The 121,896-nt window shown below is 37.4% G+C and overlaps 1 protein-coding gene, 1 long non-coding RNA gene and 1 pseudogene across 5 annotated transcripts; all 3 read right to left on the bottom strand.

Annotated features, from left to right (window-relative positions):
* Positions 1-5: 5 nt before the first annotated feature.
* Positions 6-1,539, bottom strand: LOC125266118. The gene is made up of 4 exons (XR_007184442.1): positions 1,294-1,539; positions 1,140-1,201; positions 510-1,013; positions 6-407 (listed from the first exon to the last, which is right to left on the bottom strand). It is a non-coding gene; the product is annotated as an uncharacterized LOC125266118 (long non-coding RNA).
* A 29,985-nt stretch (positions 1,540-31,524) lies between these two features.
* On the bottom strand, positions 31,525-31,641 carry LOC125268020 (annotated as a pseudogene).
* A 24,976-nt stretch (positions 31,642-56,617) lies between these two features.
* Positions 56,618-121,456, bottom strand: prodhb (proline dehydrogenase (oxidase) 1b). 4 transcript variants are annotated; one of them, XM_048188814.1, is made up of 17 exons: positions 121,045-121,455; positions 117,891-118,099; positions 111,172-111,206; positions 110,944-111,090; positions 106,761-106,825; positions 106,538-106,654; positions 103,163-103,236; positions 102,763-102,844; positions 100,963-101,055; positions 95,057-95,203; positions 91,559-91,734; positions 89,016-89,114; positions 86,321-86,409; positions 85,398-85,564; positions 71,968-72,041; positions 71,735-71,862; positions 56,618-57,417 (listed from the first exon to the last, which is right to left on the bottom strand). In XM_048188814.1, the coding sequence occupies exons 1-15, from the start codon at positions 121,327-121,329 to the stop codon at positions 72,015-72,017; spliced, it is 1,812 nt and encodes a 603-aa protein (XP_048044771.1). In that variant the 5' UTR covers positions 121,330-121,455; the 3' UTR covers positions 56,618-57,417; positions 71,735-71,862; positions 71,968-72,014. The 4 variants fall into 4 exon arrangements, with proteins under 4 accessions (XP_048044771.1, XP_048044770.1, XP_048044772.1 ...); XM_048188813.1 differs by having other exon boundaries at positions 56,618-57,420; XM_048188815.1 differs by lacking the exons at positions 56,618-57,417; positions 71,735-71,862; positions 71,968-72,041 and having other exon boundaries at positions 85,287-85,564; positions 121,045-121,454.
* Between the last annotated feature and the right edge of the window lie 440 nt (positions 121,457-121,896).

Raw genomic sequence — 121,896 nt, forward strand, 5'->3', positions numbered from 1 at the left:
TAATATGTAATCATTTAAGACATTTTTATTAGCATTTACAATGACACAAGCAATATAAAACACTGCAATTCATAGAGCAATAGTTAGAAGAGTTAACATAAATAAATGTTTCTAAAAAAATGAACTAAAAGACTAGCTAGTAGAATTTTTTTTTTTTTTAATTCATGAGCGTTAAATGATAATTTAACATTCAGATAAGCATTTAAACAATAAAAACAAATGACCCATGGCGGCAAATTCAGTACTGAGAAGGGCTAAATAGTGCTGAATGAAAGAAACTGGCATTTGGATGCTCCATATTGAACAAAAAGTAGACAGCCAACAGATACTTTTGACATCTCTGTGTTTTCAGTCAGGTTCACGTCCATTTTGATGCAGACTCTCTTTGCGTTCAGGGGCTTGACATCCTAAGATGGAGATGCAGGTCAGAAAAATTTATTAGACTTATGGAGAGTACAGTACAACAGAAAACAGAAAGTAATCTCTCACAATTACATCTTAAAACTTACTTGAATCATACAGGTGTGTTATTTTCATCTTATTGAAGTAATGCTGCACTCCAGAGTCCATCCCTGCAGTGAGAGTGCAAACAGAAATATTAATTTATTATTATTAATTATTGCATTAAACATGGAAAATAGAAAACAAATATAAGCCACTTCAGATTAGCAGATTTACAGGTTTCCCAAAGTTGGTACTGTGAGTAAAAATAATGTACATTTTTGTGTCATTGGTTTGCAGTTGAAGGTCTTTTCTTCATCTTCATTTCATAATGCATCTTCAAGAACCAAATACAGTGTTTAGCATAAATAAGGCCTTCAATTAATTCAGAAAAAAAGTGTGCTATAACTGCAAACACCAAATACTCACAGCTATATCCACAGAAGCAGCATCTTCATCACCTCCTCTCTTTGTTCTTCGTGGTTTCTCTTGAATTCATGTTTATAATAGTCTGGGTGTACAGTGATCACGTGATTTGACTGCTCCTGAAACATCGTTTTCTTGTGCGTTTTCTAATACAATCAACAGTACAAAGAAAGGTGTATTAGGATATAACATGAACTCTCGCAACTTTTTTTGAACAGTCCACAACCGTTTTTTAACAGAGATTTTAGGAATTCATGTAAGAAATGACAAACCTCCTGGCGGAGAATAGCGCAGGCCCGGACAGCACCGTAAACCACATTTCTTCTTTTTGATTCTTGAAAAAAAAACATGTAAGGTATGTAAAAATATCAGGGATTTAGGCAAATGTCATTAAAATAACGTAAGAGATATTATTTTCTCACTTACCAATTTAATCGTCGTCCTCTCGAGCGCTGAGCTCAAACGGACGTCCGTAACGGTTGAAGTTTAAAATGCTGCGTTCAGGCGCATTCTAATTACTCGCGCACGACTCGCGCGGCTGAAATCCGACACTGCGCGTGCAGACAGTACAGAACTGATCAGCGCATACACATGCAAGTTATTCGCTGTTTATGTCGAAGATCATTTAATGCATCTGTTTGGAGGGCTGAGTTATAAGAATTGACTTTCAGAATATAAGTCATTCCTACAGGATTTTCTTTAACCAGCAGATGGCAGAATTCTGCCCCTAGCGCCTAGATCCAGAAACAATTAGATTTTTTTTGTCATTACAGGATAATGCGGCAATTATTATTTTCTAATAAACCTATTAAACTTGAAAATGTATATAAGTTTGTTTTCTTCAGAATGAAAGGTGTGCCTAAGTAAAATTGAAGTAAAAACACAAATATAATGTTCAATAGTGCAATAATTTAAATAAAGCACTAATAATGTATATAAAGCACATTTAGCCCAAAGAACCCTTTGGTTCTTTCTCCTTATATAGAACCTTTTTGGCAGAAAGGGTTCTATAAAGTTGGTTAAAGAACCGGGTTCTATATAGAACCCCAAAGAACCTTTTTTTCTAAGAGTGTACTCTTAAAACGTGAAAAACATTTGCATAATGACTTTCTATGCAGTTGTCCTAAATGTTCACTTGATGTGGGAATACAATGAATTAAAGATTTGATTAAAGATATCACAAATACTTACACACTATAAACATTAATTTTTTCATCAAAGACCTGCAGAAGGCATCAAATTTGAAATGAGCTCATTTTGTGAATTAAATTGTAAAATTTCTCAATTTAAACATTTGTTATGTTATCTATGTTCTATTATGAAAAAAAAAAAAATTGGCTCATGTGATTTGAAAGTCTTTTAGTTTTCATTTTATTCAAATTTGTAACTTTTCTGGAACTCAGGTTGTACATTATTTTTGTATTATTCAGTATGATACCATATACTTTCAAGAGCAATATTGCTCATTTTGATATCAATACCTCTATTAAAGGTCCCGTTCTTCATGATCCCATGTTTCAAACTTTAGTTAGTGTGTAATGTTGTTGTTAGAGTATAAATAAAATCTGTAAAATTTTAAAGCTCAAAGTTCAATGCCAAGCAAGATATTTTATTTAACAGAAGTCGCCTACATCGAACGGCCAGTTTGGACTACATCCCTCTACTTCCTTCTTTAATGACGTCACTAAAACAGTTTTTTGACTAACCTCCGCCCACAGGAATACACAAGAGTTGCGTTTGTAGAGTGTGTTTGTCGCCATGTCGTCGAAACGCTGTTATTTTCATCCCGCAGTCCAATCACCGGGTCTGATTCCGGCTCAAATTGATAGGGTAAAATTAAAGACATGTTTACAATAACACTGAGTGCGTGCATCTCCACGTTATGGTAAGAGGCGTGACCTTTCCGGGCAAGGAGCGCTAAGCTGCTGTCGAATCACAACACAGGAACCGCACTTCATGTTTTTGAAGCTTAATATATGCATTTATTTTCTTGCTAAATTAATAATAAAATCACTAGTAAAAAAAAAAAAAAAAAACACTTTGAATCAATACTTGTATGTGAGGATTGACCCTCTTGATTCATTAGTAAAAGAATCAATACTTTAAGATCAATCTGTCCATCACTAAGCATCACTATTGCTGTAGGGATTTAAATAAATCCCTAACTGTAATTATGAAACTCATCCTGCACTGTCTGTGCTACAAACATGAATGACATCTGATGTTTGTGAAGGAGAGGTGCTACTACTTTTCCAAGTAATCAGACTTATGATTTTTGCCTGAAGGAGGATCAAATTGGTGCATTTCTAAAAAAAAAAAAAAATAGTACAAATTCTAACCAAGTACAATATGAAAAAAATGAAGCGATAACAGTTTCCTGATCAAGAGGGAGCTTTTATGGCTTGATGTTTTCAGGTTCTATTTATGCAATGTCATACCAAGTAGCCCCACCCACATCGGAAACTCTTTGGACCAAGTTCAAATTTAGTGTGTGGCCGTTTTTTTAAATTATAGAGAATCCTCATTGAAGTCATGTAAGTTATGCTCTTCAGCTGCAGTGGGTTGTGAATGATTGGCTGTTCTGATTGGCTGGGATTTTGTTGGATGCCATATTCCTCTTTCAGTGTGGACAGACAAATTGCTTGTCGCATCAAGCCTGGTGAGGACACGGCGCTATGAGTCCACACACACGGTCTGATATTAGCCTGTTCTTCAACCAGACTCCGAGGTGTTTTGATCCTTCCTCTGCTTTCTAATGAAATTTACTGGCCGTATCAGGAACAGTGGGGTGCTACGCTGGTTCAGGATAACATCATTTACTGAGAGGAAGAGACGAGAGATTGTCTGCGCTGCCCACACAATATATGAAAAACCTGTAATTGCTGCCTTCCTGACCAACGGAGAGATAAAAGAGGACAAATACATCCTGCTATGAACACGTCTCTAAGCCCCCACTGGAATCATGTAGGATGAGTTAACCGAAACTGAAAAACAATAATGTTAACAATATCGGAAAAAAAGACATATTAACCAAAAACTCATTTCAGCATGTATGATTATGATACATAAAGATTATTTTAACAATTATTGATAACTATAATATCCTCCAGACTTTACTGAACAGAAGAGGACAGTATATAGACACCTATATGTGAACGATTGCCCTTTGACAGACAGACAGAGAGATACCAGACAATTCAATTAAATTCAATGAAATTTATTGTCCCCAATGGGGAAATTTGTCTTGGACTCCGGTGCCCACATACACATACATTGATCAAAGATATAATACAGAATACCAAAAAAAAAAAAAAAAAAAACACATACTACTTATTTAAAAGTCTAATTATTGATGTTGGTACAAAAGGTTTCTTAAAACAATTATATTTGCACATAGACAGACAGACAGACAGATAGATACCAGTTCCTTGACACAGACAGACAGACGGACAGATAGATAGATAGATAGATAGATAGATAGATAGATAGATAGATAGATAGATAGATAGATAGACAGACAGCTAGATACCAGTTCCTTGACACAGACAGATAGATATACAGATAGATAGTTAGATAGATAGATTAGATACCTACCAGTTCCTTACACAGACAGACAGACAGATAGATAGATACCAGTTCCTTACACAGATAGATAGATAGATAGATAGATAGATAGATAGATAGATAGATAGATAGATAGATAGATAGATAGATACCAGTTCCTTGACATAGACAGACAGACGGACAGATAGATAGATAGATAGATAGATAGACAGACAGACAGCTAGATACCAGTTCCTTGACACAGACAGATAGATATACAGATAGATAGTTAGATAGATAGATTAGATACCTACCAGTTCCTTACACAGACAGACAGACAGATAGATAGATACCAGTTCCTTACACAGATAGATAGATAGATAGATAGACAGACAGACAGACAGCTAGATACCAGTTCCTTGACAGACAGATAGATATACAGATAGATAGTTAGATAGATAGATTAGATACCTACCAGTTCCTTACACAGACAGACAGACAGATAGATAGATACCAGTTCCTTACACAGATAGATAGATAGATAGATAGATAGATAGATAGATAGACAGACAGATAGATAGATACCAGTTCCTTGACATAGACAGACAGACAGACAGACAGATAGATAGATGGATAGATACCAGTTCCTAGATAGATAGATAGATACCAGTTCCTTGACACAGACAGACAGACAGACAGATAGACAGACAGACAGACAGATAGACAGACAGATAGACAGACATACAGATACCAGTTCCTTGACACAGATAGATAGATAGATAGATAGATAGATAGATAGATAGATAGATAGATAGATAGATAGATTAGATTAGATACCTACCAGTTCCTTACACAGACAAACAGACAGACAGACAGACAGACAGATAGATAGATAGATAGATAGATAGATAGATAGATAGATAGATAGATAGATACAGTTCCTAGATAGATAGACAGATAGACAGATACCTACCAGTTCCTTGACACAGACAGACAGACGGATAGATAGATACCAGTTCCTTACACAGACAGACAGACAGATAGATAGATAGATAGATAGATAGATAGATAGATAGATAGATAGATAGACAGATAGATAGACAGATAGATAGATACCAGTTCCTTGACACAGACAGACAGACAGATAGATAGATACCAGTTCTTAGATAGATAGATAGATAGATAGATAGATAGATAGATAGATAGATAGATAGATAGATAGATAGACACATAGATACCTACCAGTTCCTTGACAGACAGACAGACAGACAGACAGATTCCAGAACACTACCAGCCCATCCAGCCCTACATGCCCAGACACACCCCTCCGACCCCGGTGAGGAAAGATGTCACGTCATCCACTACACCCACATCCACCTATGGCTCACTACACACCTGTAAATCTGTGGTCACCAACTTCCCGTCCACCTGCTGGCCATCAAGGCCCCATCAGGAAAAAGAAACCAAACCCCCCCACACCAAGAGAAATCCCTGCAACCGAGAACACAGAGCTACGCTGAAGCTGTAGCCCGGCCTCCTGCTCCACCCACCACCACCACACCTGCCAGCGAACTGAGCCAGATCAGAGAGATGCGGCACACATTGTGCGACCAGCTCCTGAGCAGATAAGAACATCATTCACAAACACAGTGCTCTATTGACAAAAAAAATTATAAATTGCACTAATGAAAATTGTTTGCCATTTTCACATGTACACCATACTGTTGCAAGTTATTTTCTCTCTGTCTTACCAAATAGGTTTATCTTTAAAGGTGCCATCGAACGTTTTTTTACAAGATGTAATATAAGTCTAAGGTGTCCCCTGAATGTGTCTGTGAAGTTTCAGCTCAAAATACCCCATAGATTTTTTTTTATTAATTTTTTTAACTGCCTATTTTGGGGCATCATTAAATATGAGCCGATTTATGCTGTGCGGCCCCTTTAAATCTCGTGCTCTCCGCCCACGGAGCTCGCGCTTGCCTTAGTGCCTAAACAAAGTTTACACAGCTAATATAACCCTCAAATGGATCCTTACAAAGTGTTCGTCATGCATGCGGCATGCATGCCTCGGATTATGTGAGTATTGTATACTGTTATATTGTTTACATTGATTCTGAATGAGTTTGAGGCTGTGCTCCGTGGCTAACGGCTAATGCTACACTGTTGGAGAGATTTATAAAGAATAAAGTTGTGTTTATGAATTATACAGACTGCAAGTGTTTAAAAATGAAAATAGCGACAGCTCTTGTCTCCGTGAATACAGTAAGAAACGATGGTAACTTTAACCACATTTAACAGTGCATTAGCAACATGCTAACAAAACATTTAGAAAGACAGTTTACAAATATCACTAAAAATATCATGATATCATGGATCATGTCAGTTATTATTGCTCCATCTGCCATTTTTCGCTGTTGTTCTTGCTTGCTTACCTAGTCTGATGATTCGGCTGTGCACAGATCCAGACGTTAATACTGGCTGCCCTTGTCTAATGCCTTTCATAATGTTGGGAACATGGGCTGGCATATGCAAATATTGGGGGTGTACACCCCGACTGTTACGTAACAGTCGGTGTTATGTTGAGATTCGCCTGTTCTTTGGAGGTCTTTTAAACAAATGAGATTTATATAAGAAGGAGGAAACAATGGAGTTTGAGACTCACTGTCATTTCCTTGTACTGAACTCTTGTTATTTAACTATGCCAATATAAATTAAATTTTTCATTCGAGGGCACCTTTAATAATACTCATGCGTTCATTTGATCCAAATGATCCAAACATCAAAATAAACCAAATTATCAAACAATCTAAAAATACATATTTGGAACATTGGAATCAGGAAACTAAAACTCAAAGTAAATTACAATTCTATCGAACTCTAAAATCAAATTATGAATTAGAAGAATATCTCCAAAGTGTCAAAGACACAAAGCAGAGACGGATCCTGACCAAGTACAGGCTCGGTGAGCACAGTCTAGCCATCGAGACCGGCAGACACAGAAAGAGCTGGTTACCCAGAGAGCAAAGGGTGTGTGTTCACTGCAGGACAGGAGAGATCGAGACAGAGACACACTTCCTTCTTCACTGCCACAAATACATATCTATAAGAGATCTTTACTTAAATAAATTCAGTAACTCAATAAAGAACTTTACAGCCATGATTGAAGAACAATTAAAGATAATATTAGGAGAGGGACAGACAGCAGCACTGGCTTTGAGATATGTGTGGATGTGCCATAGCCTGAGAGACAGCAGGTGAATGTGTGTAATGTGTGTGTCTGACCTCAGTGTGTTTCCCTACTGTACCACATTGACCCTCAGTATGTGTGTGTGTATATGTTAAAACACTGTGATATCAAATGTTCAGCCATGTTCTAATTTGTTACACTGTTAATTTAAGTTTAAGTTATGTTATAATATTTGATAGTGCTTTAATATTTGATAATATTTAAAATAAAAGACGTGTATTTCAAGCTTTGGCAATATTGTATTATTTACAGTCATGTCAATAAAACAATTTCAAATAGATAGATAGATAGATAGATAGACAGAAAGATCTATCCCTTATTAGTCACTGAAATAGTCAGTAGCTGCAGAGAGATAGATTTGATTTGAACACCTACTGTAACAGAACAAGAAAACTACTCAAGATTCTGGACAGAAATTGCAACAAATTGGAATGTTATCTGGTTTCAATGAGCAACCTTGAACAGAAACATCCTGACTCGGTCTTGCCACAACCATACCAGACCCGGATAAAGCCGGACATGCTGTGCTCTTAATGCACAAGAGATGAGGCAGAAACAGAATTACAGTCTTAACCTCATTCTTTTCCCATTTTGCAAACCACAACAAAGAAGCCCAGTGGAAATGTAATACAAACTCCTATATTTGCTCAGTGAAGCCCCGGGATGGTTTATGGTATTTCACTAAAGTAAAAAAAAAAAAAAATGGTGTAACACAAAACCAAGGAGAAAGTGACCTGTACTGGCATTTAACTGTACACTTCGAAGCCTCTTTTCTGAAAGCTTTTCTTTAAACCAGGGGTGGACAACCTGCTTGATATACAGTGCTATTTTCTTGTAAATCACTGAGCCACTCAACTTATATTAATTCACTTTCAAATGAAAATTAGCCCAAGCTTTACTCACCCTTAAGCCATCCTAGGTGTATATGACTTTCTTCTTTCTGATGAACATAATCTCAGAAATATTAATAAATATCCTGACGCATCCGAGCTTTATAATGGCAGTGATAGAGATCAATGAGTATGAGCTGAAGAAAGTGCTTCCTTCCACATACATTCTTCGTAACTTAGATATTTTACTTCATAACTTGTTTAAATATGGATTTTTTTTTTACACAAACGCATCGCTTTACTTCAGAAGGCCTTTATTAATTACTTTTTTCTCATAATTTAATGAGTTTATTCTCAACATTTTATCTCAACTTTTTTCTTGAAATTTAATGAGTTCCCTTTCGTGGGAACTATCGACGCTACGTCGGATGACGTGATGGGAACCCTCTGTATTTTGTGTTCGTGAAGCACCTCTGTATCCAACCAATGAAAAGACGTGATGTCAGAGGCGGGTGACGTCACGGATCAGGAAGCTATAAAGCACACCTGAACACAAAGCACGCCAGCTTCTGTTGTCTTCAGCAAGCGCTCTCTGTATCTTGTGTGTCTTATTTGGTGTTGTTTGTCTTATTACATATAAACAAGTCAAGATCTCTTCGTCTGAGGACAAGAGTATCTCACACCAATCCATATATTTATATATAAAAAAGACACGTATTATGGCGAGAAACAGCAGTGAAATGGGAGTGAGCCCAGGCAGCTCTCGAGGGAGCGTCTGTGTGCACTGTAAAAACTCGCTCTCAGGACACTGCTCCAGTGTTCCCCGCGGATCGGGTCCCGCTTCTGCTGAGGCAGGGCGGAGGCTCCGTTCGTGGGGTTCACAAATGGATCTGACAGAGGGATTAGAGACGGGCGCGCCTTTTCTCTGCCCTCACCAGCCAGGTTCAGCGCCGTCTCCCAGGTGGAAGCACACTCTGCGGTTTCTTCCCCCGGGTTGAGGCACCGATACTCACATGTCCAGCTCTGAGGAGGTGGATATTGTGATATCGATCTGAGGATCGCCGCCTCACATGGGAGTTTTGTAGCTCCACTCCTGTTGGCTTTATTCTGGAGGGAATAAAAGTCTAACGCAAAGCTCGAATCTCGCGCTTGCCGAGGCAGCGCGTGGATTGGGTTTTCATTAAAGAATTATGGCTCGGATCCCGCGTTGCCGAGGCAGCGCGTGGATTGAGTTTTCATTAAAGAATATATGGCTCAGATCTCGCGCTTTGCGTTTGCCGAGGCTGCGCATATATCACGTGTCCGTAATTATGCATGTGTGTGTATATATATATGTATATATATATTATATATTAAGGGATCTGAGTAGACGGGAGTTCCCTTTCTCTCTTTCCCTAAAATACCTTGCGAATTATTATGAGCTATAACTTTTTTTGTGTATTCTAAATATATTCAGTCTGTTCAAAAAAATATATATTTATATAAGAACTGGCTGCATTTATTTGAGGATTAAATGAAATATTGAATACATTAAATTCTGAGGAATTTAAAAGTCCGGAGGATAGGACGTATCTGTGGACCGTCATTATCTCTCGGAAGGCTTCAAAGAAGAGGTCCTGACATTTATAGTGCAGGATCTCTCGAGGGCAGCCCCCTCCGGGGGGATTCGGATATCGGGTCCTTCTCGGTGCCCTCAGGGGACCGTTCTGTCAACCCTGCCACCAAGTGTGAGTCAGGGCGCAGCGGTTTCCACCGATCCTCCGAGGAGGGTCGGCCAGCACGTGATTCGCCTGTCTGCCGGTGCGCCGCGTCAGATGGATGAGCCAAGTGCTCAAAAAAACACCAGAGACCAGTCTCGAGAGACTGGTTCCCTTAGTAGAATATTTGGAAGAGTGGAAAAATCTCCCGAATGTTTCGAAGTGGGTGCTGCTCATGATAGAACAGGGCTACAGAATTCAGTTCGGTTCACGACCGCCCAAGTTCAATGGGGTGCTTCCTACGGTGGTAACCCCAGAGCAGTCTCTGGTGATGGAGCAAGAAGTAACGACGCTTTTGCAAAAAGGGGCTATAGAAAGGGTTTCCCCTCCCAGCAAAATGTCGGGCTTTTACAGCCGCTACTTCATTGTTCCGAAGAAGGATGGAGGGTTGCGTCCGATCATAGATTTACGTGTGTTAAATCGATCTGTAAGGAAATTGAAGTTCAAAATGCTTACACTCAGACAGATCATCCCTCAGATCAGGTCCGAGGACTGGTTTGTAGCGATAGATCTGAAAGACGCATACTTTCATGTATCCATCCATCCTTCACACAGGAAGTTCCTCAGGTTTGCTTTCGGGGGCGAAGCTTACCAATACAGGGTTCTTCCGTTCGGCCTATCCCTCTCACCCCGCACGTTCACGAAGTGCGTGGATGCAGCGCTGGCTCCGCTGAGACTCCAGGGCATCCGCGTGCTGAACTATATCGACGATTGGTTGATACTAGCTCAAACAGAACGATTGGCAGTTCAACATCGAGATGTTGTTCTGTCGCACATGAAGAGGCTTGGGCTGAGGCTCAACGCCAAAAAGAGTGTGCTGGTCCCGAGTCAGGTTGCAAACTACTTAGGTGTAATCTGGGATTCCACCACAATGCAGGCGCAGTTGTCCCCTGCTCGTGTGAGTTCCATTCTCGGGGCCGTGAAAGGGGTGAAGTTAGGCCAGTCACTCACTGTAAAACAGTTTCAGAGACTGTTGGGTCTGATGGCAGCTGCGTCCAACGTTATTACTTTTGGCCTCCTGCACATGAGACTCTTACAGTGGTGGCTCAGGACCAAGGGGTTTTCCCCGAGGGGAAATCCTTTTCGCATGATCAAAGTCACGCGGCGATGCCTTCGTGCTCTGGTCATGTGGAGAAAGCCTTGGTTCCTAACCCAGGGACCCGTGCTGGGGACTTCTGGTCGTTGTGTAATGCTTACGACAGATGCTTCCCTCACGGGCTGGGGAGCGGTCATGAGTGGCCGCTCAGCTCGGGCTCTGTGGGAGGACCATCAGCGCTCCTGGCACATAAATCGGCTGGAGATGATGGCGGTGTTCCTTGCACTAAAACACTTCCTCCCCGCCCTGAGAGACCATCATGTGCTGGTCCGTACGGACAACACTGCGGTGGTCTAGTACATCAACCATCAGGGGGGTTTGCGGTCTCGCCTATTATCCAAGCTGGCCAGTCGCATCCTCCTCTGGTCCCAGGGAAAGCTCCTCTCGCTGAGAGCAGCTTACATCCCCGGGCGGTTGAATGTGGGAGTGGACGCCCTGTCGAGGCAGGGCGCGAGACCGGGGGAATGGAAACTCCACACCGAGGTGATGGAGTTGATATGGAAAACTTTCGGTCGAGCTCAAGTCGATCTATTTGCCACAGAGGAGTCAGCTCAGTGCCCTCTGTGGTACTCACTTCAGCACCCAGCACCTCTAGGGCTGGATGCCATGCTACAGACGTGGCCGAGGCTGCGTCTGTATGCGTTCCCCCCAGTCTCAATGCTCCCGGGAGTTCTGGAGAAGGTTCGCCAGGAGAAGGTCGACCTAATATTGGTGGCCCCTTACTGGCCGACCAGAATATGGTTTTCGGACATAATGTCTCTACTTCACGGCTCTCCCTTAGAGCTTTCTCTCAGGCAGGATCTCCTGTCTCAAGCGGGCGGCACGATTCTCCATCCCCGCCCAGAAATGTGGAAACTGTGGGCCTGGCCCCTGAGGGGGCAAGGCTCATAGGAACTGGTCTCTCAACCAAGGTTGTGGAGACCATCCTTCACTCCAGAGCTCCCTCCACGAGGAAGTTGTACTTATATAAATGGAAATTGTTCTCTGTGTGGTGTGAACAGCATAATTTGGACCCGGTCCATTCTTCTGTCTTTGACGTGCTTCAGTTCCTTCAGGAAAAGTTCTCGGAAGGTTTAACCCCTTCCACGCTGAAAGTATATGTGGCCGCTATTTCGTCTCATCATATCCCTATAGGGGGCTGCTCGCTGGGTCGAGACCCCCTAGTAGTACGCTTCCTCCGTGGTGCACTCAGGTTGAGACCTGTGGTGCGCACAAAGACCCCGACCTGGGACCTCACTATTGTGCTCCAAGGGCTGGCTGAGGCTCCCTTCGAGCCAATAGAGGAGGTGTCAGACAAGTTCTTGACACTTAAAACTATCTTTCTCTTGGCCGTCTCTTCTTTGAAGAGAATTGGTGATTTACAAGCGCTGTCAGTCGCTCCATCTTGTCTTGAGTTTGCGCCTGGTATGGTGAAAGCCTTTCTGCATACCAGGCCGGGCTATGTTCCAAAGGTTTCGACGAGGGTCCCAGGCCCCATTGTACTTGAGGCTTTCTGCCCGCCTCCTTTCGCAAATTTGGATCAGGAAAGGAAGAATCTGCTTTGCCCTGTAAGAGCATTAGATGCGTATGTTCACAGAGCTGCCCTGTGGAGAAAAACAGAACAATTGTTTGTATGTTATGGGTCCCCTAAGAAGGGGGGCCCAGCATCTAAACAGCGGATGAGCAAGTGGGTGGTCGAGGCCATCTCACTTGCGTATGAGACGGTGGGGCGCCCGTGTCCTTTGATGGTGCAGGCTCACTCCACGAGAGGTATGGCCGCGTCCAGAGCTCTCCTATCTGGTGTCTCTATGGACGACATTTGTGGTGCGGCTGGATGGTCATCCCAGCACACCTTTATCAGATTTTACAATCTTCACCTTAACATCACTCCGGGGGCCAGGGTGCTACAAGATAGCAGCCAGGCACTAGGAGAGACGGCGTAGTTGGGATTGCGTTCCCATCACGTCATCCGACGTAGCGTTGATAGTTCCCACGAAAGGGAACGTCTCGGGTTACGAGTGTAACCCTTGTTCCCTGAGTAAGGGAACGAGACGCTACGTCACGTGGCCGTATCTCCTGCATACCTGGTGCGCTTGCTTCAGACATTTTACAGAAGCTGGCGTGCTTTGTGTTCAGGTGTGCTTTATAGCTTCCTGATCCGTGACGTCACCCGCCTCTGACGTCACGTCTTTTCATTGGTTGGATACAGAGGTGCTTCACGAACACAAAATACAGAGGGTTCCCATCACGTCATCCGACGTAGCGTCTCGTTCCCTTACTCAGGGAACAAGGGTTACACTCGTAACCCGAGACGTTTTTTCTCGTAATTTAACAAGTTTATTCTCAACATTTTATCTAGACTTTTTTCTCGAAATTTATCAACTTTAATCTCGAGATGGTTTTATTTTTTTATTATTACTTGGCCCTAATCCTCTTCCGTATTTCTCAGAAATCACTTACTACACCTTTAATATTTCCTACAAGCAAAAATGTACAAAAAGAAAAAATGTATCCAAGCAACCATTCAAAACACATTTAGAAGAGTTTTGCACAGGCAAGCACAACTCACATTTTCTTCATAAAAAGTAAATATGCAATATAATTTTTGATTATTGTTGAGTTTTATATATGCAAAGTGATCTTTTTGGACAAGCTATCAAAGTTACAGTATTCACATGAAATTGGAACAGCAGTAATTTTGGGTAAGGAGTCATTCACACAGAATGCGTTTTTTTTTTTAAAATTTAAAAATACAATATTTGCTTATTTAAATAAACAAGACGACTTTAATAGGAAATACAATATAAAGAAGCAACAAAAGCCAGACAGGTTACTTAACATGACAAAAAAACATTAAAAAAACTACTGATGCGGGGGGGAAGCATTAAATGAGATGGAAGACTTGAGTGTCTTGAGTGAGAAAATCTTGTCTTGTTTGCATAGAGACTTAATCACTTTGTCACAGTAATATAAGAATCTGATGTACACTCACTATTTTTGCAAAAAAAAATGTCAAGAAACCTTGAGCTGTATCTATGGAGACCTCAGTACCTGTGCAGCTCGCCGCTCATCCAAATCTGGTTCACAGATTGGCACCTTTTTTTCTTGTCACCATCCCAGATCCGTAATCGTTACACCAAGCCTGTCGAGCAAACAAACAAGCATTTGAAAAGGTCAACATGTCTAGGAACACCATCGTAGACAGACTGTGCTGAACGTCTGAAATCATAGCTGACTGAACAAACAAGTGGTTTGGTGGCAGTTTTGCTGGCAGTTATGAAAGCTCTGACATCAGTGACACTTAATGGAAGAGGGAAAACAAACTGTCAGTTAGTGCTGAAGTTTTAGGACATTTCTGAGCAAGGTGGGTGGTGTTTCAATAAAAAAATAATTTAGCCTGATACAAATATAAAGAACAACAAGTGGGATGTGTGTGGCAGGAGAACTAGCCTGAGATGCTAAAAAGATGCAGGGAAAAAGTGCTGTATCTGTTTTGGTAGCATCACCAATTGTTGTTTGATCTCAAACAAATTGAAGTGAGAATGCATTCAACAGTAAATACAATATTAACTCCAACCAAAGATGAATATAAGAAGCTAAAATTCAGGTAAATATTAAATTGACCCATATTTCACAAATATGATTATGTACATCAATAAAGATACATAGAATTTAAGAACCAATACCGTACATATATTTCAATATTATTTCAGGATTAGGATCATACATTTTAAACATTAAAACTACATATTTGTATGCTACTATTTAAAGGGGACATATCATAAAAATCTGACTTTTTCCATGTTTAAGTGCTATAATTGGGTCCCCAGTGCATGTACCAACCCAGAAAACGTGAAAAAGGACAACCCAGTAACTTTGTTTTGGCAAGCCTTTCTCTGCAAGCATGTGAAAAAACGAGCCGCAAAGATTTCGCTCCCCTTGTGACGTAGGAAGGGGATCTTATTATGATTTTCCCGCCCCTTAATCTGCACGTTTACACCCATGGCGCCATTATTTTGTATTCACAAGCAAACACGGTGTACCAGTTCTAAGGCCATGGCAAAAGTTTGAGCAAAGCATGCTAATTGTTCTGTCGCTGGCTGCACAGATGAGCACAGAACACTATTTAGAGTCTCGTTAGCTTAGATAGCCTGCGAGTTGACCCTGGCAAGCTTGATTGCTAAAAAAGCAGCGTTTCTGTCCAAGCAATATTTTGGAAAAATATTAGAACATTCACAGCATTTGATAGCAATCATAAACGTTAGCCTGGTGTGTATGATTCTGTTTGGCAAACAGGTACACTATGTATAGTGAGCATTCATACAGGTTTTGGACAAAAGATTAACATGATGGCACATGCTAGTCGATGAGATGAATCCACTCCACAGCAAATACATAAGTTTATCCACTAACCATTCAGAAACGTCCAGTTGCATTCTAAAAGTTGTAAGTTCTTTCTGAGTCTCTCCATCAGTGTCCAGCTCCGGTTTGAACAGTGTAAGGCTGAACACTGTTACTGACAATCCTCATTTTGGCTGTGTGAGATTCTCCAGCTTTGTTGTTGTTGAGCAACCAAAGCGCAATCTGTTAAAGCTCCGCCCTCTTCTGGAAAATGCAGGGAGCAGCAGCTTATTTGCATTTAAAGGGAAACACAAAAATGGTGTGTTTTTGCTCACACCCAAATTTGGGCAAATTTGACAAGCTATAATAAATTATTTGTATTTTTAGTTGAAACTTCACCCTATGGAAGCCCGTTTCCGCCACAGTTGAGTAAAAAAATATAATTCTGTAAGTCATAATAATGAGAAACTTTCTCATATGACTTAGAATTATATTGAGAAAGTTTCTCATAATAATGACTTAGTATGTCAGAATAATGAGAAAATTTCTCATAATTATAACTTATTTACTCGTAATATTGACTTAGTTTCTCATAACAATGAGAAACTTTCTCGTAATAATGACTTAACATCTTATAATAATTAGAAACTTTCTCGTAATAATGACTTAGTATCTCATAACAATGAGAAACTTTCTCGTAATAATGACTTAACATCTTATAATAATGAGAAACTTTCTTGTAATAATGACTTAGTATCTCATAATAATGAGAAACTTTCTCGTAATAATGAGAAACATCTACGCATGTGCAGAGCAGTGGAGCAGTGGCACGCTAGCGACATCCGCTGGTCAAATGCGAGAACTCCGCAACCATGGCACGTTCTGCAAAACAAAAGTATAATCTATAATATCATTAAATAAATAACATTATTGATAAATTATCATTAGCCTATATGAGACAGGATATAGTCTTCATTTGTTACATTCATTTGTATTTTTGTGTATGAACAAGCAGAAACACAGAGTGGTGATCCATGGATAACCCATGATGGATTTCAAACAGATGTAAATGTCATATTCCTTCGTTAATCTGATAGTTTTGTAAGCCGTCGCGTTCATGCAGCAGTTTCCACCGTTACCACGTAAACCACTTTGCGTTCGTGCGCATGGAAAAGTATTGAAGATATAGAGTACCTCAGGGTTGACGCGTTTTTGTAGGCCAACCTGGAAGTTAGTGGCGCATGGGTTCCCTTGGTTGAAAGCCTATGCATTTTCCCCATAGACTTTTGGAAAATCGCAGAAAATAAGCTCTGTGTTTAACAAAGGGTTATGACACTTACAAGTTTTGTCTGTCAAGATAATCTTTACAAGTTAAAACAACATAAATACATTTTGAAGCCTAAATAAAGTCGTCACATATAAAAAGCTAACAGTGGGCTATAAACGGACTACAGCACACCATGGTCGCAGATCAACAACGTCGTCACCACCAAGCTTCCTCAAACTGTATTTAAAAAACAAGGTTATTTAAAAACATGCTCGCTGATTATGATCTGCGCTGTGTATGAATACTTATACACTTTTTTCATGAGAAATGCTGTCCAAATGTCCTGTTTGTCATGATGACATCTAAAGTCCTCGTCAAAGGAAGTAGTCCCTTTTAGCAACTTGTTAGCAACCGCCGTTTTTAAGACACAGTAAAGCTTTAAAAAATCACAAGCGGGTTATAACTGGTGTGTTTTATGTCATAGATCAAAACATGAAAATATTTAGAGGCTTTGTTAACCACAGACCTTATTTCAGGCGATTTAGCAAAAACCCATTCAAAAAATCCATAGACTTTAGGGCGATGGAACCGGAAGCCCTAAAATGCTAACTCATTTCCGGGTTTTGCCTACAAAAATGCGTCATCCCTGAGGTGCTCTATACTGATAATTTATAACTGATGTTATTTAATGATACTATAGACTGCAATTTGTATATTACATTGACTTTAACGAAAACAGAAGTGCACGAAAGCACTTCTTTGCTGTTCTCGCATTTACGAGACTTTGACCAGCGGATGTCGCTAGCATGCCACGCCCTTCTGCTCTGCGCATGCGTAGAATTTTCTCATTATTAGGAGAAAGTTTCTCATTATTATGAGAAACTAAGTTATTATTACGAGAAAATAAGTCATAATTACGAGAAAGTTTCTCATTATTCTGACATAGTCATTATTATGAAAAATTTTCTCATAATTATGACTTAGTATCTCATTATATTGAGAAAGTTTCTCATTATTATGACAGAATTTTATTTTTTTACTCAACTGTGGCGGAAATGGGCTTTCATACCACTTCACAGATAGCCTACATTCTGAAAAAAAAGCCAAAGCCAAGAGCCCATCCTCATGTGTCATACTAGTTTCTAACTATGGCTCGGATCCCTCCTATAATACAAGTTTAATTCAAGTTTGTTTTTTTTGTTTTGTTTTTTTGCCTGTATGTTCATTCACCAGGAAAAAAAAAATGTAAGTCTGATTGCTTAGTAAAGTATTAGCAACAGTAATTGTGACGTTTCCCTTAAGATGCACCACTAATCATTCACCGAGTGGTGTTGTATGTGCATAGGCCGGGTTTTGCATTCGGGTGGGTTTATAGGCAAATTTGAAAACTGATTTCTCTCAGTTACTTCACTATATATAAAATTGAGTACTGTAAGACCCCCCACCCCAGACCACCCATAGTTATGCATCATAATATCATAAAACATTTCTGAGGCTACAGAGAAACATCTTGGAATTGGTGATTCCAAGAAATGTGTTTTTGACGTGTACTGGCTGTGAGTTATTCAAGAAAATCGACACTGTAATGCCAGTGGGCTGGAGGGATTTTGGAAAGTTCTTCTAGATGATAACCCTATGATTACATGCTTGTGTTATGTAACTAGACACCCTAGCACACTGAAACATTCATTACAGGGCACAAACACAAAATAAAATGGATGTGTGGCTCTTTTTAAGGCAGTTAATTGAAACAGGAGCCTCAGCAACAACAGGATCAATGATGCTCTTGCAGACGTCCTTACAGGTTCTGATTGCGCTGCTAAACTGAATCTCGCTCATTTAAACGCACAACAGTCCACCTTTGACATTTTCAGCAACCCTTTTACTGCCACTGTAGTTGTGTGCCGGTGAACATTAAAACAACTGCCAGTTCTGCAAATACAACAGTCTGAAAGCAAAGTTTCAAGCTGCTTTAACGCTCATGCTTCATTGCTAGCACCAACTTCAGACAACTTCTGTCTGAGACTGATACATTTTTTTTTTTCCATTAAGAATTTCAGTAATCACAGATTGCATCAAAGTAATGAAAACCTCCTCCATGTTTTATAAAATGCCACGGGACACAACATCAAGCTGATTTGGCATAAGCAGTCTAACAAATGACAGGATTTCATGAATTACACATCAAATGAACTTCACTGCAGTTTAAATTTATGAAGTATAAAGTTATGATGTCTTCAAAGGTACAAAAGCTGCTATTTTGTCTTTCTGACCTGGTCATTTAGTTTATTGATTCTGCTGTCAATCATTATGTTGCCAGGGGAATCTAGTCAATGACCAATAGCCAATAATGCATGAATTATTTGAACTGGTTATTATTGATGATAGTTGTCTCTCTGCCAGTAAAATGTGGTGGAATAGTCATTGCCTGAAAAAACAAGTGTTACATACAATTAGACAATGCTAAATGACATGGCGTAAATCATGCACTATTGTCTCTCCTTTACACTTTCTCACCTGATCAATTTATATCTAATACTCTATCTGAAATGTAACATTTCTCAACAAAAAAAATTTCTGATTCTTTCTTGTCATTAATCTTACACATACAGTATCTAGCACAATCAACTCTTAATATGACAGTTCAGCTCAGAAAATGAGCAATAATCTCGGTATTTTCCAGCCTTTTAATCACGATATTATATTTGCTCTTAACTGCTAAGAGGAAATATTGTTTGGTCCAACCTAAGCACACTTTAGATAATGATCAAGGCATTTTCCACATAGTTTTTCATTAAATGAACACAAAGAAGGATGATATTTACTGTAAATATCTCATTAAATCACTTCTTAGGAACAATTTTCTTTGCTATGCATTTCCTCTTGGAAGAGGGCATTTTAAATGTGCATATTTGTAAAAGTACACTGTAATGTAAAAGTAATGTATCGAGTACACTAGCTACTGTAAATGACCTCAAAGCTAACTGACATGTCAATGACAATGTTGATTGCATACCTTATTCAGAAAGGAAATAACACATTCTACAGAGCCCATAAAGGGACATGGTGATGGAAAATATAAGAGATGGGAGGAAAAAATATATTTTAATGCTTTCGCATTCTCTCACACTTATATATTTGGGTAATTATATTGTATATTTGCAGGCATCAGGGAGCTTCTTCCAATATGCTGGGTATTGAATGTATGCTCGCTTGTGGGCACAGAATAAGTAAAAAAAATTGTCATGATTTGAGTATTTAGAAACCAAATTTATATAGACAATTGTTGTCAGATTTCATTGGTGATTTCAAATCTGAAATTTAATCATTGCTTGGGAGAATTTGATGTTTCCACATTCAAAGAGGTACGAGCTTGCATGACTCAAATAGCTGCCTAATGTTTCAAAGATGGCCGCCGAGTGAAAAGACTTGGTTAGTTCACCAAAAAATGAAATTTGTGTCATTAAAGGGATAGTTCACCCAAAAATTAAGATTTGATGTTTATCTGCTTACCCCCAGGGCATCCAAGATGTAGGTGACTTTGTTTCTTCAGTAGAACACAAATGATAATTTTTAACTCAGTCATACAGTATAATGCATTAAAACGGTAACACCATCTATGAGAATAAAAAAAAAAACATGCACAGACAAATCCTAATTACACCCTGCAACTCTTGACGACACATCGATGTCCTAAAACACGAAACAATCAGTTTGTGCGAGAAATCGAACAGTATTTATATAATTTTTTACCTCTAATACACCACTATGTCCAACTGCCTTGAGCATCCGGTGTGTGAGGTCTGAATGCACCCTGACGCCGGAAGTGATCTCTTGCGCTCATTGATGTATACGCGCGAGAGATCACTTCCCTGCCCTGGGGGTAAGCAGATAAACATCAAATTTTCATTTTTGGGTGAACTATCCCTTTAAGCACTCACCCTCATGTCGTTCCACAACCGTAAGACCTTCGTTCATCTTCGGAACACAAATTAAGATATTTTTGATGAAACCCGAGGGTATCTGATCCACACATAGGCAGTTGCACCTTTTGACGTCCAGAAAGGTAGTTAAAAACATGATTAAAATAGTCAACATGACTACAGTGGTTCAACCTTGATGTTATGAAGCAACGAGAATACTTTTTGTGCACAAAAACAAAACAAAAATAACGACTTTATTCAACGATTTGAACCATTGTCGTACGTAGTGAACTCAGTGCAGGCTTCCTTGTTTACGTCCGAATGCCGGCTCATTATTGGCTGAAGCTAAACACGTGAGAAGCATGAAGCATGCATGTGATGCTGACACAGGATCCGGCCCATGTTATTTGTAATATCTTTGTAAAATTTACTAGCAATTCTATTGGATATCCAAAAATTTGTGAATCCTATACCAGTTTTTCAGTGCAGATTGTGAGTAATGAATACATCCCAAAATACTCCTTATAGTTTTTAATAGTGGCCAATTTTTATTATCAAATGATAAAAGCCGATTTTCTTTAAGCACAGTGCTGTATAAAAACAAAATAACGCACACGTTTGTCATCTTTACTAGACTCACACATGCTGACGGTTGCACCGCCATCTATCTCCATGTTGTCCTTGATGGAGGGGACCATATGCGCCAGAGATTAAAGCCAGATTAAATCACGCAGCAGCCATGTTCCTAATGAAAGACTGCCTAGAGTTCATCCTTTTTAAAGGAAAAAAAAAGGTGAATCCCCCCCTCCCCCCCCCAAGCTTTCCTTTTAACCTCACACACAGACGTCACACTATGTTTAAGGTCATTCACTGGTTCTCACTGGATATCTGTCTCACTGTTTCAGTGTTAATGACACCATATTCAGTAATCCCTATCCTGGAAAATGTCTAGCTAATCTCTTCTGGAAAACATCTAACTGGCCCAACAGTTGGTGGCGTAATAATGGATCACATTCACTTTGAACTGTGAGATCGACAAGGTTGTCCTTAAGTGCTTTCTGGGTTGATGTTCGTTTATCAAATCTGCCTCTCTGTTTGGATGATTCCTGAGGATTATCTGTATAATCCGTAACATTGTGAACTTTCCTTGAAGCTGCTTTTACCTTCAGTCACCCTGTGTGATCTATCTGGTGCCAAAGCCAGTCAAAGCTGCTCCTCTTTCTCCGGACAGAGAGGAACAAATAAACTTAAACTGTTAGGAAAACAATATGAGCTAAGAATAATCCAAACAAATAATTACTGTTTGCCAAGCAGGCAAATGTTACGGGGGTTTATATGAGTAAGATCGTTCCTCAGTGGGTAGGAAGAACAAGCCTGCCAATTTTGCAAACAATAGAAATTGTTTAAAGGAAAGGTTCCTGACAGTCTGCATATTGACATTCTTTATATTTTAGCAAAAACAAAAATACTTATCCTGCTTCCGTGGTGCTCCAGTTAATCCAGTTACTGCAAATAAAGAAATGTATTTTGCATTTTCATTTTATTTTGCTTGATGAGGTAAACTGATTTAAAATCTGTTTACCTCTTCAAGCATTTTCAAAACGTTCATTTTCAATTAGCTCCTTGCACATTTAGGTCAACCGCAAACAGTAAAAGTATTACACAACAAAGACAAGAAAGCCAATTCAAGAGATTAAAAGTATCATACACTATCTGCGGATATAAGCCTATCAATAAAATAATCCACAGCAGACGTAAACTACCAGCCGTGTCTCAACAGATTATCAGAACTGCATGGAAAGCTGTACAGAGATACTGAGGGGTCCAAAAGTCTGAGATCAATGTGAAAATGCATCTTTTTTTATTATTATTATATCCTTAAAACAATTTTTGTCATAAAAAATATTATGAGACTAACAGTTTGAGTGAATTTTTTTTATTATTTGAAAATGTCTTTAAGGGGTGCTTGATTATGATTTTACTTTTTTAACTTTAGTTAGTGTGTAGTGTTGCTGTTTGAGCATAAAGTTACATATTTTCTTTCACAGAAATGAAATCGCTTTTTAAGGACTACAACAAATGGCTGGTAGGGACTACAACGAGCTTCTTCCTAGGTCAGTGACATCACAAACCCCAAAATTTACATGAACATGCAACAGAGGGTGAGGCAATGTTGGGCTGCTTTAGAGAAGAGGAAGAGTTGTTGTAGTAGACTGTTGTTACCATGACCAAACATTACCAAACAAGGGTCAATTCAACGCTGGATTTGCACAAAAGATGAACATGACGGCACATGCTAGTCGATGAGTTGAATCAACTCCACAGAAACTACATAAATTTATCCACTAACCATTCAGAAACGTCCAGTTTCATTCTAAATGTTCTTCTTCCTGAGTCTCTCCATCAGTGTCGACTCTGTTTGAACACTGTAAGGCTGAACACGTTACTGACAATCCTCATTTTGGCTGCATGAGATTCTCCAGCTTTGTTGTTGTTGAGCTGTTAAAGCTCCGCCCTCTTCTGGAAAGGGGGCTGGGAGCAGCAACTCATTTGCATTTAAAGGGACACACACAAAAATGGCATGTTTTTGCTCACACCCAAATAGTAGCACATTTGACAAGCTATAATAAATTATCTGTGGGGTATTTTGAGCTGAAACTTCACAGACACATTCTGGGGACACCAGAGACTTATATTACATCTTGTGAAAAGGGGCATAATACACTCTAAAAAAATGCTGGGTTAAAAACAACCCAAGTTGGGTTGAAAATGGACAAACCCAGCAATTGGGTTGTTTTAACCCAGCGGTAGGGTTAAATGTTTGCCCAACCTGCTGGGTAGTTTTATTTAACTCAACTATTGTTTAAAAATTACTGTATTGCTTAATTAAAATTAACCCAAAGTATGTTGGAAATGAACATTTATTAATGTTCAATGAATAATTATTAAACAATAAACATTTATTAAATTGCTTATTAATACATTTATATTAATAAACTATTAAACTATTAAATTTATATTAATAAAATATTAAAGCTTATTAATAAACATTCACCTTTTGTCTATTATTGTTGCCTCTAATTGCATCTGGTTTTTAATTTCCCAACTATTTTGGGTTCATTTTAAGCTAGCCATATAGCAATTTTTAAACAATAGTTGGTTTAAATAAAACTACAGGCAAACATTTAACCCAACCGCTGGGTTAAAACAACCCAATCACTGGGTTTGTCCATTTTCAACCCAACTTGGGTTGTTTTTAACCCAGCATTTTTTAGAGTGTAGGTCCCCTTTAATATTCGGTACGTCACCCAACAAATAGTGCAGTATCTGAAATATTTTTGTATCCATCAATGTCATAATATTACTTTGTTTAACTTCAAGTTAATAATGATTTGGTTTAAAAGTGGTCCCAGACTTTTGAACTTTCAACATTCTAAACCAATAACTGCTTCCAAACATACGGAAGCACAGAAAGGCCATGCGTCTCTTTTTTCTGTCTTGTTTTCACAACTTAAAAATATACAATTTGCCAAAGCAAGTTTGACTATAAAACAACACTAGAATTCCTTCTCTTTGATACAGTAACACATGATTGTGTGAACATCTGCCTGGTGCCAGGCTTTTCTTCTTTCAAAAAGGTTTGTTGTTTTTTTCTTCCAAGAGCCAATAAGCTTCTAGAAAAGGCACAAACACAGCAAAGCATGCTGTAAAACCAACTAATGTGTCACAATGATTTCTTTTCCATTTAAACCTCTTTTCTTCCTCTATTTTTAAAATGGGATCTTTGCAGTCCATTGCTCAGTCAATGCCGGGAACAGCAAACTCAAACAAGTGCTCGCTGGAAAAGAAAGCACTGATAAAATGCTATAGTTAGAAAGCACTCAGGTCTGACCAGCAGTTGTATCTGTCCTTTAGAAACAGACTTCAGCTCCCCCCCCCCCCCCCTGGGAGCAGTGCTGTTATTATTCTACACACAACTCAATTGCTTAGCCAAATCAATGCATTAAATATGTGATGCATTAAACACTATCATCAATGAAAGAAATGCAAATGCAGCACTTCAACAAGAAAAGATGCATCATTTGTCACCTTAAATGCATTGCCAATGTGATTAAGTGAAATTCTAGCAAACATGCCTTTTGAACACTGAATGCATAATGTAAATATGTGACCATTTAAATGTTCATAGAATATTTAATTAATGGAATTCACAGATTGATTTCTTTGATTAATGAGAATAATTAAATATGTTTAACACTATTTATTAAAAGACAACACATTTACTTGGTTTACATTTAAATCTGGGTCTCATTTATGAATGCAATTGTCATCAAAACTTTATGCTCTTCGTCATTTAATGAAACACATGATGCTTTGAATATTGAACTTTAAGTCTTAAGAAGTTGTAACGAAATTTGGTAAGCTACTGAAATGCAGGCTACATTCACACACAGATTTACAACTAAACTCGTGCTGTGTTCCAGGCAGGTTTTTGAGCCTGTAAGTCACAACTTCAAACCACGACTCACGACTTTGTAGCGTTCAAGGCAAGTCACGCCAAACTGCCTGAGCGCAAGGAATTGTGGTAGCTATGCATAGACTGTAAAAAAAGATGGACGACACGATGCCGCTTCCTTCCATTGTAATGAACTGAATGTAAACGTACGACGATAGGCATTGACATGTTATGCAAAAACGTCAGTTTGGAGCATGGGCATGTGCAGAAGGAGCCCGGAGGCGGAGTCGCGGTATCAAACTTCCGCCCAGATGACTGCGTCATCATTGATGTATTTTAAATAGGCTATATAAATTATACACAATTTAAAATTCTACCTATAAAATAATAAGCTATTCTGTTTCTAGAGCAATAATATTTTTTAAAAACAGCAAATTCAGTAGATAAACTTAATATAATATGCCATTACAAACAACTCTAAAATGTAAGAAACGGTCCTGCCATTTTAAATCAAGTTCAACTACAGGAGGTCGACTGGTGTAGACAGTGCTCTATAATTAATTAGAGTAGGCTATAATTAGTTTTGTCCTGCTAATTATTATTTTATACCCATAAAAATAATAAGTAACTGCCAGATAACGATCACCTGTTTTTTCCTGACATGGCGTAGGAGTGTTATCTTAACTAATAACATTTATTAATTAGCTTATAATGCCCACATTTAACGTTACCGAAAAAAGTTCAGTGAGCCGTCAGATGTTGTAGGTCGTCAGTACAGTTTAATGCTGAACAACTCATTTTGTCGGTGTGAAATGACACAGAAATCAAAAATGAATAGTTAGTTATCTTCAATCTCCCCTCGAAGCTCTGACAGTCCTCAGAGAAGCCCAATCACAACTGTCAATCATGATGACACGCCCCATTCCTATAGCATCAAATTGCTAGCTAAAATCAAACTTATGACAAAAATGAACAATTGAATATATATCAGCGTGATAACAACTACCTAAAGTGACCAAAACCATCTTTCAGAAAATTTTATTTGAAGTGTAATTTATTTTTATGTTTTGACCAAGCGGCAACCTCCCCCTTTCTCTCGTGAAGCCAATACGGAAGTAACTTAAACTGCGATTCATCGACTGGCCGCTAGGTACAGGCTCCAAAAGAGAGCAGAATCTCATAGAGTCCCATGTTAAATTGGCCTAGTTTATAGCAGAAAAAAACATGTTTACAAGTTGGTTCAAATTGTGGTTTTGGTCTATACTGCTATTTTTGCCCTTCATGACAACTCTGAGGGGGGTGAATTTTTTTCTAACTTATCCGTTTAAATTATATTAAGCCTTAAAGTTCTGCATAATTAAGTGCGTGGTCACTTGAGTGACAGGTATATTGCGCTGCTGTCTGTGAGCCGTCATGTTACCTCAGCTGCCGCTGAATTTGGCATCTCAGCCGTATTTGTGCTCGATTATTTTATACAATTATAAAATATGGCTTGCTGCATAATATTCGAGACTGATGTGTGTCTGTGTAGATGTGCATGCATGGGGAAGAGACACAGAACACACGTTGTTGGATCGTGGCATTGGCTGAAAGTTTTGGTTGTGAGATTTACTGCAATGACAATGGCGGGAGGATATCAAAATCCGACAGCACTGCTTGGATATTATAACTAAAACTGCTGCACTATTTTGAAAAAAATATACTTTGGACACAGGCTCATTTGTTTGTTAGATACGATCGTATACAGTTTTACAACATAAAGGCTGCTCAGATTGCATCCTTTCTTGAAGAACGATGACAGAGAGCAGATCATTCAGAAGAAATGTAAAATGTTTTTTTGTTTTGCAATGGACACTCATATTTTACCCAAGTGCCATGGATTGGATTCATCTCGCGATCTCTATTTCATTATAAAGGTATGAAGTCCCATTTGATTTTCCATGTTGTTATTTGCACAACCAACACTACTGGTGTTGGAGCATCTATATCTTAAAGAGACACTGTAGATTGACAGTAAACCTTTAGAACGTTCTGATGATAAAACTTATCTTCATTCATATTTTAGATCGTATCTAAGATAGATATATAGCTCCTTTGCTGCTAACATGGTCACGTCGAGCTAGGCAGGCGTGGTTTCAGCAACCAGTCATATCAGCTCAAACCACCTCCCCGCCTCTTTGCCCATTTTCAGTTATCCGGGAGTGACGTGCTGTGACGCGCAGCTAAGATGGCCGCGGCCTCATTTAGGCGTCAAAACTGCTGTTCAGAACTCTATGGGTGAAGTCACGGACGCTACGTCCATATTTTTTTTACAGTCTATGGTTTTGACTCAAGTCCCGTTCGTTTGAATGGAGAGGGCGAGGTTTATGACCTGTACTGCATCCAGCCACCAGGGGGCGATCAAAGAGCCCGCAGCTTCACTTTTCAGGAAGTATGAGGCACACCTGGCTAGATGTAAACAAACCAGCATGGCAAACAGTACCAGGCTTATGCTCATTTACAATCATTTCTATCGCCAGAGGTGCTTACTCCTTGCTTAGTTACCTTAACATTAGCTATGCCCAACATTTCCATGTGGCGATATACTTTCACGACATACTTATCATTTCAGACACACTGTAATACATAATCATGTGTGTATTATTTATCATTATTAATTTGATTGCAACATTATATTGTCCTAAACTCTATTTCTCACGGTGTACCACTTGCATATGCATCCCTAGGGTGTCATGTCAGAGCGTAGAATTGGGAGTACATCGATCTAGTACGAGTTCACTGGTGAGTGACGGGTTGCCTGGAACGCGGGATCATACTCGTTTTTTTTTTTCTTTCAGAAATCACAAGCTCATTTTCGGCGAATCCTGCTATTTGAACTGAACTGCATTTGAGAACTTTTGACAACGTGTTGTCATGCGTGTCTCTTGTGTGTTGCACATTTTCATGTGTGATTTCTGTAACTTGTAGTGAATGAGATATGAACTGTTCGTCAACTTACGGTTTTAGTCTGTCTTTCAGGTTTCCGCTCAGGTAAAAAAGCCACAATGACTCCTGTTGTTCTCTTCTCTTCTTCAGTATAACAGTCGTCGCCATCTTTGATATTTACTATGGTTACAGAACCATCCACGTTAGAGCTGCACAATTAATAATAATAATAATAATAATAATAATAATAAAACGACGATGACATTCACTATTTAAATGTAAACTTTTTTTGCAGCAGTTAAGCATTATAACTGTCTGTGTTGGTCGTTCATAAACGTGCATTTATCACATGACAAATGAATGAAAGGCTCTGGAGGTGAACTAATTCTTTTCACAAAAATCAATCATGTTCCATCTAGTGTTGCACGATATAGGCCTACCGGTACTAGAAAGGTATCACGATACCTTGCTTTTAAAAACGGTCCGGTTCTTCGTTTTACCGGTACTTTGAGTGCCAGCTGTATTTCCTAATGTGCGACAGCAGGGGGCAGTGTGCGTGCAGCGCGCTGCTTCTAAAGCACATTATTGAGTGCGTGTTTATTCCTCTCAACTGCGCAACGGCTTTTATGGTGACGAAACGAGAGGTATGTTTGCAAATATAGGTGCTCTTGCAGACCGTGCACAAATTGTTGAGAAAGCAGATGCACGAAGCGAAATATGGCATTATTTTGCTTACAATGCAAGCCCACGGACACCGCAAAGCCCGTCTGCAAAAGATGTTACAAAATAACGCAAGCGCAGGGAGCTAACGCATCCAACTTGGCAAAGCATCTTGCCGACAAACATCCCGATTTGTACAAAGAATTTAAAGAGCGACAGGTTAGTGAATGTGATACCAGCATTATGTTTATGCTCTCAAACATTAAATGAGTGTTATTTATTTATTTTACTCGTGCAAGCAGACCTCCGCAAAGAGGTGTATTATTGAGTTAAGTTTAATAAGTGATTTTTGGTTGCAAAAATAAAATTAATTTAAATATACATAAATATGTGAAGGTATATAGGCTACGGTTATTTTAAACCAATTTATGCATGAATAACATTGCTCTAATTATTTACAGTAATCTAATATTTACAATAATCTTACTGTCAAAAAGCTACATGTATAAAAAAAATGGGAAAAAAGCATAACAGCAAATAATTTACAATTTTATTGAGCATGAAAATAATAAACATTAAACAATTCTATTAAAGCTAACTCTAACTTCATGGCAATGGAGCACAAATCCAGAATTATCAGCCTGCACACTGGTGAAGAAAGAAGTTCTGTCATATGTTATTTCCTGCTGTTTAGGTTATTGCCATAGTATCGTTTAAGTATCGGTATCATGATTTAACATCATTTAATTTTACTGAAAGATTCAATTAAAGATCAATTAAAACAGTAGAAGGACCCTAACTTCATATCAGATAAAGTTACACACAACACAACTTTGATGAAGAGCTTATGTACAATCTGGGGCCAGTTGCAACAAGTTAGTCACTGTGTTAAGACTGTACAGTCTTATGTAGGCCTAGAGTTTGACCAACTAGTTAGACAAGAGGTAGCCTAATATGTTACTTTTCTGATTCAAATTAGACCAATAAAACTTTTTATGTAACTGACTTTAAAAAAAAAAGAAGTTAGGACCAGTCTTGATCCTATTTATAATCTTATATCTATACTCACTATAATCACCATTTGCATCTTTATTTTGGAAAAAGAAACTCTGGGCAAACAGACAAAGCGATTCTAATCGCCCATGAACTAGGTATATTTAAATGGTCTGATACACAGATGTGCGCTAATGTTAGCAATGGCACATAAAAAAAAAAAAAAAAAAAACCTCGCTCAAAAGCATCATCTGGACCAAAGACAAAAGCACCATTAGAAATTTGAAATTATTTTGGATTCACTAAATGTCGCACCGCTGGCCTGCAGTAGATGTTATGTAAGCAAGTGCAACATCAAAACAGGAACGCTCCCATTATAATCAACAAAGAGCAGACATGGTGTAAATAAGAGATGTGTTGCGCTGTAGCAGCTTTGTTGATTACAAGTAGATTGTTTGCAGGAGTCCACAACCCTTCACACATTCACTGAACCGCATGCCTTAAACAGGCACATGTGTAAAATCACAGTGGCAGCTACAGTGATTATAATGGGATGGAAGTGTTCTAGTGTCTGAGCATCACTGGGTTTCTTTGTATAACTTATTCAGAATCAGAATCACAGTTTTGTTTTTCATGCTGCTGTTTTTCATGTTGTGAAGTTCAGCCACTTGCAAAGTTATAGTAACTGATATGTTACTTATATGTCTAAAGTGAACTATATCAAAATAAAGTCAAAATAAAGTGTTACTTAAAAGGGTTCTTTAATAAATGAAAAAAATATATATATACAGGTGCTGGTCATATAATTAGAATATCATCAAAAAGTTGATTTATTTCACTAATTCCATTCAAAAAGTGAAAATTGTTTATTATATTCATTCATTACTCTCAGACTGATATATTTCAAATGTTTATTTCTTTTAATTTTGATGATTATAACTAACAACTAAGGAAAATCCTTTTGCCTGAATTACTGCAGCAATGCAGCGTGGCATGGAGTCGATCAGTCTGTGGCACTGCTCAGGTGTTATGAGAGCCTATCGCATCTTCCTCTTCACAATACCCCATCGTTTTTCTATGGGGTTAAGGTCAGGCGAGTTTGCTGGCCAATTAAGAACAGGGATACCTGTTCTTAAACCAGGTACTGGTAGCTTTGGCACTGTGAATGAATGAGGAATGAATGAGGCATTTATATAGCGCTTTCATATGTACTACTGTACACCCAAAGCGCTTTACAATCATATCAGGGGGCCCCCTCATCCACCACCAGTGTGCAGCATCCACTTGGATGATGCGACGGCAGCCACAGTACAACGGCGCCAGTGCGCTCACCACACACCAGCTGAAGGTGGAGAGGAGAGAGAGTGAAAGAGCCAATTCAATGGATGGGGATTATTAGGAGGCCGTGATTGGTAAGGGCCTATGGAGGGAATTTGGCCAGGACACCGGGGTTACACCCCTACTCTTTTACGAGAAGTGCCAGGGGATTTTTAATGACCACAGAGAGTCAGGACCTCGGTTTAACGTCTCATCCGAAGGACGGTGCTTGTTACAGTACAGTGTCCCCGTCACTATACTGGGGCATTAGGACCCACACAGACCACAGGGTGAGCACCCCCTGCTGGCCTTACCAACACCTCTTCCAGCAGCTACCTGGTTTTCCCAGGAGGTCTCCCATCCAGGTACTAACCAGGCTCAGCCCTGCTTAGCTTCAGTGGGCAACCGGTCTTGGGCTACAGGGTGATATGGCTGCTGGCAGGTGCCAAGTCCTGTTGGAAAATGAAATCTGCATCTCCATAAAGTTGGTCAGCAGCAGGAAGCACTGTGTTGACCTTGGACCTCAGAAAACACAGTGGACCAACACCAGCAGATGACATGGCACCCCAAACCATCACTGACTGTGGAAACTTTACACTGGACCTCAAGCAACGTGGATTGAGTGCCTCTCCTCTCTTCCTCCAGACTCTGGGACCCTGAATTCCAAAGGAAATGCAAAATTTACTTTCATCAGAGAACATAACTTTGGACCACTCAGCAGCAGTCCAGTCCTTTTTGTCTTTAGACGCTTCTGACGCTGTCTGTTGTTCAAGAGTGGCTTGACACAAGGAATGCGACAGCTGAAACCCATGTCTTGCATACGTCTGCACGTAGTGGTTCTTGAAGCACTGACTCCAGCTGCAGTCCACTCTTTGTGAATCTCCCCCACATTTTTGAATGGGTTTTGTTTCACAATCCTCTCCAGGGTGCAGTTATCCCTATTGCTTGTACACTTTTTTCTACCACATCTTTTCCTTCCCATCGCCTCTCTATTAATGTGCTTGGACACAGAGCTCTGTGAACAGCCAGCCTCTTTTGCAATGACCTTTTGTGTCTTGCCCTCCTTGTGCAAGGTGTCAGTGGTTGTCTTTTGGACAACTGTCAAGTCAGCAGTCTTCCCCATGATTGTGTAGCCTACAGAACTAGACTGAGAGACCATTTAAAGGCCTTTGCAGGTGTTTTGAGTTAATTAGCTGATTAGAGTGTGGCACCAGGTGTCTTCAATATTGAACCTTTTCACAATATTCTAATTTTCTGAGATACTGAATTTGGGATTTTCCTTAGTTGTCAGTTATAATCATCAAAATTAAAAGAAATAAACATTTGAAATATATCAGTCTGAGTGTAATGAATGAATATAATATACAAGTTTCACTTTTTGAATGGAATTAGTGAAATAAATAAATAATTTTTTGATGATATTCTAATTATATGACCGGCACCTGTATATCTCATTTGGCTACACGGGCTACTGAATAATTTTAACCAAAAACCAAATATCTATGACCACTTTTCACAGTTCTTTTTTTCCATAATCTTCTTATTAAATCTCCAATCTTGTGTTGTCTTTAAAAAATACATGAATATTTCAGAAATATAAAAAAAAAAAAAAAAAAAAATTAACAAAATGTTGGAAGAGCAAAGATTTCTAAGTTGAATTTCTAGGGGCTTATCCTATGTATCTTTTCCATCCGAAGATCCATATCTCACAACACTATTTACATGTACTGGTACAATTTGTGTCGGAAAAATGAATGTCATATATTATTCTCAGTGTTATGAGGTAACCACCAGTTGTGAGAATCTTCTAAGGCCCTGTGAGGGAGACCTTGGAAACGGAACAAACAGTGTCCACTCTCATATTTGTAATGGTTCTGCAATCCTTACAAAGGATAAGGACACAACCAGGGACTTATGGTAAGGACACCTCTGCTGATTTTGGGCACTCGTAGTAAAGTGGCACTGGTGAACACTCTACAGCAAATTGCTCCCACTCCCCTTCTCTGACAGCAAGGCGTTTTACTGTCTACAAATGGAGCCACAAAATTCATGCAAATGTATCAGAGTTCTGGTTCAAACATTTCTCTGTGTGCTTTGCCCAAAAGTACACATTTTGTGAAAATTGTCTTTGCATAAAAGTTCTGCTTTAGAAGAACTCTCAACTTGGTGAGACTTTCCCCGAGTTGATTTATGAAATGAAAAAGGGTCTTATCTAGATCCATGCCATAGGGTGTAGCAACCATTATAACGGTGTACTTTTGATAATATCTAAGTTCATTTACCAATTTTTTAAAAGTCATTATTATTAGGAGCTTTGTTAGTTTTAAAGGTAGGGTAGGCAATTTCGGAGCGGCTAGCAATAGCAAGCTAGCCTTTAAAGCATGAGATCCCACACCCTCCAAAGCCACAACTCATCCAAAACACATGAACCCTGTTCAGCCAGAACAGATTCAGCAAAGCGTCATAAGAGACAGTGTTAATTTACCTCATTTCTCAAAGCACATAACTTTACAAAAATAATGAACGTAAACAATTTACAGAGCTCTTGTACCAGCTAACTGCTGCAGTTCATTTCGGCTTTGATAGTGTTGAAATAGAAAAGCATAAATCCGAGTCTGAGAATGTGAACAGCTGCGAGTAGAACGTCACAGGTTGCCATCTCTAAATTTGTTGTTTTGGTTCAGGAGGAACTATAAAAGGCGGCTGCTATTTGTTTTTGGCTGCCTTATGGAATGCACTGATGACGTGTGGTGTCTGCGCGAGCAGGGTGCGCGGATGTATGGAAATACATACGCTGACAGACCGAATGCAATGATTGGATGAACATTTTTTGGTCCTGAGACTTCCATATATGTACTTTTAAATATTTAGAGTGTTTATATTATATATTTGCTATCAAGATGTAAACAGTGTTTCAACCAGAATAACAAAAAGAGTTTATGAAAAAAATGGCCTGTCCTAGATTTAAAGTATTTTCTTTTCTTCCCTATTGTGACGTACATTTGACAGAAACAGCTTCTCAAAAACAGAATGTAGGGCGGGACTTGATTTTGGTAATCAGGAATTGATTGGATAGTTGTGGTTCGTTATTGGTGGATCTCATGTGAGTGACAGGTTGCCCCGCCCTTGTGTCAGTAAACACATCATTAGAGAAGAGGTGTTGCTGCAAGAGGGAGGTGAAGTTATTTTCATTAAAGATTTTTAGGGCACATGAAATTAAAAAAAAAGAAAATAAGATGTATATGGATAAATAATTTCTAATAAATGCGGCAATATTCCACAAAAATAAATAAGAACTGTCAATTTTGATTTGATGGTGAATTTAAGACAACTGCCAACTGGTTGCATTATTAGTTGGATGAATAAATGAATGTGGTAACACTTTTCTACACTTTTCATTTGTAAACTGAAAGACTTTCATATGGAAAATGCCTCAAAAATTGCATGATAGCCCCTGCTTACCTTTTGCTAACGGGAGGAGAATAAGCATTCAACGTGTACCAGATCAGCTGGCAGATTATGGATTTGCCACAAGCAAATATTCATGTTTATGTAGTCATACATAACAATCAATGAACTATCGGGTACACCTAGTAAATTGCAATCATTCGTATGGTGTCAGTGGGTGTAATATACCAGGTAATTTAAGAAAGGTTTGAAAGGATGTAGGTCACGCTTGTTATTGGAAAAATAATTTTCAATGTTTTGTCTATGGAGAGCAGCTGTGGCATACTGTCGCTTACCACAGAACGAGGAAACACGTTTACTTACAATGGTAGATAATTGAGCCATAGAATTGTGTATACCATAATTTTGAGGTGTACTATTTTTTTGTTATTGTCTGTAGAAATCAACAGACACAGATTGTCAATAGACATTAAAGGATTAGTTCATATGGAGACCCTATACGGCACCCCAAAAGGGTCATGGTGATGGGAAAAAAAATTAGATGGGGTTAGAAACTTTGTGTTTCCTTGCAAAATGTAAGTGATGAAAATAATATGAGATGGGACGAAAATGTATTTGAAATTTTTAGCAAAATATTTCAATGCTTTTGTGAATGAATGTAAAGTTTTTCTGGGCAACGCAATATTTTTGTGAGACAATGCAAAAGCATTGAAATATTTATTTTTTTTTTCTCCCATTTCATATTTCTCCCATTACCATGCCTCCCTTAGGTGCTCCGTATTAAAGGGAGATGGGGGAAAAAATGAGATGGTAGAAAAAATTAAATTAGATTTAATAATTTTTTATCTTCAGTTGATTTCATCTAAGGCTGTGACTGAAGTCAGTTGTAGTTCTTTTGTTTCTCTTTTCTTCAGTGATTCTGCTTGTTAACAGCAGGTGTTCATCACTAATGCTCAGTCATCACTTAATTAATTGCTTAATTATCTCATATACTCTATCTGTGCTTCAGCATTATTTTAACACTATTTAGAGAGGGGCCATATGTACTCTGAGCAGAGTTAACTCTGGGGATTTTGCTGTGTACGTGAGTGGAAATGTAAACTCTGACCCGATGCATGATGTATTTGCGAACACAGAAGCGCAGAGGATAGAGCAAAACAAAACACCGGCCACAAATTAGAAATCTCAAACGAGAATTTTTAAAGAGAAATGTCGGAGGATTTCGATATAAGAGAAGAGAAGCTTGAGTTCGTTTCCCAGCCCTATTTCTTTGAACCGTGAGAGGCGTCTACTCTCATTTAAGCTTACGTTACTCCTACATCCTGCGTCATATGTTGGGTCAGAGGTCATTCTTCCGCCGGAACTCGACTAACGTAAGGCCAGAAGCCCGTTATTATGGTTTATTAAGTTTTAAATATGGATACTTTTCTTACAAAAACCCATAGCTTTGCTTCAGAATGCCTTTATTAACCCCCTGGGGCCGTAAGGATTACTTTGGATGGATGTACTTATGATGGATGGATGGATGGATGCACTTTTTTTGAGCTTCAAAAATAATAAGATACACCTACAATGGCTTGAGAGTGAGTAAACATGGGATAATTTTCATTTTTGGGTGAACTATCCCTTTAAATTTTGAATAAGTTTGATTTTTGTCTTGTGTTTGTCTTGTGTTGTATGCTTTTTGAAGCTATATGCCTATATGGAAAGAGCCACTCTGAGACACTGCAAAACATCTCTTTAAGGGTTTGAGGGTGAGTAAACGATGACAGGACATTCATTTTGGGGTAAACTGTAGCAAAAAATATTCCTTTAAATCATGAAACAAAGAAGTCGTGAAACAGGCATGGTGTTGAACAGACATTCAGTGGACCAGTTTGAACTCACAGTACACAGAGCATATCGTAAACAGTGAAATACTGCCAAACAGAAACAGCATCTCTACATCCCTGTCCTTATGCTGTATATCTCTCTATATCACCAGTGATCCCTCACTGGATCTCAATGTGAGGGATTTGCCACAGACCAGCGACAGATGTGCCGTGCCCTGTCCTCTCTTCCTCTCACTCTCTTCCCAGAGTCTATTTGTTTAGCAGGATTACAGCCTGTCATCTCTGGGGACGGCGGGCCGCGACGCAAAGCGTTCGGCTCTTAAAGGGCCGGCGCTCACGCAGGCAGTCAAGCCGAGGGACCCGTTCACATACCCAGTGTGTCTCCGAATGGACTCCCACCGCGCTTGGCTCTGCGGGAACTCAATTCTCTCCCAGCCAGGGTGTTTCTCAACAGGCCTGAATGGAAAATGGATGTTGATTTGATCCAGAGTGTGCAATGACACCTCTGACACAGTCCTTGTGGGCTCTGTGATAAATATTTAAAGAGCGAGAGAAAGAAATGTTTGATTGGAAAGAGAAAGAATTATGTAGAGAAACACTCACACTAAAACGGAGGGGGATCGTGAGTGGGTGTGTGAGGAGGGAAGATGGAAGGAAAATGGCAGTCTACATGCTGCGCTGATTAGATATTCCTTTTGAAGGTAGGTGTGGTGTCAGGTTTGCTTTGAGAGGCTTTTCTGCTCTTGATGTTTCTGGGGTAACAAAGACGTGTCGAAGAAAGCATTCGCTGATATGAAGATTTTGTTACTCGCTTTCCTGTGGCACTTTGCAGGCAGCTGGCTGCTAATTTATTGAGCGTTGATGTTTGGCATCTTGTGGGCAGAAGTGTTTGACTAACATTATCTGCTGAAGAGGGTTCACGACATCTTTATTTTCACCCAACACATGTGCACAGCCGTTTTTCATGTGCTGTGAAGACAATAAAAGAATATGTAAGAACAACAACCACATATAAATCACTCAAAAAATAAAAATGTTTAAAGAAAACTTTTCCCAAGCAATTTGATTAACATTTTGGAGGAATGGATCACCACAAAATGAAAACTCTTTCATTGTTTTCTTACTCATATGCTTTTATTTTCCTGTGTTTTTTTTTTTTTTTTTTTTTTTTTTTACATCTATACAGAGCTCTTTTGCATATAAGGGCACTTCAGAGTGAATATGTCTTTCAACCTGCTAAAAGGGAAAAGAATATCATAAAAACACCATAAAATACACTATAAAAGTGGTCCATACAACTCAAGTCATACATAGTAAAATCCCCAGAGTTAAATCAACTCTGCTCAGAGTACATATGGTCCCTCTCTAAATAGTGTTAAAGTAACACTGAAGCAGAGTTAAAGTTAATGAGATAATTAAGCAATTAATAAGGCTGTGACTGAAGTCAGTTGTAGTTCTTGTGTTTCTCTTTTCTTCAGCGATTCTGCTTGTTAACAGCAGGTGTTCATCACTAATGCGCAATCATTACTTAATTAATTGCTTAATTATCTCATTAACTTTAACTCTGCTTCGGTGTTATTTTAACAGTATTTAGAGAGGGACCATATGTACTCTGAGCAGAGTTGATTTAACTCTGGGGATTTTGCTGTGTATGATAGATTTGTGTGTGATGCACAGACCCAAATTTAGGTCATTATTATTGATGTGTCCTGAGTGCAAATACCAAAATGCCATTATTTTAATATCATCTGAACGAAACATGCTAATTTGAATATTCAAAATGTAGAATAAAATAGAATGAAAGTTGCCTCAGAGAGGAAGATATTTACACCACTATACAAATTTTTTTGTATGTTTTTTATTTATTGTTTTTGAATTAAGTCTCTAATGCTCACAAAGGCTAAATAATTTTTTCCACAAAAAAACTATTGTGGAATATTATTACAATTATTAATATGTTTTCTATTTTTATATATATTCCAAAATGCTATTTATTCCTGTGATGGTAAAGCTGAATTTTCAGCTTCATTACTCCAGTTTTCAGTGTCACATGATCCTTCAGAAATCATTCTAATATGCTGATTTGCTGCTCAAGAAACATTTCTTATTATTATTATTAATGTTGAAAACAGTTGTGCTGATTTTTTTATTTTTTTTTATTTATTTATTTTTTCCGCTGGAAGCTGTGAAGATTCTGTGAAGAATAGAAATCTGTTTGAAAAAATAAAAAAATAACAAAATGTATTTGAATTTTTTTGTCAATTTTTTTGGTGTGACAAATGTCGTTACTGTCACTTTTCATCAATTTAATTCCTCTTTTCCAATTAAAAGTATTAAAAAAAACAAAACTGAACAGTAGTGTAAAGCAAAGCATGAAAGTACAGTAAATTTTCAGAACAGACAATTTACAGTAACTCACTTACAATGGAGGTTTAGCAGGTAAACAACATCATGAGTAAATGATGACAGAATAAATTCTGTTCAAGTCAACATTTTACAGCAGGGAGGTGATTTAAGTCTACAGTGTGTTTTTTCAAACAAGAAAAAAAATGTACGGCGGGACTTGACTTTATCCATCAAGAACATATTAGGACCTTTGCTAATTGCTGCAATCTCTTGTGATTGACAGGTTGCTGGAGAGGAGGGTTTATTGCTGTTATCTATAGGAGAGTAAAGAATTGACAGGAAACAATATGAAAAGGGAATGGAATGGGGACAGACTGGATTCAAACAAGTCACCCGTCACTCTTAGAAGAAAAGGTTCTATATAGAACCTTAAAGGGTTAGTTCACCCAAAAATTACAATTCTGTCATTAATTACTCACCCTCATCTTTCGTTCATCTTTGGAAAACAAATAACGATCTTTTTGATGAAATCTGGTTCACGAGGTTCATTCTCCTGTGTTACGCCTCACGTTTGAGCTTCTGCAAGAACCAATGAGGTTTGTTCTCGAGCATCAAGCATGTACGGTTGAGCTTCTGTTTATGTTCGCTGATCAATGTTTATATGTGAGTAAAAGCCTAAATTAAATCTGTTCATCAAGCGATCGAGTCTCTTTGGAAAATTTGGACTAAACTGCCCAATTCATATGGATTAGTTTTATGATCTCTTTATGAACTTTATGAAGCATCAAAGTGGTAGTTGTGTAGCTGTCAATGGAGGGACAGAAAGCTCTCAGATTTTATCAAAAAGATCTTCATTTGTGTTCCGAAGATGAACGAAGGTATTACGGGTTTGGAACGACATGAGGGTGAGTAATTAATGACAGACTTTTCATTTTCGGGTTTTAAAGGGTTCTGTCAGGCGCTTCATACATAGAACCTTTTAGGGCTTCCTATCATGGGATGATTTTATGGATTTAGTTTTAATTATTTAATTTTAGTTTTAATGTTTTAATTAATTTTAATTCAATTCTATGAATTAAACAGTTCATAAACATACTTTATCACTAGGAAACAAAAGTAAGTAGCAATTAAACCTAAAAGTATTATGCAATCATTTAAGACATTTCTCCTTATATAGAACTTTTTTGCCGTGAAGTGTTCTTTAAAATTGAGAAGAACCCTAGGGTTCTATATAGAACTCAATCGAATTTTTTTTCCCCTAAAAGTGTACTGCATGTGTCAGTCATATCAGTTTCCAACATATCTGGCCTCCATGAAGTAATTTCCAACAAAATTATTCATGTAGTCCCAATGCTAATGGAATAATTAAATTTACACGGATTGCATGCAATAAAATTAACTTTAAAGAATTGTATCGAATTAGCTCTTTTTAATTAACCAAACTGGCCAAGCAGCAAAAATCCATTTTCAGAGTTCGAGTTGTTCCATTTTTACCTTTACACCCTGCTCTAACTTCCTGTTTTGTACTTTGTACTGTTCAGAGCGTGTAAAACATACCACTTTCTCTCGCTTGGTGTTCGGGAAGAAAACTGACCGCATAACCATCTGCCACAGAGCATTCTGCTGCTTGTTTTGGCCCATCTGAATGCACGACACTTTGAGATCATGAAGTTTCTCATAATGGACTGCATCTTCATATCCCATAACACCCATAATTTTCCATAATGTGCCTGCAGTTTGAGTCATTTGTGTTCATGCCTGCCTATTAGAATGCATGGACATCTATATGTCTTAAAGCCATTTTCCTGATTATTTTTCAGTCTGTGCAAAACTAAGTTGGGAGTTTTCATGCAAAAATAAATGAATGAGTAGTAAAATAATAAATAAGAACATTTAAATATTGAAATAACAATAAATCATGGAGGCATACGGTAACTTTGCCTGTATGCAGATTTAGGCTGTGGCTGTGTCTGTCTGTGCATGTTTTATGGAGTGTGTGTGTATATAGGAATCAATACTTGTGGTGTAAGTACCAGTAATCACCGCGGGTGGATGTAAATGCTTCATATATTTTCCGACTGGGTCACCCGAGGCAGAAAAGAGCAGGTCATGCATGCAATACTCTCTCCCTGACGCACTCGCACATACTCCGAAACCGAAAGGCACATTGTAAATGTCAGTACACTGAGTACCTCAAGCTTCATACAATGTGATTTTTGTTTTGAAACCTTCCAGAAATAGCCCAGTTATGAAATCAGTTTACATATAATTATACCAAATTAGCCAGCACTATCACCATTATGTTCACACATTATACAAGTAAAGTGGCAAAAATGTGATATTCTACAGGTGCAGCCATGTTAGAGTAGTTGGCTGGAAGCAATCTGCTTTCATAATGTCTTGTAATTTAGGAATGTAACACATTCAGACCACTGAAAAAAAAAAGAAAAATGCAGAGAAAAAGAAAACGGGGAGTGTTTGGGATGCTAATGGGGTAGAAATGGCACTCTTCACATTTTGTCTCATATTAGGGATGTACAATATCAATACCAATATGTGCTTTTATTAAAGTGCACCTATTATGCTTTTTTAAAAGTTCCTAGTTTTGTTTTGGAGATCTCCTATAATAGGTGTACATGCATCGAAGATCAAAAAACACTTTAAATTTCTCATAAAATATATTGCAGAGTCACCATTTTTCTCACAGTGTCTGAAACGGTTCAATAAAGAATTCACTCTCTCTAAACCTCTCCTTTCCGAGGGCCTTCTCTGCTCTGATTGGTCAGATGGCTCAGTCTGTTGTGATTGGTCTATCATTTACAGCACGTGTCGGAAATGAATCATTCATTATATGTGAATTTCCAGAAGCTTCCTCAGCACTTTTACACACACTGACACCAACAGTAATGAAGGCGTCGCAGTTCTCGGGCAGCCGATGAAGAACACATGCGGGCATTATGCAAATTTGTTACAAGCCTAATGTGGGTTTGTGCAGGAAGTAAAACTGGAATTACTGACAACTCATTTTTCAGAATTGGTTCTCCATTTCAGAACTCCATTTATCGTGCACTTTAATCTTTAAAACTTTGCCTACCTTTTACATTCACAAACAGCTATATTACACACTACATCAGGGGTGTCCAAAAAGCGGAACGAAACAGCGCTACTTGTGCGCACTGCGCGACTCACGAGCAGTGTTGCCAAGTCTACGGTTTTCCCACAGAATTGGGCTACTTTTACACTGTTGCTGCGGGTTGTTTTTCATGTCCATGTCCAGTTTAAAGCCAGTTGAAACAGCTGACTTTATTACGGAGCCCGGCACGTCACCTATAGGAGAAAAAAAAAAACAACCCGTGTCGACGTTTTTGCAATCAGTTCCCTTTGTTTAACAAATCGTGCCCACGGATTCATAAACCGTACCCACGAATTTCCAATCTGTGCGCTCAGATTTTGCAAACCATACCCTCGGTTTTTAAATCCGTTCCCACAAATTCATAATCCGTGCGCACGCTTTCACAATCCTTTCCCACGGGTTTGTAAAAACTGTACTCGCGGATTTGTGGCCCCACCTCCAATCTTTGCCGGCAGATTCAACCAGGCCACCTATTTAGGTGCGGGAGGCTATAGGCTATTGTAAATAAATCAACTTTATTTTGCAAAATGGAGAATTTCCTGAACTTCCATTCAGAATTCATTTGAGAATTTCCATTATTTTTATCTTTTAAAGTCCATATTGAGCAAAAAGCTTAGTATAATAAAATCACCAAAACAAGTCTTCATGTTAAGAATGAATAGTACACAAACATTTCTAAAACTGTAAAAAAATTTTTTTTTTTTTTTTTTTAAATAAAGCATTCATTCATTAATTTATGATAAACATACTGTTTTAAGTGCACTCATTTATAGTCATAAATTTAAAAAAAAATTGATAAAAACATTTAAAAAATAAATACAATAAATAATAATAATTGTTGTTGATATTATTATTATTATCATTAGCCTTTTGTTGCATTTAGGCTACATGCATTTAGAAGAAGAAAAGAGGAACAAAGAAATTAAAAGTCAGTCATAATACACAATGCCAGGTTTATTAGGCAATAATAATAAAGTGCTAAGATTATCACAAATGAACACAAGATTTTGACGCACATAATTCTTATTAAATCGTTGTATTCCGCTACCCGTTGATAGAGAACCACTGCAGTTAATATAATTTGATGAATAATACACAATAAAACAATAAGATTCGTTAACACATCCCTGGCCCAGGTGAAAAAAATAGTATAGTAATTTATAGTAAATATTATAGTGTTTTTGAACCATAGTAAAGTACTTGAATTAATTTACTGTGGTAATTTTATAGTTGCTGTGATAATATAACAACTATATGAACAAATTTTTCTTTCAAGTTTTCTGCAACTTTAGGGTATATTATACTACAATACACACTACAGTTTACTGTAGTAAAAACTAAAGTATACTACAGTATTTATAACTGTTTATCAGGTCACTATAGTTAATACTACAGTATACTGTAGCATTCATTAACGAAGTGTTGTAAATACTATAATATATACAGTATACTACAATTTACTAGTATGGTTCAAAAACACTATTTACTGTAGTATTTTTTCACCTGGGGGAGTTTGCTGTATATATATAAGGACAAGACAGAGGTAAATTTAATGCACAAACAATATCTGTAAAACTTATAACAACCTCGTTTTTAAAGGGTGAAATGTAAATATTACTGAGTTAGAACTCTATTCTTATTTAAATTAAAAAAGTATATACTTGTGGACCCACTTTATATTAAGTGGCCTTAACTACTATGTACTTACATTTTAATTAATCATTTAATACAATGCACTTATTGTGTACATACATGTTTTTACATTGTAGTTATATTTTAAAAACACCTGCATGTAATTACATCTGTAATTAATTTCTGTAATTACATTCATAATTACACTGTTGACCCATCCCTTAACCCTTACCCCTACCCTTAAACCTTCCCATACCACCAAAGCTTTCCCTAACCTTACCCGTATCCACCTCAATAGCAGCAAAAGTGTTTTGCAATTCAATATGAACCCAATAAGTACATTGTACTTATTTTTTGATGTAAGTACATAGTAGTTAAGGCCACTTAATATAAAGTGGGACCATACTTGTTCTTTCTCAATTTTATATATATATATAAATATATATATTTTATATATATATATATATATATATATATATATATATATATATATATATATATATAATTGAGAAAGAACCTGCCCCCAGATGTGGCCCCTTTTAAAAAAGATTGGACACCCCTGCACTATATGAAAGGTAATTTCCGAAAAAGCACAATACAGACAATTTATTTAGACAAAATTGTATAGATTTTTTTATAATCAAGCCATTTATCACTCAGATTATCAGCCAGAATTAATATAGGTCCATCCCTAATATCAGCACATTGGCTCATTATAAAACAGCCCTCGTCATCTTTGACTCCATCACCTTCCAATCCCATGATCCCTCAACCTGTATATGTGAGGTGAACACCTACAATCCCCAGTTTATTGCTCTGCACAGACAATACAGGGCCCTTTTCTTGTTTGCATGTCCGTGCATGTATACATGTTTGTTTCATTCGTCCCTTTGTGTCCCCCTCCTTTTAAACCCCATGCATCTCCTTTGTATATGCCGTCGCTCATGCCAGCTGCTCTCTGAAGCCACAGGAGTTCCCGTAGTTTCCAGGCTTTAATTAGCCTCGGAGGATCAACACACCTTCAGGTGCTATAGCGCTCTCACACGTACACGTGCAAACATATGCACTTTTCTTCTCACTGAAATCAGCTATAATTCAGCTTTATATGAAGTCCCAGCAGGCTCTCTATTCCATACCTTAATGAATTAAGGACAGGGGAATAGTGAAGGGAAATAATGATCAAATGTGGTTTCCTATCTCCACCATTTACATTATGCATTTGGGTTTATTGAAAGCGAGAATGCAGGCAAAGCTGACATTTTTTAAATGTGAGCATGTGCCTCCCTGCCCCCTCCACTCTTAACATCTCTAGATTTCAAACATTAGCAAAACACCTCGTCTGCACCCAAATCCTGACATACAGCACAGCTAGAGAACCTGCTAATTGGCATTTTGGTGTGCATGACTGGGTGTGCACAAATGCTCATGTTTACTAGTTTTACTAGACTTCAGTAGTACTAGAAAAGTAATCGACTAGTCAATGTTTACCTTATGGAAATGGCTCACAATACACTGTGAAGCATCAGCTGCCTTTTCTGTTTCTGATCAATCCAATGCCTCACTGATGGAGAGTGAGAGAGTGGAGAGACTGTCCATTCAGCTGAGACGAAAGCGTGCTTATATCCATTATCCGATCCACACAGCAAAAAAATAAATATTTAGGGCCCGAGCACCGATGGTGTGAGGACCCTATTGTTACTGCTCGGTCAATTATTCTTCTTTTCCAAAATGAATCGCATTGTTGAGCGCCTAAACATGCTTGAAAACTCATGAAACTTTGCACACGCATCAGAAGTGGTAAAAATTTACATCTGATGTGGGTTTCAGAAGTAGGTGTGGCAAAATGGCTCGATAGCGCCACCTACAAAATTTCAATTAAGAGCCCTTTGCGCTATGTTTCATGGACAAGTATGAAATTCGGTAGACACATGTAGCAGCCTAATACTTACAAAAAAGTCCCTCAGTGCAAAATCTGAAAACCCAACAGGAAGTGAGATATTTATGAATTTATATACATTAAATCATGCAACACTTGGCTAAGTGTTAATGTATGCGATTAATGCCGTGAAACAGGAAGTTATTGTAACTCAGGCATGTCCGATTTGCTCTAAACTTCATGTTTGATAATAGTCCTGGCCTAAAGATATCTACATGAAATATTCAGTTATAGTCAAAGCGCCACCTGGTGGCAGCAGGAAGTGTGGCACTTTGAAATGACTTTGCCATAATTCTCCTGTATTTACTCACTAATGCCGAGTTCAGACTGCACGATTTTCAAAGTAGTCGGGTCACTGTTCTTTTCACACTGCATGACTATCTTGGCCAGCATTCAGTCGCTGCTATGTTCATACTGCACGATGGATCGGCTACAGAAGGTTTCACACTGCATGACTTTACAATAGGAAGAATCGCCAACAACTCTGTCTGGCACGCAAACTGTTTCACAACCAAACACACGCGAGACATGACAAGGAAACAACGCGCGCAAGACCAGAGTTCTCACGTGAGACTGGCCCTGCGTCTCAATCAGCTCCCTAGGTCGTGAATCAGTATATAATGAAAGCGAATGTGGCTGATACCCTGATCAGTGCCCTGACTGCTGAACTAGGGAGCTGATTGAGACACACGGTGGGATTATTATTAAAAATAGTAGCCCGCAAGAAGCTTGAAATACGAATTGCCTGTGCGTTGATTTGCAGCGAAAACAACATAAAGAAAAGAGGAATATGGAGAAGGAAATGTTTGGGGAGACGCGAAGAACAAGGATTGTGTGTTCTGCAACGACAGTTGGAGCAAAATACATAACTTTTCAATGTGCTGCTGTTGATGGTCAAGCAAATGTTTGTGCTTTGCTTCTGTATGATAAAATTGTAATGTTTATCTGAAACGAAGCCATGCTTGCTGGTATTGTGGTCTATAACTCCTCCCCGAACTTCTCCGCTTGCTTTCTCATTGGCTGTCGGTCATCGCCGATGTAGTTTTCAGTCAGAACACTTTTCACACAGCAGGATTTTGAATCGCCGACAGGTCCAGATATTTAGCATGCCAAATATCTCACGGGTGTCGGCGACTCGTCGGCGATTCTCTCAGATCACGTCTTTGCTCATTCACACTGCGTGATTGTCACTCGCGTGAACGAGCACCGATTTGCCTGTGATTTCGGGCATTTGTCGGCGATTTCTCAAAACCTGTCGGCGAGCCAAAATCGGGGCTAAAATCGTGCAGTCTGAACTCGGCTTTACATGCATGTTGTCCACTGTTCACTGTTTTCCTAAGGCCAGCAGGTGGCGGTGAGCCCGGGTGTGAGGACCCATTCACAGCTTTAATTTGATTTTGTTTTCCAGTAAATAAATTGAGTCATCTTCATAACAAGACAATTCTTAAAAAGCAAATAAATCTTGAATTAAGTTTTTCTTCTACGACATCTATGACTGTTTTTGTTTGTTTGTTTGTTTGTTTGTTTGTTTAGTGATGGCTGTTCATGAGTCTCTTGTTTGTTCTGAGCAGTTAAACTGACCAACATTCAGAAAAATCCTCCAGGTCCTGCAGATTCTTCAGTTTTCAATAATTTTTTGCATATTTGAACCCTTTCCAGCAGTGACTGTATGATTTTGAGATCCATCTTTTCACACTGAGGACAGCTGAGGGACTCAAACACAACTATTAAAAAAGGTTCAAACATTCACTGATGATCCAGAAGGAAACACGATGCACTGAGAGCCGGGGGGGGGTGAAAACCTTTTGAATTTGAATTCAAAGATAAAGGTAAAGCTGGAAAACTGAAGAATCTGCAGGGCCTGGAGGATTTTTATGAAGAACAGAGCTCAGTTTAACTGTTCAGGACAAACAAGGGACTCAAGAACAACCATCACAAAACATAAAAACAGTCGTAGATCATCCAGGTAACCACACACAGTATTAAGAATCAGTGGTTCACAAACTTTTGAACAGGGTCATTTTAATAATTTTTTTTTTTTTTTTTGTCCTGTGAATTATATGTAAACATTGTTTATGTAAAATATCTTACTCAGGACAGTACTAAAAATATAACATGCATTTTGTATGATCTCTCTTATTTTGTTAAATTTTTCACATTCTGCAAGGGGTTCAGAAACTTTCAAGCGGCACTGTGTATATATATATATTATTCACTTATAGAGTGGGTACGGAAAGTATTCAGACCCCCTTAAATTTTTCACTCTTTGTTATATTGCAGCCATTTGCTAAAATCATTTAAGTTAATTTTTTTTCTCATTAATGTACACACAGCACCCCATATTGACAGAAAAACACAGAATTGTTGACATTTTTGCATATTTATTAAAAAAGAAAAACTGAAATATCACATGGTCCTAAGTATTCAGACCCTTTGCTCAGTATTTAGTAGAAGCACCCTTTTGATCTAATACAGCCATGAGTCTTTTTGGGAAAGATGCAACAAGTTTATCACACCTGGATTTGGGGATCCTCTGCCATTCCTCCTTGTAGATCCTCTTGGAGATCCCTTGGAGTCCTTCAGGTGTTTTTTAGCAAACTCCATGTGGGCTTTCATGTGTCTTACACTGAGGAGAGGCTTCCGTCAGGCCACTCTGCCATAAAGCCCCGACTGGTGGAGGGCTGCAGTGATGGTTTCTACAACTTTCTCCCATCTCCCGACTGCATCTCTGGTTCTCAGCCACAGTGATCTTTGGGTTCTTCTTTACCTCTCTCACCAAGGCTCTTCTCCCCCAATAGCTCAGTTTGGTCGGCTCTAGGAAGGGTTCTGGTCGTCCCAAACGTCTTCCATTTAAGGATTATGGAGGCCACTGTGCTCTTAGGAACCTTAAGTGCAGCAGAATTTTTTTTGTAACCTTGGCCAGATCTGTGCCTTGCCACAATTCTGTCTCTGAGCTCTTCAGGCAGTTCCTTTGACCTCATGATTCTCATTTGCTCTGACATGCACTGTGAGCTGTAAGGTCTTATATAAACAGGTGTGTGGCTTTCCTAATCAAGTCCAATCAGTATAATCAAACACAGCTGAAGGTGTAAAACCATCTCAAGGATGATCAGAAGAAATGGACAGCACCTGAGTTAAATATATGAGTGTCACAGCAAAGGGTCTGAATACTTAGGACCATGTGATATTTCAGTTTTTCTTTTTTTAAAAATATGCAAAAATGTCAACAATTCTGTGTTTTTCTGTCAATATGGGGTGCTGTGTGTACATTAATGAGGAAAAAAATGAACTTAAATGATTTTATCAAATGGCTGCAATATAACAAAGAGTGAAAAATTTAAGGGGGTTTGAATACTTTCCGTACCCACTGTATACCGTATATATTCTGTACTATATATATTCTGCAAAACCTCTCTTTTAGTGCTTCACAGAAGAAAGGAAGTCATATGGGTGAGGGTGAATATAGAATTGCCATTTTAAGGTGAACTATGCCTTTAAAGATACAAGGCGACAAATTCCTCCCCTAATGACACTCTTTCTGAAACGAATAAATCAACGGCGTCAAATCTGTTGCCAAAGTATGATTTATGCATTTCTCTCTCCCTGAGCATCTTCCATGCCATCCATCATATTCGCCAAAATCCCAGAGAACATGGGTTAAATCATCTTCACCTCATCTCTCCTTACGCATCTGGAGTGTGTTGAGGGGGTGGGACATCTCTGAAGTTGAATAATAATCTAAATGTCATTAATCATTAGTCCACAGTCCGTCCCTTTCTCCGGTTGTCTCTCTCTCTCTCACGCAAAAAGTCGAGAAAGGTGCGATCTGTCTGTCTGCCGTGGATGTCGCACTCTGTCACTTCCCAGTACACCCACATGTTTATTGTTGACTGCCTGTGTGTCTCCATTCGTGGCGGGAGCCTTGGTGACTGTGCACATGAGCGCTCTCTTGCACGTCACACGGAAATATCCATCCTCCCCAAGGGCTTCGGCAGCTTGAGGGTTTGACATCTAGATGTATGGGATGTTCATGGTCCGCTTGGCCCGCTGTTCCCAAACTGTAGAAGTGAACAGCATGCAAGAAGTCAGATGCAAAAGGAATTAGATTCAGCTTTATGGCTCAGCTCCAGATTCTCACTGGATAGGACACATTTAAAGCCACTGTAAAAGAACAGATATACGCACACCTGTGAGCATACAAGCATGCATCAATTGAATTCTGAATTAATGTGGCAAAATATGGAATATATATATACATATATATATAGACAATGCAAGAGTCTAGCACTTTGTATGTAAAAGTCTACTCCAGCACGTCTGCGTTAAAAAAGTAATCAGAAGTATCAAAATAATAATATACATAAATATAAAGTTCAGTCATGAAACTCTATCAATCGCTGATTGGTTCTTTCAGTACTGCGACACCAACCAATCGGAGGTACTTCCTTATTTACGTGGCTTTTATTTATACCGTATCCTAGCTGCGATCAGCACGCCGCGCAATATGAGAACTCCAATAATCCCACCTCCTCCCTAGCACCACCTGTAGAGATCTGCTACGGTGTTCTATCATTCTGCAGCAGCCTTTCCTTTCTTGTTATTTTGACTAAGCTGAAAAATTATGTATTTGCTCAGCAGCAGCAGCAACGTAAGCAGATCTCGTGCGCCAAAATCAAGCCTATGTACATTCCATGCTCCATGCTAATAAAATGCTGGTTGAATCTATTTACTCCGAGAGTTGTCATGATTGAAATATATTTACCAGTTGACATTTGCCATTGCCCACCCCCAGAGTGTTGTGACTGCTGCCGCCCATCATGTTCTCCAGTAAGTGCACTGTGAATATATGAGGTTCATTAGTTTCAGAGAAATCCAGCAACAGGTGTGCTTGAGAAAAAAGTGTGACCTTGAATTTACATTTGAAAGATTCTTGAAAACAACATCAGTAGGTTTTAAGCTGGACTCTTCAGAGAGTCTCTTCAGGGTGCCGTTGCCTAGTGATGACACAGTGCTGTGTTTAGCAGTCATCTAACCCTCTTTTTAGTTAAAGAAACCCAGGTGTGTGAAATTTAGCCCCAGTCCTGAACTGCTGCGACTGGTGTGGTGCACAGCATAAAGGAGCTTGCTTAGGGAAACCCAAAACTGCAGGCCGCTCATGTTGTTCATATGCAGCATATTTACTCTGATTAGGTTAGAGAATGCAACCTTTTCACATGAAGTGCCATTTTTAATTGCCATATCATCCAAACTGATAATATGTACATTGCAAAAAAAAATGCAGTAACATTCTGTCATTTACAAAGTACTGGTTTGTACACTGGAGAGTGAAAATCAACATAAAAATTAACCACAGTGCATTATTACCTTGGCTGTGAGTGGGTCTGAATATATATATGGGAGCGTTGGGTAAGATGAGCCAGTGGGTAAGTTGACCCACCCCCTTTTTTCTTGGCAACCGTACACTTTTATTGTCATGTGACCATATATTGTGGAACCAGCCATCATTTCTGGCAGACTGTGAAAAGGAGAAGCACATGGGAGGAGTGGAAGGCACACATTTACTTTAAATACTGTTTTTGGCTTGTCAAAGTAAAACATTTTGCAAAATGGATATACAGTAATGGCTGTTACATCAAAGCAAATTTCTCCAGGTCTAAAAATCTTTATGTTCCATATTGATTTAGCAATGTATAAAACCATGCAAATCATTTAGCTAAATATTAGTGTGAATTGGTAGGCTAGCCAGTTTTGTACAAAATGTAAGCTATGGGGCAAAGAGAGCCAAATGCTGTGGGGTAAATTGAGCCAGTGTTTTTATTTACCTGATCATAAGGCACTAAGGTTAAGTTAAATCTCTGAAGTATAAACTGGTATAATTTCAATGTAATATTATGCAATTTGTTTATTTTATCATTAAAAAAAAAAAAAAAAAAAAAAAAAACTTCATTTGGTTGTTTTTTATTGCGTTAGAAAAGATATATGACTATTTTTAAAATGCAATTTGATTATTAAATTAGTTTTTAAAAGAGGTAAATTATCTTTAAAATTTCACATGGTTTTGATTCAGATTTAGTTAGATGGTCAGTTTACACCCAGATGATGCAACTTACCCACTGACTCGGATCAGCTTACTCATAACCTGGGGTAAAATGAGCCACAGGAACACTTTTTTTTTTTTTTTAAATAAGAAGCCATATTTTTAGAATCCTTTGTCATCATAGATATATTCTGATCATTTAATATGATAGGAAACATCCTGAAATTGCTTTAGATAATTTATTTTGTTTATACAACTAAATTGTACAAATTACTCAATATAGTTGTGTGGAACCACTTGACACTGCTTTAAGTAAATCCAACATTTTTTTATTTTCTTTTCTTTTTTTAAATTTGTCAATTTCCTGAAACATCATTCTTTCTGATCCTCTGTGGTAGGATGAGCTTTGAGCCAGCCATTATCTGATGTGCCGAGACCATCAAAAGACATTTGATGTGTTTAAAACTAGCTACTTTTCATAAAAGGTTATGTTTATGTCAGATAATCTTTATCAAACATACTGTATCTAATCTTCTTCATGTTCTTGCACAACAAACACATGGGATTTGTGCTGCCAAACACTAAAGTAGCCTATACTGTATTTTTGCAACATTCATGCAAATATAATGAATATATTATATAACAAATATAATAACTAAACTCCATTTCATCACAATTTCAACCAGTACATGCTAATATTATTGTGTCAGTGTTTGTTGTTTTCTCACAGTTGCATTAGAAACATGACAGACGATATGACAGGAGATGCACCAAAACATGATTAGAAATATCAAAGGATCTTGTTATACCATCTTAACATGGGGGAACACAAATAGATTCATTTTTGGTCCAAAGCATATCGGAACACAATTTCAAATGAAGTGTTGTCACAGCATTTCCTTTGCCAGACAAATTGAACGGGGAGTTTGTGCCAGCACTTTGGGCTTTCCCATTTTCACAGCAGGCAGATTATTAGTGGCGTTTGCGAAGGCAAACATCACTAGTACCAACACTACCAAGTAGTGTTGTCCTAAATTGTCAGTAGTCAAAATTCTTGATACCCATTGCAATACCACAGCAAAAACTAACTTGCTACCTTGCACTGATTTTAATTATTTAAAAATGAAATATTAATGCAAACTAATTATGAGTTGAAAGGCATGTAGCCTTCAAACGTGTTTCAGTTAAGTAAACATTACTTGATTTTTAAAATGTATTCAAGACAAGTAAACACTTCATAAAATGAGCAAAGCAAAATATCACAAGCAGCAGAACAAAGAGTGCTTGCATTTTGCAAATGTGACAATCCGCCTGTGTTATAAATGTCTTTACTGTCACTTTTGATCAGTGGAATGCATCCTTGCTGAATAAAAGTATTAATTTCATTGGACAGTAGGGTAACGCTAGAGGCTTAATAAAGCCAATAAGAAACCACCCACAACACCCTAACAACCACATAGCAATCTTTCTCTCTCACAGTCAAATACCACTCACCACTGATGTAAAAATCTATTGTATTTACATCAATGTGGTCTGGGCTGTTTGTAAAATGATGATAGTTGTTTATTAGCACTGTCAAGTTCTGGAAGCATGAGGAGAAAAGTACAAAATACAGCAGTGAGGAAATTAGACTGATGAAAAGGACATGACATTTCTTTCCCCCCCACACACACTTTTTTTTTTTGATTCGTTTCCATACGCAGCATCTGTTCCTCCATCTACCTTCCTCGTTTGAGCATGATTAACACCACCTGATTTTAGCACATGTAAATAAATTCACACTCAATCCCTCCAACATTTATTCACATCACTTTTACACCTCCAACTGCTGGTGTGTCCTAACAGAGATAATTTTAGCAACGCAACCATGCATAACGGCAGGAAGAGAGGGAAAAAAAGGCCTGCCAAGGTATGTTTACATATCGTTTTCAAGAATTCAAATGTTTCTGGTTGCCAAATCGCTCTCAACTTCACTGCTGTGCATGCTAACAGATGGAATTATGTGCTCTATTATGCCAGCTCTCTCTCTATTTTTCATCTTGTGTGTGTGTGTGTGTGTGTGTGTGTGAGAGAGAGAGAGAGAGAGAGAGAGAGAGAGAGAGAGAGAGAGAGAGAGAGAGAGAGAGAGAGAGAGAGAGGAAGTTTCTTTCAGGAATCTTTTGAAAAAGGAGCCCACACATGCGATCGCATGGCTGAATAACTCTCCTCTGTTTTTTAAAGTTTTACTGCCAGCAATCCGATGCGTCTCTCCTCCCCCAGTAAACAGCGTGTGTGTTCCTACTCCCATCAATAACTTAGCCAATGCTGTGAAATATGATTACGAACACAGAGACTTTGTTGACACTCTCAGCGATTTTTTGCAGTTCCCGCAGCTTTTCTCTAATTTTGTCCGTTCACTCATCTCTCCTCCTGTTCAGAGAGAGAAACGTCTTGAAATACAAAGTTCCGCCCACCCTCAGGCTTCAGGCCCTCGGAAGTGTCTGAACGTACCTTGCAAAACGCTTGTGTTTAACAGTAAAACTAAACTGTGTAGGTTTGGGGGACATAATTTAAGTGCTGCCAAACCGACCACACGGAAGTGCCCACTTATAACACAGAGCCTTCCAAAAACAACCAAATATAAATTGCATATGGGTGAATGAATGAGTGCATTTGCACTTAAAGGGATAGTTCACAGAAAAATGAAAATTCTGTCATCATTTACTCACCCTCAAGTTGTAGAATATATTATATTTTATATAAAAGAATACATTTTGAAGAATATTGAAAACCAAACAGTTGATGAACCCAACTGAATTCCATAGGAAGTCACTGGGGCTTTGGTTTTGTTACTGACATTCTTCAAAAATATCTTCTTTTGTGTTCAGCAGATCAAGAAATTCATACAGGTTTGGAACAACTTGAGGGTGAGTGAATAATGACAGAATTTTCATTTTTAGGTGAACTATACTTTTAGGCAAGTGATAAAATAAGATTATGAAAAAAACAATGCAATTTGGAGTGAATCCCATAAGTCTTATTTACATGTGTGAACAGAATAAAGGAGAATCTCCAAATTCCCTGAACTCACACTGGTTGACATCATGATAAAAATAGCAATGTTTTAGTGTCTTGCAGCTCTAAATAAGAAACATAAATGGCAACAATTTAAAGGTGTATATACACTAGAGAGAATGCTGCAAATTCAACTTTTTCAGAGGGGATTATGCAACCAAAAGGTGAGAAAATGTTTCTGCAACAGACTTCTGGAAAAACCAAATTGCTACTTTCCTGCTTCATTTCAAAATGACTGCACTCTTCAAATGCATCTTACACATTCCCATCTATCAGAGCTTTCTTTAGTATGTAAGCACTCTAACGGGTTCAAGTTAGTTTTGACCAAAGCAATTTTAGTACTCTGAAGCACGTGATTAAGCTTCTACTTTTTATTAACAATTAACAGACAAGTAACTTAAAGAGTAAAAAGTAGTTGTAACTTTATTTCTCACAGTTGTCACTATTTCTCATAACAGCAAATTTGCATCTCATAAGTGTCGTATTATTTCTCGTATTGTGACCCTATATGTCATAACTGCAATTTATTTCTTAAAAACACTACCATTCAATATTTTAGGGTAGGCAATGTTTTTGAAATATATCTCTTACACTTGCAAGCTGCATTTATTTAATACATACAGAAAACACACTAAAATAATATTGTGAAATATTATTACAATGTAAAAAAATTTGAATATATTTGAAAGTGTAATTTATTCCTGTGATGTCAAAGCTGAATTTTCAGCATCATTACTCCAGTCTTCAGTGTCACATGCATGATTCTTCAGAAATCATTCTAATATGCTGATTTTCTGCTCAAGAAACATTTCTTATTATTATCAATGTTGAAAACTGTTGTGCTGCTTCATATTTTTGTGGAAACCATGATACATTTTTTCGGGAACAATTTTTTGTAACAATGAAGTCTTTACTGCCAAATTTGATTCATTTAATGCATCCTTGCAGAATAAAAGTATACATTTCTTTAAAAAAAAACATTATACTCCCCCCAAACTTTAAATGGTAGTGTAAATACAGTGCTCAAAAAAAATTAAAGGAACACTTTTTAATCACAGATGACAGCAGGTTCACCCTGAGCACATGTGACAGACGTGAAAGGGTCTGGAGAAGCTGTGGAGAACATTATGCTGCCTGTAACATCGTTCAGCATGACCGGTTTGGTGGAGGGTCAGTGATGGTCTGTGAAGGCATATCCATGGAGGGACACACAGACCTCTACAGACAATGGCACCCTGACTGCCATTAGGTATCGGGATGAAATCCTTGGAGCCATTGTCAGACCCTACGCTGGTGCAGTGGGTCCTGGGTTTCTCCTGGTGCACGACAATGGCCGGCCTCATGTGGCGAGAGGATGAAGGCAGTTCCTGGAGGATGAAGGAATTGATACCATTGAATGGCGCCCACGCTCACCTAACCTAAATCCAATAGAGCACCTCTGGGACATTATGTTTCGGTCCATCCGACGCTGCCAGGTTGCACCTCAGACTGTCCAGGAGCTCAGTGATGCTTTGGTCAAGATCTGGGAGGAAATACCCCAGGACACCATCAGTCGTCTCATTAGGAGCAGGCCCTGATGTTGTCAGGCAAGCATACAAGCACGTGGGGGCCATACAAACTACTGAGTACCATTTTGAGTTGCTGCAATGAAATTTTAGCAGAATGGACCAGCCTGCTGCATCATTTTTTCACTTTGATTTTCGGGGTGTCTTTGAATGCAGTCCTCTGTAGGTTGATAATTTTCATTTCCATCAAACGATGTGGCATCCTTTCATTCCTAACATTACCCAGTCCATATCAGTATAGATATCCAGCATGATATTTTTCTCCATTGAGATCTGATGTGTTTTCAAAGTGTTCCTTTATTTATTTATTTATTTATTTTTGAGCAGTGTATTTATAATATAAATAAATAATTCTTGATGTTGTGAGAAATGAAGGCACAATTATGAGACATATAATATGAGAAATATAATTATATCCGTTTTGAGAGATTGTGAGAAATAAAGTAGCATATACAATTTACAATTGTGACTTCATTTCTCATAATATGACTTAACACTTTATGACTGTGGCTCTCTTGACTATCTCACAAGAAACTGTAAAAGTATAGTGTAAAGTAAATTTTATTTTCCTCTGAGGTGGAAATGGGCTTTTAAACACTGTGTTCTCTCAAGAGTAAAGACAACACACATACCTTCATCTTTCCATAGTTGTTTGTTCGAATTTGGTTCATGATTTTTCTGGGAGAGTTATGTCGCAGGACTCCTGTAAATAGGACTCCTGTAAACTCAGTTTGTACAGAACAGGATTTATACAGGAGTGACAGTCATTTGTAACTTCAGTGTGAACATTACCAGAAATTTAAAAAAACAAAACAAAAAAACAGATATTATAACAGAGAAATTGATACAGTGATGACAATGTTTAAAAAGTAAAAAGTACATCTGAATGAAAAAAAAGTATGCAACCCTACAAAAATCACTTTATTGACATTAATTTACATGCTCTTGATGGCAAAGAGCTACAGTTAGATCTCCTGTGTGACAGTTATTAGCTGCTTCTGTACTTTTCCATTTGTCCATCACATATTCTCAGTATTGATCAGCTGTCCACTGTCAGACGCCGGAGGCTTTTTTGTCAATTCATCAATGACGTACTGAACGAAGGGAGAGACCATCACTATTCTGCCGTCCCTGAGCAGTAGTCCGTCTGGCCTTTTTCTCATGCTGTGTTCAGCGGGGGAGGTCAAAAAGGGCTTGTGGGATATGTTAAAGAGGGCTTCAACATGGACCGTCTTCAATATTAACACACTCCAGCAGCTCAGCAGCTTCTGCTCTGCTGAAATAAAACAGCATGAATTCACATTCATTAGCCCTTTTTTGGTGTTGGTCTAGATCAGGGGTTTCGAACTCTGGTCCTGGAGAGCCACAGTCCTGCAGAGTTCAGATCCAACCCTGATAAAAACTCACCTGCCTGTAGCTTCCTAGTAACCCTTCAGACCTTGATTACAGTGGGTACGGAAAGTATTCAGATCCCCTTAAATTTTTCACTCTTTGTTATATTGCAGCCATTTGCTAAAATCATTTAAGTTCATTTTTTTCCCTCATTAATGTACACACAGCACCCCATATTGACAGAAAAACACAGAATTGTTGACATTTTTGCAGATTTATTAAAAAAGAAAAACTGAAATATCACATGGTCCTAAGTATTCAGACCCTTTCTTCAGTATTTAGTAGAAGCACCCTTTGGATCTAATACAGCCATAAGTCTTTTTGGGAAAGAAGCAACAAGTTTTTCACACCTGGATTTGGGGATCCTCTGCCATTCCTCCTTGCAGATCCTCTCCAGTTCTGTCAGGTTGGATGGTAAACATTGATGGACAGCCATTTTTAGGTCTCTCCAGAGATGCTCAATTGGGTTTAAGTCAGGGCTCTGGCTGGGCCATTCAAGAACAGTCACGGAGTTGTTGTGAAGCCACTCCGTTATTTTAGCTGTGTGCTTAGGGTCATTGTCTTGTTGGAAGGTAAACCTTCGGCCCAGTCTGAGGTCCTGAGCTGAAAAACACCCCCACAGCATGATGCTGCCACCACCATGCTTCACTGTTGGGACTGTATTGGACAGGTGATGAGCAGTGCCTGGTTTTCTCCACACATACCGCTTAGAATTAAGGCCAAAAAGTTCTATCTTGGTCTCATCAGACCAGAGAATCTTATTTATCACCATCTTGGAGTCCTTCAGGTGTTTTTTAGCAAACTCCATGCTGGCTTTCATGTGTCTTGCACTGAGGAGAGAGGCTTCCGTCGGGCCACTCTGCCATAAAGCCCCGACTGGTGGAGGGCTGCAGTGATGGTTGACTTTCTACAACTTTCTCCCATCTCCCGACTGCATCTCTGGAGCTCAGCCACAGTGATCTTTGGGTTCTTCTTTACCTCTCACCCCAAGGCTCTTCTCCCCCGATAGCTCAGTTTGGCCGGACGGCCAGCTCTAGGAAGGGTTCTGGTCATCCCAAACGTCTTCCATTTAAGGATTATGGAGGCCACTGTGCTCTTAGGAACCTTAAGTGCAGCAGAATTTTTTTGTAACTTTGGCCAGATCTGTGCCTTGCCAGAATTCTGTCTCTGAGCTCTTCAGGCAGTTCCTTAGACCTCATGATTCTCATTTGCTCTGACATGCACTGTGAGCTGTAAGGTCTTATATAGACAGGTGTGTGGCTTTCCTAATCAAGTCCAATCAGTATAATCAAACACAGCTGGACTCAAATGAAGGTGTAGAACCATCTCAAGGATGATCAGAAGAAATGGACAGCACCTGAGTGAAATATATGAGTGTCACAGCAAAGGGTCTGAATACTTAGGACCATGTGATATTTCAGTTTTTCTTTTTTGATAAATCTGCAAAAATGTCAACAATTCTGTGTTTTTCTGTCAATATGGGGTGCTGTTCCACTGTTAATGAGGAAAAAAATGAACTTAAATGATTTTAGCAAATGGCTGCAATATAACAAAGAGTGAAAAATTTAAGGGGGTCTGAATACTTTCCGTACCCACTGTAGCTTGTTCAGGTGTGTTTGATCGTGTTGAAGCAAAACTCTGCAGGACTGTGGCTCTCCAGGACCAACGTTCGCGCATAACCTGATATTGTTGAGTTCAACATGTTCCTGGGTCAACATTTTTGTTGATTCTGGAACAACATTCAAATCAATAAGATTTGAGTGACAAGTTACAGATTATGTCAAGTTTAGGCTTAAAATCATGAATGGGTGCTTCTACATCAGTGTTATTCATCTATAATTTCCCTCTGATTTTGGGGATAACTTATGGGTAGGGTTAGGTTTAGGAGTAGGAATAGGGTTAAGAGTAAATTTTCAGACTAGAATGTTGTTCCAGGATCAACAAAATATGTTTACCCAGGAACGCATCTAACTCAGCAATATCAGGACGTGTGATGTTCACCACCCCTGGTCTAGATTGTGAAAGTGTGAACATGCTGTTTGTTTACCAGCAAAATCTATTAAGTAAGGTTGTTTCAACCAGCATTGTCTTGCTAATGAAGCTGCTAATGACCAAGGAAGCCTTGCTGGTTAAGTTACACAACCATTCTTTGGCTTTTTAGCAGGATGGACATTCTGCCAAACCAGCAAAACATCACTCTGCTCACATTTGCAACTTGTTTCAGAGGATTCTGCGTAGCATTGGATATCCTTTGATTCTGATAATTCAGTAATTACATAAGCCTTGGTTATCTTTGGAAGTCTTTGCCAGCTGTGGCTTTCCACATTATTTGGTTGTAGTTTTCATTAGAAATTCTGTAAGAAATACACTTTATCATTGCATTTCATTGACTTCACATAGGTTAGCTTTTTTCACGCACGTCCATGCTCAATTCTGTTTGCGTGCTATATTTGGCCATGCAATACATAAAATGTTCAGAAAGACTTCATACAGTACTGTAATGAAAAATATTGTGACATATTTACATATACTTCCATACTCTGGGTCACTCAAACACGTGATAACATGAAGATATCAGAGACTTTGCAGAGTCATGCAAAATTTTGCAGAGCAAATTTATAGGCTGGTACAACATATGAAAGTTCCAGTTATTTTAACAAACACCAATAATTTATGAATCCAGGAAAGAGATGACTGAACCAGCGAACTCATACAGCACAAACAACCATCTGTAGCAGCTCAGTTCATATAGAAGGAAATGAATTGCAGTCTTCTTTAATTAAGCGTCAGTCTGCAGGTTTTGCAGTCTGCTGTTGTGGGCCGTTACCGTCTGGAAATTTAGGCTCGAATCATATATAGAAGTACGTAAACAACAAATTATTCCAGCTCGCAAGCTCGATTTCTTGCATCATCATGTCTCAAATTGTGTCAGAACGTAATTCATAATGTAAGTCTAGCAGGAATTAACATATGTCTTCTTCAAAAATACCATGCAGATGAAACAGTTTGTAAACACAATAATTGTTGAAATGTTTATATTTAGCAAACACTTTCAGTTCAATGGCACAAGCATTTGAGGGCAACACTAGCAGCCACTTGAGTACTGACATTTGCAGGCATGCAATCAGCTGAATTTTTTCCCGTATAAATACAGAAAAATCACATCCCTGATTTATTATCACCACAGTACCGCAAGAACGCAATGCATGTACAATAGAACCACACGCTTGAAAATAAACATCTACTCATCTACGTTAATGAACTGCAATTTACTCATTCTCAAGCGGGCCCATTTGTGAGTCCTTTGCCTCTCATGATGTAAATAGTACAACTCTATTTACATCATGAGAGCACAGGTTATTAATATTTCAAGTCTCTCCTCTAGTGAACCTATCTGACAAAACAAACAAGCTTGGTTATATTTTTTATTGAACCATAAGACTAGTTGAAGAGCTACATAAACTGCCTAGAGATTCCCATGAGTAATAAAGCTTAGTCACAGAATGAAAAAGCAGTGTTTTGTTCAAGCAGATCAGCGTTTCAAAGCTTAGGGATGTATGGTGCTCTTCAACCCGAGGACTGAAAACGCACAGCAGAGACACAGACGAACTTTAGCACCTCTAAAATAAAAGAAAAATCATAATTTTAATAAGCATATAAATAGTACTAAAGCACCACAAATTGCTGCTATGACTATACTTTATCAGAAACTGTACTAGCATCAAAGTTTAAGTGCAAAATTGTATATGTCAAATTCATAATGCAGCTGCAGCACTTGTGGTCAGCGAAATGGTCTAAAAATGTGCCACTGCTGCTACATTTAGCAGTAAACTTTAGCTGGCATCTCTCTGGCATCTCCGGGGCATTTATGATTCAGCAGCATGGACCGGATCCACTCAGATTGTGTGTCAGATGACCCATAGCAGAGAACAACAAGTCCTTGGATATGCCAAAGTTTGTGAAGTTCATAGGATGGGATCTTAAAATATATTCAGGAGTTTTTTATATGTGGCCATTACATACTGTATAGAGATGTTATGAAAATGTATTCAGAAAGACCAGTGGAGCCACCTTGAATTCTGTAGATTGTCAAATTGTTGCATAACCATTAAATTAAACTGACTTAAAAGAATGTTCTGGCTTAATATAAGTTAACTATATTTTCAAAACCATGTTTCTGCTACACGTTCAAAATAGTTTATTTATTCTGGTGCAGTGTCGTGCCCAATAGACTTAAGAGGCATTTACACAACACTGTTTTTAACTAAAAAGGGAAATCATTTTATGTGTTTTTGCTGTTGATTTTTCTGACAATGGTGTTTTCGGGTTCTGAAAATGCAAATGTTTAAAAAAAAAAAAAAAAAAAGGCTTTTAAAGGCTTGTAAACAGTGACATCATGCACTTGCGTATTATGTGTTCAGTCTATAGGTGCGTAGTGTTTCTTTACAAAGTGACATCGCCAACTACTGGCCTGGCAGCATAATACAGTGGTTTTAGTCATTTTCATGGATCCGTGTGATATATATACACACCGATCAGGCATAACATTATGACCACCTTCCTAATATTGTGTTGGTGTCACTTTTGCTGCCAAAACAGCCCTGACTCGTCGAGGCATGGACTCCACTAGACCCCTGAAGGTGTGCTGTGGTATCTGGCACCAAGATGTTAGCAGCAGATCCTTTAAGTCCTGTAAGTTGCGAGGTGGAGCCTCCATGGATCGGACTTGTTTGTTCAGCACATCCCACAGATGCTCGATTGGATTGAGATTTGGGGAATTTAGAGGCCAAGTCAACACCTCAAACTCATTGTTGTGCTCCTGCTCCTCCTTTATTTTTCTCCTGAACCATTTTTTGCTTTTCGTCAGGGCGCATTATTATGCTGAAAGAGGCCACAGCCAACAGGGAATACTGTTTCCATGAAAGGGTGTACATGGTCTGCAACAATGCTTAGGTAGGTGGTACGTGTCAAAGTAACATCCACAGGGATGGCAGGACCCAAGGTTTCCCAGCAGAACATTGCCCAAAGCATCACACTGCCTCCACCGGCTTGCCTTCTTCCCATAATGCATCCTGGTGCCATGTGTTCCCCAGGTAAGTGACGCACACGTACCCGACCATCCACGTGATGTAAAATAAAATGTGATTCATCAAACCAGGCCACCTTCTTCCATTGCTCCGTGGTCCAGTTCAGATGCTCACATACCCACTGTTGGTGCTTTCGGCGGTGGACAGGGGTCAGCATGGGCACCCAGACTGGTCTGCGGCTATGCAGCCCCATACGCAACAAAGTGTGATGCACTGTGTATTCTGACACCTTTCTATCAGAACCAGCATTAACTTCTTGAGCAATTTGAGCTACAGTAGCTTGTCGTTTGGATCAGACCACACAGGCCAGCCTTCACTCCCCACATGCATCAATGAGTCTTGGCCACCCATGACCCTGTCGGTGGTTCACCACTGTTCCTTCCTTGGACCAATTTTGATAGATACTGACCACTGCAGACCGGGAACACCCCACAAGAGCTGCAGTTTTGGAGATGCTCTGACCCAGTCATCACAATTTAGCCCTTGTCAAACTCAGGGATGCAAACAGGTAAGGGGGAAAAAAGGTCCAAACCCTATATGTCCAAAACTAATTTTTCACCAAATAAATAAATAAATAAATAAAAATAAAAAATAACATATTGTTGCAACATTTTACCAAAATCAACATTTGGTTAAAATCTCATGTTATGAAAGACATTTCCTGCTTCTAACACATCAACTTTGAGAACAAAATGTTCACTTGCTGCCTAATATATCTTACCCACTAACAAGTGCCGTGATGAAGACATAATCAGTGTTATTCACTTCACCTGTCAGTGGTCATATGTTATGCCTGATCGGTGTATATAGAATAATTTTGCAATCGCCTGATCTGTTCGTCCACCAAACCGACAGTACAATCTTCTACCAACTCTTAAGAAAGATTATTCTCCTGGCCAAGAAGGATAACTTTCTTACTCTATATAGTACTAAACAGTACAAAAGCATGTAGCAAGATCAAACGTTTAAGTGACTTTGATTTGTGAGCCGCAAATATAGAGACAATCAAGCGTGAATATAAAGAGTTTAATAAATGAAACTACAGGTAGCCTGTAACTAAACTAAACAAAACATATACAGAATAAATAAAAGGAAAAGAGAGAGAGAAGAAGATTTAAAAAATGACAAGACAAGATGACAAGATTTACAATGTTAACCACAACCTAATGAGAACCCTCAGAGAATCAAAATCACCTTCTTAAAAGGGGTCAAAACTTAGAGACGCATCTGATAGATTGATAAAACAGTTACTTGCGGAGATTCTTGATGAATTTGTTAGTAGTAAGCTGAAGCTTTTGTTGATTTTTCTTTGAAATTTGAACAAAGTTAACTTGAAAGTAAAGTTGCCGGAACGTCTGGGAAGATCTGTCTTGTTTCTAAGGGGATCTTTTAATCCTTTATCAGGTCACACCCTTCTTTCTTAAAGTAGCCAATAGGAAGTGCAAGTTTTGAGAGGGAGAAAGTCCCTGTTGTCTCGCTCCACACCTTATTTGTATGTTTATGGTGGAGAGTTTATGCAGAATCAAACTAAAGTATGGTAAAAAGAATATGATGCAAATTATGGTAACATACAGGCCCTACACCATTAATTAAGGCATGAGGAGAGGCATGCTTGGGTCGGGACAACATTAAAGCCATGATACATTATTGAACAGATATAAATATTTGATCTTTCACTAACCCGATTAGAGAGTGATGATGACTAAGCTACTACAACATAGGGATATGCATATAACACAGGAAACTACTACAGGTGCTGGTCATATAATTAGAATATCATCAAAAAGTTGATTTATTTCACTACTTCCATTCAAAAAGTGAAACTTGTATATTATATTCATTCATTACACACAGACTGATACATTTCAAATGTTAATTTCTTTTAATTTTGATTATTATAACTGACAACTAAGGAAAATCCCAAATTCAGTATCTCAGAAAATTGGAATATTACTTAAGACCAATACAAAGAAAGGATTTTTAGAAATCTTGGCCAACTGAAAAGTATGAACATGAAAAGTATGAGCATGTACAGCACTCAATACTTAGTTGGGGCTCCTTTTGCCTGAATTACTGCAGCAATGCGGCGTGGCATGGAGTCGATCAGTCTGTGGCACTGCTCAGATGTTATGAGAGCCCAGGTTGCCCTGATAGTGGCCTTCAGCTGGACAGCTGAAACCCATGTCTTGCATACGTCTGTGCGTAGTGGTTCTTGAAGCACTGACTCCAGCTGCAATCCACTCTTTGTGAATCTCCCCCACATTTTTGAATGGGTTTTGTTGCACAATCCTCTCCAGGGTGCGGTTATCCCTATTGCTTATACACTTTTTTCTACCACATCTTTTCCTTCCCTTCGCCTCTCTATTAATGTGCTTGGACACAGAGCTCTGTGAACAGCCAGCCTCTTTTGCAATGACCTTTTGTGTCTTGCTGAAGTGGTTGAAAGTAGACAAAAGAGATATACACCTGATATCAAAATACCAGGTGTAAACAGGAGTGTGTCTCCCTCGTCTACGTGCGATGTGACTAAAACCATCTTCATACCTGTAAATAGGGCTTTAAGATTCAAGCAGAGATATGTATCATATGTGCAGCTGTAAATTTTCTGCTGTAAACAACTAAATTCAGCTCATCTGCATTATACATCTGTGCATCTGAATTAACTCTACACCCTCTTCAAAGGCAGAAAGAGACAGTGACAGGCTGACAGATGGAAAGACAGTTGAGGCGAGGCACTTACGCAACACATCATCCTCACAGTAACACACCTCATTTATGAAAGACTTTCACACTATTCCTGGTAAAATCACTATTTTCAGTGGAAAAAGTTTTTGATTATAACCAGAGTGCTCTAGTCTGGACAAGCCACATTATTTGCTCGCAATGCAGATGGGATGTTACACTGTGTGCATAGAGCTGTTCAGACACGGAAGGCTAGTTCACCATGGGTTCCCTCAGGAACTTCTAATGGGTTTTTAGAGTAGTGGTTTTGGACTTGTGAGTAAAATGAAGTTTGTGGTTAACACAACTTAAAAAGACTTTCCTATTTCATACTAAAACATCAATTACACTCAGACCTCAAGATGTGATTCTCGAAACCTCTGTGTGCTTTAATTATATATATATATAAAGGCTGTCAACGTTAACGCGTTAACGCATCCGATTAATTCAAAATCCTTAATGCGTTAAAATAATTTGACGCATTTAACGCAAAATGAATTACGGAAGCATGTGAAATTGCATCATAACATCATTTACGTCACACAGTTAGATGATCCTAAAGTCCATGCTGATTATATCAGAGATGGCAGAGATAATTATTCATTCCAGTGTCTGTTTCGCTTTAAAACACGAACTCTCTGTCATATTGTGTCATTGTAGCTGAAGAGCGCGAGCCCTCCCGCATCGCGCTGTTCCTGTCTGAATGGAATGTTGAAACATCTCACCGCTGTACGGCCAGATGATATGAAAACTATATTTCTCGGCTGGATAAAGCTAATGAGCTTCTTGCTATGAAAGTTTTGATACATGAGGATTGCAATCAAAGTAAAGACGATTGCGGTGACGCACAGAAGCACGCGTGAGTCCGTTATATTGATGGACAAACAAATCACTATTAATGCACAGACACATTTCAGTACATTCATGTTGTTTTCACACACAATCAGGATAATGTTGATTTGTCCTGTGTATGTTGCTGTGTACTTTAGTATATATGCAGGTCAAGGCGGTTGATTTAGGTTTTTTGGCATCTCCGTGTGGTCCTGTTCAGTACTGCAACTTGACTCTTTGCTGTTGCTATACTCTGTGAGTTCTGGAAGGTTTTTTTTTTTTTTTAATGGGTGCTTTGGTGTACATAAATGTATGAATTATATGAAATCATATAATTTGGTTATTTGGTGTCCTTTTTTGGAAAGACATCTAAATTTACCTTTTGTGAAAATCACACTTAAATCTGATGGTTTACTTTGCTGAATATAGGCAATGATGCCAAAATGTACGTGTTAAACAAGATAAATGGTGTATGCTTAATTTCACGACAAGTGTGCGATTAATCACGATTATAAAAATAAATGTATTGACAGCCCTAATATATATATATATAGTCATAAATCCTGAATATTTAAATGTAAAACCTGAATATATAGTTATAAGTCTAAAGGCCCTTTCACACCAAGAATGGTAACTATAAAGATAACCATAACAATAACTATATTTGCGTCTTTTTATTCTAAGCTCACAAGCTGCGGTTTAAAAGCGTGTACAACTTGTTTTTGCTGTTGCATTTACACGGCTTTAACCAGCAGATGTCCTCAGCATGCAATTGTTTCGAGTGAATAGCTAGTGTAATTGATCTAATATAACAGTGAATATAGTGGACGGAGTCAATATATAAAAGAATAGCAAGAAAATGTTGTCGAAACTAGCACTGGATACCTGAGGTAATTTTGTGTTACACTGTTTGCTCGCTTGGCATAATGATCATTTATACTTCTCACCATTTATTCTGAGGGTATGACCGATTGTTTTCCATATATACATTTTTCTTTAATGTATCCTTGAAAAGGGGGTTTGACTTGTCAAACAGTGGTGGCTTTTTCTGGACCTCAGCGATTAACTTCTCCACAATGTCATCTGCCATTTTAAATGCGCGAGCCCTTAAATTAGAACGGATCTTCAACTAGATGGAACTGGATTAAATATTTTGACTGTTGCAATCCCAATCGGATTTATGACATCATAATTATGCACTGTTCGCTGTTGGAGAACTGGCCCCCCAACTGAGCCTAGTTTCTCCCAAGGTTTTTTTTTTTTCCATTTTTATCACCTGTTGGAGTTTGGGTTCCTTGCAGCTGTTGCCTTTGGCTTGCTTAGTTGGGGACACTTGACACTTGATATTCAACAATGTTTTTGATCTGCCTGCATTGACACCATTTTATGCAAACTGAACTGAGCTGGACCATGACATCACTGTTTTCTCCAGTGCTGATATATAGATAAATTAACTACATTAATAACTATTGATTTTTACAATGGAATGAATCAATACTGAATTTATTTAAGCTGGTCAATGACACTATTTTCTTTAAGAGCTGCTGTGTAGCCAAAATTATTTGCCAGTTATCAGTGTAAAGCTGCTTTGACACAATCTGCATTGTAAAAAGTGCTATATAAATAAAGTTGACTTGACTTGACATGCCTTAAGGAGGCCTGGTTTCACAGGTAGGGCTTAGATTAAGCCAGGATTAGGCCTTAGTTCAATTAGGACTTTTAAGTAGCTTTTATAAACGTGCCTTATAAGCATTATTGGTGTGCATCTTGAGACAAAACAATGACAATGACATATTTTAAAAAATGTCAGTGAAAGTTGCTTTCAGTTAAAACAGCTCAATAATGCATCTTTGTCTTTGAAACCGGGGTATATTGCCTGGGTTCAACGCTTAAGCCTAGTCCCAGACTATTTTATGTTAATTTACAAGAAAAAGAAACTTGTTTTCAAAAAAGGATTACATATAGTATCAGCAATACTTCCCATTTGCAATCAGATTTTCAGCATATATCGTCCATTGATATCAACCAGCAATAGGGAATCCAACCGCAACCAACAATTCAGCTACTTGGCCACCTCCAGCGATAAAGTAATGCAATCAGGCTTTAACAGGGATTTTATAGTTTTATCGCATCACATCACTCAAACATAGATGGGGTATTAGTGATCCTTTCATATATTCCATTAATCTCCAGTGTTTATATGATAGCAGAGTCTTTGTTTATTAATAAAGACAATTCTCATTCTCTATGAGCCAATAAAGGATTAAGCTTTACATCTGTCCCATTACACAGCATGAAATGCACTCCATAATATTATCTTTATAACTTTTTCTCCGAAAGCTTTATTGGAGATGAGAAAACACAAACAAGTAATGGAGCTTGTGTGCATGTGCAGAGAGAGAGAGAGAGAGAGAGAGAGAGAGTAAACATAAAGCTTGATAAAAATGCTAATTTTAGAAGAAAATTTTAGATGGCGCTTAGAAGCTTTTGCATCTGAAGTCTTCATATGTTTTGATAAATATAAACAAGGATCCCATTGTCATGGAAAACCAGGATAAGAAAAGCCTGGAAAAGTATTAATAAAAAAGTTTATATACTTTACTGTTTAAACGTTTTGGGTAGTAATATTTTTTTCTTCTTCTTCTTTTTTTAAGAAGTCTCTTCTGCTCATCATTTTCTATTTATTTGGTGAAAAATACAGTAAAAACAGTAATATCGTGAAATATTATTATTATATTATTATTTCTATTTTTATATATTTTTAAATGTAATTTATTTCTGTGATGACAAAGCTTTATTACTCCAGTCTTCAGTCACATGATCCTTCAGAAATCATCCTTATATACCGATTTGCTGCTCATGAAACATTTATTCTTAAAACATTATTCTTAAAAATATTCTTGAAAACAGTTGTGTTGCTTTTTTTTTTCCCCTCGAAAACCGCAATCATTTTTAAGGATTCTTTGATGAAAATCTGAAAATCTTTTGTAGCAATGTAAAAGTCTTTGCTGCCTTTACATGTCCTTGCTGAATAAAAATATTCATTTAAAAAAAATCGTATTGGCCTCAAACTTTTGAAAGAATCTAAAACCAATGTGTCCTTAAACTTAAAGAGTGTGTATAGTTTGAGATCAAATCATTTTTGGAGATTCTTTTCAATTTATCAGTTGATAAATTTGTCTGCATTGGAATGATTTTTAAAAATCTGTATGCAGTAATAAAAAAAATAACTGGAATAGTCATGCAAATTCACACATGTGGGAACAACATTTAAGGGAAATATAAATATAAACAAAACAAAATCATGCAAAAGTATGCTTTAAGGTGCACTTATAGTATTTTTCCATTCTTGAGTTATTGATGCCCAGTGTCGGGGTAACACAAGTAACAAGTTATGTGATCAGATTACTCTTAAGTAATCAGAATATCTTACCATTTCAAAATCATTCTTTGTTTTCTCATTTATTGACTGACACCTTTTTTGGTTATTAACATGCAAGCCCAGTAGATGGTGAGTAAAAGTATACAAAAGTAACATAACACATAAAAACTTAGGTACTTTCCATAAACAGTAACTAAGTAACACAATTAGTTACTTTTTTAGGGACTAACGCAAAGCATTACTTTGAAAAGTAACTTTCCCCAACACCGCTGATGCCACTATACAGTAATGGTTATCCATTACTAATTTATTCCACGAGTGAACATATTCAATAACAGGAGGATTACAGTGATATAAACTGAGTAGCTTTCGGCTCGCCATGTGATCTCAACATGACCGCAACCTGCTCTGTGTCAAATAAAACAGCTTTTATAAGGCTACTGATGTGACTAGAATCTGTACATCATTTTCAAAAGCACTAATAATTCATTTATGAATAAAACTTTGTAATGAGGGAAAAATGACTGAGTGCACCTTTAAGCCTATATAAACATCTGACAGATTTTGGATTTGTTGGGGATCAAGGCTGTCAGCAAAGCGCGTGGGTTAATACGAAGCGTGATCCCGCCGACATGTGTCGCAGCTCCAGGTGTTTCTTTGATTCATGTTAGTTGTATCAAATGCACTGTTTGTTTTTGCAGGCATTCATGATTGGGATTGTATTGTCGGTCTGGGGTGCGTGAAATGCAGGAGTGCCCCCTAATGGCAGCTTGAGGTAGTGCACACTGCTGCTGTCACCTCTTCATTGTATGGAGGTCTGACTGTGTGTGTGTGTGTGTGGGGGCTCGGCTATATGAATCACTCTCTCAGCCAGTGAGGGGGTGGTGGGTGTACTGACAGAGAAAGCAGATGTTCGCTGCTTTTGGAAGACACACAAAGTACTCAGATAGAGAGAGAGAGAGAGATGGAGAGAGAGGGAGACGAATCAATGAAGATGTTATAAAAACAGTAGAGCCGCTTTTATGATGGATTTCCGTTAAGCCGCAGGTGAAAATGAGAAAGTGCACCACTGATACACAGTCTCTTTACATCTGCACAGACTCATCACAACCTTGAATGGAAGAAAACAAAAAATGGGGGGAAAAACAGCCATCACAGGAAATTCAGCACAATTTTTATGACCTTGTTTAAGGTAAAACAAGACAGTTATAAAATAATACTGGCTTATCACCTCTCACCCAGTATCTTTGGCATTATATAGCTAAATTCTAAAATGTATGGTCATGGATGCGGTTTCTCAGCTGGAGCAGGACTTTGCACTATCTTTTCTCATGGGGATTCATATTGCATTCAAGTCAAACATCATATTAATGGGCTGAGTGCACATAAATGCTACGAATAAATTCATAATTGACTTGATTTTGTCCATCGGGTACCCATTGACTTCCATAGTAGGACAAAAAATACTACAGAAGTCAATAGCTACCATCATTCTTCAAAATATCTTCTCTTGTGTTCAGCAGAAGAAATAAATTCATACAGGTTTGAAACAACTTGAGGGTGAGTTAATGATTTTTTTTTTTGGGTGAACTATCCCCTTAAAGCTGCCTTTAAAAGTGTGAATGGAATTGAATTGCAAAAATTATGTTTTCAAACAGGTTACCTGAACACTCTCCCCATTTGTCATTGGTTGGTTAAACAGATAGTCCCGTCCAAAACTGGTTGTCACACAATTGGTTGAACCAATGTTGTCAGTTTGGTTGAGATGTGACAAATATAGTCACAGTTGAAAAGGTTGCATCTTGTGGTTTATAGCACCCTTTAGCCTTGAGTGTATTTATAATATTATTATTTGTTATATACTGATTAATTAAAAGACATCTGATTGGCACAGATAAGATTTGATTAAACATTTTAAAATGGTGTTTAATGATGAATTGATTCTGTATCCGAACAAGAGGTCTGTACCTCAGGCGACACCATTAGGGTGCTTAATAATGGAGTCCGTGGTCAGATCATTTATTTATTTTTGGCCACGGCTGATTCTGAGCGTCTATCCTCTCTAATTAACTCCAAACCTCTGAGTGCTGATCAGCAGGAGAAAATCCACGCTGCCTTTTTATGTTCTAGGGATTCCTCGAAAAACAATGTGGTGCAACAACATTATACAGACTCACTCATGGCGATGCACGTGCGCATGTCCTCTTCCTCACGGTTTCTTGTTATCCTTCTTCATCATCAGGGAGCTGGATCCATCTCGTTCAAAGTGAAAGAGGGCAGCTATCAAATTATGTAGACGAATGCCCTGTTTGCAATGTATTATACATGAAGAAAGACAGAAAGACTGTGTGTGAGAGAGAAAAACGGGCATAGAAAGGAAAGACATACTGTCCTTCATGAAAACACACACCTTTGTTTCGGTATTCCAGAAATCCCTTCATATACCTGCTGGTGAAATCAAATTAAGAGAAAACTGCAAGGCCCCTGTCAAAGCAGAAAAAAGGTAATTAATTCCAGAGTTAAAGCTCAAACACAGTTTCAAACCCCCCTGTCAATGTTACGCCCGCGGCCCGCGATAATTGTCGCCGGAGTCAGTCACTACCTTCACTCACATCTGCCAGTCAGCGTTTCAAAAAGCACTTCAAAAAGTAACTAACTAACTAAAGTAGTGACGATGCTAACTTAAAGGTAAGAAACTAATGAAATTACTGAAAAAATGACTTTTCAAACACTCCTCCCATTTATCATTGGTCATTTCAAACTCACACTGAGTTGCTCTGCAACACAATAGCTGCAACTTCCCTAAGCACTTCCCCTTGGGGGAATACCATTTTAAAGTGCGTTCAGCTTCGTCAAGTGTACGAGGGAAGTTTATTTTGACAGACCATTGACCCCTCGATTTGCGAGTAACCACAATGCTCGTCTTGCACTAGCTCTGCGATGTGCCACGCACAGTGGTGTATAAAGTACTCGAAAACCATACTTGAGTAAAAGTATAGATATCTTACCAGAAAATGACTTTGGTAGAAGTTAAAGTCACTGTTTATAATGTTACTTGAGTAAAAGTTTTAAAGTATGTGATATTTTTTGTACTTAAGTACGAAAAGTATTTTTTTTTATATTAAACGTACTTAAGTATTGAAAGTAAAAGTACAAGTAAATGTAAAATACAAAAGGAGAAAAATTAAAAATTATTATTAAAAATTGTTCTATACAAAGTTTGAGCAGCAAGATTGTGTTCAGTTTTAACTCTTTCTTACATTTTGTTTCTTTGAATAAAAAAATGGCTAAATGTTTATTGTAATTTTTAAATATAAAAATACTAATATATTAATTATACATTGATCACTCCTGTTAATTCATAGTGCATTATAACTAATGTAAGAGACAACTTTAAAATGTTAAAATGTAAATGTTGAAATAAAAAATAAACAATACTTTTATTAACCTTATTTAATGTTATAAATGGACTCTTATTGTAAAGTGTTCCCATTTCATATAAATCCAAACAGTCATGCTTAAAAATTACCATCTTTACACACAAAGGCATAGCATGGGTCTATTATATGTATACTTTCACACATTATTTGCAGCTATTTTAGAAAACCTGATGATTATCTAATGAAAATATGTGTTACAGTGCAGATAAAAAATAACTGAAATCGAATACATTTCTGATTTATGTTTCTGTCGCTGTATGATGAGAATACAGTTTAAATATGCAACTTCGCTGGATAATGAATGCATAACAGCGAACAAATGGATATAAACTAATGCAAATGACATTTGTGACATTAAACAGTTGGTGTTTTTGTCACATTGTTTTAACCACTTGAGGTACTACTAATGTTAGCATCCTCTCAGCCTCGACGGCAAACATACTACTGTTCTTCACTAATGCAGCATCTACTCAACAAACTAATTACTTTATAATGATATGAAAACATGTACTGTAGTGTACACTGTATAACATACTGTTTTGTCTATGTTTTAAATCCGTTTTTGAAGCGTCCTGCGCTGTGCAGCACGCAGCCTAACGTCACGTGTCAAAACAAACTCTACGAGGCATCAGTGATAGTTTTTATTTCGCCTCTAGAGGTTGCTCTTGTACTGTATAATGACAGTGCGCTCTTCTCAGCCGCTCCAGCAATGGACGCAAGCCAGAAAATAAAATCAACCGCGGTTGTGCGAGCACTTGGTTGCACATGCTTGCAGTCTGTGTTCTTCCGACTTTATTTTGTAGTAAGTAACGAAAATGCTTTGGGAAAATGTATTGGAGTAAAAGTATACATTTTATTTAGGAAATGTAGTGGAGTAAAAGTAAAAGTTGACAGAAATATAAAAACTCAAGTAAAGTACAGATTCTCCCAAAAAATACTTTTTATTACTTCGTTACATTACACCACTGGCCACGCATTACGTAATCAAATTGGAAAGGTCACGTGTGACATAAGGCGAAAAACTCTAATTTTGTCCTCCAACTTCAAAATCATCCGACATCTACCTTTTTGTTTTTGTAAAGGCCATTTGACTTAGTCTTTGCATGTTCGCTTTATAGACACTGGATTGGTACTTCCACCTACGTCACGCGTGACCTTTCCAATGTGATTATGTAATGTGTGGCGCATCACAGAGCAGTGCAAGACAAGCATTTGTGGTTAAGAAGTATATAAATTTTTTTTGGAAAATGACCAATCGTTTCACTAGATAAGACCCTTATTCCTCATCTGGGATCGTGTAGAGCCCTTTGAAACTGCACTGAAACTGCAATTTGGACCTTCAACCTGTTGTCCCCCAGTGAAGACCACAATATGGAGAAAAATCCTGGAATGTTTTCCTCAAAAACAATACATAATAAATTATCTCCATAGCGGATTTCAAGTGTTCAAGGGCTTGGGGTGTTCCATTTAAACACATTACAAGGGTTCCGCCAGTAGTGGGCACTTGTGCAACGTAAGCAATGACGCACATCTGAGTGAACAACGCGGAGGGAAGTTAGCGAGGGAAGGGCATAAATAAATGGACTTAAACACAGCCTATGTTTACTTCCATACTATATAGTATGCGCCAAAACAGTAGTAAGTCCGATTCATAGTATTTGAAAAACAGTAGGCGAAAATTATCCGGATGACCTACTACTTCCGTCAAGATTCTGGAGTGCGGATCCGATGGATGTACTTTTTTTAATTGTTGCAAAGTAAGTTTCAAACCAAATGTAGAACCTATACAATTTCGAACACAGGTTTTGATAGTGACTTACACTCCTCATGGAAATCATATGAATGGCTTACTTATAAACATCTCTGAAGTGTTGCAACAGTAGCTCTGTAGCATGACAAAACAATTTCTTGAGGAGTGGTAACATTAGCGAAATTTTTCAGGCAAAATTGCCAATAATGTAGCGATGTATTTTAAAGCTGCGTTTCGCAGTAACTTTCCCCGGGAACTAGGGACTTTGGGGTGGTACTCGGTGTGCTTTGACCGCAGGAACCAGGATCTAAATGTTCCGGGTAAAAAAATTCCACCTCAGAAAGTCCCTGCTCACGATTTCAAAGTTCAGGAACTTTCTGGGTTGGAACTTGGGAGCTGAACAAAAAAAGTTCCTGTGGACAAAAGGTCCTGCACAAATTGTTCCGGGTTATTTAGATGGAAGAAGCACAACACATATACATATCACACTAGCGCCCCTTGAGTGCGGAGGTTGTATTTGTGCAACAGGACTATGTGCTGCATAGTGTTCTAAAGTCAAATTCATTTTAATACATGGGTTCAACAAAACTGATGCTTTGGATAAAAGTATCTGATAAAAGAATTTATTTGAACTGGTTCAACCCCCTTGATGTACATCACAATGTCTTTGATTCATTTATAAATAATATTTTTTTGTAATATCCTCATTTTTAATAATTTTCATAAAACAATAAGATAACAAATAAGATAACACGACAGAAAAAATACTATAACAAAATAGAAAATATTGCAGCTTATGTAAAAAGCAATTCAAATAAATATTTTTTTTAATAGTTTGACTGTCGTTTAACTCCTCGTCTCGTTCCTATATGCTGAAACATCCTTGAATTATATTTCACATCATTGTCAACAAGCAATCCACATTGTCATATCTGCGATAGCAGCATGGGACGTCTGCACAAAGGATGGAATCAAACCAATGTGGGGTCTCTGAATATCACCAGTAACACACGCCTCCAGTCCTTGAAATGTGAATAAACAGATTACAAGTGAAGAAATATTGCCTCAGATAGGGTCTGTGTACAAAAACCAAACAATTTTATCTCACTTTCCTTCTTCATACCGTGTACATCTGTAAACTGTAATCTACATACAGAGTGAGTCCCATATTTATTGCTTTACATTTTTTCTGTGAAATATGAAAAACCATGATTTGACTCATTCTGAATCCAGCAGCTGGTATTTTACTTTTATTATTTGTGAGTTTATAAATTACAGTGTACTGGACTGTGTTTAAAGGGCCAATATGCATTTTCCATTTGTTTGCAATGAATAATTCATTGAAATGAAAGGGTTTTATTGCATGTAACTGATTATATATAATGTTACATAACAATGCACGCTGACGCCACGGACTTGTCGGGTAAGCTTAAAATAAACCTTGTTTTTTAGAGCGCAAGTTAACATCAGTGGTCTTATCATGTGATAAGACACACATACCCACTGTCAACATGGGAATCAACCTCATGATTCCACTTGACAAATGAAACAGAAGTATTGCTTAAGGCTCTTTAAAATATGATTCAAGGTTTTTTTAGAGAGTTAAAATGAAGATGCAAACATGTTATGATTACTGAATATTACACTGTTTGAAAGATTTATTATAAAAAAAGTTGTATCAAAATATACCCATAATACAGTATGCGTGATGAAAACGGCATCCTTAAATCCCAAAATATTCCCCCAAAGTAAGTGATGAGAGATTTTTAAATCAGACACTTAATTGCATGTAATTTACAATTAAATGAATGTATTATAGTTATAATTTATATTAAATGCAGTTAGATGAATTTAGGACTTTATGTAATTTCATATTGTTTTTGAAATGTTAAGCATATCGTCCAATGTACTGACAAGCATTTATGTAATATCTATTGAAACTTGAATGCCAAGTATTTGAATATATTTGTAATTGTTATCTGTAATGATGCAGTAGTAATTTTGTACATTTAAAATGTCTCAACTTGTCAATACATGTATATCAACTTATTAATATCAAATAATACACTACAGTTATAATCAAATACTTTACATTTGCTTTAGTACATTAGTCAACACATCAAAATAAGTGTACTTCATTAACAACAAAAGACTTTAAAGTAAAACTTTTTTGACATTAACATAGTCAAGAAAATGGACTCTTTAAGTACACTTAATTTGCCTTTTATTTCATTCATATTATTACCTACAAGCACAGTTGTTTTTTTCTACTTTTAAAGGTGCCCTAGAACTTTTTTTTAAAAGATGTAATATAAGTCTTAGGTGTCCCCTGAATGTGTCTGTGAAGTTTCAGCTCAAAATACCCCATAGATTTTTTTAAATAAATTTTTTTAACTGCCTATTTTGGGGCATAATTAGAAACGAGCCGATTTCAGGTTGCGGTCCCTTTAAATGCTTGCGTTCTCCGCCCCCTCCCGAGCTCTCGACTCTATCACAGCATAAACAAAGTTTACACAGCTAATATAACCCTCAAAATGGATCTTTACAAAGTGTTCATCATGCATACTGAATGCATGCGTCGGATTATGTGAGTATTGTATTTATTTGGGTGTTTACATTTGATATTGAATGAGTTTGAGGCTATGGTCTAACGGCTAACGGCTAGTGGCTAACATTACACACTGTTGGAGAGATTTATAAAGAATGAAGTTGTGTTTATGAATTATACAGACTGCATTTGTGTTTAAAAATGAAAATAGCGATGGCTCTGGTCTCCGTGATTACTGTAAGAAACGATGGTAACTTTAACCACATTTAACAGTACATTAGCAACATGCTAACGAAACATTTAGAAAGACAATTCACAAATATCACTAAAAATATCATGTTATCATGGATCATGTCAGTTATTATTGCTCCATCTGCCATTTTTCGCTGTTTTCCTTGCTTGCTTACCTAGTCTGATTATTCAGCAGTGCACATCCAGACGTTTTGCCCTTGTGTAATACTAACTCCCCTTGTGTTATGCCTCAATCATGGGCTGGCATATGCAAATATTGGGGCCGTACACCCCGACTGTTACGTAACAGTCGGTGTTATGTTGAGATTCGCCTGTTTTTCGGAGGTCTTTTAAACAAATTTGATTTATATAGGAAGGAGGAAACAATGGAGTTTGAAACTCACTGTATGTCTTTTCCATATACTGAACTCTTGTTATTTAACAAGAGCAATTTTTAATTTTTAATTCTAGGGCACCTTTAAGATTTGAATTACACTACAAGTGCACATTTAATACAATAAAGCACACTTCTTTTTCACAAGGGAAAATCTAAAATGATAAAAACAGACATCAAAAACAAAAACTAATCCTGCCTTTCACATGCAAACAAGAATTTTTGTAAATACGAGTTTTCTAGTTGGAAATTGGACATGAATGCGCTCTCAAGTCGTATTTACTACTGGGAAACTTTCTGAGTTGGGTGTGCCATAAAGTTTAAACATGGCAGAGGGGAGAACGATTGCTGCTGTGACTGCTATTCTTTATTTTATTTTATTTTTTTCCCTACAACAGCTACATTGCTTTATCTTGTCATTAAAGTAGTGCATATTTGCATATGAATCATATACATTTGAAGCATATTGTATGTTTTATACAGCGAAATACAAGCATGTATTAGACCGAAATTCTAGAACCATCTAGCAAACTTAGATAGCATTGTGAATGTTTATATAGTTGTCAATGATTCAAAATAAAATATCTGACTTCAATACATTTTGGCTTTAATAAGTTTTCCCCAAGAAATAGATAAACCTCGTGTCCTCCATGATTCCGATTCTTTCCAAACAACAAAACATTGAACATGATAAGCTCAGAATCACTACTTCAGAAGTGGAAAATTTCGATATGTTCCCACCTGGGAGCCAATACGTCAGTATCAATGTAATGTCTCTGTTCCTTCCTTCAGGGAATGAGGGTTACATCAGTAACCAAGAAGTTCTCCTTATCCCAGAATGCTGTGGTAAAGAATGGCTCTCACACAACCACCCACAGAAATGACACATTAACATTTACATCAACTGATTTAAACTGAACATTATCTCCAGAGGTGGGAGTAATTCACACATGTGCAAGTCACAAAATTCTTAACCTTCAAGTCTCAAGCAAGTCCAAGTCAATTTTTGTGAGAATCAAGCAAGTCAAGTTGTAGCTTGGGTCAAGCAAGTCACAAGCAAGTCACAAATGCTTCATGATTTAGCTGAATTTATATTAAATGTTAAAACTACAGTAGTTATGGACTATGGGAGTTTTAATAACACTTTATTTTAGGGTCTTTTATCTACTTGCTTATTAGCTTGTATATTACTAGAATGTTGGCTGTTTATTAGTGCTTATTAAGCACATATTAATGCCTTATTCTGCATGACCTTATTCTACATTCTTAATACTACCCAAAACCTAAACTTAACAACTACCTTACTAACTATTAATAAGCAGTAAAATAGGAGTTTATTGAGAGAAAAGTCGTAGTTAACAGTTTATATGTGTTCCCTATACTAAAGTGTTACCGGAGTTTTATTTGCAACAAAAAAATTGCAATATGAAAAGGTGTCCACATAAAGCTGAGCTGTCAATACAATAAAAATCTAAAAATAAAAAATAAATAAATGAATGTGTGTGCGTGTATATGAGTGAAAAGTGTATTGTTTGCATGTGTATGGTTGTTTGCAAATTTGATTTTCCCCTTTGGAACAAAAATATCAAAACTGATTCTTTCCATATAATGAAAATGCAATTAAACTAAATGAATCGCGAACATGCTACATATCATAAAAGGATGTACTGATGTCACAACAACCATTGTCACATACTGCTTTGTTTACATGTGTCATGTCTTGTTTTGGTGTTGTTTCATGTTCACGTTTTATGGTTTATTCTATTGTTATGCTATGATTGTTTTCCTTGTTTTTGCCATGTGATTTCCCATTGCCCTCATGTGATCATGTCATGTGCTTCCCCTGTCTCATGTGTCATGTTCTCATTGGTTGTCTTAGTCATGTGATTTCAGTTCTGTCCTGTCATTGGTCCTTTGTCTTCATTGTTCACAGGTGTTCCTTGTTTGTCATTAGTCTCTTTGTATAAATAGCCCTCATGTTTCATTGTTATCTTGTCTAGCTTTGTTTATATGTAACCCGCTGTTGGTGAGTGTGAGAGTGTCTGTTGTCAAGTCACGTCTTTGTTTTTGTTCTTGTTCATGTTCGTGTACTGGGATATTATCATTAAACTGCACTTGGGTTCCAACTACACTCGCCTCCAGTGGATCCTTCTGTTACAACATGCAAGTGATAGCATATAGTTAAATTACTTTAAGTAATTAAATTAAGATTTTGCAAGCTTATTCCTAAACACGCACTTCTAGGATTTTTAAGGAGTCATGGTGGCATTTCATTTAAGTTAATGCATTTCAAACCGTTGGGAATCTTTGACACTGTAGCTTTACAAGTTGTAAGCAACTCCTAATTTCAATGTAATTAATCTGTTGAGCAACCCTACTAATAAAAAGTACACAGAACTACACAGAAGCTATTTAAGAAGGCAATATCTCTTTTAAGTATAACTAGAACAAAAACAAACTACTAAAATTAGAAACATTTCAACTTGTCACTGCAAAAATACAACTTGTTCAAACAAACTCGACTGATTTGTCCAACAAAAGGCCAATTCGCACAGACAGACGTCGACCAACACGACAATCACCAGATTACAGTACGTCACTTCTCGGACATTCCATGACCTGAAAAACGCAGATGGGGGGAAGAAGGGATGCGGGAAGTGCTAAAGAAAAGAAAGTAACAAAACTGAATAAGTCTAACTTATAAATATCCCCTAAGACTATTACAAAAAGAAAATGTGAAAAAGAAAAGTCTTTAGCATCCGTGATGCCCTAACTAACCTACACTTCCTAGCCAAAACCAAAAGTACATGGGGTGGCACTCGCCCTTAACCTAATGTACTATATAAAGACAGTTCCTACATGTTGCAAGAGAGTTAGAGTTACATAACGGGTAACAGAGTTACATTAAAGGGAAAAGAAACAAATATATCAAACGAAGGCGAATGTACACACAAGGCAAGCAACACAAACAAAAAGGGGATACAAGGATTATACAGGATGGCAACATGGGGGGGGGGGGTTGACTTATGATGACAGAAATATTTTTCAGAATGAATAGATTTTATAGTGTACATTTTGCTGTAAAAGTTATGTTTAAAATCACCATTAGTGTGATCAGTGTTCTTTTCTGGGAGGTTTCATCCACTGAAACTTGTTTTGGTGTATAAACAATGTCTATAAAACATTGGTTGGCTCAAAAAATTAATAGAAAAATTAGACAAATGTAGTGGAAAGATCAGACAAAGATCTACATCACTATTATATCTTATTTCAACATAAAATGCAAGCTTATAGATCTCGGATATACAAGCAAAAAACGGTATTAGTTTTGAGTTTGTAGAATTTATTATATTATGTTTGCTGAAAGCACAGACCAACTTTAATTGTTAAGTTGATCCATTTTCCTGTAAGCTGAGTGATTTTGGATGCACTAATACTAACCTTGCATACTAATATGCAAATTAGGCTCTAGCCATAGCCTCACAACACTAGGATGTGGTGTGTATTATGGTCTGTCCTGTTATTTTTGAGAGCAAAAGACCCAAAGGGTTGTTAATTCATCATGGATTTAAAACGGGATATAAATGGATGAGGAATTGTGCCATTTACTTAAGAGCAATTGTCTAGAAATCATTAACTTCGGCTCAATTAATTAAAGCTTTTTATTCATCTTCCCCAAATACTCCACAGAGGGAAAGAAAATATTAAAAGAGTGAGAGAAACCATTGGTTAAGCATAAAAGGCCTCATCACACAGATAATAAAAGAGTAGATTTAATTCTCGCTCTGTATATGCTAAACACCAGATTCATTAAGCTGAAAACTGCAGTTGAAATCATCTCATCAGAACTTTTAAACTTCACTGAGCACAAGAGAGATATCACACAAAAAATAAAGTTCAGCTCCTTCCATAAAACAATGTTTTTTAATATTATACTCAGTAAGACCCACCGCGCAAATTACAAGATTTGGCTTGAGCACAAACAAACCACTCGCTTGGAATATATTACATCTGAAATATAATCCGTTTACTGCACTTCAACTTTGCCTTCTTTAACATACTCACAATTCCTTACTCAGAGCACGAAATATCGCATACATAAAATATATACCTGTAGTTCTCAAACTCCAGGTGTTGTTATCCTTGAACTCAAACCGCCATTACTAGAAAGTGATACTTATGTGTTTATTACTGTTTAAATCATGCTTATATTTTCATTATTGGTGTTCCACTCGAGGAATAAAGGTGGGGTATAAAACAGCCGTGCACGCTCAGGCGTCTGACATTTTAGGGAGCCCTTTCAGAGTCATAAAGGTGCCGGAGAGATGGATGAGAGAAGAGAGCGTGCAAAGCTAGACCATCAGTGGAATAAAGAGAAAGGAGCTGGGGAAATGTGAATTAGATTATACGGAAAGGGAAGATTATATCCACTCTTTCTTGACCCATACAAAAATGCACCAAGATAACCACAGTTTCTACAACTTACTACAGTTTTTGCTCCAGGAATAAAAACTGTGCCTACTTGGCATTTGCCTCCCGAATCTGGAAGGTGATTTTCCTAGTTGAAGATGATCTTCTTATAATATTGTGATTTTTTAGGGCCTTGACGATTTTTGTATATTGTGATATTATTGTCATGACATTTAAGCACATTTACTCCAAAATGTTCATTACCATAATGCATATGGATGATTTATTTTATTTTAGACTTTTTTGCATGATCCTCATGAGATTTTTTTTATTACTCTAATAAAGTAAAAATAATTGAATGCACAATACCTATATCTTTTTTTTTCACATTACAGAAATGGGAATTTTTGTAAAAACACGCTTGTCAAAATACAATAAATCAAGTTTTTCATTGTAGCCGAGCGAACACACAGAGTAGCATTATTACAACTTTAGAACAACACAAATGTATCAAATATGATAAAACAGCACTGCGTTACCCTACATACGGCGAAAGAATCGGAAGCACTTGTCTGTGGCATAATAACGATGGCTTTCACCCACACCCTGCTTCATACTACAGCAATGTTAATAAATCTTTAATACATTAACTCATCCATGAATATGATTTCTGCCCAAGTCTGTCAGATTCATTTCCACCAGCTGTAGACGTGAACACCTCCCATGATTCTGCGAAATCAAGGAGTCACCAAGCTGCACCTTTGTTTTGAATAAGCGACCTCTAGTTGCATGAAATTACATATTGTGCCTTTGAAGTTACACTATAGCCACGTTTCCACCGTAGGAACTTTACCCAGGAACTAGGAACTTTGGGGTGGTAAACTGTAAAACCCAATATGTTCAGAATACTCAAAACATTTGAGGAAACTTATTTCCTCAAAACATTTAAGTAAACCAACTCATTTTTTTAAAGTTGGTAGAAATTAAAATTTTTTGTGACAAGTGGGGCGGGGCTGAGAGCCATGGAAGGGGATCAAGGCCAGTGTGGTGTACAGGTGTCTCTCACTAACAATCCCGTCACCAGCATCCCTTTCCCAACTCATCATAATGTTAATTACATACAGTTAATTTACATAAACATCACATTCAGATCTTGGTTAAATGTTACATAGCAAATAACACATGCTATTATAACTATCAGAGAGACTGTCATTACATACTTGCATATATGTAATCAAACAACATAATGTGGTCTTGAATGTTTTTGCAGCTCATCCTCAACCTAACCACAGGCTCTACTCTTCACCACAGTGGTAACCCTACAAAACTAACATAACAGACCCCCCCTGAATCCCAACATAACACAACATTAAACATTAACTTATATCTCCATATGTTAATCTTGTGCAAAAACACACAAAATAACACTTAATTTCAACAGTTATTTATATGGTCTGACGCAAAGCATGCTGCGAAAAGCATGCTTAGAAATCTGCTGCAGCTCAACTCAATCATATTAAATTCCGCTTACTACAATGAAATTTTGAGTTCATGCAACTTTTTCCTATAAAGTACAATGAACTTTCATTATTATTTGAGTGAAACAAACTCATTTAATTTAATTAATTTCACTGTTCGGTTTTACAGTGTACTCGATGTGTTTCGACCACAGGAACCAGGGTCTAAATGAAGTTCCGGGTAAAAAATTCCCCCTCTTAAAGTCCCTGCTCGCTAGGTAGAACTTTTTAAAAGTTCTGGAACTTTCGGGGGTGGGACTTGCGTGCTGAACATGCTGATTGGTTGAGTTCACACAGCATTTTGATTGGTTGACTCCACACAGCATTTTATTTCAACCATCGTTTTTTTTTTTAATTCTGTTGTGGTGCTTAAAGTAAGAGTTTTTTGCCATTCAAATCAACAATGGAGTTTAAAAAATATGACTGATGGACTGACGATGAGGTTCAGGCTTTATTAAGCTTATATGCAGAAGACGAAATCCTATTGGAACTAGAAAGTCGTGCGCAGTCCTACGTCACCAGACTATCTTCATGGTACTACTATGGAAATGCAGCTAGCAATAGGTCTGGGGGGAAAAAAGTTCCTGGGACAAATTTCGGTGGAAACATGGCATGTCTAACTTTTGGCCCTCCAGTGGTTAAAAAAAAAAGTACATTGTGCAAGTTTACTGCAACAATGTAGCTGCAAACTTCATATACTTTTGAAAATCCAGCATTTATTTGATCCTGATAAGTGCTCGTTGTCACAGTGATAAACATGATGGCATTCTTTTTCTACGAGGAGGTTTAGCATCACGGCATTTGTTTCCAGGCGGACTGTTAAAGAACGTGACACACACGTCTCCTGGACATCCTATAGAATTCAACCAACCAGACGACAACTTCGATACTCCTGAAGTGTTTCCAGATAAGTGTGCCATATGCATCAGATGTTCAGCCAACGGTTCGTGGGCATGACGTCTGAGGCTGAGACTAAATTATTAGGTAAGTTTTCTTTTACAGATAAAATGAGCCAAAAAAGACATTTAACTCAGACCGTCTCCAGAAGTGCAAGGTGTCAAGATCTCAGAGACTTAGGTTAGGTAAAGAATCCTAAAAAATGACCCCACTTAATAAGAATCACAAGCTGAAGTGTTGTAAAATACATGGACTCTTTTATAGACAGAAAGATTGAGAGGTGTGGGAGTTCATTTTTAGTTCATCTCCTACCCTGAAGTCCATTTTGCAGAGATGGACTAAAAATGAACTCCCACACCTTACTGCCAGATTCTGGAAGATGAATTTTAGAAAGATTCTAAAATAGGCTTCATTTTTTATGCAAAATACATAATTCCTTATTTCTGTATTTGTATTTTTGTATTGAGTTTTGTGAGATTCAACCAAGTATTTGATTTAAATAAAGGATCCTATGCATGCTATATCATAAAGAACAGCCTCAGTGAGAGTGGAAAAAAGATTTATGAATGGATGGGTGAACAAGCAAAAAAACAAAGGCAATGAGTCTCTGGTGAGAAGTGGAGTGTGTTTTATACAGCAGGTGTGTAGAAGACCTCTCCGTTGCTCAGGCGGCGCATGAGCTCTTTCCATAGGAGGTCTCTCTCCATCTGCACTCCTTTCATAATGCCGCGGTTCTCCTGTGCCCGGCGGGACAGATAGGGAATCACCTCGTTCACCGGACCATATGGAACATACTTGTACACTGGGAATCCTGCCTGAGCTAGAGATATAAACAGACAAGAAAAGAATACCAACATTTTATAACTGTACTTTTGGTAACACTTTATATTGTGTACTTTCATCAAAACTAAATATTAAAATCATGTTAATCAATGATGTCATGTCAATCAAAATCTTCATATATATAGCACAATGTGACAAATATACCTAATATAACTTATATAAAAAAAAAAAAAAATATATATATATATATATATATATATATATATATATATATATATATATATATATATATACACACACACACACACATTATATATTTATATATATATATATATGAAAGATGAAAAAACATGAAACAAGCACAACTATGAAGGAAATATAGGAAAATATACTAAATTATGTAAATTATACTAAAATACTTTTAATCCAGAATTTCACAATTGACCAATCACAATCAAATATTGCAGATATTTATAGTTTATAATAGGGTTTTATATACGTTTTTTTTTTAAACTTGAAATAAAATAAACTTTGACTGAAATAAAATATTTAAAAATAATGGTTCTCATTTTCACTTTTATATACTAAAATAACTAAAACTAAAATAAAAATTAATATAAAAAAAACTAAATTAATATTTATATTATAATAAAATAACACTGGTTTAAAATTAATGAACATTATTGTAAAGTTCTGCTGTAATTTAACTAACGTGATCACTTTAGAAGTGATTTTAGAAACTCTCTCTCTCTGTGTGTGTGTGTGTGTGTGTGTCTGTGTGTGTGTGGTTCACCTAACGGAAAGCTGATTTGGTCGCACATTCCCAGGAGCTGGCCGAAGTACACCTTCTTATCTGTGGGTGCCAGACCCATTTCATTCATCCTGTTAGACCATAAACACACAGCGCCGTCACAGAAAGTGAAAAATGAGAGACGCCCCTTTGGCAAGGTCATTTAATACCGGATACATTCTGGTGATTGCTCACTCAAAGTTTTACACCGTCTTATCGGTTATAGCCATTACATGCACGAACAAGACACATTCTGAGACACTTAGGCTGATATTACGTGTGAATGATGTAAAAGTAGAATAACTAGTGTGTACTTCCATACGAATCATGCCCTGGCAACCCTCTTTGACATTGTGACAGAGAATGTTATTGGCATCCATCATTGGCACACCTTTGTCAAATGAGGTTACACCCCTAAGGAGTGATTACATAAAATTAATGAATGCACATTACATTATTAATTTACACAAATTAATTTACTCCCAGAGGGATCTAACATCTCTCAACTTTATGTCCAGATGTTGATTTGTATACTCTCTAACAAATATCAATATGCAGTCATATAATTTTGTAACTTTTCTCTGTTTACAATTTATTGATACACACTACCATTCAGTTTTGGGGTCAGTGTGATTTTTTTTCAAGAAATGAATACTTTTATTCAGCAAAAATGCATTAAATTGATCAAAAGTGACATTAAAGACTGTTTCTATTTCAAATAAATTATGTTCTTTTGAACTTTCTATTCATTCAAAAATGTATCATGGTTCCACAAAAATCTTAATAAAAATCTTATCGACCCCAAAATTTTAATGAAATATGAGAGACTTGACACACACACACACACGTACATATGTCAAATCTGTCATATTTCATGTATTTCAATTACACTAACTTGTACATGTACATAAATCATTATATAAAAAGAAAAATCCAGATAAATACCACCTAACTTTTATTCAGTGTCATTTCCAATCAAGCTGTAATTTTGTGAAATTGTGCAAAAAATATTATAGAATTATGTGTATAAAATTATAGCTATAAAAATAGCCTTAAATAGATAGTTCACCCAAAAATGAAAATTTGCTATTAATTAACTCACCCTCAAGCCATCCAAGATGCAGGTGACATTTTTCTTCAGTAGAACAATAAAGATTTTTAGCTGAAACCATGGTCCTCAATGATTCATATAATGCAAGACAATGGCTACGGTCACTTTGAGGGTCAATAAAACATACACAGGCAAAACAAAATGAATACCCATGGCTCTTTTGACAATACATTGAGGTCTTATGAAGCAAAACGATCTGAACATTATTTACAACATTATTGCATGTAATCTACAAAATGGTATTTACATGTGCTTATCCTGGATGCCACAACCTATATACAAATGAAGATTACAGGAAAGATCAGGAAGATTGACTTTTCAGATTCCCAAAGTTTGAGCTCCTGCACCATTATGCGACAGGAAGCTCACGGTGCAGACTGTTGAGAATTCACTCAGGATTGTTTGCCAAGGCTGTGAATTAACTAATAATGTTGTAAGTTATGTTCAGTTTCTTGAAAAGACTGATCATTTTGCTTCATAAGGATATTGTATCATAAGGAGCCATGTGTATTCATTATGTTTTGCCTGTATATTATGGTTTTTTGACTCTCAAAATGACGGTAGCCGTTGACTGAATCACCAAGGACCACGGTTTCAGCTAAAAATCTTTTTTACTGTTCTACTGGAGAAAAAAAGTCACCTACATCTTAGATGGCCTGAGGATATGGAAGAGGATTAGGGCCAAGCAATAATAAAAAATAAAAAAACATCTCGAGATTAAAGTTGTTAAAAAACTTTTTTTCAAGAAAAAAAGTCAAAATAAAATGTTAAGAATAAACTCATTAAATTACGAGAAAAAAGTCGTTAAATTTCGAGAAAAAAGTTGAGATGAAATATTGAGAATAAAGTCATTAAATTACGAGAAAAAAGTTGTTAAATTATGAGAGAAATGTCGTTAAATTTCGAGAAAAAAGTCGAGATAAAATGTTGAGAATAAACTCATTAAATTATGAGAATAAAGTCATTAAATTACGAGAAAAAAGTTGTTAAATTATGAGAACATATTCGTAATTTAATAAATTTGTTCTCGCAATTTAACGACTTTTTTCTCATAATTTAATGACTTTATTCTCAACATTTTATCTCGACTTTTTTCTCGAAATTTAACAAGTTTTTTTCTCGTAATTTAACAAGTTTATTCTCAACATTTTATCTCGACTTTTTTCTCGAAATGTAACTTTTTTTTTTCCGAAATTTAACGAGTTTATCTCAACATTTTATCTCGACTTTTTTTCTCGAAATTTAACGAGAAGTTTTCTTGAAATTTTACAACTTTAATCTCGAGATGGTTTTATTTATTTTTTTATTATTGCTTGGCCCTAATCCTCTTCCGTATGAGAATGAGTAAATTAACAACAACTTTTCATTTTTGGGTGAACTATACCTTTTACAAGATAAAGGAGTCAGCCATTTTATTCCAAAATGTTTAAAATGTGATTTCAACTACCATCATTTCCACCACAAAATTAATCGATTTTTGAGTTGTGGTGGAAATGACATTTGTTCATGATGGTCCAATACAGTATATAATTGAAAGGGAAGGTGAGCGTAAAAAAAAAAAAAAAAAAGAAAAAAAAAGTGTCCTACCTTCTGAGTGTATGCTTAACAGTGTCTATATTGTGTGATGCCACCATGACATTTGCTTTCTTATTCTGTTCGATCTCCTCCAGCACGTAATCCAGACACCTGAAAGACACCAGCTGCTCATAAATCATCCTGGTTTTGGTTTGCACTTTCAGCCAACACTTTAACTTGACTGTTGACCGCCAAACACAAAAGCTTTTGAAAAGATCTGATTTATTTTGAAAGCTGTCAAAATGTACCTTAATCATAAGAGGCTTACCAGGTGAGATAAGCCAAGAGTCTAGATAAATCTCTACTGCCTTTGAAACATTCTGTCAGCACATAGACCGTCTGAATGAAGCACAGTTCAGGATAAGTATGATGTTCAGATAAGGACCTACAAGTATTTTAGGACTGCTGATTTGGACTCAGAAACTACTTGGCCCTGTCATCTTGCTCCTTAAAGAGAGGCAAAGTGAACCTGACCAATTCCCTGAATCATTACTTTCTTATTAAATGAAGAATTTCCCCATAATTCTCTGTTCCAAAACAGCAAGTTGTCAACCTAAACAGTATTTTAGGCATCATATGCCAGTGGTTCTCAACCAGGGGGCTCTCTATAGCAGTGGTTCCCAAACTGGGGTACGCATACCCCTGGGGGTATGTGAGGTGACAAAAGGGGGTTCGCGAACAAAATGCTGAGTAGTTCATTTAATTCTACCTTAAAATAATATTAAAACCGAGCATGTTTTTCTAACTGCCAAAATGCTGTAAATCCAGTACATTTATTGTTATACATGTATTGCGTGCAGCATACTGCCTTATATCGCGCTAAATTACTGCCGTTCTCGACATGTGCACCTTTATAAAAGTGCGGATTTAGCACTTACTCGCATGAAGAACAAATATAGACACAGATAGTGGATTCATTTCGATTTAAGACTCGAACTTTCTCCGATACAAAAACAAACGTTTTGTGAGTTCTTGTATTTAACGATGATAACGAATCGTGAGAGTCAATGATTCAATGATTCATTCACAGCCACTTGCTTCCTTACTGAATGAATGACTCGATGACTTACTCATAAAAACAGTGACTTGCTGCCACCTACTGGCGGTTTTAGTTTAATATTTAAAAGTTTTATTTAGTTTTACAATCATTGCATATTTCTCTATTGAAAATATTTATTTAAGACATTATTTATTTTATAAAGTTATTCATAAAGGTAAAAATATTCATTGGAAAATCAATTTAGGGGGCAAATATTGTCCCTTAATGGTAAAGGTGTGACTGCAGTCTAAGTGGAAGAGGGGGTACGCGGAAGGATGGTAATCCCTTCAGGGGGTACTCCAAGCTAAAAAGTTTGGGAACCACTGCTCTAGAGGGCCACAGTAAACTTTCAAGGGGGGTCATAATTATCATCATAATTAATTTAATTTTAATAATCATAATTAATCATAATTTTCAGGGGAGATATAATAGCTTTTTTTGTCCTCTTCAACTTTATTGCCATTTTATTTTATTTTTTATTTAATTGCCATTTTCTATTTCTCAGTATTGCAAGATATAAACTCGCAATTGTGAGTTATAATGTCAGAATTGCGAGATTCAGAATTGTGGGATATAAACTATTTCTCGCAATTCTGACTTTTTCTCACAATTGTGAGTTTATATCAAGCAATTCTGACTTTATAATTTGCAACTGCGAGTTTATATCACAAAATTCTGAGCAAAAACAAAATCAGAATTGTGACATGTAAACTCGCAATTGAGAGAAAAAGTCAGAATTGTGAGATAAGAAGTCGCAATTACCTATTTTTATTTTTTATGTAAACTCATTGGTCACATGAGTGCCTGTATGAGTTTTAGAGTCGGGGGACCAAAAATTACTGGGTAATGACATAATTATAGAGAAGTCTGAGCTCATGAATATTAAATCAGCTCATGGTGACTGTCTTCTTATAGACTGTCAAGTCATGCTACTTAATTAACATTCATAAGCCAAAGTTGTCCCATGCCGTCTTGGCATTGAGACATCCTTCCAGAGTTGTTTGCATTTACTTTGTCTAATATTAATTAATCTAGTCTGTAGATCAGTAATATTATAGCACAATTAGAAATCAAGCGTATAAAATTCATTTAAACTATTAAGAAAACTAAATGTCTGGCTGATTACAGCTTATATTTGAAATTTGTTTTTAATGCGAGCTAAGAGAAGTAGGATATATTTTAAAATCAGACGACAGAGATGATTTGGGCTGAAAGTGGGAGTCCATGGCCACCCTGTTCCAGCAGCCCTGCGTCAGACTCTATTGGAATCAGCTGTGAGTGTTAGTTGAGTCTCTTGTGTGTTTTTTGCAAGTAGCTCTATTTGTTTTCCGTGGGTGAGTGACCGTTAATGGAGCTGCAGCCCAAGAAGAGCTTTTAGATGAGTCACTTACGAGGCTCCATTTCAGTTCAGATGCTGCCGTAGAAAGTAGCTGCCTTTGTAGACAACAAGGCAGCTCACTAGTTTTGGGGTTTTCAAGTGTGAAATTTTCAAGGAAGAATTTGGAAGATTACTTGCCTGTGGTACATTCTGTTAGTACATTCATAGTCGGGGTTGATGGGGTCTTCGTATCCAATCTCCGTTGCTCGGCCTCTCTCCTGGTACATGTAAGCCCCCCTTACCAACTTGGCAGCGAAACACCAGCCCTCCCTTCTTGATAGCTCAACGTCCATGGACACATTATCAAATGCCTCCTGAGCACAGAGAATTCATTACTTTGCAACAGATAACCTTATTTTAAATGCAACATTTCAGGAAATTAAAGGGATAGTTCACCCAAAAATGAAAATTCTGTCATCGATTACTCACCCTCATGTCATTCCAAAACCATAAGACTTTTGCTCATCTTCAATCCAGGTTTAATCCAAATTAAATCTGTTCATCATATGAAGCAATCGTGTCTCTTCACATTTTGAACCATCAATGTTTTGGGTGAATAGATTTTCAGTGGAGGGACAGAAACCTCACAGATTTCATTACAAATATTTTCATTTGTGTTTTGTAAATGAATGAAAGTCTGATGGGTTTTTGGAACGACATGAGGGTGAGTAATTGATGACAGAATTTAAATTTTTGGGTGAACTATTCTTTTATTCACTTCCTTGCTCTTTTGAATTTGATATACCATGTACAGTAAACATACTCTTAAGCCGTGTTTCCACCGCAGGAACTTTCTCCAAGAACTAGGGACTTAGGGGTGGTACTCGGTGTGTTTCAACCGCAGGGACCAGGGTCTAAACTAAGTTCCGGGTAAAAATGTCTCCCTCGGAAAATCCCTGCTCGCTAGGTAGCACTTTTTCAAAGTTCAGGAACTTTTGGGGGTGGGACTTGGGCGCTGAACATGCTGACTGGTTGACTCCATGCAGTATTTTATTTCAACCACCATTTTTAAAAGTCTGTTGCGGTGCATGCCGTAAGAGTTGTTTGCTATTTGAATCAACAATGGAGTTTAAAAAATACGACAGATGGACTGACGATGAGGTTCAGGCTTTATTAAGCTTATATGCAGAGGACAAAATCCAGTGGGAACTGGAAAGTCACACGCAGTCCAAATTGTTCCAGGTAATTTCGGTGGAAATTCGGCTTTACATTCACAATGCAGAGCTCTCTCGTACACGAAATGGCAAAAATGTGTCATTCAGAAATCGTCATGGCATTGACATAAATACAGTGGAGACTTGTTTAATATATAAACGAGTTTGACAACATTACCAGAGGACATATATCATATTTTAAGGAAAATAAGTTACACTGGGTCAAAATTGCATTGTTGAAGGTGCCCTAGAATTAAAAATTCTTTACCTCGGCATAGTTGAATAACAAGAGTTCAGTACATGGAAATGACATACAGTGAGTCTCAAACTCCATTGTTTCCTCCTTCTTATATAAATCTCATTTGTTTAAAAGACTTCCGAAGAACAGGCGAATCTCAACATAACACCGACTGTTATGTAACAGTCGGGATCATTAATATGTACGCCCCTAATATTTGCATATGCCAGCCCATGTTCAAGGCATTACACAAGGGCAAAACGTCTGGATGTGCACAGCTGAATCAGACTAGGTAAGCAAGAACAATAGCGAAAAATGGCAGATGGAGCAATAATAACTGACATGATCCATGATATCATGATATTTTTAGTGATATTTGTAAATTGTCTTTCTAAATGTTTTGTTAGCATGTTGCTAATGTACTGTTAAATGTGGTTAAAGTTACCATTGTTTATTACTGTATTCACGGAGACAAGACTGTCGTTATTTTCATTTTTTAAACACTTGCAGTCTGTATAATGCATAAACTTCATTTTTTATAAATCTCTCCAACAGTGTGGCATTAGCCGTTATCCACAGAGCATAGCCTCAAACACATTCAGAATCAAATGTAAACATCTAAATAAATACCATACTTATGCGATTAGACATGTTGCATGACAAACACTTTGTAAAGATCCATCTTGAGGGTTATATTAGCTGTGTGAACTTTGCTTATGCTGTTAAAGGCAAGCGCGAGCTCCGGGGGCGGGGGAGCACGAGAATTAAAGGGGCCGCAACCTAAATCGGCTCATATTTAATGATGCCCCAAAATAGGCAGTTAAAAAACTGAATAAAAAAAAATCTATGGGGTATTTTGAGCTGAAACTTCACAGACACATTCACTTATATTACATCTTTTAAAAAACGTTCTACGGCACCTTTGAGAGAAAAAAAAAAAAGCGGTGCATAAGTCACATTTTCAGAAATCACGTAACATACCAGTAAATGGGGTTGGAAACGAATCAATCTCTACATGTGGGCGGGAATGAAACGCCTCTTTGTGCTGATTGGTCAACCAGACATCAAACCATGTCGCCATCAGTTGTTCATCGGTTCCGCTTAACAGAACAAAAGTCCCTCGTTGCTACAGCTGTACGGATTCTCGAACCCCAGGCCGATCACTGATGGCAAGCGAGGCGAGTGCACTAACAATGACGCTAAACACCTCATTCTCTAGTGGTCGTCAGTGCGCAGTGGTTTACCTGTACAACTCTCACTATCTGGCCTCTGTTACACACGCAATGTGAGTGGATGTCTGTTTATCACAACTGATGCGCAACAAAATGCTTCATGAAAAATAAAGCGCAGATGATGAACGAATGACAAGGAAGCACAAAAAATGAACGTACAGTACAAAAGAGTACAACAAGAGTTTGTTGTTAGTCGCCAACAGCACAGCAGCTCCAATCAATGACACTCAAACAGTGTTATTCACGGAATGAAAGCAGCCTCCGCGTCTATTTTCAGGCCTTCCCGCTTTGCTCTCTCCAGCGCTGGAAAGCTTTTCTAATATAAACGCGGGTCCTAAAGCACTTGCCCAGTCATACCCCTTCATTCCAGCGATATTCTTTTGAGCTCTTTTGTATTGTGTCTCATCTCTCTTTTCATCACACGTTTGTTGTTGGTGTCGGCCTGACTAACTTCCAAACAGTGTTTTTGAAAAACTACTTACCCCACCTTTAACTGCATTTTATAAGTCACTTTGGAATACAAGTCATAGCATGGTTCAGATGATAAATTATATTATATTTTGAATGATATATTTTATACTCCGGAATATACGGTACATATAAAAGTCTTCAAGGATCAGTATTAAAAACAGCATAATCATAAAGTTTAAATAGAGGGTGGAAATTGTTTTTGCTGTACAAAACCTTATAAGTAGACCCTATTATGCTAGAAATGTGGAATATGGAGACTCAATGATGTTGCCATTAGTGTGTGTGCAGTGCATGTGTTTAATTGTCACCACCATCATTTATTTCCTTTCAGGATGAATTTCAATGCAAGGATAAATTGCAAGCACCACAGTGTAAAATGTCAGTTTTGATGTTGCATTGGCTAAACGTTATCCTGTTATAACAGCATGTTTTCTGCACAGTATCTAACAATCTCACTAGCTAAAGCCCAGAATATCATCATCTGATCCATGTTAACACCATTCATATGTGCCAGACGTGCGTGTGTGTGTGCAAGGCTCACTTTGAGGTAGCACTGATAGGTGTTGAAAACGACAGCTTTGTCTCTGTTGAAGATTCTCTTCATCTCCACAGTGAGTCTGCTGATGGCAGGCTGAAAATATGTCTGTTCGGCGTCCACCATCAGCCTGACGCCATTTTCAACCGCATGCTGTTCAGCACATGAGAAGCAGGCAGCGTTACAGTGAGTTAAAAACACATTCATCAGTTGACAAAAAAAGAGCTATCGCCACAGACAGCAGCATTTTAATTGATGTTGCACCCGTTTTTCCTGACAAAACCAAGGATTTGTCAAAAAATAATGATGCTATAAACCTCAGAAATAATAATGTTGATGATACAGTGTTGTTAAAAAGTATCCGGATGCTTTATGTCCGAATGTCTATGCATTAGATAACAAAATAACAAAGAAAGATTGCACATGCACACTTTTCAAACAAAACATTTCATATTCAAAGTAGTTTGATAGGTTTAAATGCTCAAACAAAAGACATTCTGTTCAAAATGAAGATACAAAGCATTGTGACACTTTGTGGTTGTGAAATGTTACTGGAACATGTTTATAATTAATGGGATTTTCAAAAGTTTTGGGTTGATAAGATTTCTTAATGTTTTTGAAAGAAGTCTTTTATGCTAACCAACAATTTAAAAGAACTGTTTTCTATTTGTATATATTTTCAAATGTAATTTATTTCTGTGATGTCAAAGCTGAATTTTCAGCATCATTACTCCAGTCTTAAGTGTCACATGATCCTTCAGAAATCATTCTAACATGCTGATTTGCTGTTCAACAAACATTTATTATTATTATTATTATTATTATTATTATTATTATTATTATTATTATTATCCATTTTAAAAACAGTTGTGCTGCTTAATATTTTTGTGGAAACCGTAACATTTTTCTTCAGGATTCTATTTGAAATAGAAATCTTTTGTAACATTATAGATGTCTTTATGAAGGTATTAACACTTTTGATACATTTAATTAATCCTTGCTGAATAAAAGGATTATCTTTTTAAAAAAAATTAAATTACTGACCCCAAACTTTTGAACGGTAGTGTAAACGTGGTGTTTTGGTCTTTTTGCCATTTTATGTGTAAGATAAGTAGAGATAAGATGTAGGAAGTGACACTGGAATAAGTTGCATTCTGAATTCAAACCCATGTCTCACACATGTATGGAAGCTTGTTTCCACCACTAAATAAAAAATAAAAAGGTAATTGCATCTTTTTATCTCACAATTCTGACTTTATTTCTCAGAATTGCAAGATTTAAATTAGCAATTGCGAGTTATAAAGTCCTAATTGCGTGATATAAAGTCAGAATGGTGAGTTATGAATGGTGAGTTATTAAGTCAGAATGGCGAGTTATAAAGTCAGAATTGAGTGATATAAAGTTAGAATTGCGAGATATAAAGTCAGAATTGTGAGTTATAAAGTCAGAATTGAGAGATATAAAGTCAGAATTGAGAGATATAAAGTCAGAATTGAGAGATATAAAGTCAGAATGGCGAGTTATTAATGGTGAGTTATTAAGTCAGAATGGCGAGTTATAAAGTCAGAATTGAGTGATATAAAGTTAGAATTGCGAGATATAAAGTCAGAATTGTGAGTTATAAAGTCAGAATTGAGAGATATAAAGTCAGAATTGAGAGATATAAAGTCAGAATGGCGAGTTATTAATGGTGAGTTATTAAGTCAGAATGGCGAGTTATAAAGTCAGAATTGCATGATATAAAGTCAGAATTGAGAGATATAAAGTCAGAATGGCGAGTTATAAAGTCAGAATGGCGAGTTATAAAGTCAGAATTGAGTGATATAAAGTCAGAATTGTGAGTTATAAAGTCAGAATGGTGAGTTATTAATGGTGAGTAATTAAGTCAGAATGGCGAGTTATAAAGTCAGAATTGAGTGATATAAAGTTAGAATTGCAAGTTATAAAGTCAGAATGGCAAGTTATAAAGTCAGAATTGCGAGTTATAAAGTCAGAATTGAGTGATATAAAGTCAGAATTGTGAGTTATAAAGTCAGAATGGCGAGTTATAAAGTCAGAATGGTGAGTTATTAATGGTGAGTAATTAAGTCAGAATGGCGAGTTATAAAGTCAGAATTGAGTGATATAAAGTTAGAATTGCAAGTTATAAAGTCAGAATGGCAAGTTATAAAGTCAGAATTGCGAGTTATAAAGTCAGAATTGCATGATATAATGTCAGAATTGTGAGTTATAAAGTCAGAATGGCGAGTTATAAAGTCAGAATGGTGAGTTATTAATGGTGAGTTATTAAGTCAGAATGGCGAGTTATAAAGTCAGAATTGAGTGATATAAAGTTAGAATTGCAAGTTATAAAGTCAGAATGGCAAGTTATAAAGTCAGAATTGCGAGTTATAAAGTCAGAATTGCATGATATAATGTCAGAATTGTGAGTTATAAAGTCAGAATGGCGAGTTATAAAGTCAGAATTGCGAGTTATAAAGTCAGAATGGCAAGTTATAAAGTCAGAATTGCATGATATAAAGTTAGAATTGCGAGTTATAAAGTCAGAATGGCAAGTTATAAAGTCAGAATTGCATGATATAAAGTCAGAATTGTGAGTTATTAAGTCAGAATGGCGATTTATAAAGTCAGAATTGCGAGTTATAAAGTCAGAATTGCATGATATAATGTCAGAATTGTGAGTTATTAAGTCAGAATGGCGAGTTATAAAGTCAGAATTGCGAGTTATAAAGTCAGAATTGCATGATATAAAGTCAGAATTGTGAGTTATTAAGTCAGCATGGCGAGTTATAAAGTCAGAATGGTGAGTTATAAAGTCAGAATTGCGAGTTATAAAGTCAGAATGGCAAGTTATAAAGTCAGAATTGCGTAATATAAAGTCAGAATGGCGAGTTATAAAGTCAGAATGGTGAGTTATTAATGGTGAGTAATTAAGTCAGAATGGCGAGTTATAAAGTCAGAATTGAGTGATATAAAGTTAGAATTGCGAGTTATAAAGTCAGAATGGCAAGTTATAAAGTCAGAATTGCATGATATAAAGTCAGAATTGTGAGTTATTAAGTCAGAATTGTGAGTTATAAAGTCAGAATTGCGTGATATAAAGTCAGAATTGTGAGTTATAAAGTCAGAATGGTGAGTTATTAAGTCAGAATGGCGAGTTATAAAGTCAGAATTGAGTGATATAAAGTTAGAATTGCAAGTTATAAAGTCAGAATGGCAAGTTATAAAGTCAGAATTGCGAGTTATAAAGTCAGAATTGCATGATATAATGTCAGAATTGTGAGTTATTAAGTCAGAATGGCAAGTTATAAAGTCAGAATTGCATGATATAATGTCAGAATTGTGAGTTATTAAGTCAGAATGGCGAGTTATAAAGTCAGAATTGCGAGTTATAAAGTCAGAATGGCAAGTTATAAAGTCAGAATTGCATGATATAAAGTCAGAATTGTGAGTTATTAAGTCAGAATGGCGAGTTATAAAGTCAGAATTGCATGATATAAAGTCAGAATTGCATGATATAAAGTCAGAATTGTGAGTTATTAAGTCAGAATGGCGAGTTATAAAGTCAGAATGGCGAGTTATAAAGTCAGAATGGCGAGTTATAAAGTCAGAATGGTGAGTTATTAATGGTGAGTAATTAAGTCAGAATGGCGAGTTATAAAGTCAGAATTGAGTGATATAAAGTTAGAATTGCGAGTTATTAAGTCAGAATGGCGAGTTATAAAGTCAGAATTGCGAGTTATAAAGTCAGAATTGCATGATATAAAGTCAGAATTGTGAGTTATTAAGTCAGAATGGCGAGTTATAAAGTCAGAATTGTGAGTTATTAAGTCAGAATGGCGAGTTATAAAGTCACAATTGCGAGTTATAAAGTCAGAATTGCGAGTTATGAAGTCAGAATGGCGAGTTATAAAGTCAGAATTGCGAGTTATAAAGTCAGAATGGCAAGTTATAAAGTCGAATTGCATGATATAAAGTCAGAATTGTGAGTTATTAAGTCAGAATGGCAAGTTATAAAGTCAGAATTGCATCATATAAAGTCAGAATTGCGAGTTATAAAGTCAGAATGGCAAGTTATAAAGTCAGAATTGCATCATATAAAGTCAGAATTGCGAGTTATAAAGTCAGAATGGCAAGTTATAAAGTCAGAATTGAGTGATATAAAGTTAGAATTGCGAGTTATAGGGCCCTTTAATACACCCGGCGCAATGCGACGCAAGGCGCAGCGCAAGTGTGTTTGCTAGTTTGCGTCCGGCGCCGTTCGCGTTTTCCCGGTCAGCGCCACGTCCTTAAATTAGTAAATGCATTTGCGCCAGTTAGTGCGCCCATGGGCGTGCTGGTCTAAAAAAGAGGTGTGTTCAGGCGCATTGCCGGCGCATTGCTATTTTAAGGAGCTGAAAATAGACTGCGCCATAGACCAACTCAAACCTGGTCTAAAGTCTAAAGTCAATGGCGCAATATTTTTTTGTTAGAGCGCGTTGGTAGAAACTGCGCCTCTGGGCGCGTCCACAGTGCGCGTTGACTTTGCTTATTACACACAGGGATGCGCATCACACAAACATGCCAAATATTAAAAACAAAAGGATTACAGTGTAAAAGAATATTATTGTGTAGGCTACATAAATATAAAAATGTAATGATGAATAGTCATTGCGTGTATTAGAATTAGGCTACCTATTTTCAATTCAGCCTATTACTATTTATAATGATGAACGAAATTGGCTAATTAATTGAACAATCGTGCCAATACACACACATATATATTAACTGACTCATCGCGTGTACGCCATGTAAATAGCAATCCGCCATGGCACGAGCGCATCTCGCTCTTAAAGGGAATGGGAGATGACACTCTGATTGGTTTATTGAACGTTACGCCCATTACTCATTAAGAGAATAGGGACAACCCATTTCAAAAATGCGCCCCGGCGCACAGACCGTTTTTCCGTCGTTAAAATAGCAAAAGTGGATTTGGATACGCCCTGAGTGCACCTGCGCCGTGCGCTTTACACTTTGCGTTTAGATCGTTAAAATAGGGCCCATAAAGTCAGAATGGCAAGTTATAAAGTCAGAATTGCATGATATAAAGTCAGAATTGTGAGTTATTAAGTCAGAATGTCGAGTTATAAAGTCAGAATTGCATGATATAAAGTCAGAATTGTGAGTTATTAAGTCAGAATGTCGAGTTATAAAGTCAGAATTGCATGATATAAAGTCAGAATTGTGAGTTATTAAGTCAGAATGTCGAGTTATAAAGTCAGAATTGCGAGTTGTAAAGTCAGAATTGAACTGACTTTTTTCTCGCAATTGCGAGTTATCACAATTCTGACTTTTTTCTCAGAATTGTGATATATAAAATCACAATTCTTTTTTCCCTCACAACTGCGAGTTTATATCTCCCCATTGTGACTTTATATCATGCAATTCAGACTTTATATCTCACAATTCAGACTTTATATCTCACAATTCTGACTTTATATCTCACCATTCTGACTTTATATCTCACAATTCTGACTTTATAACAAGCTTCCATACACATGAGCACTGCAACTCACTGTAGAATCCACCAGGAGATAACCAATCTGGAGAATAACTGTTATATGAAATCTCCAAACTTTGTTTTGATTTGGTACTTCCAGGCTGAAAACAGGAAGCAATGAGCCCACTGTGAGTCACACAGCTTGTACTGCTTGTACTGCCTTTTCACAGTGCGACATAAACCCGATACATGTTCCTCACATCAAGTCGACAGGGCGGAACAGCTCTCTAACCTCCACACTCTGCTGAAGGCTTTCTCAAAATCGATCTCTGTTACATTCTTCATCCATGACTGTCTGGTAGACCGTGATCTTCTGACACTCTGCATGAATACCACAGGAGAAATATAAGAGGAACACAGCCAATGAACGCACCTTAGCCAAGACGTCCAGTCGCTGAAGCATCCTTTTCATCTGCTTTTCCTCTTCCTCTGTGAACTTGGACAGAAGAGGCTCCAACTGACCAGTCTGTTAAAAAATAAATTAAAAAAAAAGGAAAGTGAATCTTACTAACAACACAAATTTTTTGTTTCATTCTCTTGTTGTTGTTTTTTTCTGAACAGATGGTTTTGAATTTTTGGACAGAGATCTTTAAGGTAAAAGGTGTATTTTTTTTTTAATCAAAACACATTCTTGTACTTCAGTTTATTGTGCAAGAAAGCCATTCAAGAAAGCCACTTCCTAAAGACTGTAAACATTGGGTCAGTTCACCCAAAAAATGAAATTTCTGTCATTAATTACTCACCCTCATGTCACCCCAAACCCATAAGACCTTCGGTTGTCTTCAGAACACAAATTAATATATTTTTGATGAAATCCGAGGGTATCGGATTCAACGTCATTACACCATTTTGTGGTCCAGAAAGGTACTAAAGACATCGTTAAAACCTTCGACGTGACCGAAGTGGTTCAACCTTAATATTATAAAGTGACAAGAACAGTTTTCATGCGCAAAAACAAAACAATAACGACTTTATTCAACAAATTCGTCTGTCTCCTGTCATACTGCTACACTATTTTCGTTGCAGAGCTTCAGTGTTTACTTCCGAATTGTGGCTCAGTATTGGCCGGCTCAGTGGACAGACGAATTTGTTGAATAAAATTGTTATTTTTATTTTGTTTTTGCGCACAAAAAATATTCTCGTCACTTCGTAATATTAAGGTTGAACCAATTCAGTCACGTCGACGGTTTTAACGTTGTCTTTAGTACCTTTCTGGACCTCAAAAGGTGCAATGTCGTTGCTGCCTGTGTGTGGATCAGATACCCTTGGATTACATCAAAAATATCTTAATTTGTGTTCCAAAGACAAACGAAGGTTTTATGGGTTTTGGACGACATGAGGGTGAGTACTTAATGACAGAAATTTCATTTTTGGTTGAACTAACCCTTTAAGAGGTCTAAGGGGCTGTTCACACAGAATGTGTTTTTTCGATTCCACTGCGCTACTTTTCCATTGTTTTTAAATGTAAACACAGGCTAGATTACTTTTATATGTTCAGTTTTCACTTTAATTTTAGTTTAATTTTTTGTTATGTGCTTGTCATTTTTATTTTAATATTATTATAATATTAATTTAAATTTTAATATTATTTAATATTTAAAAATATATCATTATTATTATTAATATTATATTTAGGTCTAATTTATTTTTATTTTAGTTTTCATTTATTTCCAGTTTGTAATTTTAGTGCTTCAACTTAAACATTTCAGTTAATTGCCAAGGCAGCATTTCTATATTTAATTTTATTTTAGCTTTATTTCAATTAACAAAAATGTTTTTAACAGTTTTAGTTGATGATTATAACACTGATATAAACACAAAAGATACCTCAAATCATTCATTAGCAACCACATAGAAAAGCACCAGTCAAATTCTGTTCAGAACAACAACAAAAAAAAACAAAAACAAAAAAAAAAACATGTTTAAGTCACACCTTTAAGTTATGCAACAAAAAAAAAAGAAGAAGAAGACTATTTCCTGCACTTGTGATGAAGCTTATTGTTTCTCTTGCAGGCAAAATTCCAGACATGTCTTCATAATCTAATTACTTAGGAAAACTCAAAACTGCGAAGGAGCATTTGCAGTGTTTAAAGAACCAATTAGACCATGAGAAATCAATAACCCTCTTAATTTATGCTGTGGTTAAGGTGTCCGTTTCTTGTTGTCTGCCTACCTGCAGGTTTGGGACAACTAGTAGATCGGATATCTTTGTTCTCTCGTCAATCAGACTGTTCCAGTCCAGCATGTCCACCATGCTTCGGGAAAAATGAAATAAGCATTTATATTTAAGCAGCGCATAACAGATGATGTTTTTTAAACATCAAATGACTTGTATGCATCATTACAGAACTGGTCGATTCTTCAGAGCAAAGTGCTCTTATATGAGTTTAGTTACAGAGGAGTTTAGTTAACTCAAGGGGGTCGAGCAGAGGGGGGCAGTGTAATGGAACACCCATGGAATAGTCATCGAGAAGCTCTCCTCAGTTCATAAGATAACTTCATTGTCTGCCATTGATTGAGAAGATTTACAAGTCTGAGTGTCAGAACAGCTACGGGAAACTGGTGTTTCTCACCCTGATGAGTGCAGCCGTCCATCAGAGAAGCAGCTCTGAATGTTGCCTTGAGCTCCCAGCCTGGCTAGACATGTCTGCAAAGAAAACACACATTTTCATTCATCAGACAAAACACTCCAAAAAGATTCTGATTAAAGGGATAATTCACCTGAAATGAACCCACCAGGGGTTTAGTGTTCCATGGAACACAAAATGATACATTTTGAAGAATGTTACAGTTCTTAAGGCCCGTTCACCCCAACTATAACAATAACTATTGTAGCTTTCACACCAACTTAAGATAATGTTCTGCTTATTATAAGCACATGCTGCAGTTCTGTATCTGCCACTTTAAACGCTGGATTCTGATTGGCTGTCAATGTTTTATTGTTCATCAGCTGGAAAAAACTTTTTGATTCCAATGACACTGTTTATCTGTGCTGTTATTGCTAGAGACGTGGTTTGGACTCTGCCATTCGTCAACATTTAGAACTAAATCTTTATCGTTATCATTATGGTAATCAGCCTTTGCTCTCCTAAAAAGTATAAAACAAGTACCATTACATATGACACTCCAAGTTAAATAATAGCTTTGCAAGTGAGGAAAATATTTTCGAAATTCAAGCTGAAAAAAACTGCACATCTTGGAGGATTCTGAGCAAATAACAACTTACACATCAGTGCTTTCAGCACACAAAGCTATTATATATGGAATTGTATGGTGCTTTCTTTGCCCTTTTTGGAGTTTCACATCCCTTGACCACAGTATAATTTTAATGTATGCAAAATAGCAGGTGGTACTTCTAAAGATTTTCTCCTTTTGTGTTCCACAGAAGGTATAATGTCAAAGGAAAGAAACTGATGACAGAATTTTGCACTACTATAATGCACATTAATGTGTATTTGCATAATGAATGAAAAAGTTCAAATATGCTTATGTTTTTAATGACATATTGGGGTCATTCCTGGTATTCGGTGCCTTTTGGCCATCATAAAATGTAGAAAATCAAACTCAGTTTTTTAAAAGAAAACATAAAAAACATAAATTACTTTCACAATCACTATGTTCACTCTCAGTGTCCACTCTGTTAGCTCTTCAGATATAACAGGGTGGACATTCTGATCTAAAATCAGCCAATACACGGTGTCTGAGAAAAACCAAGCTAACATAGAAGGGATATCAAATAAAGAATTGCATGGTCTTTATAAGTGTTCTAATATTTTTTTTATATATATTTCCCATAACAGGGTGGACATACTAAGGTTGACCACATCAAATTTGAAAGCTAAAATTGGTTAAAAAAAGAAAAAAGACAGGTAAAATAATTGAGGATCTCACTCACTTGCCCAAGTTGTTTTCCCTCCAAAGAATTCAATTCAATTCAATTCACATTTATTTGTATAGCGTTTTTCACGATACATATCATTTCAAAGCAGCTTTACAGAGAATGCATGTAAACATCACAATTTAAAGAATGCAGTTATGTAATAATTGCAATATGTAATATTATACAATGTAATAATATGCAATAATGTAATAATTTAGGCAATTCATTTACAATCACTGTTAGCAGTTTAACTGAATGTAGAAGCAATGAGCTCCTGAAAAATGAATTACATTAACAATGATTAGGATATATAGAAATTGTGTAATGTGCATGTTGATCCAGATGATTGAAGTGATGACTACTTTATGATTTAATTTTTCCAACTTTCATTTAATGGGAAAGTAGTCAAAAATAACAGGGTGGACAATAAATTGAGGTAAAAGCTAAAAACCTTGTTTATAAGTCTTACAATAAATTTAATAATTGAATACACACACACACACATTAGAGAAAATCATTAATGATATACCCAACAATGTAAAAAATGAAAATGGGCTACACAGGAAAAATGGTGATATGTAGTGGTTCAAAATGCTGTAAAATGTTTTAACTTATTGTTTTAATCGCCTTCAATATGCTTAGAGTTCAAACGGTGTTATTTATGACTAAGACAGGTTTAACATTGATATTGTTCAAGATTTTAAGGCAGCAAAATCATGATCTTTACTGGGGACACAAAAGGTACAGAATCCCAAGAATGACCCATTGGTGATTATGTGGTAGTTTAGTGGTTAAACTGGGCTATTAAAGGTGCCCTCGAATGAAAATTTGAATTTATCTTGGCATAGTTGAATAACAAGAGTTCAGTACATGGAAAAGACATACATTGAGTTTCAAACCCCATTGCTTCCTCTTTCTTATGTAAATCTCATTTGTTTAAAAGACTTCCGGAAAACACGCGGATCTCAACATAACACCGACTGTTACGTAACAGTCGGGATCATTAACATGTACGCCCCCAATATTTGCATATATGCCAGCCCATGTTCGAGCATTGGAAAGGCTGTATTAACGTCTGGATCTGTGCACAGACAAGGTAAGCAAGCAAGAACAACAGCGAAAAATGGCAGATGGAGCAATAATAACTGACATGATATTTTTAGTGATATTTGTAAATTGTCTATCTAAATGTTTCGTTAGCATGTTGCTAATGTACTGTTAAATGAGGTTAAAGTTACCATCGTTTCTTACTGTATTCACGGAGAAAAGAGCCGTCGCTATTTTCATTTTTAAACACTTGCAGTCTGTATAATTCATAAACACAACTTCATTCTTTATAAATCTCTCCAACAGTGTAGCATTAGCCGTTAGCCACAGAGCATAGCCTCAAACTCATAGAGAATCAAATGTAAACATCAAAATAAATAATTTACTCACATGATTCGATGTATGCACACAGCATGCATGACGAACATCTTGTAAAGATCCATTTGAGGGTTATATTAGCTGTGTGAACTTTGTAAATGCGCTGTAATATAGTCGAGAGCTCGTGTGGCAGGGAGCACGCGATTTAAAGGGGCGGCGCGCTGAAAAAAATCAGTGTATAGTTAATGATGCCCCAAAATAGGCAGTTAAAAAAATTTATTTAAAAAAATCTATGGGGTATTTTGAGCTGAAACTTCACGGACACATTCAGGAGACACCTTAGACTTATATTACATCTTGTGAAAAAGCATTCTTGGGCACCTTTAAAGGTTGTAAGTTCAATTCATGTAGTATCACAGTTGTACCCATGAACAAATCCTTTATCAGGTTTCTATAGTCTAAATGATCTTGTATAAATGTCCCATGTAAGTTGCTTTAGATGCAAGTGTCTTCTAAAAGACTACTTAATTATTGTCATGTTATTTACATTTTGCCATTAAAATGAATGCAGCACATACTGCAATACAGCCTGCAGTTGCTTGCTGTAGGCCAGATTTGTTACAGCTGCTTTACAGTCCTTTTGCAGTTTTAAACACGCTTTAGTGTCAGTTGATCTTTGGCCGCAGTTTGAACCAAGGCGTACCTGCAATTGCTCTAGATCCAGTTTCTGCTCCAGCACCTCCACGCCGTCTTTTCCCTGCTTGGCAGCCAGGAAACTGAAAAAACGTCTCCATTTCACCAGCACCTCGGAGAACTGGAGCTACAGACGCCCGAGGGAAGGATGAGGAACCTGTTTAGTTCACCAAGGTGACGGATTTTAACCCGTGTTTTCTGATGAATGAACCCTGCCTGAACCTCAGTCTTACCAGGAATTGTGGGCGCCCCAGGGCAGTCATCTTAATAGCCGAGAAACCATCTTCAGAACTTCCACCTGAGCAGGCAGGTGATTTTCTTTTAGAGTTATTTTAGAGGTAACTGCAGCAATGAAAGTGAAACTGCCTTTTTAAGAGCACTTTTCCAGGAACACTGAATGAATTCTATGCAGTTATACATAGTGTTGCCGGTGCATTACAATGGGTGTTTCTCCAATAGTCTCCAATAATAAAGGAAAACAAATAGAAATGCTTTCAAAAGTTGGTCAGCTCCATGCTTTCTTGGCACTCTTAAATATACACTAAAAATACATACAATAATCTGTAAAATACACAACAAGGAAGTAAAGGAATAAGAGGATAGAGGTTTGCAACACTTTCCATGAATAGAGTAGATTTTGATGTCCCATTACTTTTTAAAAGAGGCTCAAATCTCAAAGTCTCACAAACCAAAAAAAGGCTTAAAGCAAGCCCGAAAACAGTGAACTATTTACTTGAGAGTAGAAGTGTTTTAAAACTTGCTCTGCATGAAACTGCACACACTCAACCCCAAACTGTCTTATTTAGTTACTTATTAAAAACGTAAGTTTTCGGTATGGTTGTGTGTAATTTATGTTGTAGAACAAAACATCATAGTATTGTCAAGTTATGTTTACCACAGGCTTTATTTTACTCATAAATTGAAAAACAACATTTTAAAACCCCAAAGGAAAATCTCAAGGGAACCAGGGGGCGGGGTTTTGACATCATCCCTGCACCACTCTATTGAAATGCGCTGTGAGTTTTCTCAGAACATACAATGACACAACTAACCGGTGATGGTCATTGTGATTTTGCCAACCTAAGACATATTGTGTTGATCCTGGAACAACATTCCTATCTGAAAATTTTCCTAACCCTATCCCTACCCCTAAACCTACCCCTACCCATAACGTATCTCTAAAATCAGAGGGAAATGATAGGTGAATAACACTGCTGTAGAAGCACCTAACCCTGATTGTAAGCCTGAACTTGACATAAACTCTAAACTTGTCCCTAAAATCTGATTGGTTGATTGGAATGTTGTTCCAGGATTAACAAAGATGTTGATCCAGGAACACCAAACAAGTCTGGCACAACTATGAGAGCATCATTGACAAGTTTCTGCGCAGCCCTAACTATAGCCTAGTGTATTATTCTGTCACATTTATAGCTACGTTGAGACCAAATATCATTCAGCTGATCAGTGATATTCTCACTCACCAACAACGTCGGATTCTGACTGATCTAACTCCCGTTGCTCGTGTCTCCCGCTATCTTGATTAGTGTTAGCAGAATTGTCCAGGGGTGCAGTTCCATCATCTCTGGATCTCTCTCTTGATCAGAAACACCATCACCTATATTAGCTCAGATATTCTTGACTGTCCTTTGAAATTTTGGCGATATTAACATTTTTATTAGAATAATTTGTCAGGTATATACACTCCAAACTTTCCACTGCCCACTGCGCTTAAAACAATAAGCAGTAAGCACCAACCAATGAGAGTGATTTTGAACTTAAGAAAGCTGATTGGTCAAAAATATACATGTTGAGGGCCAATGGTAAAACATAACCTCCAAATACATCTGCATAAACCTGCGCTCGCTCTGTCTCACACGCGCGCACACACTGTCACCATGTAATGCACGTTAAAGGATTGGTTCAATACCGAAATAAATAAAATGATAATTTACTCACCCCCATGTCATCCAAGATGTTTATGTCCATCTTTCTTCAGTTGAAACGAAATTCCAGGATTCTTCTCCATACAGTGGGCTTCAACGGCTACCAAAGGGTTGAAGGTCCAAACTGCAGTTCAAATGCAGCTTCAAAGGGCTCTACACGATCCCAGCCAAGGAAAAAGGTCTTATCTAGCGAAATGATGGATCATTTTCTACAAAAAAAATTATTTAACCACAAATGCTTGTCTTGCACTAGGTCTGCGATCCGCCACGCATTACGTAATCATGTTGGAAAGGTCACGCATATGACGTAGGTGGAAGTACTGCGGTAGGGCAAAAAACTTCATCTCATTTTCTCCTCCAACTTCAAAATCGTCCGACATTGTTATTTTTACCCCCTTTTTTTTTTTTTGGCTTAATCTTTTTTCGTTTGGCTTAGTCTTTGCATGTTCGCTCTGTAGACACTGGGTCAGTACTTCCAAAGTGATTGCATAATGCGTGGCGCATCACAGAGCTAGCGCAAGATGAGCATTTGTGGTTAAAAAGTACATACATTTTTACTTTTTTTTAGAAAATGACTGGCCGTTTCGCTAAATAAGACCCTTATTCCTCGTCTGGGAACGTGTAGAGCCCTTTGAAGCTGCACTGAAACTGCAATTTGGACCTTCAACTTGTTGATAACTGTTGAAGTCCACTATATGGAGAAAAATCCTAGAATGTTTTTTGACTGAAAGTGGTGAGTAAATTATCAGGAAATTTTTATACCGAAGTGAACTAATCCTTTAATGCTGGATCATTTAAAAAATCTAAAATGTGACATTTTCCGAAACAGGATCCAGCTCAAATTAAGCACTGGGCACATTAATACACAGGCTTCCATGGGCTGAATCCCAGGGGCCTACTGGCTGCATGAAAATAACATTTTTTTTAAATACTTACAAATGTGACAAATGTATTCTATAAGGGAATTCAGACCTGTAAATTTTCAGGACTCACAACCACATTTTTCGGGAGAAGCCTTGCTGTGTTAATGGAACTGGAATGGACAACTAGTTTCATGTAACATCATACGGTGCGAGAGAGGCACTCTGTGCTGAACACAGGTCGCATGCAACTCAAATGCTCCGCTCTCACTCAGGTATTAAACCTGCTGTCGGTTAATTTGACGGATGAAGTCTTGACTTGTCATTTCAAATGTGATAATACCTTACATTTTTATTTAGCTTGCTATCTTTGATATTACTTTAGTCACTGTCATTATTGTTACAGTTGATAGCCCCCATTGTATGTTCATACAGACAGTATTCAAGATGCTACTGTAAGCTGCTGTGTGAACAGGATATTTCAAGAATCACTAATGCAGTTGTCAATCCCAAACACTGACAGTGTGAATGTAGCCAGTGAGCAGTCATTCTCAAAACTGGCCTTACTAAAAAAAAAAAAAAGACCTAAAATCTATCAACTGGATTTTTTTCTGAACAGCTAGAAAAACAAGGAAGTTATGTCGTGTCAGTTACGCTTTTTTCGTAAGTTGAATACAGAAGGCGTAGGACGTAGCGTAAGCGTTTTGAACTGCGAGAGGTGTTACATTTGAATATAGAAGGCGTTCTGGCAGAAGCTAGTTATTTTACTTTATAACATGTTAAATGTGGATATTTTTCTTACACAAACGCTTTGCTTTGCTTCAGAAGGCCTTTATTAACCCCCTGGAGCCGTGTGGAGTACGTTTATGATGGACGGATGCACTTTTTTTGTTTCAAACAGGTGGTTTCCGTGCACTGCCATTATAAAACTTAGGAGCATCAGGGTGATTATTAATATAACTCCGATAGTATTTGTCTGATAGAACAAATTAATATACACCTAGGATGGCTTGAGAGTGAGTAAATCACGTGGTAATTTTAAGATGAACTAATCCTTCAATATCAGGTGTAAACTAAGGCATGAACGCTGGTACTCTCAAATAAATGGTATTATCTCCCAATATGTGGCTTGTGTATTTTGCTGCATTTTCTGGCAAACAAATGAATATATCACTTTTATTAATATTTATATTAATAATATTATTAATTATTAAATTATATATAAATAATCTAAACTTTACTAAAATGCTAAAAAAAAATGGAGCTTTAAAAATTATTCCGGACAATTCGGGGCCTTCGAGTTAAAAATGTTGAGCAGTGTTTTAAATTGTATTCAGACAGACACTCAAAAATGTGGTAAAATCATGTAAAAAGAAAAACACACAGATCATATAGTATTTAGTTGTTGCTGATTAATATTACATGAAGGTCAAATAAATAAAATTGACTTAATTTTCACTTCAATTGACTAGTTTTAGCAACTACTGTGTGCAAAGTGCCCTACTTTGTGTGTTTTGGTCACTGCATTTGTAGCTTCAGGCATTTGTTTTGCTTGTAAACTGAGTCCAATTCCAAAGTTAATTACTAGTCAGCTTTTATAGATGGTCTGTTACCTGAGGCTTTGATGCATTTCAGGAAAGTCTCCATGAGCTGGTCGCATTTCGCCTCGTCGGCATAGAAATACGTACGAGCGCTCGTCACGCCTTCACGACGATCGCCAAACTTACGATGGGCTGTGAACTTCTCCCGGTGGTCAGCTCCTGAATGTCGAAAAGGGAACATTTGACCTTTTGCTTCAATATTACAGAAGAATTGAAATGTTAAAAGGTGCAAATACTCACCAGGGCTTTCTTTCTCTGATGTAGACATGCAAGATCTATCAAAAAAGAAAGAGAAATTGACATTTTTAATAAAACAGGGGACTAATGAAACCAACTACTTGTTCTTTAGGTCTTTTTAGAGACCTTTAGCTAACAAAATGAAGAAACAGCAGTTTCTTTAGAGAGGAATCAATAATAACTGCAGAGGCTGCTATGAAGTCACTTTACTGTGGTGCACTTCTGCTATTTGTTTCCCTTCTATATTTCAGGGTCAGCACTTAGAGTCACACACTGACTCCCGCCTGATGTCTATGCGTATACCCACATCATGCATCTAAACTCTCTGCTGTACTACACTGACGCTCAGGCCGGGCATTCAAACCAACTCAAAAGTTACACAGCCACATGGGGCAGTGATTTGTTTAGACTGAGTTCCTGTGATCCCCACATCCTTCGAAGGGCCTCCGCACTTCCCCATCCACACACACGGCCGCGCTTACGCTGCATGAGGCGGCTCAGTGGAGACAATGTTTTGACGTCTGTAATGTTCCAACAGGAAGGAATGTTGAGATGTTGATGGGGTCATTAGCGGACAGACTCAAACCCTTCCAGGCTTAAAGTGCTCAGTCAATGCTGCAGCTAAACAAAACAGAGTTATACAGGCAACATATGACAAGGATAGTCATCAGGTTGATGATGATCTTACTCATTTTAAAAATGTACTAGTGATAGAGTGAGAACATCACTTCAGGTATTACTATCAACATGCAGTAACTGAATATGAATGCAAAAGAAATGTATGTTCAATGTAAAACATCTTGTTTTACCTCAAAGTCACAAGAAAAAACATGTGAAAAGCGCATTTGTAAAGTATAATTGTAAACAATGTTGGGGGTAACGCATTACAAGTAACTTGATTATGTAATCAGATTACTTTTTCAAGTACTTTTACAAAACATCTAAGTTACATTTTCAAATAAGTAAATCAAGTTACTATTCACATTGACAGTTCTCCTGTCCCCATGTTGAGAATAAAGTGCAGATGTGTTGTGTGCGCTGTATGAACATGATGGTTATTGTAGTTTTTTTTTTTTTTTAAGTTCTAGACTAAATGTGAACGTGCATTTAACTCATCTCACTTGCACAAAAACATTCAGTATTCCTCAAAATGAATAAAAACAGTGAAATGCAATCTCAGAATTTTACGCAAACATGTAATAATGAACTATATTAAATTACACAAAAAATATTCTTTATGTATTTAATCTCACGTTATTAACCAGTGTCTTTGCTGCTGACTTTCAATGATCTAATTCAACCATACCAATAAGCAAAAATTACTTTAGATTAGATTTAGAAATAAGAGTGTTGAACTTCCTTCTCCTGTATCCTATTCTTCTTTAATCCAGAATGGCAGCACAGCTGAAAGGTTTGTTTGAGCTGCGTTCTCTACTGTACAGGTGTAAATATGTTTTTCCTTCAGCCTGAGGCTTATTCAAACTATTAACTATTAGGCATGAATTCAACTAATAATAATCATGACTATTTATCACAATAATGATGAATATATATTGTGTTATATATATACACACACACACACACACTATATTGCCAAAAGTTTCGGGACGCCTGCCTTTATGTGCACATGAACTTTAATGACATCCCATTCTTAATCCGTAGGGTTTAATATGGAGTTGGCCCACCCTTTGCAGCTATTACAGCTTCAACTCTTCTGGGAAGGCTTTCCACAAGGTTTAGGAGTGTGTTTATGGGAATTTTTGACCATTCTTCAAGAAGAGCATTTGTGAGGTCAGGTACTGATGTTGGACGAGAAGGCCTGGCTCGCAGTCTCCGCTCTAATTCATCCCAAAGGTGTTGCGGTCAGGACTGAGGTGCAGGCCAGTCAAGTTCCTCCACACCAAACTCGCTCATCCATGTCTTTATTGACCTTGTTTTATGCACTGGGGTGCAGTCATGTTGGAACAGGAAGGGGCCATCCCCAAACTGTTCCCACAAAGTTGGGAGCATGAAATTGTCCAAAATGTCTTGGTATGCTGAAGCATTAAGAGTTCCTTTCACTGGAACTAAAGGGCCAAGCCCAAACCCTGAAAAACAACCCCACACCATAATCCCCCTCCACCAAACTTTACACTTGACACAATGCAGTCAGGCAAGTACCGTTCTCCTGGCAACCACCAAACCCAGACTTGTCCATCGGATTGCCAGACAGAGAAGCGTGATTGGTCACTCCAGAGAACACGTCTCCACTGCTCTAGAGTCCAGTGGCGGTGTGCTTTACACCACTGCATCCGACCCTTTGCATTGGATGCAGCTGCTCGGCCATGGAAACCCATTCCATGAAGCTCTCTACACACTGTTCTTGAGCTAATCTGAAGGCAACACAAAGTTTGGAGGTCTGTAGCTATTGACTCTGCAGAAAGTTGGTGACTTCTGCACACTGTGCGCCTCAGAATGCACAGGCTGAGTTGCTGTTGTTCCCAAGTGCTTCCACTTTGTTATGATACCACTAACAGTTGACCATGGAATATTTAGTAGTGAGTAAATTTCACAAATGGACTTATTGCACAGGTGGCAACCTATCACGGTACCACGCTTGAATTCACTGAGCTCCTGAGAGTGACCCTTTCTTTCACAAATGTTTGTAGAAGCAGTCTGCATGCCTAGATGCTTGATTTTATACACCTGTGGCCATAGAAGTGATTGGAACACCTGAATTCAATGATTTGGAGGGGTGTCCCAATACTTTTGGCAATATATATATATATATATATATATATATATATATATATATGAAATATAAAGTAATACATTTCATATATTTATTCTTTTATTAAAGCAAAGAATTTTTGTGGTATTGTCTTGGGTCGACATCAGCTGAATGTTACATAGCAGATAATTCATAAATCAATACATGCAAGTCAATTACAGTCGACCGATGGTTGTTATTACAATAATGGCTGTCTGCACCAGACCAAGACATACCAATAACAGCTTTTTCCTCAAAATGATACTAGGCAGGAATGGAGTCTGAGAACTCATGGAATGATCAGCCTGGGTTCCTGCATATTAGATGGCAACCTACTCAAATGCCACATCCTCCAGCATTCTCCCTCTATCACACCCTTGATAATGCAGAAAAGCCAAGCTGAGCACTCTATTCTGTATAACAGCATTACAGGATCCATTGGGGTGGATGTTAATGCAATATTGATAGGGGCAGAGGCTCTAAAACACACATCACGAACATAAATTAGCTTTTATTAGCCAGTGACCAGCCAGGGTCCTCTGTGGTTGTAAAGAGCATTTCCAATAAACGCTCCATTTCAGCTCATTTCTTCTGTGATGTGAGTGATCGTGGTGATTTAGTGCCCCTCTCAGGTGATGGGGAGAACTGCACTTATATCTGAAGAGTAATCTGAGGAAGGACGCCTATAAAATTGCACAGACCTCTGACAGCGGCGTTCAGAAATCAGAGCAGTGATGTGGAAGAGAAGTCCATTTATTGGATCTCACTCTGTATCACTGGCTTTTCCTCATAATCCAAATGGCATATCATCTATATCTCCGTATCTCTCTCTCTCTCTCTCTCTCTCTCTCTCACTTCTCAGGCAATACATTTCATTTATATTTCCAGCAGGAGACCCTTGGGTATGGCACTGACACTCACACTCTGTAATTTCCAAAAGGTCAATGACAGGAACAAATGAAGACATTTTTTAATCAAATGTCATAACGTTGACACAGCTGTTGAAATGTATGTGAGGCTAATGGTTAATGACCTGGGCTGGTAACAGAAAGGTCACAGGTTCTGTTCCAGGTCAGAATGAATGACAAAGAGTTTCTCTTGAGAATTATTAAGAACAAACCTCCAAGTAGAGATACAGACAGCAGACTGCATTTTTAACCAAACTGCAATTAGTATACAGCAAGTTGCATGAAATGAAAATCTGAGAGCATATTTAAAAAAAAAAAAAAAAAAAGTTAAATATGCACTGTGTGGTTGCTTGGACATTACTTGATGGCTGCTTACTCAAAAGGATTATTATAGTTTTATTATCATTTATTAAATGATCATTATTAGGGGTGGGCGATATGACCAAAATCTTATTTCACAATATGAGAAATTTTATTTCACGATAACGATATATATATATCATGATATAGCTATTGGTGTTATTTTATTTTTGTTATTAAAAATAAGAACAAAGAAGCAAATTACAAACAATAGGACAAATACAATTTAACAAAAGTTTTAATTAAGTTTTCCCAATACAGTAGATTTATTTAACATGTAGTTAGAAATAGTAGGCCTACGGAAACTGAATAATCAAATGTAAAAATAAAATACTGCAATCTTCATTGTATGAATAAAATATAAAATTATCCTTATTAAAGCTACAAAAATTATTCAAGTTATTTTCTCTTTTGTTTGATTAACATGAATGACACAGACAGCAGCAGTATATTAGGCTGCTGTCACTTTAAGACGGATATACATCAGGTTTACACCCAACTGTTTACTTTCACTTGAGCATTTTGACACAATTGTGTGTATCAAGCGCTAAAAGGCGAGAAAGAGAACTGATTTTGATGGGATGCTGTGAAACACGGCTTTGTGCAGTCAGCGCGAGTCAGAGTTTCACACTTTTTCACACTTCAAACACGTCCTAAATTCGTGATGTCCTTCTGAAAGAGGTGGCTTTCCGTGCATGCACTTTGGCAGTGTGCCAGTCAGCTGAGTTCTTTTTCACGACTTATTACGCTTAATAACTATTTTTAACATCAAGCATTAGGGCTGCACGATATATCGCATGAGATTGTCACGCGCATTTCGTCAGTAAAGCCAGTTCCCTGATTACCGCTAAATCGCCATCACCTGCTTTCAAATGGAGCGGCATTTAATAGACAGAACCGTAGATCACTGAAAAGCCACGCAATATCGGGTTCATATCGCAGATGAATCGCCTTCGATAATGAACGCGATATTGCGTGGCTTTTCAGTGATCTACGGCTCTGTCTATTAAATGCCGCTCTATTTGAAAGCAGGTGATGGCGATTTAGCGGTAATCAGGGAACCGGCTTTACTGACGAAATGCGCGTGACAATCTCATGCGATATATCGTGCAGCCCTATCAAGCATGTCCCGCTCTTTATTGTTTCATTCATGTTTTTCATCACTCTATGAGTATATATTAATATACTACGATAAGATATAGCAAAATCTCTAATGATAGACATTTTATAGGCCAGCACCACAATATCGTTATACCGCCCAACCCTAACTAAAACTGAAATTATAACTATTAAACACATTTTTGTTCATTTACATAAAGTTGAATTAAAAATTGAATATATATATTGGATGAAAAACTAAAAAAAAAAAAAATAAATAAAAAAAAAAGTTGTCCATGCAACTAACTGGAATAAGTTTAAAGTGAAGGACCAAAATTACTAAATGAAAAAATATAATTAAAAAATACAAATAAATTATACCTAAATAGTAATATTACGTAAAAATATAAAAATGATAAAAACAATCAAATGTCTGTCAGGGGGAAATTTTAGGTCTGACGATTACTTCTCGAGAAGCTTAATGATTTGTAATATCAGGTTAAACTCCAAAGTTTAATACATAAGGTCAGGGGTAGCATGCAAAATATACAAGTTTATTCCAAATCCTAAGTGACTGATTGGGGACACTCTTCATATCTCCCCCATGTCAAATAACAACAAGTCCAATAACTTCTTTTGACTTCTTTTTGGGGTGTTTAAGTCTTAATTAAGGGGGGTTAGGCACCCCATCCCCCAATAATTCACTCCCTGGACAGGGATTTCTTCAAATCACTAACCCTAAATATGAGCAATAGTAATAGTGATGCTTGCCTTAGAGAAGCAGGTCTGAAGCATAAATAATCCTACTGTTGTCTCAATACAGTATAAACTACTATAAACATTTTATCTTGTGGAAATAGAGAGCAGCTCTCTGTTTGCATGTGTACCATGACACCAAATTCCTAAACCGTGAGCGTGTTGATAGCCTGAATATAAGCCAATCAGAAACAATGGGCAATGACTAAAATAACCAATAGGATCTCGGCTCTTTGTTTACATCTGTGACAGCAGATCAAATCTCAGGCTATTTCTGTGAGCTCTCCACATGAGCACAAATCACAGCATGGCCATTAACCTCTAGGCCCTCTACTGAAAAAGTAGTTAGTTTGATGCAAAGCAGGTCTTAAAGACTAATTCAGACCAATAGATTTTGGCTGCATACTGCCTTGCAAACTAGGAGGGCCCAGAAAGGAGAAAGATTTTAAAATACTTAAGGATTCACTAAACTAACTGCCCAAAACTGCAGGTTGATATTAGGAAAAATTCTTAATGAGCTGCTTTAAATTAAGCACTATAGCTCTCTTTGGAGCAAAATCATTGCACTCATTTATATTCTGTTCTTATACTGGTGTGATCTATATCACTGATTTATTTATTTGGCCCTAAATTGGTCAGGTCTGGATCATGTATTCTGCGAATAAATGCCTGCAGACCAGTTAAAATGTTCAGCTGAACATCTTGAGTAACATTCTCCTATCTAGACAATAGGCACTGTATTTTGTTAAATTGCTCACAAATCTTTCCACCTTGGTACCTATGATCGATCAAAGCAGCTTAAACATGGTAGTTTGCGGATGCAGGGACTAGAACTACAAGAGACCACTTACTCCATCTCTTTCCTCTCAGCATCTTCCTGTGAGAGATCCTCTTCTACGCTATAATCCAGCACAGCTCCCACTCCATACGCTTGGTTCTTCTGCACTACAGGCCTGATGGACTGATGGTCCTCGCCTGCCACAAACTGACCGTAGAACGTCATCTTCATAAACTGCTCAAACATCTTCTGTCCCAACAACTTTCTGCTGAGATCTATTATCTGTAGGAGACAGAAATAATGTTGTCAAAGCATGATGTTGTCAAAATTGAAATTCTGTCATAATTTAGTCACCCTCAAGATGTTCCAAACTTGTATGAATTTCTTTGTTCTGCTGAACACAAAGGAAGATATTTTAAAGAATGTTTGTAACTTGTAAAAAAATGGTGGCCCACAACTACATCATTTGGTTACAAACAGGGCCTAAAACAAACTTTTAGCCACACTTGCCAATGGCCGGTGACTTAAGAAAATTTATTGACTATAAATATTTTTTACCAGCCATGAAAGATAAGAGAGAGTCAAGTCAAAAGCAATGAGTGATTGTTCTTTGTCTTTTGTTGTTTGATTAACATTAAAAACACAGACAGCAGCAGGAATATTAGGCTGCTGTCACTTTAAGAGCTAATGCATGGATCCAATATACTCATACACGTGTGTTTTTTTTCTCAACTGTTTACGTTCAGTAAAGACACAACTGACTATATTATGTTTACAAGAGACAGAGACAAGAGAGGGGAGAGAAGAAAAAAGAAAAAAAAAATCTTGGTCCGGTTCCCAAAATGCACTGCCATCTGGTCCTCCACCAGCTGGGTGAACTATTCCGCGATGCCTGGCGGCGGTACTGGATAGCCCTCAGTGGAAGGCTCAACACTCCGCCGCCTAGTGGATGGCGACGGCTCCTCCAGGTTCGGGCAGTTGGCAGTAGTTCCCCGTTCCCTGCTTCTGCCCATCATGGCAGACGGCAGCAGGCTCCGGCCCATGGCGAACAGCAGTGACTCCTCTGCTCCCTCAGACGGCAACTGGCCCTCCACAACCCAGGCGGCCAGCAGCAAGTTCGTCCATCCCCACGGCAACTCACTCCAGCCCAACTCCTCGAGCGTCCATGGAGGCTTACTCTGCACAGCCATGCTCGACGGCACTGCGGATTCCCCACAGCGGCGAGGGCTCTATGACAGCAAGTTCCTCCTTCCTCCCGGGTTTCGGCACCAATGTAGCGAGGTATGTAGATCAGGGAAGGAGGAGGCAGGGAACCAGCGAACGTTTAAACACCTTAATCATATAAAATAAACAAACAACAAAACGAAAGTAAAGGAGGCAGCTCCACATGGAAGACTACCACACATACATAAACATAAAGTCCAGGGCAGGCCTGGTCCTCTCTCATCGCTCCTCCTTTTATGCTCCCGGAGCTCCTCCGTGAGAAACTCGAGACCGGTGCTGCGCGCAGGTGGCACTTATCATCAGTCACGCCACTGGACTCGCCCCGTTGTCACGGCACTCGGGCTCATCCTGCTTGCCAAATTTGCATACAGAAAACTTCCCACACAGCGTGCAAGTAACAAATTGAGTTCCCTTTCTCGTCTTCTTGAGCTTGAATATTTAAATTGGCAAGGGTTAAACTTTCATGATGATGCAGCGCTGGCCTGTCAACTGTCCCGAGCATCGTTCACGTTTGTTCATGTTCATTCTATCACAATTTTGCATTGTTAGAATTGATAAAAATGTTGCCGGCCAACTGGCGATTGATGCTGTTTCATATACTGGCCAACAGCGATTTTTACTCACATTTGGTGCTTGGCGAGTGTTAATTTTAGGCCCTGGTTACAAACATTCTTCAAAATATCTTCCTTTGTGTTCAACAGAACAAAGAAATTTATACAGGTTTGGAACAACTTGAGAGTGAGTAAATGATGACAGAATTTATTTTTATTTTGGGGTAAACTATCTTCTTAATAACTGCATTTTTGGTTTCTGAGTTGAGTGCTTTATATTCTTTGAGGTATGCACTCAACACTGATATATACTTGAATACTGACATATGCTTGAATGAGTCAATGGAAACAATATTGTTGTTGTTTTTGCTTGTAAATTGTTTTGACTTTAAATGCCAATTTTTATTTAACAAAATGACATTGTGATCTGTTATAAATTAAACCACAATATATATTTAGAGGAATATATTACTAGATTAAGGAGGTAAAATCTTTTGAACATGTAGGGCGGGCCTATGAAGATAGCAATAAATTAACTACAGGTAACAACTAATAGTTTAGTCTGTAGGGTATTTAATATGCTACCACCAAGGTTTTTAATCAGGGGTCTGTAAAAGCACTGCAGATGGTGAAAAAAAATAACTTTTAATGAATGATCTGATGGGACAGAGCAACAGCTGCTGTTGCAGTGTTTCATTACTGAATGATTAAGCATATTTAATCGAATTGGTCAAGTTAATGATTCAATGGCCTATTCACACAGTCAATTTTCTTCATTCTTAAATGAATCAGCCGTTTGAGTGAATCGGTTGAATGACCAATTACTGATTTCATTTGTAACAGTAATATTGTGAAATATTATTACAGATTAAAAGAACCCTTTTCTATTTTAATATATGTTATTGTAATTTATTCCTGTGATGCAAAGCTGAATTTTCAGGATCATTCATCACTCTTCTGTGTCACATGATCCTTAAGAAATCATTCTAATAAGCTAATTTGCTGCTCAAGAAACATATACATACATTAGAGTACTATATAAATTGTTAGATAGTGTTTTGAATTAAAGCGATGGTTACAAAGAATTATTTTTATCTGAAGCTCCTTAATCTGGTGCCTTGAGTCTGTAAAGGTTGAAACCCTGTGCAAACACATATGCTCAGTGTGTGTTTCCAACTCCAAGTTGCCAAAAGGTCAAAATGACTTGCATATGTCTCTGAGGTTCATTCTGTCCTTGCCAGTAATCTTGACTCTAGTAACTCTACACACTAACCACATGACTTCTCCCTGGCAAGGTGCCATGCCTGTAAATCATCTGGGACAATGACACAAGAGTAATTCCAGACAGGAACATTGAAGTCTGTCAAATACAGTACATGCAAGAACAGGATGGCACTGTTTTTGTTCAACACTGTAGGAATACATTCTATAAGCATTAAATATATGACATACCTCTTTATTCTTATCAACCAGGATGTCATAGGAGCACAGTTTGAAAACTACCAAGCTTCTAAGTAACTCAAGAGTGTCTTTGCTCTTGTAGGCTTCTTTGGTCTGTTCAAAGTCAATGGAGATCTTGTTACTGAAGGATACATGCTCCTCTTGCGTGTTTGTTTTGGTGGGATGTAACGCTTGCATACTCCGGTGATAACCATGACGAGTGGAGATGACCAAACTCCTAATATTGCTGTCACGAGTCGCGAGCCCAAAAGCAGGAAGAGTTTTGCGGAGAGACATCAATTCAAGACTTCTGTACTGACAATATACATACAACACAAACAGAAATAGGTCGCCTGCTGTTGTTTTTTGGAAACCACTCGGTCATTCAGCACATCAAACGCTACCTGTGGGGTCCTGCCCCATATTCAAATCTGGGATGACTGATTGGTACAAATCCCGTGACGTTTCTGTTTACTGACGTAACACACGCATGGAATGCCATAAAAGGAATGCTGTTGCATAAACGTTCCATAACAGAAACGTCCCAGTTTTATAATGTACAGATTAATGTAGTTAACATAGAGGGTTACGCATATAATATAGACCAGTGGTTCCCAAACTGGGGTACGCGTACCCCCCAGAGGTGACAAAAGGGGGTACGCGAACAAAATGCTGAGTAGTTAATTTAATTCTACCTTTAAATAATATTAAAACCGAGCATGTTTTTCTAGCTGCCAAAATGCTGTAAATCCAGTACATTAAATCAAATTACCTCATCTTTTGCAGTCAAAAATTACTGTATCCACACATATGATAGATTGCGTGCAGCATACTGCCTTATATTGCGCTAAATTACTGCCGTTC

Source organism: Megalobrama amblycephala, linkage group LG4, assembly GCF_018812025.1.
Source record: "Megalobrama amblycephala isolate DHTTF-2021 linkage group LG4, ASM1881202v1, whole genome shotgun sequence".
In the NCBI taxonomy this organism is placed as follows: Eukaryota; Metazoa; Chordata; class Actinopteri; order Cypriniformes; family Xenocyprididae; genus Megalobrama; species Megalobrama amblycephala.

Bases quoted from the DNA above. Each gene is read 5' to 3' on its own strand.
- prodhb (XM_048188812.1), bottom strand. From the start codon at position 121,329: ATGTCTCTCCGCAAAACTCTTCCTGCTTTTGGGCTCGCGACTCGTGAC. The intron at 118,100-121,044 runs GTATGTCATATA...TGTCTCCTACAG, and splicing joins TGGTTGATAAGAATAAAGAG to ATAATAGATCTCAGCAGAAA. The intron at 101,056-102,762 runs GTAGGCAGACAA...ATTTTTTAACAG, and splicing joins TAGTTGTCCCAAACCTGCAG to ACTGGTCAGTTGGAGCCTCT.